This window comes from Rhopalosiphum padi, chromosome 4 (assembly GCF_020882245.1).
Source record: "Rhopalosiphum padi isolate XX-2018 chromosome 4, ASM2088224v1, whole genome shotgun sequence".
NCBI classification, from domain to species: domain Eukaryota; kingdom Metazoa; phylum Arthropoda; class Insecta; order Hemiptera; family Aphididae; genus Rhopalosiphum; species Rhopalosiphum padi.
The window spans coordinates 38,099,379-38,217,270 of record NC_083600.1 but is presented as its reverse complement, the minus strand read 5'-3'; the positions used below and the strand labels follow the sequence as shown (position 1 = coordinate 38,217,270).

At 29.5% G+C, this 117,892-nt stretch overlaps 8 protein-coding genes and 1 long non-coding RNA gene across 10 annotated transcripts; 5 read left to right on the top strand and 4 right to left on the bottom strand.

Moving 5' to 3' along the window:
* The first annotated feature begins 4,006 nt into the window (after positions 1-4,006).
* On the top strand, positions 4,007-12,262 carry LOC132929486 (ubiquitin carboxyl-terminal hydrolase 20-like). The gene is made up of 17 exons (XM_060994868.1): positions 4,007-4,472; positions 4,702-4,832; positions 4,907-5,035; positions 5,115-5,349; positions 5,462-5,700; positions 5,767-5,899; positions 5,994-6,361; positions 7,315-7,449; positions 7,987-8,108; positions 8,166-8,344; positions 8,421-8,616; positions 8,740-9,000; positions 9,062-9,206; positions 9,806-9,941; positions 10,006-10,102; positions 10,169-10,263; positions 11,729-12,262. The coding sequence occupies exons 2-17, from the start codon at positions 4,761-4,763 to the stop codon at positions 11,845-11,847; spliced, it is 2,661 nt and encodes an 886-aa protein (XP_060850851.1). The 5' UTR covers positions 4,007-4,472; positions 4,702-4,760; the 3' UTR covers positions 11,848-12,262.
* On the bottom strand, positions 11,844-37,138 carry LOC132929485 (uncharacterized). Its single transcript, XM_060994867.1, has 21 exons — positions 36,548-37,138; positions 26,492-26,766; positions 24,100-24,258; positions 23,244-23,629; positions 22,710-22,823; positions 22,438-22,587; positions 22,200-22,313; positions 21,583-21,710; positions 21,041-21,278; positions 20,874-20,966; positions 20,023-20,157; positions 19,609-19,845; positions 19,178-19,292; positions 18,554-18,747; positions 17,789-17,944; positions 16,263-16,621; positions 16,032-16,174; positions 15,272-15,449; positions 15,037-15,199; positions 13,900-14,209; positions 11,844-13,324 (listed from the first exon to the last, which is right to left on the bottom strand). The coding sequence occupies exons 1-21, from the start codon at positions 36,598-36,600 to the stop codon at positions 13,047-13,049; spliced, it is 3,978 nt and encodes a 1,325-aa protein (XP_060850850.1). The 5' UTR covers positions 36,601-37,138; the 3' UTR covers positions 11,844-13,046.
* A 733-nt stretch (positions 37,139-37,871) lies between these two features.
* LOC132929487 (dnaJ homolog subfamily B member 6-like) lies at positions 37,872-51,864 on the bottom strand. Of its 2 annotated transcripts, XM_060994869.1 has the most exons (7): positions 51,624-51,864; positions 40,059-40,159; positions 39,865-39,974; positions 39,454-39,558; positions 38,996-39,217; positions 38,706-38,922; positions 37,872-38,618 (listed from the first exon to the last, which is right to left on the bottom strand). In XM_060994869.1, exons 2-7 carry the CDS (start codon positions 40,124-40,126, stop codon positions 38,516-38,518), a joined length of 825 nt encoding a protein of 274 aa, XP_060850852.1. In that variant the 5' UTR covers positions 40,127-40,159; positions 51,624-51,864; the 3' UTR covers positions 37,872-38,515. The 2 variants fall into 2 exon arrangements, with proteins under 2 accessions (XP_060850852.1, XP_060850853.1); XM_060994870.1 differs by lacking the exon at positions 39,454-39,558 and having other exon boundaries at positions 51,624-51,859.
* On the top strand, positions 48,158-51,757 carry LOC132929488 (uncharacterized). The gene is made up of 2 exons (XR_009662108.1): positions 48,158-48,250; positions 51,370-51,757. It is a non-coding gene; the product is annotated as an uncharacterized LOC132929488 (long non-coding RNA).
* A 9,192-nt stretch (positions 51,865-61,056) lies between the features above and the next one.
* On the top strand, positions 61,057-63,485 carry LOC132930473 (microsomal glutathione S-transferase 1-like). Its single transcript, XM_060996364.1, has 3 exons — positions 61,057-61,502; positions 63,035-63,117; positions 63,197-63,485. The coding sequence occupies exons 1-3, from the start codon at positions 61,380-61,382 to the stop codon at positions 63,438-63,440; spliced, it is 450 nt and encodes a 149-aa protein (XP_060852347.1). The 5' UTR covers positions 61,057-61,379; the 3' UTR covers positions 63,441-63,485.
* A 3,312-nt stretch (positions 63,486-66,797) lies between these two features.
* LOC132930228 (ethanolamine-phosphate cytidylyltransferase) lies at positions 66,798-73,134 on the top strand. The gene is made up of 8 exons (XM_060995974.1): positions 66,798-67,209; positions 67,306-67,443; positions 68,849-68,961; positions 69,024-69,090; positions 69,193-69,418; positions 69,493-69,693; positions 69,754-69,974; positions 71,987-73,134. Exons 1-8 carry the CDS (start codon positions 67,160-67,162, stop codon positions 72,087-72,089), a joined length of 1,119 nt encoding a protein of 372 aa, XP_060851957.1. The 5' UTR covers positions 66,798-67,159; the 3' UTR covers positions 72,090-73,134.
* A 7,455-nt stretch (positions 73,135-80,589) lies between these two features.
* LOC132930409 (tubulin beta chain-like) lies at positions 80,590-102,463 on the top strand. The gene is made up of 6 exons (XM_060996279.1): positions 80,590-80,793; positions 95,573-95,681; positions 99,337-99,581; positions 100,835-101,394; positions 101,822-102,146; positions 102,264-102,463. Exons 1-6 carry the CDS (start codon positions 80,737-80,739, stop codon positions 102,327-102,329), a joined length of 1,362 nt encoding a protein of 453 aa, XP_060852262.1. The 5' UTR covers positions 80,590-80,736; the 3' UTR covers positions 102,330-102,463.
* A 140-nt stretch (positions 102,464-102,603) lies between these two features.
* On the bottom strand, positions 102,604-106,662 carry LOC132930408 (uncharacterized). The gene is made up of 6 exons (XM_060996278.1): positions 105,722-106,662; positions 105,329-105,623; positions 104,988-105,242; positions 104,175-104,447; positions 103,085-103,608; positions 102,604-103,009 (listed from the first exon to the last, which is right to left on the bottom strand). The coding sequence occupies exons 1-6, from the start codon at positions 106,021-106,023 to the stop codon at positions 102,691-102,693; spliced, it is 1,968 nt and encodes a 655-aa protein (XP_060852261.1). The 5' UTR covers positions 106,024-106,662; the 3' UTR covers positions 102,604-102,690.
* A 3,090-nt stretch (positions 106,663-109,752) lies between these two features.
* On the bottom strand, positions 109,753-111,778 carry LOC132930410 (uncharacterized protein C3orf38 homolog). The gene is made up of 3 exons (XM_060996280.1): positions 111,496-111,778; positions 110,789-111,075; positions 109,753-110,426 (listed from the first exon to the last, which is right to left on the bottom strand). The coding sequence occupies exons 1-3, from the start codon at positions 111,614-111,616 to the stop codon at positions 109,854-109,856; spliced, it is 981 nt and encodes a 326-aa protein (XP_060852263.1). The 5' UTR covers positions 111,617-111,778; the 3' UTR covers positions 109,753-109,853.
* Between the last annotated feature and the right edge of the window lie 6,114 nt (positions 111,779-117,892).

The following is a 117,892-nucleotide window of genomic DNA, read 5'->3' as shown; positions in this document are numbered from 1 at the left end:
TATATTATAAATAATTATGGTATTACATTGAATTAAATGATTAGTGGCCTTAAATTGCCTACTCAAAGCGCCGTCTAATATGTCTAGTCTGTTCAGCGAGAGAACGTGCCGATTTTGCGCAACCCCCCGTGTGGCCTTGTCAACATGCTATCAAAACTGGTTCGCTTATGGCTGGGTATCATTGGGGAATGCGCAGAAAAACTGATTTTGGTCGATGTGCGGCGCGCTCTCTCGCTGGACAGAGTACTTGTAGAATACTAGAATTCAACTTATAGAATATATTAAGGCAGTAAAGAAAACAGGAAACACAATGATAAATAACACTATCAAATAAATGTATCTATTTATTTTTACTTATTAGACCCTAATTTGTTTGGATAATTTAAATTTCTACACAATGTGTTTCAGAATAAATTTATTTTTAATATTTTATAATGCTTTAAAAGATAATATATAATTACTTTATTTTATTTATTATTATAAGTTTAAGAAAACTACAAGCCACAAGAAGTACATAATTGATCACTTCATATTATGATGACTTCTGCACCATCAACATGGAATGTATTAAATTTCACCCTTAAGACCAATTTTAAAATTGAAACAGTCAATTATTTACTATTTACAGTTATTATTAATTAGGTATAACTTCTAAACATTATAATACAATTACATAAAAAAAAAAAACACGATGGTTTTATACTCACTATATTATTGTAACAATATCTAAACTTCTATCATGGTAATTTAAATCATTTTTTTCATCTAGTATTTATTATATCATGATGTCTTAGTTATATATTGTATATTAAGTTATTTAAGTTTTACTTAAAAAAACCTTTTTGAAAAAAATCCACTGTCCAAAAAAGTGACAATTTTTTTCAAATATTTTTTAATTCGATTTCTTATGTAGTACATTTTTAAAAATTATCACGCGTTTATTAAAACAGCAGTTATAGATTATAGGAAAGTTATACTATATATACTTTTATTATGTAAAAAGGAAGTTTTAATGTATTGGTAGTCTCATAATGTGTTAAATTTGTAGTTAACTAATAACTATATAGTTTATTAGTTAAGTATGCATACATTTTTTAATATTTTATACACGTCTGTTGTTTACTCATGTATATAATATATTATATTGTGTAAAAGAGTTGAAAACATTTATTTAAATTATTTAATTTATATATTTCATCACGAATACTTTATGTTTAGAGGGCTGTATTTTAAAAACGAATTGTAGTATAAATAGTAATGCATTATCATATGTTACTAAATATTTTTCCAAATGTTATTATAGTTATGTTTTTACAACTTTTTTATTTATAATGTCAATATATAAGTTGTAATAAAATCAAACGAAAAATCAAACAGACCTAAAATTATTTGATTTTCTTCAATATCATTATTAATACTAACTGCTTGTTTTATTAACACCTTAGAAAATTCGTTGTTATGTAAATGTAAATGCGCCCCACTTTAAAAACGGCCAATAATTTCTGATAAAATAAAACAATGGGCATAATATTATTGTTGAATAATAAAACCATGACATGGTATGTTTTAATTAATAGACATTTGTAAACGTATAATTCATGATAATTCACTATACTTACCATATCTCTTGTAGTGTGTATTTCATATATATGTTTCACGTTAATGATCATATTTATGATAATTATTTGATTTCCTACTTAATCAGTTACCCATTTGAACAAGCACGCCTATTTAAGGTCACTAATTCCGACTCGACACTTGTAGTGATATTTTGTGAAAAGTAATTTTGTAACAGCAGTATGGTACGGCCTATTATAATGTTCTCGTTTTGCATTTAATAGTTACAATATTGTTTTGTATAATATTAAATTATTTATATTAACTCATTAATAATTGTTTATATATTCTAATTCTATTAAGCAGTTTGTGTTGGATTTTATTGATGAAAAACATGTAGCAAAAATCTGCCGTTTTAGTTATAATATTAAATAATATAAAAATAAAAAACAATTATAGGTTTTATTATGATTTATAAATTTATAATACAACCGTCAACTACATATTTTTATGACAAGAATATTGTAGACATTGAATTTGTTAATATTAAATTATTTAATCTTAAAATCTGATTTACATGTTATAGAGCATTGATTTATCGACGATCGGTGTGATCATATTATATCTAAAGGGGGCAAAAATAATTTTGTAAAAAAGTATTTGGTATATTACTAATGAATCTCTTCATAAAGATCTTAAAAAGTCCACCTTCAACGAACTTGCATAATAATTAATTATAAGCAATTCCACTTCCACACCAAATTAATAAACCACTCTAATCCCTTCATCCGCACAATATATGTCCTCTTTATCTCTCCCAGGTAATGTTAAACGTTGTATAAAACGGAATTGGTCCAGAGATATACTTTAATAACAAAAAAAACAATTATTCCGAGTTGTTGTTAATGAGCAACTCCCTCTACAAGTTATTTATGTGCTGTAAAATTTTTACTTATATCATAATTACTTACTGTTTTTAATAACAGGTTGTAAGTACTTGTATTAATTATAATAAAAAAAAAAGGTATTTAGATAAATACTAATTATCAGAATCAGAATTTGTAATCGGAATCTGATTAAAAAGTATTTATTAGAAAGAGCACACCGAACTGAATTATTTATTACATATTTATTATTGATCAATAAATATTTCAATGATTACGAATAATCTATGATTTACCCCAAAAAACAATTATCTATCATACTGTTGTAACGTGTCCGCTTCAAAATTCGAAATTAAATGTAAGGTATAATAAAGTACACCAAATAAGTATTACTAGACTTTTATTACTTAATACAATATTAACTGGCAAAATACATAGGTACGTCTCTGGAATCCAACTCATCCCCACATATGCCTAACGCTTTCCTATTTATGCATCCGGAGTGTCCGGAGTCACCTTGTTATGTTCATCTAAACATTATCAAAGTTGTTGTTCTATTCATATTGACCTATGATCGATGCTTACTCTTTCCTATTATTTGAATTATAGCAAAGTCATCGAATGTCAGTGACTAACAATAAATTTATACATTTTACAGATATTAATATAAAAATACATATGAGGTTTAGTACAGTACCTATTAATTCGATCGATGACAACCGTATTTATTTATTTATTCGTATGGATTAACAAATCAACGTTACAGCAAATATATATAAATAAAATAAAATAAAATATAAAACATAAACAAAAATTAAGTTAAATTGATATTGAAAGGTTACAAGGATGTATAACATATATGCAATATAATTGAGTAAAATATAATATAGTGAAGCGTGAATAGTTTACAGTTGAACGTGCAGTTACTGCTTCTGGTGTTATCGCGTGGATTCCTTTGATACCCTGGTTGAATTTCCTTAATTGACATTCCTTTATAATGCGATTTACGGTTTGTCTATCGTTGCCGCAATCGCATGCTGGGCTGACTTAGAATCACCATTTAAACATCATATCAGCGCCACGGCCATGGCTTGTTCGAAGACGATTTAGTACAGACCACTCATGTCTAGGCAGTTCCATCCCCATGACTAATTTATATTTATTATTTATTATTACTATCGGTTATAAGTAGAATAGTAGAAACTACGATTACTGTAAAAATAACTAGGAATTTACGTAATAAATAATAAGACAATGAGTATTATATGAGAAAATTGAACCAAAGTAGAATAGTACCAAATACAGCTAATACGTTTATTTTTTACGGTTTAGGACGTTTAGGTATATCCTAAACGACCTAAACTGTGAATATTATAATGTATTATATTTATTAATATCTATAACTGTGGTACCTCCCAAGACCGTGGCGGTACATATCGAACAAAATGTCTTAACCCAATACGCGATTGAGAACATAATTTTTCGCTACGCACACGGCAGTACTGTGAAGGTGAACTGGTGTCTGATATCTGGTGGAAACTGGAAATAACTATAAAGACTTCGCGTTTGCATTTAATCACACAGTACTATCGTAATAACATCTACCTATTATATTAATTAATTAATATCATTAAAAAATAAAAGTATTTACAATTTTGCAAGCGCATATTGCACAATACAATTTTTAATGAAATTGTTCGTACAGTTGTGACCACTTATCACGCATATTATACTCCCATCTTGCTTTTTTACCGTGATATTTTTCAAAAGCTCTTTACCAATCGAGTATCCCTAGCTCTTATCGATCGGTTTGTTTTTATTTTTTTAACATTTCCGATATCCCGAGTTCTGCCGATTCCGGCAGGGCGCAGGCGTACTATGTAGTGCATAAGCCTAATGAAGTTTGTTAACAATTTAATTTTTTTACGGATAAAACGTCGAGCCAATGATAATCCGCTACGATATTAGTGTTTAGCTGATGCTGATAGCTACTCTCGGTGTCACGGTCAACCGCTTGGACAAAATTTCCCGGTTTGTGGTTTTGTATTTTGATTTTTGATTTTCGTTCGCCCAACTGTTGTATTGACACTCTTTTAGTCGGTACTAAACTTTTGGGTAAACCAAGCAGCTCGAACCCCAAATCGTTGCGTGTGTTCACCGCTCCTTACATCATCCGTTTCTAATCTAAAAACTTGTTAATTACTTACTCGTTAGTCGTTACCATCCATAGTTATAATTACAGCGTTTCTTATGTCTGCAGATCGTGAAAGGGTTGTACACGGTTTTAAGTATTCAATAGTGCCCGTTAAGTAACCAAAGATGGAGGATTGTTCACACTTCACCGTACATCATTTGTCGTCCATTGAAAAATGTGCTGAATTTTTACAACATGTATGTATTCTTTTATCAACCTTTCCTTAATCAGGTTAGCATTTTTGCTAATACCGATGTACATTCTATTTTAGCACACCGGTACCCTGACTTGCTGTGTATGTAAATCAAGAAAGCCTGAAGTATGGTTTTGCATAAGTCCAGATTGTTTGCAGGCGTTCTGTTACGATGGAGGGTGCGATCACAGCTATCTTCATTTCAAAGTACTACACATTTTTTTTTTTTTGTTAATTATCTAACAAATTAAATAATTGTATAACATGGGCATGATTTGATTTGTAGGACAACAAAACTCACTGTTTGCATCTTAGTCTTCCTTCTATGCGCTTGTGCTGTTATTTATGTGTTAAAGAATGTAACATTGAAAATAATACAAGATCATTAAATGGAGTACGCCGGGGTTCCAATTGTTCCATAGAATTTTGTCGTAATGCTATAGCAGCAAATAACAGTGGTGAATCTGCTGATGAAGACAGTGATGATGAATATAGACTGACTAAAGACCATAAGCCCACGGGTAGTTAATTCAAACTGTTGTTTATGTATTAAATTAGCAACTTAATTTAATTGCTAAACATTATATAGGTAATTTTATTTCATTGGCATTTATTTTGATATAAATTTTATAGGTCTCACTGGTCTACAAAACATTGGCAACACATGTTATATGAATGCTGCACTCCAAGCTTTATCCAATACGCCACCATTAACTGATTACTTTCTAACTTGTTTTCCTGAATACCCTTGTCACCAATCAGACAAACCTTTAAGTCTATCCAAAGCTTATCATCGCCTTATTCAAGAAATATGGCATACCAAACGTCCTGGCTATGTCACTCCTACGTCAATTCTATATACAATGCGAAATGTAAGTTAAACCTAATATTATTTTTATTTTTTCATAATTAAAAATAATTACCATTTACGGTTGTAGGCATACCCGATGTTCAGAGGATTTCATCAACATGACACACAGGAGTTCTTAAGGTGTTTTATGGATCAATTACATGAAGAGTTAAAAGAACCAGAACTTGAAATTGTTCCGTCTAGGAGACATTCATATAAAGGTATTTTTGATCATTGTTCAGAAATTAAATTATAACATATTATTATAGGTATATAACATAGTTTTATAATATAATATAATATAATTTTTTTTAGGTACTTCAAGAAAACAGAGTATAGAACAAAATCATTTAGCTATTCCGGAAGAAGATAAAGACGAATGCTCAGATAATGATGATGAACTCAAGTCTTTGACAAATGCTGATAGTAGTTCTGAGGGTGTAGATGAATATGAAACCTGTGATTCTGGTGTAAGTGAACGCAGTTCTTTATCCGAAGAGACATCAGAGCGAATAAATTTGACCAAAAAACTAGAACGTCATTTGTTTGCTAAAATGAACCATGGAAATAAAATAACATTGTGTCAAAAAAATAAAAAATATCATGTTAAATACAACAGTATAATCTCGGAAATATTTGATGGAAAGCTTTTAAGTTCAGTTCAATGTTTAACCTGCAATCGGGTAAGTTCTTTATAAATATTTTCACCTTCTAACTTTATCAAATGTACAATAATTATTAATGGTATTTCTATTAAGAGGAAAGCAATTTATTTATATAAATTACAAAATGCCTACTTAATACTTTATTTAACCGAATTCATCAAATGGCCTCCATATTCTTAATGCCTTTTATCATGTCACTGTTTTTAATATTAATGGGTGTTAATGGTGCTTACTATTTAAAATATTCTAAATTCTTTATTTCATTAATATAACTAAAATAAAATTATCCTTGATCTGTAAATTGCTACTCATTAATGCTAATGATGTATTAATACTCTATATAACGTAAACAAATTTAGAAAAAGTTAAATTGTATATTTTCAAGTATATTTGTTTGTTAAGCATTCATTTTGATTAAGTGTTACAAATTTTTTTAAAAATCTTTTGGTGTGTAAAAATGAGATGTGCACTTTGACCATGAATTTGTAATAACATTTGGCTAAATATTATGCAATAATGGCTCAATATGTATTATGTAAATGTATATTGTTTGACTTAATATGTATTTTTGTAAAAATTAAACAAAAAATACTAAAAAATCATTTTTTTTATTTGATGAGATTTATTTCTAAATATTTAATAGAGAATATTAATTTCTCATTATGTAGTTTTGGATTATTTTATTATCGCATGTATAATGATCATGTGTATTATTCTAAAAATATGAGTAATAATTACTGATTATGTACTATGTATTATGTATTTATAATATTTAATAGTTTTTTCTTTAGATTAAACTAATTTAATTTCATAATAGTTATATGAATCATATTTTTTTATATCTTATATTAAAAAATTGTACATTTTATCTCTATAATCTTTTAATTCCTTTTGTAATAATTTTTATTTATTTATTATTTAATTTACATTTTTATAGTTAAATAATGTAATAATTATGTCTTACATTAAAGGTATCTTCAAGAGTTGAAGCCTTCCAAGATTTATCTCTTCCCATACCTACTCGTGACCATGTTACTGTTTTACACCAAAGTTCAACCAATTTGTGTTCAGTACATAAATTGTCCGACATATACACAAATCAACAAGTAATTCAAGTTAATTTTATTAATTAGAAGCACCATAATATACACTGTATTGATTTTAGTTTCTGAGCAAATCAAATAATATATTGGTTTACGTGATTTTTTTTTTAAAATTATGTCTAATAGTTTTTATAATTTAATCAATATAGTGTATACTGCAGGAATAGGCTACATAACTACAGTCTATTTTCCATACTTAGCTTTTGATAACACTTAATACAATCCATGATTTTATGTTGTAAAATAAATATAAACTTAATGCCATATTTTGATCAACATTTTTATTTAATTTTTGGTCCTCTGTTAAAAAAGTTTGTTCATCCCTGGCTTAGAATATATTCAATGCTGAACATTTTGAATAATTTACATTTCTAGTAGTCCTAATATTATTAAAGTAATCTTGAGTATTGCTCAAAATTGTTTTTTTAATTTTGATTTACATTATTTTCAAAGTTAATTGAAACGTATTAACATTTTATTATTTTAATATTTTATAATGTATCTATTTGTATTGTTATTAATTTATTTTTATTCTTTCAGAATTGGATCTTTTGGTTTTGGGATATGATGTATAGATGGTTCTGGGGCCCAACAGTTGGTTTACATGATTGTTTAGCAGCATTCTTCAGTGCTGACGAACTTAAAGGTGATAACATGTATAGGTATGGAAAAGTAGATTAAACTATAAATTCTTTTGTTTTAATCTAAATATTTTTTAGCTGTGAAAAATGCAAAAAGCTGCGTAACGGTATAAAGTTTTCTAAACTTCTTGAATTGCCTGAAGTTTTGTGCATACATCTAAAAAGATTCAGACATGAACTGATGTTTTCATCTAAAATAACTTCGTATGTTACATTTCCCATTGATGGAGTAGATTTACGGCCATATGTTCATAAAGGTATGTTTAGACCTATATTATGCTATTGTTAAAATTCAGTTTTAACATAATAAAAAAATTTGCTTGGTTTGTGTAGATTGTACATCTCAAGTGACAACATACAAACTAGTATCAGCTATTTGCCATCACGGTACAATTGGTAGTGGTGGTCATTACACATGTTATTCGTTAAATCCAATAAATGAACAATGGTATGAATTTGACGATCAGTGTGTCACTTTAGTGTCAGCTGAAATTGTTCGAAATGCAGAAGCTTACGTTCTTTTCTACAAGTAAGTACATAATTGTAAATTTATTTAATTTATTTTTCTTGTAGCAGTAATAAAAACATTTTGTATAATGTGACATATTTTTCATGATGATAATTGATTACAATATTTATTTATACTTTTTAGAAAAAATAGTCCATTAACCAATAGAATTAGAACTCAAATGCGTCAAGTTCAAGTTAACAAGAGTCAGTCTAACTGTTCTCAGGAAGCATGTTTTATTTCGACTAGATGGTTATCTAAGTTTAATACATTTGCTGAACCGGGCCCTATAGATAATTACGATTTTATGTGCCACCATAATAGAGTAAAGCCGACTCATGAGCCACAAATCAATCATTATGCTACCATGGTTTCTGGACAAATTTGGGATTATTTACATAGCAAGTAAGTACAATTTCAGTAAAAAATATAAATGTTGAACTAATAATGTTATAATAATTATTAGATTTGATGGTGGACCAAAGTGCACAAATAATCAGCTACAAAGATGTGAAGTTTGTTATGCTGATTATATTGAGATGATGCTCAGGAATAGAGCAGAGACAGAAACAAAAAACTTTGCGCGACTCAGAGAGGAATCAAGTCCACATGTAATGTATAACATTTTAAAAAACAGTTTTTTTATGGTTATTAATTTTGTCTTACAAACGTTCATCTTAGCAAATTTGTGTTTAGAAGAACCAATTTAGTGTTGTTAGTTGTATTATAATTTAAGGTAATTACCTGATCTGTATTTGTACATGCATTACAATATTTTAATTATTAATTTACATTATCTTAAATACTCATAACCTGCTTACAAATTTAAACAACATACAGCACTAACCAAAAGATAATATTTTAACTTTAAAATTGAATTTGAGTCAATTCACTAATAAATATATTAATAACTAATAATTTATATAAATAATGTTATTTAGTAGTAACTGATGAAACAAATTTTAGATTCCACTTAACGCAAATTTACTATGTTACACATTTTTAAGATATAATAACACATGCAGGAGGGTTGTCATCTTAAAGTTAATAGTTTGATAATTAATATAATTATTAATTTGTTATCAGATTCTATCTAACTATATATTATAATTGACTATTTATGTTAGAACATGTTTAAATTTTAATATTAGTTGTGATTTGTGAATGACTTGCAGTATTCATGTAAACTTATATTCATTTTTATGTTTAGGATGGATTAGCTGATTATGCTATATCAATGAGTTGGTTCAAATGTTGGGAATCTTTCTTGAATGGTGTTGTAAGTGAACCGCCCGGGCCAATAGATAACTCAAAGTTGATTGACAAATCAGAAGGCAAAACTTTAGGTATATTACATAGTTAACATAATAGTCCTATTTATTTTATTTTATTTGTTTTATTGTTATTTAGAAACTGACTATGTATCTGTATCTGAAGTCCAATGGGAATACTTGTGGAGGATATACAGTGGGGGCCCTGTTGTTGAAGTTAACAAACTCCAAGCACCGTAAGTCAAACAGAACATATTTTTTTATTATTAAAATGTGGTATACATTTTTTAATTTTTTATTAGGAATGAAAATACTGATGCTGTAGCTAATCAAACAAATACTGATCTTGAAAAACTGTGTGAGGTTGATGAACCTATACAAGAAGAACCAGATAAAAGTAATTAATTAACTTTTTAATAGTTTTTTTAATTTAGTGTTTATTTGATAAGGTTTTTAATCGTCTTGAAAAAACTTTTATTTGAATACTCATTCAATGTATTACTATTTTTAAATATAATCTGCTTTTATTGTCCATATAATTGATTCTGAGCAGGATAAATATCTTTAATTGACAATGATTTAGTTTAGAAGAATATATGCTTCAATCATTTTATCAATTAGCCTCTTTAGATTACAAATTAAACAGTGGACATGAATTTTTATCTTTGGATTGTAAACCGTTCTCTCAAAAAAATATAGTTTGAAGTTCCTGATTTTAGTTTTTGACGTAATTATACTACAAGGGTAACAGAATCATAGTGATATATTTTTTTATTACTATTATTATAAAAAATATTTTTTTGTTTTATATGAGACTGTGGAAAGTAACATTTGTATGTACCTAAATAAATACTTTATTAAAATAAATGTGTGGCCTTTAAAAATCGCCCCCCCCTGTTATCTTGGTCTGTATCCCCCCTTGCAGTGGTTCCCATCCCATTTAGTATGAAGCCACCAAGCCATGGACTTACACTTAAAGCTTAATTTGGTCCGGGGACCCCTTATTTGTGAATACTTTTCAATTTTGTTTAATTATGAATATGATATAATTATTTATAATAAATTAATTGTCGACTTTTTTTGTTGTAATCAAGTTTCAATGCTGATAGTTCAAAATACCGGGAATTTCAAACCACTACGAATTATTAATTCCACTAAAATAAAATAAATATCGCTTCAGTATTACACAACCCTTGATCTATAGTAGTGATGGGTCGAACCCTGATTATTTAAATCAAACCGAACTTTAAATTATTTTTTTTTCGAGATTCGAACAGTTTGACCCATCACTAATCTATAGTTTATACTCTGTTCAAATAAAGAAATGTAGTCAATGTTGAATTGTGATCAGACAACACCTGATTGTCTATCCCTATAGAGGCAATTATCTGTAAGCCTACTATTTATAAGAATCCACGATCCTGCGCAATAATTGGCCACCAACTAAATTTTTTAACTTGAACAGAGTATAATGTCTGTTATTGAATATCATTAGTGTGCACTGAAGATGTATAATTTTAATATTGATACAAACACATGAATTAGGCTTTTGTTCAAAGTTTTAATTGATAAAGTATAATGTATAATATAATAATATTACTGTGAACAATTAACTTCCAATCTATTTTCAATGATTCTATTGTTATTATATTTAGAATTATGTCTATTGATTTACTATTAGAAATACTTTTAGAGAAGGAATGGCACACTAAACAATAAAAAAATAATTTCAAATTGGCATATTATAAAAAAAAAATAATTATTAAATACAAATAAAATTAAATATTAGATTGTTCAATAATTTTGTTAAATTTCACAAAATTAAACATTTTAACTAATTGGTTTTAAATATTGTTTTTTAGTAACATTCGAGACTGAAAAATTAGAAATAGCCGATGAAGACCCAGGTGACCAACAGATGACTCTTACTATAAATGAACAAGAAGAAGAACAGTGTTCAGCAGTGAAGAAAATAAATTAAAACATAATGACGTTGTTTTTTATTAATTATTTCACATACAATAATAACTTACTTAATATATAAATAAAAATGTGCGTTTTGTATAGTTTTGGGTAATTGTATAGTTATATTAATAGGCTGGTATAGTTAAGGTACCTACTCTAAAGAAATGTACATTGTTAGTTTATTTATTACTATTTATTTGCATTTTACAACAAAAAATTGTTACCTAAAATAATGTTATTATTTTGTGTTTTTCTACCATTTTTCTCTTCTTATGGTGATTTTATTTTGTTTGTTATTATTATTATTATTATTATATAAAATCTGGTGGCATTTTATCATACCGTTGTGGTTTATTAGTTTTGTACTCAATAACTGTGTGTGTTATGTATTTTTTTTTTCATAAAAAAAGAAAACATTTTGTTACTTTAAATTTTTTATTTTTATTTCATTTAAAACCCTTAATGATTAAAAGACATTCATAATAATATTAAATTGTTAAAACTTAAAACATTGTGTTGGTTATAAATGATGATGTTTGAGAAGAGTAATATCAATTGAAATATACGATTAAAAAGATGAACAGAACATAATATTATGTATTATTAAATACTGTAGATGTATTCGAATGAAAATAGTTTTGTTTTTCGACTACATTTTTGTGCGTTATCTTACAATTAGGATCAGTCTTAGGAGATAAAAAAATAGAAGTAAGTTTGGATGTGTGAGGCATATACAGCGCGATGAGTAGTAGTAGTGGTAGTAGTAATAGTAGTTGTAGTACTGTAGTAGTAATAGTAAATAGTAATAGTAATAAACAGTAGTCAGTAGAGTAGTAGTAGTAGTAGGTTAACAGTAATGATGGTAAAGTAAAGAAATCTTATTTTTGAAAACTATGTTCGTATCTCGTTGACCGAGAGAGACTCATTGTAACGTCCACAATATCAGCAGTCAACATTCTACAAGGGTTATTACACAGTGTATGTGTGTGTGATGTAGTACGAGTAAAGTAAGTATGACAGGAGAAATAAAGAGGAGGAGGATGTCTATCATCAACGACATTAACATGAAATAACCATAATTGCCGTTACCATCTTCAACGGAGCAGTATGAAAATTATGAAATCCCTTGCGGAAACCTACAGTGACAAACGCATTTCCTCGTCCTCGTTCCGGTCTGGCAGTTGTATCGTTGTCGTAATCCGTCGGCGGCGGCTGTCATCTAGACACAGCGGCGGAAGTCGGGACCGAGGCCGCCGCCGCCACGTCGTCTCGGAAGTCTAACGACAAATCTACTTCGAGCGTCGTTTCATCGCCGTAAGTAGTTGTCGTCGTCGTCGTCGTAGTTTGCTCGTCAGCGGACTGTTGTGGTCCACGGAGCTGTAGGACCGTCGGGTGCGCGGAGCCCGAAGACGTGACAACCACAAATTTTCCGCCAGGCAGTATTTCGAACGCTGTTATCGGATTGGCCGGGGTGAACTCCGAGACAAGTTGACCTGCAGACAGTTTAAACAAAATAAAAATGTAAGTAACTACGAGTATATTATAATAATGTAATGAACAATATTATGTTATAATATTAAATATATTCACAATTTAAACACGTTGATTATTTCATTTTAATCTACCTACTTATTTTTCTTACTATATATATGGGATTGGCCACCCTTAGCTTTCACTTCCATAGGACTTTCTCTTTGTTTCACTTTAATTTTACTCGCATCGGCTATTTTTGTGTCATTCTTTATTTTGTCTATCCGTATTTTCTTCAGTCTACTTTTTTCTCTTTCCTTCTACATTCATGTCCATTAGTCTTTCCACTACACCGAGTCTTTTCATAATATGAAAAGTCGAGATAACCCATTTTCTCTCATTTTGTATTTATATGTAGTCATGTTGATACTCCTATTTCGTTATAGTACATGTATAATTTATATGGATAGTAAATATACAAATTACGAGTTATGTATTATGATTATTTTCACTGTTTACTGGCTGCAGTAGGTAGATAATTGAACAGTACCTATATAATATTTTAAATTTAAAGCACAACGATCGTAATACTACTCACCGGTTGTGACGTTCCAAAGTTTGATCGTTCGGTCTCGGGCGTGCGTGTCCAGAGACACAAAAGAACCGCCGTTTGGATCCAGTCGGAGGCTGGTGACCGGTGCTACGTGACCGCTGAGCGTCCACCGACAGTTACCGGTGGTCAGGTCCCAGATGCATATGTGACCGTTTTCGTGGCCGCTCAGGACACACCCGTCTTTGGACGATATGTCTAGCGCCACGCAGTTCATGCCGGGCTTCCACTTTTTGAACAGCGTGCCCGACTGTAGGTCGTACACTACTATGAAGTTAGGCCCGGGCTCGTCGACTTCCTATGCGGGGAAAATAAAAGATGAATTATATACATTTACATCTTATCTTATCTTCGAGGCACAAAATAGTCGGTGTCGTTCTATTACAGGTGTTCCCGACGATTTTCAAAAGAATAACTACCTAATAGGTAAAAGTTGAAAAATAAATGTTAGGTATTAAAATTATATCGACGGTTTAATTTGTTAGGTAATTTCAAAGTTATTCATGTTACCAGCACTGCATTTTACAACTTTGCAGGAGTGCTACAAGTAATTAAAAATGTATAAAATATTATACCTCAATACCTGTATTTCACGTTTACATTTATTTTTTTGCTAACTATCTGAATACTGATTTGATTATAAAACATATTGTTGCTGCAGATTACTTATGAAACCTAATTATAGTTAATTACAGTAGCGTAGCCAAGGGGGGGACTAAAGGGGCTATACCCTCCCCCATTGGCCTTATTTTAAATTTTTTTGCAATATTTAAATTTAAATATGGAAATTGTCTTACAAATTTAATTATTTAAAACAGTAAATACGTTAACGGCAAATCAATGTTAATATGCAATCAGTATTTTTGTTTTGTTTTGTTTTTGATTTTTAATAATTCAAGTTGAAAGTATTTAGCCCTCCCCATGAAAAAATCCTGGCTACGCCTCTGGTTCATTATTACAAAATTATGTACATATTATATTAGATGTATATTCGGATAAAATTAGTTCCCAAGTCGTTTGTTAATTGTCAATTATAAAATAATATAAGAAGTAATTAGTATTATATGATAATGATTTTAAATATTATTGATGGGACCTAACATAAGAAAATGAAAGAAATGTTACTTGAGCTACGCAGCACACGTAGTGACCCTCGTAAGTGATGGCCGCGAGTCGTGTGACAAATTCGTGGAACGGTATGCGCAAGTCGTACATCAATTGTCTGGAGGTCAAGTTCCACACGAGCAGCGGGAAAGGTTTTTGCGTTTCGTCGCCACACACCATGACTCTGCGGCAAAAATGACGATCGATTAAAAAAAAAATTAGCAATGACGAGTTGTTTTATGATTCTCCACATTACCTCCCGTTTCCGGATACAAGCAGTGAGTTCAAAAATCTATCTTCGCCAGCTTTAAAGTACGCCTCGATCGTACCCGTTTCGATGTCGATCAGGTTCACGTGCATCCGGCTTCTGGCTAACGCCACGAGTTTCGTAGAACTGTGCAAGCCGAAGTAAGGCATGTTTTGATTCATCACTCCTGCGGTAAAATAAAATACATTGCGTTAAACAATGACCAATTGTAGTTTCTTGCATTAGGAATTACATTAGCCGTGACGGGGCAATGTAATAGAATTATTATATTATAATTCTGGCGATATTAATATAGTTATTTCGATTCCTGACTTTCAAAATTTGATAATTCAGGTTTTGATTTCGGTACTACTTTTGGATTACGAGATACCGATATTTTGCACTGATACGAATTAGGTTTCTAAGTTTAAATTAGATAAATAAAAGAGTGATAAAAATATGTTTAGCTCTCACAAGAATCACCACTGTAATTTTAATCATAATATCAAAAACAATAGTTACACTATGTTAACTTATTACTGTTATAAGTACCGATACTTATAGAATATTATGATATATTTGTTTTTATTCAAAAAACTAATAAAATACAATTTTAATTTCTAAAAACAGTAAAAAACAAAGAAATCCACATGCTACATAATTTCGTGATACCTATTGTCTAAGAAAATTAATAAGGGTGCCGGCCAGCCGTTAGATGCAGGGTAATTATAATGACAAATGAGCCCTGTTTGTTATGTCATGAGCATACCTTTCAGTTTGCTGATCACTTTTCCAGTCGCCAAGTTGATAACGATCAGTTTTCGTTCACACAAAACTATACAACGCTGATTGTCGATCAGTTTCAGCGCGGTTGGATGGAGGATTCCCTTGAGCGTCCGTACTCTCGAACATCTGTACACCCAAATATGTGGACCCAAAAAAAGAAAACCTGTCAAGTCGACTTCCCCGACGGTCTTATAATATATTCGGGCGAACTCACGTGTGTACGTCCCACACGCTAATCTCTTTCCGCCCGGTGCTGACGGTGATCACATAATTCGCGTCATCGTTGAATCGTTTGACTAAGTCGAACCTCCCCGTGGCGTCGGGGCTATCCGAAAGCGATGCAGCGGATTCTAATGACTGCGTTGCAGCGTCCACCGGGACTAGAGGCATCAGTGTCGGGAAAGGAGGTGCGTTTATCAGATCCCGGAACCGATCAGCCACCGGCTGGTACAGTGACATCTGCGAATACAGCTGATTGCCGTTGTTCATCATGGCTGGCATGGCAGACGACAAGAAGTCTCTGAGAAAACGTGCTTCCGGCTCTTGGGCGTGCGCCGAAAGTTCATCCAGTAACTGTATAGACGAATATAAGCATGATAGTATTAAGTTTACCAGATTTATAATATGATGTGCGTAAAATATTTTATACGCTCATATTAGGTGGCACTTGGAAAATAAATTAGGTGTGCAGGAATTAAATATCTAGAATACGCATTGAAAAAACTGATACTGATAAAACAAAATTGTATTAGGAATATAATAATAAGGAAAACCAATCATTTTTCAATATATTTTCCCACCTTATATTCTGTTTTCTGTGTTTAAAGGGGTAAAATTATCGTTTTTTTCCCTTGAATAATACAAACGGAAAATTTCACCCTAAGTCATCTTCTCGCAAATGCCACCTATGACCTACATATATGCATGTATATGTTGTATATTGTATACAAATAATTCCTAAGTGTTGTTATGAGTTAGGGATTATCTATAGTGGCTAAAATGTCTAATTACTAGATTTATAAGCAAAATATTAGTAAAGTAATTTTAACTTACTAACAAACTAACTAAATTACTTTAACTAACAAAAAAATATCTTCAAAAACTATTCAGCTATTTTAATTATTTTAAGTTATCTTGGAAATAACTATACGGTCCTGTTGTGGGATATACTGTTTACAAAGGTAACTGCAGTCATGTGGGTTCATAAAAACTTCATAACTGTAATAGAAGACTTACATATAACGCGTATGTCTCTTACACTTCAGCTTAGTTAAAAACTGTTAAATATAAGTATCATATATTTTTATGAGTACGTGCAAAATTGCTCAAATTATCCTTTATTACAGAATAAGGTTTAAATATCTCAAAATATTATGTAAAAAAACATGTAATTTAAAATTAAATTAAAAAATAATGAATAGTTATAAAAAAAATTTCAATGATAAGCTGTCATTTAATGTAGGTATAAATAATAAAAAAAAATTTATCTTTATCTTGATAATATTACATTTTGAAAAATATGCTTAAATCGGAATATTTGAAGTTAAGTATGCAATAATATTGCATATAATAATAATATATATTATTAATATTCGTTTATTTTAAAGTTTAGATTGTTTAGAGTAATGGAAAATATAGGCAGAAAAAGGTCATCACACAGGTATTTTAGTATGCTGCAGCAATATATCCTCGCAGTTACGTCTTTTTAATCATTGTAAGTAAACCGAATACTCGACTTACTTGGAGCACCGTTCCATGATTCAGTTTTTCCAAAACCCAGTTAAGGTCGCTGAAAAATTGTTTGATCGTTTCGGCCCAGTCCGTCAAGTGAGTGCACTCATCCAGTTTCCTACGTTTCGGTAAGCTCTTCTTACCACAGTCGTCATCCGATACTACCTGTTACCGAACAAAGAATATAATACATCGTCAAAACTCAAAATAATTAAGTAAACTATATAGATTTGTAGTCTCGAAGGGCGGGGAGAATTTACTTAAATGTATATGATATAATTCTACTGTATCAGTGCCGAAAATAGGAAAAATTCTCAGGGTGGAGGCTTACCCCCATTGTTATTTATTTAGTTTAACCTTCCGTAAAATCATTCGAAATTATGTGTTAACGTTTTCTCAATTTCTCAATATAAATACATATTTTGCACACCCCATTTTTTAAACATTGATATTTATTTAACTTATAAAATAAGAAATAAAAATAACAAAAACAATATTATCATCAATAGATATACCATATACAATATTACGCATAAGCATATATGTGTTATCATAATATATAATAAATTATTTAATTTTAATGTATCTATATTTGTGTATTATATTCGAGTATACTTACATAAAACATTAAACAAATTCTAAGGAAAATAATAAACATTTTAGAAATTTATAAAACCTATTGTTACGGGTTGAATACTTTTTTTGAATGCTCATAATAATTTTTGGGGCACTATATACTAAGGCCGCTCATATGCATGACTGCAAAATGTATACCTGGTCTTCGTAGTACGAAAGTATTTTCTTATTGATGCGTCGAATAGACGTACTATAACGCCGACTAGCGGCTTCGGCAACCACGACGTTCTTCCACCGAACCGTCGCGTACCGATCTGTTTTGAACCAGTATAAAAACGACGACATCAACTCATTGAATGTTGCCCAGAAGATACCGGCTGACGTCGGAATCCCTAAAACACAATACATAAATAATACAATTTTTCGTCAATTTAATGTATTTAACGGTTGAATTATCTAATTACGAGAAAAAATTTAAAAATAAGGAAAATATGATGATTAATAAATATTTAAATAAATAATGGTATAATCCTTGTTATTTTTTGTATTTTAATTATTTTTTAAAAAGAGTAATATTATGATAATATTTTCTTAATTTTCATTATAAAGTAAGCAAAATTATGTTTTGTATATTATTTTTCTAGGGAAAATCTGTGTGGTTTTTCGATTTTTACTTATTACAAGCATTTATAAGCGGCCATGTCGGCCATAATGTACAATATACAAATCGCAACTGACGCATTTGATTTCCCTTTTATAAAATATAACATTTCGCATTATAGCCTTACATAATATACGAATATTACATTATTAATAACATACCAGTGACGGAAAGGTCTGAAGCGCGAAATTCGTTCTCCGAAGACAGTAATTCAACCAACTCCGAATCGAGTAAACCGTATCGAGTGGCACACATGTGACCAATCACGGAAGATACCTTATAAAGCCACATAATACAAGTAAAAATTATTTATTGATAATAATAATATATTTATGAAGTTTATATGAAGCATTTAAGAAATTTATAAACGGTTCGATTCCGAACCGTTTATACATTTATTTTTATATAATTATACAAACCGTTTTAATTATTTCGAAACGGTTTGAAAATGATTAACGAATCATTTATATAACTAAAGGAATAAACGATACTAATTGATACTCGTATCTTGTTTATTGTTTATATATTATATTATTTATAATTTTTTTATGTAGGTATAATAATAAACTTTAGGTAACGAGTATTATTATACCTTGTCTTTGCCGAGATGTGATTCAATATTGTCGAAAATTGCTTCCACCCACTTTTCTGGCGAAGGTGGTTGTTTCGAGTTTCGTATCTTAGAACACAGCAAGCTCGCTTGAAGTTCTAACGGTGTTTTGGCGGTCACCGTTTTGCGGTCGATTTTTGTCGTTTCGCTACCACCGATCGGACGAATGATCGGTGCCGATAATAAGGAATCAATTTGTTCGTCCGTCATGTTCGCTATCTATAAATATATAATATTAATGTAGTATAATTTACTAATATTTGACCATGGAGATGGAGATTGATATTAAATGTAAGCCGAAATCAATAGTAACATAAATTATGAATTATGACAATACTATTAATACTTATAGGCAATAAGTTATAAGTGTTATAACACTTATAACTTATAACTAACCCGTATATATGAATCCATCGTTTTTATGGTCTGACGCAATCGATTTAGGTGTTCTGAAGGCTCCGAGACTGAAACTACGATCTTGACGTTGTTGGGCAGCGACTGCGGTATCCAATCCACTAAATCATTCTCGAACTATACACACAAATGAACATAACGTATTGACGTGATGAAAATAAAACAAATGGCAGTAACTTTGTATGGATATAACCATTGATTATAAATACTAGTATTTATAATCAATGATATAACCAATATAACTCAGTGGAGTATTTAGAATTTATTTAATGGAGGAGATATGAAAATTGTCAATGCCAAACGTCTCAGTATTTTATAACTTACTTATAAACTTATAAATAAAAAAACACAACTATAACCATACAAACATATCTAAAAAAAGGTTAGGTCAAGGAGAAGATATACCTCCCTGATCTCCTTCCGTTATAATTCTGAATATGACGCACTAAAGACCCAAAATACATTTAAAATCTCAAATAATGGACAAAAAAAAAAAAATGAATAAAAATGAATATTTAATTCTTAATTTTATTATCTAAATTAATGGTTCACTATATAAAGTTTATATTGCGTGCAGTAAGTATTTAAAAAAAAACGAAAATATTAGTGATACTCCCAAAATAAAATAATTAAAAATTTGAAAAAATATTTCAATATTTAGAAATTGTAAAAAAATTAAAATCAGCGTTTTAATATATTTATATTATACACCGATGAATATTTTGAAATCAAATTTGGAACTTCGTAGTTATGGAAAGTTATGTTCTATGACAAGTAAATAAAAATGCATGCATTTAAATTATAAATAATATTATTCAGAATGCAATAATTACTCTGTCGAATCCGTCTACGATCAACGTAACCGGCCGCTTCGATCCAATCGAACCCAGCAGACGTGTAATTTGTTCCGAATACAGTTGTACGTCCTAAAAATGACGGCCGTGTGAAAAAAATAGATATAAAACGGAATTAAAATGTATCTTTTAGAAATAAAACTCACGTGCTTGTACCAAGTACATTTCCCGTTATCCACGAGATTCAATTGAACGACTAGTGAATTGAGCGTTTGCTCCAATGACAAGCTATAAGCGGACGCGTTGGCAAATCTCACCACCACCGCTGCGTCCTGATTCCACAAGTGACATTGTTTCGCTATGGCTGCCATCACCGTGGTCTTACCCGACCCTGAAGGCCCGTACAAGATCAATGGGTACGCTGCGTCACCATCCGTTAAATACCTGCGTGCATCGCATCGATAGAGGTAAATTATTGTATCCACAGACCACAGGTAATCATATGAATTAATGTCTAGATCCGCAGAACGGTTGGTAAAAACAGCCAACAAATGGCCAGAAGTTTTTTTTCTCAAATACTTTAAAATAATCTCGACAGTATGAGTATAACTAAAAAGTATTAGGTACTTAAATATTACCAAAATAACGTATTTTTATAAGTTTATAACTGATGAATAGATAATTGATCTCTGTCTTGATTTAATTAGTAGCTATTGAATTATACATTATATCATAATAATATACATACTTTTTGGCACGTTCCATAGCTTCATCCCGGCGAATAGCCCGTTTGGCCGCATTGTACCCAAACCACGCTTGTACTCTCAGCTCTTCTAAAAGTATAGCGCTTACGCCGTATGTAGGCTCTTGTTTTTCCTATTTATATAATTATACATATCGATCAAAACAACAATTGTATTCAATTTTCAAAGTATTACAATTAAAGTTTTTATGAGTTTTTTACTATAAAATAGTGGTAAATAGTGTATGATTTTAACGAATTTTGTCAAAATTTGTAATATAGTCTCTTATAAAAAAATGTTAACGATGTATTTTTGATATTTTTGAACTGCTTTAAAAACAATTCATGATGAACATTAATAATAGTGCTAATAGCGCAAATAGAAAAATTATTCTTAAGTATCCAGAAATTATTTTAAACTAAATTTACAAATGTTTGGGGTTATTAGTATTTCTGTCCTGGAGACTTCTAGAGACTTTTGGAATGGCCTAAGCACATTTACCTCCATTTTTCTCCTATTTTAATAGTATTTTCTATTTACAGAGATCTTAGTGTATAGTATCATTATTCAGTACATATTGAGTAATAGGTACTTATTTTTAAATAAATAATGCTATACTCACACTCTCTTTGTCTACAGATTCAATTATAGACATTAATACAGATCCTATTCTCTTTATAGATTCCGTCACGTTTGCGATCTCGTAAAATACGATATTGGTTTCAGGCAATTCGTTCTGTAACAAACAAACGCATATAAAAATTATTTTACAAAAAATATAGGAAAATTAAAAAAAAACTACGAGAAAACTATAAAAAAAAATAATATTTTATTTAGTTAAAAATAAATAAACGTCATACCTTCAACTGTTTGCTAAGTTGTTCGAGTCTCTTTTTGGATTCTACCGCAGTTGTTTTACACTTGTGACCAGGAACAACGTCGTAATTGTTAATAATCCACACAGACTTTTTAGCCAACTCGGCATTCAACATGATCTCATTATGAACTTCCTGCGTACATAATAAAACGTCAAGTTTCCAGATTATTGTGTTTATTTTTTGATCCACATGAATAATAATAATTCATCAATGTATAATTAATAAATATGTATAATGTACAATTGCTAGTTTACCTGTTGAAAAACTTGTTCAACGTAACCGTTCCGTAACGACTTCGAATCAAACACCTTCATGAGTGCGATTTGCAGCTGTACTTTTTCATCGTGCCACAATTTTTCGTCGGCTTCCTGAAAACAAGTTATAATATAATATCGATAAAAATACCAATACACAAATACACAATACATAAATTTATTTATATCGGGCAGCTTACCTATATACATGATGTATATTATATTGTAATGATGTTGTTAAAATATATCATATAAGTACAAACAATATTGAATGAAAAAAAAGTATATTAAAAAATGATTCTGAGCGAAGGTGATCTGTCAGATTGTTACTAGGTAAGTAGGTATATGTTATGATATAATATTTATATTGCTATTAAAGTAATTTATTTGTATATGGTTTCTTAGTAATTGGAGTTATTTTTTGTCAAAAATATTGCATTTAAAAATAATATTGTGCCTATAAAATATTAATTTCAAAATCAAAGGCCATGTCTGGCTATATCTATTACCTATAAATATTATTAAATGTATCACCTGAGTCTCGAACGTCGTTTCGAACATCATTTCGTTACGGAGCTCGAAGTTATTTTTCTGCGCATCTAGCGTGTACCATTTTTCGATCAGTTTGCTGGCGTCTGGCGTTTTGGTCCTGGCCAGATCGAAGTCCTGCCTGGTCATCTCGTGGGGCAGAACTGGTGGACCCAGTGAATCGTCCACGAAAACAACAGGCACGACGTGACCGATGCGGTTCTGCCGGCGTAGTTCTGCCAGTCGGACAGCGTTGTCTAGCTGTCCGAATTCTTGTTGCTGATGGTCGCAGTATAGATCTACCACATGCAGTTCGTAACCAATTTTCGTGCATTTTGACCGGATTTCCGGTAACACGCTTTTGTACAGGCATTGTCTTTCGTCTGAAAATCCTATAAGTACATTACGTTTCAAAAATTGTCGTATAAAGCACGTATACGTATTTATATAAAATTTTTCAGGCAGTAAGTGTTTAAACACATATTTTTTATCGATTTACATTTTCAGAACTTTACGAAGTAAAAACGTAAAACGTTTTACTTTAATAATTTTAAGTTTTTATATCCCTTAAGTAAACTATAAACCATGATAATTATGTATAATCACATTGAAGTTGGAATTTAAAACAAGATATACATTTACATATAAAGCATATTCTGGCTTATAGAACTTGTATACAAGTTAACAATTTATTGTAATTAATTATATATTTATAGTCAATATTTTTATGTATTATGTACTTACTAACTGTCTACCATATGTCCATATACCACAATAGTACTAATATATAATATAACCAACAATATTGTGTTCTAAAAATGAAGCCTAAAATGAAACGATAAAAATTGTTTCGGTTACTTGCCTTTATTGTCCGGCAAACAGACGTAGACGACAATTTTGTTAGTTTTTTGATTTGCGGTTGGTTCGAAAACGCCAAGTAGCAATTTCTTCGTCTCAGTCGATACACTTTTCAATTCGTCCGGCAGTATAAACGAAAAACATTTTTCTGGCGTTTTATCAACTGGAAAAATATAAAACATTTTAGATATTATCAAACTGTCAAATAAAAACTTTCTTTGTAATTCACGGTGTAAGTGTAGCATAATTACATTTTTCGAGACGCCAAAACTCGTGATAATATTATGCTTTTTATTGAATAATATATTTAGTAGCTACTCAAGTTTAAAAGTATTGATAATTTTTACTACAATAGTGACTTAAGAGAGCTATAATCACCGAATAAGATTAAAATATTATACCTTTATTTAGTCGATCAAATTTGAAAAGAAAAGTGTCACTCAAATAACTAGGTTTTACGGGCTACGCGATAAGTAATTAATATTGCAGTGTACCTACATTATATCGATACTATTATGAAATGTAAATTAATGACTAATAATGTAATAAGACATTATTGTGTTTAAAATAAAAATGGTTCGGGACAAGTCGCCTTTGGATTATAACTTCTAAGATTAAAATTTAATATTGTGTAATATTGTAAGTACTTGGATACGAACCGATATTTTTGTAGTATTACCTATATATTATAATAGTTTGAGATTTAGGTCAGTTATTTTTTATTCAATATATTATACACTATTTAAATCCCTACTATAAACGTTGTTGTACTTGTTAAAGCCACAAAAACTATATTGTATTCACATAGGTATATAATATCTATCTATCATAGAACGTTTCATGTATAAATAATATTTATTTTCACTAATCACAATAAATACGAGATAAAAATATTTGGTAGATATCAACCACGAGAAGAATAAATTATAAAATATATTAACTAAATTGTATTTATAGTTTGAAGAAAAAATGACAATAATAGAAAAAATGAGACATTTTTATAAAATGTATACAATTTCTATTGTATTATACCTACATTGCACGAATAAATACAGTCTACAGTTAAAAACCCATTTAAAATGTTTTTTTATAATAATTATAATATTATACCTATTATATTTATTTTAAAAGAAAAAAAAATTAAAATTGATAAATTGCAGTCAAATATTTGACTTATATATATATATCTTCTATATACATATAGGAGACCGCCCCTATTCACTCATCAACGCCCAGACCGAACCACTGGATCTAAAAACTTGAAATTTTGTACAGAGGTTCCTTAAGCAATGTAGGGGCGCGCTAAGAAAGGATTTTTCAAAATTCGACCTCGAAGGGGGTAAAAGGGTTTTTTTTATATAGCTATAGATAATATGTATTTTTTTATTGCTTAATAATTGTTTGTTATTTCTTCTAAGCGGTTGCTAGGATACTAAAAGTATAAAAAAAACATATCTAAAGTAATTAGACATATTTTTAGTATCCTAGCAGCCGCTTAGAAGAAATAACAAACAATTATTAAACAATTAAAAAATACATATATCTTAAGCTATATAAAAAAACCCCCTTTTACCCCCTTAGAGGTCGAATTTTGAAAAATTCTTTTTTAGTGCGCCCTTACATTGCTTAAGGTCCCTCTGTACAAAATGTCAAGTCTCTATACCTAGCGGTTCGGTCTGAGCGTTAATGACTGAATTACTAAATAGATAAAAAAAAAGAAGATAAATAAATAGATAACTAAAAAAAAAGAAAATAAATATAGATTACTTTAGAGACCAGGGGTGGCAAAAATGTTTGATAAAGTTATACTGAGAAGTGAGAATATGTTTTTCCTTTGTGGAGTCATAAGAATACATGCAACTATTGGATAGGGTCGACTGTAATATTTTATTAAACTAATAAATATATAATAGTACATTCTTAATAATAAGCCGTCTGACGTATTTCACTTCCATTGCATCTTGTGACTCGTATTTATTTTGAAAACCTATCGACGTGAGCTTCACACATTATTAACGCATCTAATGCACGGGCAAAGCCGTGACGGAACAGCTCGTATATATATTATATAATAATTAATAATTATAATTCAGGATTAAAAAAAATATATTTTTTTATATTGTTTAATAATTTTTTTATTAGGTAAATTATTATTTATGAGTACATAATCTTTATTGATTATTTTTTATTTTAATTAATAGATACTAACGAATAACGATACAATTATTATAAATAGCTATACCTAAGAAAAACAAAAGCCAAAATCCAAAAAAACTAGGGTCTAACTATATATAGTAAGTAGCATGTAATAATATTTATAACCATATGATAGTTTTGTAGTTTGTACTAATATATATCCACTATCCATGTATAAGTATAGTATATGCATACATTACCTATGGGGGTGGATATGTTGTTTGGTTCGAAGGGCTTACAGACGATTGTTGCTGTGGTTGACTGTTCGTCGGGTTGTTCAATTTTCGGAATTATAAAAGGTTGTCCACCGACGTTGCAGTTGGACGCGTGTGCTGCTTTGTTGCTGTTGGTCACCGTCGTTGTTGCTACCGCAGATACCGCGACCTGACTTTTGCCTTTTTTGGGCACGGATATCACATTAGTTGCCTTATCAGCTTTCTTTTGATTTTTTTTATAACGAGCTTTTTGCAAGTATCTATATAAAAATATAAGTAAAATAAAATCATTTAAATTTTTTATTTTAACAACTTATTTCTATCAGTGAACGGAAAACATAAGTTTGCGTGAGAACACGGCGGCCACAGATCACAATTATTCTGTATTTTATAAGGAGGCAATCACCCCTTCCATCGTGAGCTTTATTATTCATAGTTTTATTTACGTTAATAATTGTATTTTATTAAGGATTTCACGAATAAAATATTAATGACAAACTTGACAAGAATTTAATTTATTATAATAATATTAAAAAATATTTGTTATCTATGAACAACTCCATTTGGCGTCACGGTTTAAAATACCTAATATCTAAATTCATGATGGTAAACCTAGAATCTATTGTTATGTAAATAGGGTTTTTTATTTATTAATTATTATTTAGATGTACTTTCGAATACACCAGTAATAGTTCATGTATGTACGCGTTTTTGGAACACGTCCCGCGCACGTGACGACACGATAATATTTTATATTATTTTAATATAAGAGAGCGCGCCAAACACGCGCAAGTTCCAAATATAACGCATCGCGCCGCGACATAAGGTATTGTGTTGAATTTGGCACTGAGAAGAAAGCGTATATACGAATAGTCGTGGCGTGTGTGGATTTTTGGGGGTGGGATGGAAAATCATAATTTTATTTACGTTATTCACACGCATGCCACAGTATTACACCTAATTATATCGTAAGAATGCGCCTTATTTTGCTACTTCTGTACTCTATACTTTTGAGATCGCAGGCGCGCCTCTGCTTTTCTGCCATGACTTATAAATATAAACATGATAATATAAATACACACGCAACCGTGCGGTTTGTCACATCAAATACTACGAAAAAAAAATGCTGCCCAAAAATGTTTTCCTTGTAATATTTTAAAAATGTCAAATCATTTCCCGCGTGCTATTGGCTTCACGTAGATAGTTATGTCAAATTATTTTCTTCATTCGATTATGATCATATTATGATATATAGGTAAATACTTACATTAATTACATGCTATTTGTGTTTATTCAATTATAAAATAATGTTATGAGTTATGACTAGCTTGTGCTTGAACTTTAATGTTCTAACTTTTAAATTATGTATAATATATGCAGTTCTGTATTTAAAAACCGGAAATGTTTAGGTACCTTATTATTAATAAAAAGTAATCTATATTAAATTTAGAATTCAATTGACAATTATCTAAAAACACGTTTAATAAAATAAAATTCCAAAAAATGTGACCAATTTTGATTCAAAAACAGGTAAAAAAACAAAACATCTCAAAAAGTCCAAAAATAGCACTAAAATCTAAAAAATCACTAAATAACCATACATAAAATAATCTGCAAAATAAAGTTTTGAACTTGAGTTCTCTGTATCATGAAACACATTTTAAGCATACTCTGCTATTGCTTAAGCATTTTTTAAAAAATATGCAAATGTTATAAAATCCCTACCCTGTTAATTATACATTAATTAAAATAAATAGTTTTAACTGTACCTATATCTATTTACTGATTTTAAAATTGTTTAACGTATACATGTTTTGATAATTATTAAATTTAATTAATTTTTATTTAGATCTTAACTAATTTATTTAATAATCATCAAATATATGTGATAAAAATTCTTAAAATTAAGAAATTTGCATTAAGAACATTTCATTTTTATAGACGTGAAATTAATTTATAGCTTACCTATTAAGCAATAAATTAAACATTCTAAAAACATGCACACGTCAAATTATGTGCAGTAGTTATATGACTAGAGAACAGCATTTAATATAAAGTGCATTATTTTGTGTGTTCTCTAGGAAATTACATAACTCTTTTACGGATACTTTTAAGGTAACCCCCCTCCTCTTTTTACATTTTAAGAGCATTTTCAGGAAATTTTATTAATTTTTTAGTATGCATAATAAAACATTGTACGAGCTTTTAGTGCAAATTAAGAAATTCAAAATATTATATCAAGAACTATATTGTTTTCATAATATTTGGTTTATTGTTTTTTAGATATTTTTCATTCGTCAATCTACATATGAATTTGATAATCCGATAAAAATATAACAATTATCTCCTCTAATGATTATCGAATATGGTGTCTTACTGGGATTCAAACAAATAACAACTAAATAGTCAGTTGGAGATATATCACGATCGTATTTATTTTCATAATATAGTTAACTTATTTTGCGTGCCTAACTATTTTATTTTATTATTTAGTCAAAATAAAGATGTATTGAGTTAAGTCATTTTTTTAAAGCATTTTTGGATAACTTTTTGGGCATTTAAATCCGGGTCTTAGTTTATGATCATGATTTAATTATCTAGCTGAGATTGTACATCATATTTGCATCAATGTTGAATATTGATCATCATATAATTTATACACATAATGTATTTATTTGGTAGTTATGTAGATTATATAGGTACATACATGTATATAAATAAATAGCGAAGAGAGAGAGAAATAGAGTGACGAAACAGAAATAAATATACCTAATATAATGTTCAAACAACAAATACCCTAACTATAGTAACTAGCATTAATAAATTATTATAATTATTTAACTCACGAGAATACACACGGGATTGTAATATTTTCTATTGCAACATAGATAAATATAATAGTATGTTATTATTTCAAATGATTAACACATACATCTAAAATGCATGGTTTAGAGATTAGAGTTGCGGTTACTATTCATATTGCGGGCACACGCTTTCAGATTATAATCGTAGTACTTAGTAATTTGTATCGCAAATATTTAATAATTAATTATTTTGCAAACTTTTTATAAGTTTAATATAGATGTAATAAAGGTACTTATATAAAATAATAAAATAAACAATTGGAGCCAGACGTATTGTGTTTAAAAAAAGTTTTGTCATTGATATGTATATAAGATTCACTTATGGGCAATTATGCTAACTCCTATATTTTTTTCATTTAATAATTAATTTATGATATGGCAATACCAACATTTTTTTCAAATAAGAATTATTTTTTTTTCCTGTAATTTTTAAATACCTAGTTACTTAAATGATTTTTTTTGAAAACATGAATGTATCGAAATAAAAATTTGAACGAGTAGTTTTGGAGTTATTTAACATTGTGTACTAAGGATAACAAAAAAAAAAAAATCAATGGTAATAGATTTGGATTATGTGGGGGCTGTGATAGTTTAAAAATGTTAATAGTGTTACTTATAATCTATTAATATTTCATCATTTGTAAAAGTTTTTTAATTATAATTAGAGCTATATTAAATATTACATCTTTTTATATTTTTTAAATCCATTGTTTTTAAAGAAAATTATAGTATTATCCTTAGTATAAAAATGTTCATGATATAGAAAGATATCATAAATATCACAGTTATATAGATATATTAGATTTTAATACATTAACATTTTCAGAAAATTACCTTTTTAACATATTCAGTAAAAAAAAATCAGTGCCTATTTGAAAAAAATTGTTATTGTATACTTCAAAATTTAAAAATCAAAATACGAGTAAGTTCATATATAAAAGGAAAATGAGTGAAAGCATGCTTGGTGAATTATATTATATATATATATACAGTATATTATACTGTACGTCTTTACGGGCCTACATCTGTCTTGTAGATATCTAAGTATTAATCAGATTAATCGATTTCATGGATATACAAATAAAAAAGACAGTCATAATTATTATTTGAGTTATATAAGTTATAATAGTTATATTAATTATTTAATAAACGCAAATACAAAATAAAGTACAAAAAACAGGTTATTATTATTTATATACTGTAGATTTTGGGGTAATATCCTTGATCCTGAATGTTTAATTCTTCATTACAAGTTTTATCTTTGTGAGCATGTTAGGTTTATTTAATTAACATCCTATGACTATATGTATATAATATATAGATGAACGTCTGTACTCTATACATGTACCATGTACGTATGTAAATAATTGTTTGTTAAAACGGGCATTGTACTTACATCTACTAAAAATTACCAAATATATTCAACTTAGCCGAAAATAACAATCCTGAAAGACAGCCGGGTATATAAAATCATACCGGTGCGTCCTATTTACATATAGGTATACATTTTGCCGTCAACGGGCAATTAAGTGACGGACTATGTTATTGTTTTCAAGTCGTATAGCCGAAATTAGTCGTCTATTATTGTTGTAGGAACAGACAATAAATAACAATATTATAACGAATCATTTGTCGGATATTCTTGAGAAAAATGTGTGTGTATAAATAATGTCAGTGCAGAGTACAGACCAGTGGGCAGTGACTACATAACGGCCGTACCATAATACTTATCTATTCAAGTCTGGATTTAAAAAATATGTGCCCGTGTTTTTTGTCAGGTTTTTAATTACAATTTATGTACGATAAGCATATATAAGTAGAGTTGAAGATAAAATGAAAGCATTAAAGAATGTTTTTTTCCTTAAAAATTTAAAATAATGCTCCTATAAAATGCAGTTAATTTTTTTTATCTTGAACAAGTTTTGAATCAAAAAAATATTTTTTACTAAATTTAAAAAAAAATTTTACACAATAATTTCAAGTCTTCTATCATGTGTAATTTTAATCTGAAAAATAAACTATATTCTCATTTAATTTTCCAATATCAATCATCATAATCTCGATTTTACGTCGTAAAGATCCATAATAACATTTAATTAAGTGAAAACCTTGTTAGCACACTAAAAAGTTATTTTCTTAAATAAAAATCTTTAAATAAAGTGTTAAAAAACCAGATTTTAATAATATTAGCCTGACAACTTTTAAAACTATATTTTTTTCAAATAATTTCCTTGAAATTAAAATTTTCAAGAAATCCGAAGTAAAAACTTTTTATTTTAATTTAGATTTATTCATAAGTCATAACAATTGAAACGTATTTATAACTATTTATAAATAGTATAAGACGAGAATTGTGTAGCTAGCTTTCTAAAACAATGTAAAATGCATCAAAATCCTACCTCTATATTAAAGTGACTATATAAGTATATATTAATAAATATATTGTCTTACTATTGCTCATCATTATGTTGAAATTTTATGAAGAAAAACATTATCAATTGGTATCAATATATTTTATAACAATAATTATATGTAAAATAAATAACCTCATAGGACAAAGGTAAAAATTAAAAATATTGTTAAATTTTATATTTTATCTATTTAATGAAATTTGACAAAAATGTGTTTTCTATATTAAAACAAAGTGAACATAACATAATAATTCTTAATGCCTATATGTCTGATTATATACGGAGATTCATCAAGTATGCTCATTCCAATTTTATCCTTTAATAATACAATTATTTAATTTCTAACATTTATTTATCTCATTTAAGAAATATCCTATGGTGACTATATTAATATTAATTAGTATAATTTTCAATTATCATAGACTATTATACAGCTATCCTTAATCATAAACAATCATTAAACATTTAACTCGACATTTAACGAATCAATAGTGAGTTAATGGTCCCTTCAGCATGATTTAATGTCTATATATTGGCCCATGATTGGCTAATTAAATTTTAGTGAGCCATTAAATTTATCAATTTTTATACAACTCGGCATTAGTATAGTAAGTTATCAGAAACTACTCATTTAAATTTCGATTTATAATTTAGAAAGATGGTAGGTAGGCACTTACATTATAGCCTTATTCATAATTGAAGAAAAATATGTTTGTACCGCCACAAGATCAATAACTATAACTGATAATGTACCTTTTAAGCATACTTAAAAAATTTACTTAATACTTTATTAAAAGCAATAAATTTATGTGAGCATGGTTAGTGAATAATTCTATAAGCAGCAAGTCAAGTAAATGAGAAGCCACATATATTTGAAGTTAAGGTGCAACATTAAATGATAACATGGGATGTATTAAATTTATACCTATATTTTCAATGACGCGTTTTTAATCAATTAACCAATTAATGCACCAATTTACATTTTACTGTTATCAAAATAAAAATGATCAAAACTGTTCAAGGGAATAAGATCATATTATCTTAAAATATATTATATAATATGGAATATGTATTAGGATATATCTCAATTCTCAACGTCTGTCTAAGGTCAGTAACATATATTGCATCGATGTTCGTCTTTACAATGCCTTAACGCCGTTTAAATCAGAATTCAACAAAATGCATGGGATTACCTACATATATATATATATATATTTATATGCATTTATTATTTTTATGGAATTTCACTGACAGTTCGTGACCGGTCCCGTGTCACACAGCCTGACAATTCATTTTCGGTCTCCTATATTAATCTTAGTCCGTGTCGGATATATCGTCGCTTGTCAGATGAACGATCAACGAATTACATTGATAACGAAAGCCATGTTCTCGACTTCGATATCGGTGACAAGACGACATGAGAATTCTCGTCTATCTAGTTATGATTTATATATATTATGATTTATGAGTATTAAACAGTGATTGCTACGATTTAAATAAAATTAAGTATTATATGTGTATGACTATTTATTCATCAACAACAATCAAGTGCCACTTTCACTTTCTAATGTTCACTTTAATGACAAATAATCACCTTCCATCATATTATATAAATATTTACAATGACTATGCAGGTATCAAATGGTGATAAAAAAATTTGAAAAAACACTCACAAATATTCAGTTGTTTATCATCACAATGGTTGGACCTTTAAAAGCATCAACTTGGTTTTAATTAAAGTGCAAAATTTTTCAAACATTCAATATTATTTTTTATCTTTACCTTATTTAATGTTGAAATAATGAAATGCAAAAACAACGATTTAACTTTTGAATACAGAAAAAATAAATTTTCCAACTTAAAAATAAACAACTAGGTATTATTTGTATATATTTTTTATAAATGTTTATAAAACAATTCCAATTTCATAATAGTTTTTGTTATTACCTAATTTTGTTTGAAACTTTTAACATAATTAAATTTAAAAATAAAAATAATAGCAATATTTTGTAATAAGAGAAAATCGAAATTAAAAAAAAGTTAAAGAGTAGTTAAAACTTTTAAGTCATGTGCCTGGCCCTAAAATAGAGTTTTTTTTTACTAAATATAAAAAAAATAATAAATATATAATATACCTACACATATGTTAAGTTAAAGTTCTCTCGCTGCCAACGATAATAGATGAATAGATGAAAGATTAAATATGATTTATATATTATAAAATAAAGAGATTATAAATAATGCAAATATTATCGCTAAATTTGAAAAACGATAAAAAAAAGTGCATTATGTACCTATACTACATTGTATTGTATAGATTATAAGCTCAATGCGGAAGATCACCGCTTCGGGCTTCGTGTCTCATCATCAAAATTATACAGTCTAAGACTTAGACTCTAAGCAGTCTAACCTAACAACTTTAGTTATCGATAAATTATTATAATAAAATTTGAAATTGCAGAGAAAAAAATATATATTTCTATACAACTATATTTATCATCTATACAAGAATACGGGATAGGTACACGATCAAAAATTGTAAAAAAAGATAATAAGAAAATAATTATTATGACTATTGACTATTTTATTGGAAAAATCCACTATTACTAAGGTTTGGAATTTAATATTCCAAAAAAAATTTTATTTATAGCCAAAAAAATTATCTAAAATAACAATATACACTTGAAATAAATTAGTAATTTTAAAAGCATCGTGTAAGGCCACAGCAAAAAAAAAATGCAAATGAATTAAAATCCAAGTCTTAATTATGACCATTGTTGTTGAAAAAAAAAATGTTTTTATCCATTTAAAAGATTGCAACACCATTAGTGAGTCTCGGCGGATTACTCGGAATGGTTAAGGATGATAAATTTTTAATAAGTGGATTAGAATGGTGAAGTAGTGTATTGTGGAATCTCATATAAAAGCATTTAACTTCTATTCATGCGCTGACATTATTCTGAGATCTTTATAAAGTATCTGATTTTAAATAAATGGAGGAGAATATTTAGTTAATTTAAAAGAAGAGAATATTTCTAAAAACATTTTTAAATTAGTTTTTTAGCACTTCTCCATAACTGAAAGCCATGAAACTATAATTAATTACTTTTTGTTTTACGATGTTATCATAGTTTAAAGTTTCAACGGGAATTTAAATAATTTAATCATTTAACATTTTTTTTTTTATTAATTTATTTAGCTGCATAAATGACGTAGGTATAACGTTGTAAGAACGTTTTTTCTATAACGAAAACTGGGTTTATTAAAGGTCAAAGATTCCGACAATAATTATTAGGACATAATAAGCTATAGAGTTACTAATGTTCAAATCTAAATTTTTCAAGTATACCTACAACCTATATTTATATATATACCTACAACACACAAATTAACGTTTAACGGCCCACTAAACTTTTCCCCTTCTATCCATTACACTAATCAAATTGTAGACATCACTAATACACGCGGAGTTTCTATATAGTAGAAATAAACCGACATACCGTCGCAGATTGATGGTACCCATATAAAAGGCAATCAGTTTCTAAGTGATGGTAAATTTATCAAGATTACTAATAAAGTGTCGGTCGGTTAAATTAACACTATTTTGCACGTAAGATTCTTGATCCGATTTTTTCAATCAAATTGTATTGTATTGACGAGCCAGGAAAGAAATCGTTATGATAAGGACTAGGATCCATATGAAATAAAAAATATAGATCACGAGGGCACAATTTATTGATCGGGTTGGGGGTAGGGGATCGATTGTAAGGATTTTTCTAATTTTCTCTTTGTCATTGACAGACGATAAGCGTCATAAACTTCACAAGTTAAAACGGTACCTATCTATAACATTTGAATGTAATATTTTGATAAAAAAAAAAACAAATTTGACGCTGGTGTATAAGCGTACTATATATATACAGTTATACTATATTTGTATAGTGAACAGCAGCAGCAGCAGCTGTCCAAACAATACTCTTTCTTCCGCGGTGCCCTCACCCCGCCGCACGGGAGGGAGGGTCGGAACTTGTACCATAATAATAATTAAAACTAGATATTTGCTTACCTCACATTATTCGTTAATATTATTGTTTATAAGTAGGTACGACGGTGGCAATAACGGCATACCGATATAATACAGTTATATATCGGTATTGGTAGGTATACCTAAGAATAATAATATAATATTCGGGGGCAAAATTTCAACGATAAAACAATATGGGACTGCCAAAGTAGTTCACAACTCATTCAGTTATAGTTTTGTAATCACGGATTACACGCGATGAGACTTCACCCCCGAACACACCCCCACATTATTGAACAGTCACATACCTAATATAATAACGGCTTAGCACTGTAGTACCGGTATACCTATTGATTTATCGCGGTATACAATATTATACAAACTAATCGACCATCTCAAAAACGGCATCAATTATATTCGAGGGTGTCGAAATAACCTCGCGGGGTTGTAGAAAAGCTCCCCCCAGAATCGCGCATACGACAACACTACAAGTATTATTGTAAATCATATATACCATGTTAATGTATTACGAGGCAAACGAAAACACTTTTGACCTATGCATAGCCGTTGCTATGTATAGGTATAGGTATACCCGACGACTTGACCACGAGTGGAGTATACCACGTATACCGCGCATACCGAATATACCTACATTCTTTTTTTTTTACAACGTGCGGTAGGTACACACGAAACGAGAAGAGCGATTTATTATTTCATTGCATATAAAAATATAATAACTCACTCGTCGGAACCGCCTCCGCCGTCCTTTTGTTTCGACGAACAATAGTTTCCCATGTCGCCGTCGCCGCCGTCGCCGCCGGTTTCCGACCGCCGAAAACGCCGCGCTCGTCAAGCCCGGACCGCCGACTATTAACACTACTGCTAACGGCGACAACAACAACGACGCGGCGACCGGCACCGCCGCCGACGCCGCCGCGAAATCGTCACCGTCATCGTCGCCGCCGCCGCCGCCGGACCGACGGACGGAACGCGCGCGAATCCGTTTTCCCGCGGCGGCGCCTCCGCCGTCACTAGATAAACGCACCGAAAAAAGACGTGGCTGTCCCGCGACAGTTGTCGCTGTGTTACGAGGCGCGTCTCGCACAGCCGCGACTATAATGACAACATCACGCCGCCGCCGTTTTACAACAAACTATAATATAATATCGCAACAATGAATTAATGACGATACTGCGACGACGACGACGACAACTATAATATTGTTATTTATATTTATATTATTATTATTATTATTATTATACGAGCGACGCACCACAACGACAATATAATACTATTTCGTGTAGCCGCCGTGTACAACTACCGTGGCGCGCGGCGGCGTACAGTGCGGGTACTATGTATTACAATATTGTGTATACACACAAAATAATGCAACCGAATACGCGCGCACGGGTTTTTCCACGGGATTGAATCGCGCGCGCGCGCTCGCTCCTCTCGGCCGTCCTCGCCCCGCCGCCGAGAACGCGTGTGCGCGCGCGACCACACGGACGGGGAAAAAGATATAAACGGTCGGCGACCGAGCTCGAAATAGACCGGCTCGGACTATATGCGTTGCCAAAACGCTTCCGGGAGCGGGAAGACCAGGACAGTTTCGTCGACGGACAGTCTTCCGGACTAGACGCGCGTCGGACGACGGTAAAAGTGTAGTGGGTTCCCAATAAACGTCGCGAGAACGACCGCGAAATATTACGGTCGAATTTAACAACAATCGTATTCGGAAAAATAATTTCATCCCGCGCCCGCGGTTTTCCCTGACGTCACCCCTCTACCACTATAGGGCCAACAGTCCGCGTTCCGGGAAGTGTCGCGGCGGCCACCCCCGGGCGGGGAGGCATTGATTATTTGACGACGGCGGCGACGACGTTGCCAAGTGTGTTTCGCCACACAACCCCTAGCGCGACCCGCCCAAAGAGCTTGTACATAATACACGCGTTCGGCGGCTGGCGGTTTTCTCCGGAATTCGTCGCGGCGACGACATTTATACCACCACCATCCCTTTGGCAACCATCGATGGTACGCGTCCCAACTCGAAATAAATGATAATATAATTCAATAAACACTTTTCATTATTTATTTATTTAATTATATTAATATTAATAATATAAGTACAATATTGGTGATACACCATAAAACAAAATGTGTTCTCCTATTTAATTAATTCAGACAACACAATATAGGATGGTGAAACACTCTAATATTACTCTAGAATAAAAAGAAAATTATTTTTATCTTTAAAAATTACATTTCATAATTATTTTATATAATAATAGTCATCAGGTGATTTAGTTTTAAATATTTAACACCAGCCGACAATTAAGTTAAATAATAATAATAAAAATAAAAATAATAATAATAATAATAATAATAATAAAATTATCAAAGCGCATAAAAATAGTGTAAGTCTTATTAATCAGTGGAGTCTGTAAATATTACGTGCTTTAAACAAATTAATTTGTATTTTTTCAATACAATCATTCGGACTATTCAAAAAAAAAACAAAATAATCAAATTAAAATACCAACTAGTATTACTTCAGAATATAAAATTTAATTTCTAATTTCTAACACATTTTATTATAAAAAAAATTGATTTTATATTTATTATCCCATTATATTTATATATCAACACATAGTTTTATGCATTCGCTTATGGTTTTGTGGTAGAGAATGAGGTGGGAGGGGAGGAGATCAAGCTAATGGCCGTATGTGATCGCTTGCGCCACACCGTTGATAGTCTTCGATTTGAGCATATCGTTTTCGTACGTTTCCACTATTTCTGTGTCATGTTCAAAAATCCTACAAAAAAATATTATTTAAAAATCATTCTAAATAATTAGATGAATCAGTTGATACTAGAGCTTATATGTTCATTTTTGTGCATACCTTTTAGTGGTAATTTTTTTTCCATTTGAAAACCGGGTAGATATTGATGTTCTTTTCATATTACCACCGCCGCCATTGACAGTATGACCAGAATATCCATTATTTGCCATTGAGAACATATTATCAAATCCAGAACCGAAACCACCTCCAAAACCTCCAAATCCAAATGGATTCATCATTGAAGATATTTCCTGATGTCCATTACTGAATCTTTGACCTGAAAAAACAATCATTGTGTTAACATTACATTTCTATGAACATTAAATCATAATCAAAAATTATAAATTTACCAGGGAATAGAAGATCTGTAACATCTGATGTATTGAAAAATTCTTTGAACACATCTTCGGGGTCTCTGAACGAAAAGCTAAAGAAACCAGGTCCAAAATCTTGGCCAAATGGATCGAAGTGCCCTGGATGTCGTTGATTACTTCTGCGACGTCCACCATTTCCAGAACCACCATTTATCAAACCATCTTTGCCATACTGGTTGTAAGCCTTGCGTTTTTTATCTATCAAGACAAATCAATAAAATGTAATAACCAAAAAAATCAAGAAAATATTAGTGGTAATGACAAAATATTATGTAAAAATGATTATTCGCGTTAAAAAAGCGCCACTTCTTATAGATTACATGCTCCAGCTCCAATAATATTTTGAGGTTTAGTAAGGTTTAAAACTGGTACGGGTTACATTTTGAATGGCATATTAGATCAACACAACGTAAATTATAATTTAGGGATTCTACCGAAATAACGATGGAACGGGCTTTCAAAGAAGTTGTAGAAGAATGGTCTGGACGATGCGGACACTTTTCTTTTACGCTGTTCATCGTACAACTTTCGCTTTGCCTCTGTTAGACATATACACAATATATTTATATTTAAAGGCAAAACCTATTTACTTTAACGAATATTATATACACATTATTTTCTTAAATCATTTGTGATTTACAATTTTTAAGTCTATTCATCATTATAGTTCTTTGTGAAACAATTAGCTTTTAATTATTAGTGGTATAAAAAAATTACATAAGTTAAGTTCATAAAATATGTTCAGTTATTTTTAATGTTTCTTTAAAAGCTAATGACCTCATCATATATATTACAGAATAAATATACATATTAAATATATCATAACAATATATTTCTTATCATACCATCAGATAAGACTTCATAGGCTTCTGAAATTTCTTTAAACATTCGGTTTGCTTGTTCTTGATTTTCTGGATTTTTGTCGGGATGCCATTTCAATGCTAATTTTCTATAACTGAAAAATAAAAACGGAAAAATGTAATTTTCATAGAATATTTTTTTATACTTTATATTGAGAAATGAATTAAATTGTGCATACGATTTTTTAATATCGTTTATTGAAGCATTCGGAGTGACTTCCAGTATGGAATAATAATCTCCAGACATACTGTGTAATGTATTTTCTGGAACTTATGTGTCCTAGAAAAAAAAAAAAATGCTATTAGTTTATTTCGTCAAAAATATACAAATCATTAGTAAGTACAGTAGTGCACTACTGATGTGGCAGTATAGATTTAGCGATTAATACACACACACACACAATTGACCATTTTATTGTTGTGAAGTGATTTTATGGTGATACGGTCCGATACACAATAAAAATAATCATTCTCGTTAATATATTGTATATCCTATGATAACGGTTGGTAAATTATTTATTATAATATACAACTACTGAATTATAACGTTTTTATTAGATAGATACCAACAATAAAATTGTATTATGTTAGTAGAAATATTTGAATTAACTAAATAACTAATACAAAGTATTAGTAAGCACGATAGCATAACAAAATTAACCTTGAAAAAATGAGAAGTGAAAATTTTCAAAGCCACATTAGATTATTTATAGAGATCTTCTTTTCCTTTTCCTGGTCATCACGATGTATTAATAGTATACAAAGACGTACAACTGGGCTAGTGAATTATGATTAACGAGAACCATTTGGTTGAAAAAATTTGCCAACTGACCAAACGACAATATTATATGAGACCGATATAAATTCAAAACAAATAGACTTAGTTATTTTACAGAATGAGCTTAGTAAATACATAATAGATTATTTTTTTTTTAATACTTCCTAGTTGAAAGTTGACATTTTTAATTTTTTTATTACTCCAATTTACAAATATAAATATAATCATAGAATAGTTATATCGTACGTGATCTCTTTTAAACATGGTTGCTATACATGTATGTAAATATGTAATAATGAGAATTATTTTGTTTATAAAATAATTAAATTAATAATAATAATAATATTAACTATGAAATTTATGAGTAGACTTTGGAAATGGTTCAATATTAAAATATAACAGTGAATTTCAATATAATAAAGTAAAAATGAGATAATTTATTTTTTAGATTTAAACAACTCAAAATCTCATGATGAATTACTTATTACTAATAAAAAGTGTATCGTAAGTACGTAACAGTAGTATATTAATTAAATATATTTATAGTATACTGTACCAATCAAATACAATTATTATTACACACACAAAGAAAACTTTTACATATAATATAATATTAATACCTATAGCTCAAATGTTTAATGTTTAAAACGACAGTAAAAGAAATCAAAAATTAAAATATTATTGCAGTGTTCAAAATAAATAATTTTTGAGCACACTATTTTAAACAGTACAGACCATATGATTATAGTAGCCACTTAACATTATATCACATTATTAAGTTTGAAATAATATACAATATTATGCGCCTATGCATTATTCATACATATCTTTCTCTTCTTATGAAAAAATTCAACTAATGGATCAAAATTCAAAACTATTTCGTGTCTCGCGGTAATTCACTATACACATCGGAATATCGATTTCTAAAACTATAATAATATAACATTATATTATTATACAAAACTATCTACACGCAAAAATAGGCTACATGACTAGAAAAAACAAATTACACCTACGTTAAGTTCTGGCATTGAGGCATTCTGCTTCTGCAATAGAGTTATTGAACATATGTTCATAAAAAAATTACTGTAAATCATTTGAGTTATTTAAATATGAACTAGATAATAGAAATATTGAAAAAGTTAATGCATTTTGTAAATTGGGGTCCAAATGTCTGATATTCTAATGCTAAATGAATCATGACTTCATGATGTAACACAAATCACACGTATAAAAACGATGTAAGGTAAGATATAGTAACCATCTGCTGACAACTAATAATCGGATCTGGAAAAATTGGTTAACTATTACAACACAAACAAGCTTACGCAAGTCCGGATTAAGATACCAAGGGGTCTGGAACCCATACTTGATTATGAGCCCCATCAGTAGAAATAAAATACAGTCCTTGTTTGAATTGGCACATTAGCGTAAATACACATAACTTTATAATTACTTATTTACAAATTATTTTTTAGTTTTAGAATTATTAGAAATAATAAATATACTTATAAAGTATTACATTTGTCATCTTAAAATATAAGCAATTTTAAAATACATTTTATCGAAATGTCACATAACATTTTAAAGCTTTATAACTAACAAAATTGTTTATATTATATTTATATTTACTTCATACGTGTATCTATGTATTAGGTTTAAGGGGGTTGAAAAGGGTGATTTTTTGTACAACATAGACATTTAGATATTAATATGTTCTATTTTTAACGTGCTAATATTGAAAGTAAAGTAGTGATAAGAATTCTAAAAACAGATTTGGATTTGTCGTTAAGTCTATATTATTTAAGAACATTCCCACATAATAACATAATATATTTCATATTAATTATAATATAAATGTATTACTTGTTTAGGATTTAGAAAAAAAAAATGAGGGAAAGTTGACCTCAATAATATATGTACTTATACGACAATTCTGTTTTCAGAATTCGTATTGCTTCACTGGATCAATTGGTTTGATAGAAATAGATCACATCTTAATTCCTATGTAAAGCATAAAACCACTGCTTTAAATTAATTCAGTATATTTTTTTTCTTCGCTTAAGGTTCTTTAAGATACTTTTAGATACTAATTGTACATTGACGTGATATTGTGACTAGGGCATTAGGTAGTAGGTACTGATTATCTGGTTGAAATTAAGATATTATAACTTATAAGTTATAAGTTTATAACCCATCATACAAAAATTCTAAAAAAAAATATTATATAAAACTAAAAAAATAAATCCTTATAACTTTCTTAAAAATTAAAAATACTTAGGACAAAACACCAAAAATATGATTCATAATAATTATAACAGATATACAATGATATCTTGATTATAATAGATAATGTTACCAGTTATCAAAATAAGATAAGTAAAATACGTACAGGTAGAAATATTTAGTTTTTACTACATTCTACGTGTGTAAGATGAAGAATTTTTTCTGTTGCTCCTTCTAAAGATAATTTATAAATTTAACGTGTATAAATATTATATAGGTATGATCATTTCTATAAACAATAATAATATAAATACTAAGACGTGATTAAGACATCATATTATTTACTTTCAATAATAGCATCATAATACACACGCGAGATGCCATCGATAATAGTTTACTATATCTGGTTGTTGTTAATAATATGGTACGAGAATAAATTTACACTCCATTAAAATTTTAAAATGCAAAACATAATAACATTATAGTAAACATAAACAATATACTACTTATAGGTAATAGCAAGATAGCACATATCATAATATTTTACAATAGCTTTTCTTTATGTTTCAAATATTTATTAATAGTAAAAAATGTAAAATCTATTTACTTTTCTAAATAATAAAAACGTTTAGATTTTAGAAATTAATATTATTCCTATATTAGACATGTGTCTATGATGTAATAAATTTACAACTAAAGCGTGTATTTTGAATTATTTACAACAATATAGAAAATGAAATAAACCTTAAAAGTATCATGTAATTGATAGAAAATTAACTATAGCCTATAGGGTCAAAAATGCATTAAAATAACATTCCAGACAGGTACATAATTTTTTATGTTGCAATATTACTTTCAGGTGCCGTTTAAGTACATACTACATAAAACTTTACACCCCAATAAATGTTGTGCTTTATTGATTAACTCAATTATTACACTAATGAACATATATACTGCATATTACAAAATATTATTATACATAATCAAACGAGACGACAAAAATACCATTTAACGTATAAATATTAAGTGTTTAATGTTTAATACAACGATCCTCTCAATAATAAACTTATGATGAGTCATGACAAATATATAGTTAAGTATAAAAACAGATTAAATACAAACATTTTATAAACGATTCCAAATCATATACGAGTTTATATATTCAAATAGTTTCGGGCGATTCGGAAAGTCCAACAATTAAATATTATCAAATATACATGTTGAACCCACGCATACGTTAATAAATAAAATATATATAATATAAAATTCGGGAAATTAACGAATATGAAAATTGTCCTATGGTCGATTGATAATAAGTACTTATTTAATTTTAATAATAAGTCAATACGCTTGGGACACGTTGGACACGTATTACTACTGCAGTTCCTACATATTATAATATATGTACATAATATAATATATTAAAATATAAACACGGCACGCTGAACGTTTTCGAAAAATCTAACAAATGGTTTTTAGGTCAAGTAACATTTGTCACCTTCGTTCTCATTGTGCGATTCTTGACGGTGTAGGCAGACAGGCGCGCGCACCAGATGCCGGCTAATTTGCTTCGGTAACACAACGAAGACACAAACGTGTAGACGTATTTAGGGGGGCGATAGCCCCGGGCAGCACTTTTTTTATGGATATACAATATTCGTTTATGATTATGTATAAATTATTGTTTAACCCTCGTTTATGATCCGAACTCATTTTATGAGTAATTATTTCTGTATACTCTCTGAGTCATATAATATATTATGTATTATATTGTATCACATCCGTAGATTTCTTATGGAAATTTAGTGAACAATTGTTTATTCTTCTTCGTTTTTCTCGGTGAATTGCGCTCGACGACATGACGTATTCATTTCTACCGTAAAAACTCGACCCGCGCGTAGGCAGGTACGCGTCGTATTCGCGGGGATCAGCGGTGAAAAATAAAATCAACTCCCGAGCTCCCGGTATCCTGGTCGCCGGCATCGAATAATAGCGACGACGACGACCACAACAACAACGATATTATCGCGTCGCGTGTCGTCGCCCGCCAAACACGCGACGACATTATATCATAATAACAATTATGATGTATACGTATCGACCGCATCGCGACAGTAATACAATAATTGTACATTACGCATCACGTCACATATCGTCGTTTCGGTATTCGTTTTACGTGTGCCACCACCACACGACAATATTGTCGTCGTGTAGGAGAATCGAACACGCGAGTTTTTCCAGTCGCCAAACGCACACGCACGGGAAAAAAAAAACGTAAACGTATAAACCGAGCAGCATAGGTAGGTAGGTGTCGACGGCGTTGGACAATGACCTTGCCGCGGCGATCGCTTTCCCGTGTAACGCACACGCCACACGCGCCCGCTCGCTCATCACAGGCGATGAATCACACACGGTGTACCTTGCCTTGCACATTATACCGCCGCGCACGGCACATTAACCCACCTGTATACGGCGGCACCGGGTAACCCGCGACCGTCACCCGAGAACCGCGGCGAACGCGTTACGGATCCGTATTATGATTATTGTAATGTATACATCATCGTCGTGATTCAACCGATAGGTCAATGACAATGTGTAATATATAATTTTATATACATAATATATATCATATATACATACGTTTGCGGTGCAATCGTTAATCGACGTATTGTTTTCGTGTGTAAGACGACCGTCCGCGCGACGAGAGAAGGAAAAAAAACGCAAATCGATGTACGACGGCGGCGGCGGTGCGTCGACCCCGAGAGTGGCGTGGGGTTTTACCTAACCGGGGTTGGTGGTGTCGGGTGTGTGTCCGCGTGCGGATGTAAGATCACTGGTCACTGGTCAGAAAGTCCAATTTGAAAACAAACGGACAAAAGAGCGTGTTTTTAAAGCCAAACATAAAGTCCAAAAATACAAATATTATTAGTCAAGTCATGAGATTAATTTTTTTTTTTAGATAATTAAAGCATATAGGTTGTAACTTTCTTACACAATATTATGTTTGATTATTATTCTTAATATCTATATTGACATAATGACATTGTACAAATATTATTGTTCGGTAAAAAAATTTAAAAAATATAGTCAATACATACAAGGCCCGAAAATAAAAATACAACGGGAATCCATTATAGAGGTATATGAATCTAATGTTTATCGCGTGTAAAGCTGTACGTCTACAGTTTATCTACTATAATATAGTAAATATTATTACCTAAAGTAATCCCATTCTGTGGTGTGCCCATAATATAATATCAATATATTGATCGTCATATTATTTTTAAATGTCCACCAAAACCTAAACATAATTTAACCTTTTAAAAAACCCCTTATATAATTTTGTATAATTCATATTTTTTTTTGAACATTTATGCTTAAAAAAAATAATTTCATTGAATGGGACATTATCCGGACATGCACGTGACCCGTTAGGTTTTGTCGGAAGAGAGATTGACGACGATGGACACACGATTGTTGGACGTATTCGGGCTGAAAAGAAATTCGAAAAAACGAGATTCTCGACGATTGCGCGAGAAACCGGTAGACATCATTATTATAGTTCATTATTATCTACCCGCAGCTGCGATCTCCACAGCGTTGAAGAAAATCGTAATCATGTCTGTCGTACGCACATCATACACGAATTCACGATACACTTATAGGTATTTTATATTTTACACGTTTGTATGTCTGAGTATAAAATGTTATAAAACGGACGTTAGCTTTCACCACATCAATCGCCGGCCGTATACGGTCTCAATATTAAAATACATAGTTTTCGCGTCACCTCGAGGCGCATGTGAAAAGAAATAATAATCGGTAAATGGAATTCTTGTGTCGTCCGTCTAGAAATCGCAGAAAAACACGCAGTCCTCAATAATTGAATCATTGCGCATTCTTTTTTTAATTTATCCCTCCAATCACTTCCCTTACAATTACAAGAAAATTAGTAGAAAAGTTTTTAACTAAAAGACTACCACATACATCAACCATATACAACCAACTAATTTTTTATAAAAAAAAAATTCGTTTTAAAATAATGAAATATTCTGGATGATTCCTGTAGTTCGATATCCATTGAACTAAAAAAAAAAAATCTGATAGGTTGTTCACAGTGGGTTACTGTTGTAGTTCAATTTTTTCAATGGGTAAAAGAAGCAATTGGTTAACTCGAGCTGAACCGTTTCGCGTGCGCTCGACCGGCGAAACGGCCCCGTGACGAACAATAAACCGCCAGACTGCAAGAGACACTCGCCACCGACTATAAGGACAACCACCTACACGGGTGTACAATATTATAAAAATCCACTCGACCGCGCACACACGCGAATGCCGAACACCGGTGGTCTTTGGCACACGACACCTTAAACGAGCCTCAATGCCGTAATTATTGAATATCACAAACGCGTTTTATATTCTTGTTGTTATAATGTTTTGTTTCTTGTCCCTGACTTCAAACGAAACATTACTAGATACATGACAATATTACTATTATGAGTACCTATTGCATTTTATTAAGATTGGTTATACACTTATAGCTGATAAGACATGCAAATACTTGATACTTGATACTTCGTCATCTGGTACTGACGGTACTGTAGATGTATAGGTTGGAACAGAAAGAAGAATATAATATACAAAGAATACGTCATATCCACGTAGATACTACACATAAATGTTTTTTCATATATTGATAAATAATACACATGATAATAGAATTATAGTAAAATAAGAGGGAAATTTAATTTAACATGAAAATAATGTAAGTTACCTACTCCAATGCATAATTTTCTTTGTAAATTTCATTTTTTTTTTATATTTAGCGCATTTTTATTATACTATATAATGTATATAAATAATAGTTGCATGCACAATATACGTATAATATACCTCGGGACGGTAAAAATATGGCAAAAACTAAGAAAATCATCAAAATCTGAAAAAATTGTGTGCAGGGTCTAACGTAAATAAATATATATATAAATAAATATAATACACCATTACTAGAACGTCACGTCTTCGGCATTTAAAATAGATTTTCGGTTAAATGGTCCAGTCTACTCTCTAGTTTTATTTGCCAAAATATCCATCAGCAAACCAATAATATATTATACGAAGTAGTACGTACTACGTACATAGTTACGTATGTATAAATATATTGTTATTTTTTGGTACACTCTCTATTCTCAAATACCCACGAAAAAACAATCAGTTTTATGACTATTAAGATAGCCGATAATCAATATTAAGTATTATATACATTATTGCCATTATTCCATGTATGTAGTAATAAAATATTATAGCAAAGCAACACGTTCATTCTATCTAGAGTGCAAAACAAAAACGATAACCATTACCAACGTTGTAAGTTTATAAAATGTGAATATTGTCGTTAGTAATAGTTTTAATTTTAATACAACCAGCTGAAAATTAATGAATATGATTTTTTTTTATTATTATTTTTAATATTACGAATAGCGAAACAAATCACTAATATTTTAATAAAAAAAATCAATTCTCCTTTAGTTTTTAAACAATATTTGTGACTTTTCTAATTCAATTTTTTTTATTTTATAAATAATAGATAATTATAGATTTTATAATATACAATATACATTATACTTAATATAAAAGATTAAAATCCGAGACATGGAAATTTAAAAAATATAATCTGATTGCCTGCCCAGTCCTACTTAATAATAACAAACCCACAGAAAATAAGATGACTAATAAATATATGTTATTATATAAATATTACTATTGGTAAACACACAAAGAATATAGGTACAAAATTTCAATAAAAATTATGATCATATCAAGGACGTAACTAGAAGCTTTTTTTAAGCTAATATACTGTTTATTTAATTTTTTTTTTTATGAAATCATAGTCAATGTATTGTATTCAAAATAATAAAATATTATCATTAAAATACTTAAACAATATAAGTAATACTGTAATGGTGACTTCCTTAAAATATAACATAATATTGCTTCTCGTGGATTAAAACACAAATAGAATAATAGTGAAAGGATGATTACTATTTCATTAACTAAGGTCAATAAGTAAATTAAATATTTTTCTACTCTTGCCTATTATGTCAAGTTATAGTGTGACCTACCAAAGTCCAAAATGTATGTATGATACAATATATAAAGTAATTTTGACAGTTGATTAATAATATATTTACTTAAAAACATCTTTCCTGCACATACAAAAATGGAAATTTAGCCTTCAACTTGCTACTTATGGGCAACATGTGCAAGGTATTTAAATAATGTTTTCAATTGTTAAAAAAAAAAACTACATGACAATTTATTTATTATTTCCTTGTAGGTAGTAGACATGATTTGGCAAAGCTATATTGTTAAATAAAAATAGAAACAAGATAATCTACATATAAGAAATAATTTTCACGGGTATATTTAAACTTGTATTATACCTAATCATTTAAAGATAAATTAACTTATATTTTGTTTTTGACCTGAATCAAAAAAAATAATAAAATTTTGAACATATAATATTGATTTTTATTTTTATTTTTATAAAAAAACCAACAAATAATAATACTAGTTCAGTATAGAATAAATATACTAAAAAAAACACTAATTATATAGATACCAATTATGTCAATTATAGCAGCATTATTCTATCAATTGAATGCATATATTTCTAAATCTAAAATAATTAATGCAAAATCAATAAATAGACATTAAAATTATGATAGAATAATCTAAGCTTTTAATAAGACTATAAATTGTATTGATTTACATAAAATGAATAGTCTTATTAACTATAGTATAAGTATTTAAGTATTTAATGATAGTAAAATACACAACTATTTCTATTATATATATTTTTTTTTAGTTAATCGTAGTTTATTAACCTAAAACATGTAAAAAGTATTTTCATAAATTATATTTAAATATTACATAATTAATTATAAAAAAATGGATAAAAATTAAAAGAAAAAAATTTATTATCAATTTTTAATCGCTTACATTGTCTAGTGTAATATTATAATTTTATAAAATTATAAAGAAAAAAATCAATATTAATATTCATTTTACATAAAACTAAGATTAAATATTATAATCTAAAAACAGTATGGGTACATTTTTTTAATATTATCTTGTATAATTAATTTACTTTAAAATTGACATCATTATTTTAATAAAACTAATTAGTATTTAATTGAGTAAATATACAAAAAAAAAATTAAATGAGAACATCTTTTTTTTCTGTATAAGTGTTCTACTAATTATATTTTTTTTGTGTCTTTTATCTATAAATATTAATTATTTAATTCAGAACCTAATAAAATTACTATAAATAGGGACATATGCCAATAGAACTACATGTCTACACAGCACATAGGTTCATGCATAAGATGAGTTAAATATACATCTATTTTTTGTTAACTTAACCATTTATATATTTATAAAAAATTAAAATAATAATACTATACTATTTTTAGTTTCAACATTAACAATACAAGCTTTCTTGTAATAACTGGAATAATTTATTAGCCATTATTCATTAATATTTAATTTTATGCTATTAAACATTTATCTATCACATATAGGATTCAATAATACAGATATAACACTTTAGCAATACAATTTTTTTTAAACTATCAGTAAGTACCTACAATTTGTATCTTTATTTAATAAATAAATAATGGAAAAATACTTTGTTTTTTACTAAATAATTTAATAATAATAAAATATACTAGGTACTTGTTTTTGATAATATAGCAATGAATTGAAAAATTATTTTTTAACACATCTTAACTAATCAAAATAATTTATATTCCAATAGGTACCTATATTAATATATATATTATATATATATATATATTAATACATATTTGTTGGTATACCTTAATAACCAAACAATAAATAATACTTCATAGGTGTTAAAATGTATACATTTTAATGTGAAATTATAAACATTTATATAAACAAGACCCAATTTAAAAACATTTGTATGGACATATTTCAAATTCATAATTTTTTTATTTTAACCAGGAGTTAGGTACTTAACTATGAATTCATTTGAACTCAAAAAGTATTTTATTATACCTATATAAGTTATATTTAATGAAAATAAGTACTCAAATCATACTAAAAATTAAAAAATATAAATAAATAAATAATTTTTATTGGGTCTCCAAAAAAAATGCTTATTTTTTTTAGTATCAATGTTATAAATGAGTTAATTGAGTAACAACTAATAATTTAAATATTTATATAAAAATATGCAAGTTTAAAATATAAAACATATTTTTTTTAAATTAATGATATTAAAATTTAACAAATGAAACAATTGGTAAAAATAAAATGTCAATTTAATATGTGTTAATGATGTATTATTTTATGTTTGTACAGTATTACTCACAACTCATTTATAAGTAGATAAATTATAAAAATCATGATAAAATAAATTAATTTGATATAAGTACCTAACTGAAATCCAATTTTAGATGCCCTTGTGGGTCAACAGCAAAACATCAATGTAGTGTCACTAACACTGAACTATAGCAACCATTACAGCAACTGTTCATATAACGGTGTCTAAGAAGACCCACAATGCACCGAGGGTTGCCTCAAATATATTGACCAAACGAGCGCAAACTACCAATTCAAACCTTATGCTAATTGTCTAGTGTGTGTTTGTATTATATATAAAGCACTAACTACACGCTTAAACAAAAGAAACAGATTAAACAAAACTCACCTATGTGCAGCGAAAAATGTCACGAATTCAATACAATCGATTCAATCGAATTTATTCAAAGGTAAAAAAAAACAATTACTTAACAAAAACTATTTATTCAAAAAACAATTTTGTAATTAATGTTAGATTGAAAATACGACTGTTTGATTCACTGCTTGTTGCCCCGAGTACCGAGATAATGAACACCTCTCAGATAGCAAGCACAATAAAACATATGTTCATGTTCATTACCACTCTGTACTCACACCAAGAGCGTCAAGCTGCACTGAGTACACTGAACAAAGGTATGCATGAAGTACGGTACGGTTTATACCAAGTGGTTTTATTCCAAAGATATTATAAACAATTTCCCTCGCTCTTATCCGTTGTTTAAAAATAACATGACGAATAATAATAAACAGCAATGACTGGGTAAGTGGGTAATAACACTAATAACTAATAAAATATTCTAAAAAGTCGTATAATGAATAGAATGCAAGTATATATTATATATAAAATCATAAAAAATTCATTTAATATGCATTTATTCAATAATCAGAATTTAAATTTATATTTATATTATTTTTTGCAATATACCTACGATTCATTATTCAATATATTGTATTAGCTATATTATTAAACTATGTATAATCATTGATCTCCTTAAAACGTTTTAGTTAAAACAGATCATTTATGCATAATGAGTATTGAGTTGCCACTTTAAAATAACCTTAATTTTAATCTAAATTATACTTCGTACATTTCAAAATATTAAATTAAGGATGTTCTAAATACGCTTAATGATCAATTTGTAAGAGAATCTGACAATATCCCTCACTTATTTTTTAAGCCATACAAGTTACTCTTATTGAAACATTATTTTCAATCAATTTCAGCCGCGTAATTTTGGAGACTATAGGGACAAATTAATTATGTTGGTTATTCTATTGTATACCTAACTTAAATGCTTTTGTTTTGAGTGGAACGCTTCTATCATGGACTGGGGTTGTCATCTTATCTCACTTATCGTTTACAGCTTTACATATTATTAAAATATCTTTTTACATACTCATCTGGGGAGTTTTAATTTTCCGTCTACTGTAGTAATGTTCCTAGTGTTTTGCCTCCACAATTTAAAAATCTTATAATTATTTTATTTTATGCAGATAATGTTAAGTTTTATTGTCCAATCCAATTCATAAACAATACACTTGCAGATTCTCAATTATTGCAGAATCATTTAGATTCATCTTTCCTATGGTATATTTCTAATACCTATTGGCTATTGTCTATCTAAACATTATTAAATGCCAAATTATTTCTTTTATTCACTCCAAAAATACAATTATTTATAAAAATAATAATGAATCGAATTGATTTTGTGAATAAAATATTTGAATATTTATTTTTAATATGTTTGATCATTTAAAATTAACTATATGAGCTTAAATTAAATAGATAAGTTTTATAAGATGTTTGGGTTTATTGTTTATTATAAAAAATGTAATAATATTTTGTTAAAAACACAGAAAATATTCTGCTATTTCTATACTACTACTGTACTACAAATTACAATGTATTTGTACGTTCTGAATTAGGATTCGTTGATACAATGTGTATACTTACTTAAATGTGAACTTGAAGTTATGCTATAAAAATGTTTAAAGATAATAGGATTTATTTCAAATTTGCTCATATGACTATAACAAGAGATTCGCACCAATTCAAACCTATTGTTTAATTGAATATTTGGATCTTATCTTATTACTATATAAAACGTATTAATTGTAATTTTATTTAAATTACCAATTTTTAAATTTTGATGATGATATTATTATATTATTATTTATTTATTCATTATTTATTACAAAATATATGGGTTTCCCCTTTAGATACAATCATACAAAGCATTAGAGTAAGCAGTATAAGTAACAATGTAAATAATAATATAGTACATTCAAGATAACAATTAAACAGAAATAATGACAAATGCAATAGAATAATAATAAACAAAATATTAAAACAAACTATCATCCAAAGATTAGGTTCTATACAATATGTTTCAGAGGCTCATTTTTGATACGAGTATAGTTGAATTTATATGAAAGATATTTAAAAACAAGATGTATTATACAAAGGACCTCAAAATGTATCAGAGTTTGTAGTGACGCCGAACCCATATGTCACTTCTATTAATGAGTTTATCATATAAATTATGGATGGATGGGTGGTTGGGACAAAAATTTCGCTTCACAAAAAAAGTCCGAGTTCGGCACCACTGTAATACTGTATAGATTATAAATAAATTCTTTTCGAGGAAAAAATGTATTTATTAAATAGTTATAACTATACGATTTCTAATATGTTTTTCATAGTATAATGTTAATTTTAACTATTATAAAAATATTATAGTTGATAATATTAATATTTACTATCAATACTCTCATTTATAATTATATGTTTTTAATCTAATTTATACTAAATATTTTGTATATTTTATTAATACAAAATTGCAAATTGCAATAATTATATTATAAGTTATTATAAAATTAATAATTATGGGTTTCGAATGTTTCGATTGTTTCGAGTCAAAATTGTCGACTATTTCAACATTGTTTTCAGTCAACAACATTCGAAAGATAACAGCAACGCCATCTTTGTGTATCATTTAATTTCACAGCATGTACACTACGCAGTCAGTGCTTACGACTAGAGAGCCTATGCCCTATATTATAAGAGATAGATATATTCTTGGCTCTTTACTTACGACTAACAATAAACTTTTTACCACTAGATAACGCAGTTGTATATAATTTTGGTTTTTTACTTCAATTATCAATATTCTGAGTTCCAAACCAACCAATACTTTTTATGACAATGGTGCAATACTGCAATAGTGCAGTACTGCAGTACCATTGGGTTAAATTAACCTAACTTCAGTGCTTGACTTGAGGGGACGCAGAGGAACGGAATACCCAAATAATTTTTCAGAAATAGTAACGTACCCCTACTATTATTTTTAAAGAGAACACGCATAGAACGCTTCAAAATTCTGCATTTTTCTCAAAATGTGGAAGATATCATCATAATTTATGAATGATTCATAAACGCGGATCTATAACTTATAATACCTATGTAATATTAAATTTCAGTTATCACTATTACCATTATTCACTAATATATTTTGTCATCAACTATCATAAATTTAAAGATTGTTATTTTTTAATTTAATTTTTATTGTTACCATTGCTTTTAATACAATGATACCTAATGTAAACTGTTATGTCCACCCACTAATATATTTATACCAAGGAGCTATGTAAAATCTTGGATAATAATTTGTAAAAGGTAAAATCAATTTTTAAACTTTCTAAATATAATTATTAAATAATAATAAAACCACAACGTTTTCCCAAGTCTTCTGCAGCATTTTTAAAATGTAGATAATTTATTTAATCTTATTGTATTAACCTTATTATTGAAAAAAATAATAAAATACAAATATACATAACATAGGTAGACACTACTAGACGTTAGGCTTTATTGTTTGTTACGCTCATAAATAATGTATTTAATATTTTAAATTTTAATTAATGTATATACCTATTATGTAATATTTAGCATAATATTTGTGAATGTATTGTATTTTAAATTATCATTGAATTATTATGGTACACATTCAAAACAGTTTATAGTATTATTTTGAAAATATAATGGGTATGTGATATTCTAAGCATACTAATCTTATTTTATATTGGATGTTTTGTTAATCATAATTTTCCCGCAATTCGTCTGTCCTATAAATTATAATATCTGTAATAGTGATATTATGTTCATATTCGGCTTTAGAAGATTTGTTGAAATATAACGGCAAAATTAATATATTAATACACATACAGTTACAACTTACAAAGAAGTTATAAAGAAGTGTTGACTTAAGTGTTATAAGGTTATAGGAACCGACTATGTATCACAGGGAAAAAATGCAGGCAATTTCTATAGTTAGGTGAATACTACAAAATCATTTCCAACGATCAAAAACGACATAATAGGGAAAACGTGAACGACTCATAAAATAGGCAAATTTTAATGATTTTTTTATTATTATTATAAACGAGTATAGAAAAATCTTATTCAGGTAGCAATATATCATTCAACTTTAATTACTTAATTTTTGGCAAGTTTTTCCGTAAAGTAGGTATAAAGGTAAATTTATTGTTGTACTGAGAAGTAAAAACTACTTTTTTTTACCACTCTGAATTATAACTATAACGTAAATCAACGACTATATGATAAATAATTATTATTTATGACTATTTCCTAGTTAGCTGTATGAATATGAATGACTATAGCAATTTTATAATGATTATTTTTCGTTTGTATGTTGCCATGAAATATACGCAGGGCCTTGTCGTATTGTAATCACTAATCACTATAATCAACTATTATTACTTTATATATTATTTTGTATCATGTATTCATGTATTTCAGTATTTGTATACTGTATACAGACAGTGAAGTAGACATGAAAAATTATTATTTGTATCAAAATGAAGAGTTGAACTTGGAGAGTTTTAAGATCCACAAATAAAAAATAATGAACAAATTAATTTACACAACCATATATTAAAACAAAAAAGAAACAAATTAAAAAATAAATAAAATAATTATGGAACGGTTGATCCCCCCTCTAAAATACTTCCATATTCATTCCTGTAAGTATGTATGTAAGGTAAACAAAAACTAAATAGAATAAAATAATGCAAAATATTTATAAAATTGATACATATTTCAATATTTGTATATAAAATATCGCTGGTCTTATTATAGGGAAACATAATAAATTCATAAGCTTTCCTAAATAAAATCTTGTGTTATGATTGCTAATTCAATTTTAGCGAATTAAATTGTTACGATATTATATTTGAAAACATATATTAATATAAATCTAAAAATCTTGCTAAATGCTTTAGCTTTTATTGAATAATGTAACTACACAATACATATTTTACGCATATACATACTTATATACATCATGAAGATGCGTAATCGAATGTCAGAATGCAAAAATAATAATAATGTCAATTATAATATTATACCTATACCCATGCAAAATGTTGATTCATTTGTATGCGTTAACCAATAAACAATAAACATCGTGCGAGTACAGATTTAATTTAATATTTAATTAGCCGTATTGGTTTAAACATGGTTATAAACTTATGACTTGCCTATATATATATTCATCCTCATTCCTCATTATAATGACGAATCATACTACGTTTTACATATACTATATTCCTAATAAATAGAAATTAAACATGTTTACGTAGTAAATTAATAAAATATATTTTATTGTTACTATTGACTATATAGCAGAATTTTTAATTTATTGTAATACACATATTATGCATATTTACGAGTACACATTATAAGTTATTAAGTTATAAATAGTTATAATATAATCATGAATAAAAACTACAAGATCCTGGTGCAATTGCAACGTTTAATTGCGTATTCCAAAATTCCAAATTACATAGAAACTAGTTATGAATCCGAATTAAGTGGAGTAAATTAATTTAAATAAAAATGTATAATGCACACAATTGTACGAATTGTACGTTTCAGAATTTTTGCATTATCATCAAAATCCATGTAGTTTGCGTTATTTCATCATTACCTATTTTATGAGACTTAGAATTTAATATTAATATTTATAATTATAATATACTATATACAGTCTAACCACCACGCATCATGGTTGTTGGAAAAACGTATAAAAACCTTTCTCTTACAGAATACCACTTAGAAATGTACATAAATACATTGTTATAAAATTGTATTTATCAAATTATACTTTTAAAATTTTGAGCAGGACGATGTGTGTATTGATTTTAAAATGATGTTTGTGTGTTTTGTGTGTTTCATCACATTATAGGCAGCAAAAATGCTTCAATTTTTTATAGTTGGTACTTCGAGAAATTAAAAGTAAAAATTTTCCAGTATTTTTCTTGATTAATAGAAAAAAAAAATTTTAAACTTAGTGATAAATGCTGACTATAATGAAGATTGTCTTCGCTCAGAATCGTTTTTGTACTATTCTGCCATGATTTATCAATATCAATATATCATAGGATTAAAATTTAATATATTCATTACAGCTAGACACTAGTGACCTAATGTACAGCAAAGCGGTACTTCCCCACATATTTTTTATATTTTATATTATGACATCATTATGCTTTATATATGCTTACTATATATACTAAAATATTATAATATAAAATAGTAATGCAAAATTATTATTATTTAATATGTGCATGAATATTTGTAGTTTTCATTAAATGTTTGAATAAGTGGTATTAGTTTTAAGTATTAAAACCTTGGTATAACCTTGACTATAGCCTATAAGTTATATAATATACCTACCATTTATTATAATTTATATTACCATCTTTATACATTATAATGATGAATTATAACTTATAAGTAAATATACGCTTTACCCTTTAAATAATTAACAGAAAATTCCATTTAAATTAAATATACTTACTCGTCTTACTCACATAATAAAATATAAATAATAACAATAAAAAGATAAATATTAAATACCTGTTATTAATAATATTATATGTTTTGTTATTTCTATTGGGTATATCAGAATATAATATTCCATTATGTAATGACGTTATAAAGCTATATAGGTTAGGTCTCTTTTATTAATTTACTAAAATATGTTCTGACTATTAGATTAGGTTAATAAAAATACTATTATTTTTATTATTATACTTCGTATGGCGTAATTTATACTAAATATAAGTACCTAGATCGGCTAGATCGTAGGTACAAAGTTACTTTGTATTATTTTAAAAATATAGGTAGATTGAAAAACTATATATCCATTATCCATTCATAATCATTTTTTGTCTTAAAATATAAATAGTATTATTACTAAGCGGTATAAATAAAACCGCTATAGAAAATAGAATTTAGATTAGATTTATTATTAAATTCAACTTTAACTCACCCATTTTAATGACTTTCTATAATGATAAGGTGCACTCGGAACTTATATTATAATGCAATAGATGAGATAGTCTCCCGGTTTTTTTCCATGCATTTATCTAAAATGTCAAAAACATATAAAATAATCTTTCAAATGCACCTATATTTAATAAAATAAATACTTAAAATTGGGTAGGTACCAATTAGGTACCATTGGTGTCAATTAAATAGTCAAAAAGTTCTCTGTAGAAAAAAAAAATAGTACATAAACATCTTTGTAAAGCCACTATTTACGATATACCCCCACGACTCAAAATTTTTTATTTTTATACTAAATATTTCATACATTCTTTCATGTTCACAATATACACATAATATATGTATAAATATAGGCCGTAGGAAGATACACGTATAATTGTATAATAAACATTTTAATAGCAAAAATGAAAATTTCTATTATTAATTTTTTTTATACGTTATAACTTATAATATATACAAAATATATAAGCTAGGTTGTAGGTACAAAGTTTAGATAGTTATTTTTTTTTAAATTGCTGAACATCGAGACAGTATTAATAAGATGCCCATTGGCCGATGTTAATAATGTAATATTACATATTTTTGTTTAATCTTTGATTATGTCTTCGGACATCTGTGATCCTCGCCAATATTTAATTATTTATTGTTGATATTTATTTAGGTAAATACATGTATATTATACATAGTTAAATAGGTAAATAGATACCTATTGATAATGAATAAATATGATCATTTTTTAATGCTCTTTTTTATTAGTTGATACTTGATTATATGTAGTATTTTTTATAGTATCGATGTATTAATTATTGTTTGGTCTGTTCGAATCACAATGTAAGATTTTAAAATTTTAAAATGTCCATAAGTCATAACTCGTTTTAACAGTAAAGTTAAAATTAAAACGTATGAGGCTCACTAAATAATATTCTTACATTTAAATTTTATGATAGGTAAATTAAATTCATTGTAATAAAGGTTTATAAATATAATAAAATAAAGGAGTTTCAGAAGTTAAATAAATTCTTCAGAACGTTCAATTTTCTAGGCTATACGTTTGAAGACGGAAATAACGCTTTCGAGTAGCGTCCTTTTAAAAATTAAATAAAATAAAAAATATGAACGGCCAGAGTGCCAGACCAAAATCGACATAGTTTTATAATTATTTTCATATTGTACGTCTGTATCCACGAGCGCGTGGCTTACTTCTACACTATCTATTCTGAGAAATAATAATAAAATTATATAAAAATACTATAACAAAAAAAAAATAAATATTATATGTACCTAAATTACATCATTAAATTCATATTTGGAAAAAAAAATATTTAGTTTAAATATAATAAGAACCAAATTATTTGTCCGTATTCTAAGCAGTGGTAGATCCAGAGTTGAATTTTGGGGGACTTCCTAAAAAATTACTTCTGAGCCATATAATATACATTATAATGATATTTATGTTGTTTATTTTTATTTTTATTTTATCTATTTTCATTCCAATAACGGCAATAACATTCCCAATGGTTCCCAAAATAGATATTATATAATCAATTATAATTATTAAATTATTACATAATTTAAAATATTTGTTGTAAGTAACAAGAATGTTGAAGAGGTCTGGGGGAGGGGGCTGAGGCCTCTAGCCTTCCCCCCCTGAATCCGCATCTGATTCTAAGTAGATAGACATTGTCATATTGTGTCCTATGACGATTAACGATTGATAGAAACTAAACAGTAAAAATCTGAATAAAATTAGTTTTCGAAATATGTTATATTATTAATTAACCCCTAATAATATGTTAAAATATGATAATCTTAATTACCTTTGTCTATATAAGTTTTCGTCATCTAAATTCTAAGTATAATGATTAATGAACAGTACATCAAATACATTTCTTTTAAAACATCGTTAATTCCTAATTCCTATGAGTAGTTTATATTATATGGGCGAAGTAATCAAAAATATGATTTGTTGTGGGTATAAAACTATGATTTAAAAATAAAGAATATGTTTCGTAGTCTTCTTAAGTTTTTTAAACTATTCTAGTGAAAAGTTGATTATTTCGTTTTTTCCACATAAGTTTTGGATCTCATAGTCTCGTTGCGATTTCAACCACAGAACTATATTCTTTGGAAACTGGTAAGTATGATGAAGATAAAACATACATTTATCATTTATCTCGGAATATCTCGCTCGTTGGGTACAAACTACAAGTCTACAACGTAATTAACCAGTGTATTACGTAGGTAAAATAACGTGCGATTGATCGATTCCGTGTGACCGTGTCCGTCCGCCGTCCGGTAAGAGACGATTGCACGAAAACACGACGACGACAGAGCCGACACACTCGACACACCACACACGAGTACACAAAAAAATACGTAGTAACGTAGTACGTACTCGAATAGTCGAACGCGTATTGGTCGACAGCGTCGCGTCTGCGTAGGTGGGGGTCATGGAGCAAGAATAATAATAACATACTATTATTATCATATTACTATGTTTGTGTGCCGCACTGCCGCGATCCAAACACTCGAAACCAGAAATGACTACATAATGAATTAACGACTAACCATAAACCAACCAACTACTAACGAAAAACGGCTAACCGCTAACGTTCGTCAGTCTGCAGTCGGTACTCAGAGTCAGATCCTAGTTTCATACGTTAGTCAATAGTCGTCTGTGAGTTGTTCACATTTTCTGTTTATTTCCTCTCACGACCGTACACACTATACACTATGGCGATTTCATTGGAAATCGACGAAGGTCTGTTCAGAACGTACGTGTTCTACACGGCCGTATTAGTACTGAAAGTACTCGCGATGGCCCCACTGACGGCCAAACAACGGTTTGCGAAAATGGTAATTGAAATAATATTATGTAAATAATAAACCATACTATATTACATACCTAGTACATTCAATAGATGATGGGTGTTTAAGGTTATAAGCTATAACAATACAACGAGTGTTCATTATTTTTAATCAAAGTAGCTCATCAATTGTTTATATTTTCACAACAATATTAGTTATTACTATAAAATAATTAAATAAACCTACCATTATAATATAATATTCTTAGTGGACATTTATACCAGTTACACTATATGTTAATACCAATAATACCTAAAGGCTAAAATATGTACAATTTTGTTTAGACACATCAATACATAATGCATTATATCGTTATAGGTATAGTCATTGATTAAATATACTGTAAATATATTGTATATTTAATCAATGGTATAGTTTATACCTAAGTAATAGAAAAGTATATTTACTGTAATTATTATATTTTATCAATATAAGTTACTTGATCTATCATTGTGTGAACTTGTTTAAAAAACCTTTGTTTTAACCTTGTTTAATATAATTTAAAAATATATATTACAATAATATGTACTTTGATTACCTAAGCATATTGAATATTTGGAAGTAATCTATCAAAAATAATGAAATGCAAATAATTTTTATAGATTTATAGTATGTACACACTTAAAATATATTATTAAATATTTATTTAAAAACATTAACTCTATTTTTTCACAATAAATAGGTACCTATTCAAATTTTGATATATTAGTTTGCAAAATATTGGGTAAAATAATAATTAAATGTAAAAATTATATAGTTTTGTTTTCATTAGAAAATGGATAGTAAATAGTGTTGAATGTATAGATTATTATATATATAATTATACAAAATATAATTTAGAAACATACTAAAAAAACATTTTTAGTTATTATTATATCTCGCACCTTCAATAGTTACCATTATAATTTAGAATTAATTTAAGTTTTATTTAGTGGACATAGTCATAAGTGGACGCTTAAAATGATAGTTGTAATATTTACATAATTACATGTATTATGGACTATGGAATTATAATGACTATTATTGTTGCAATGTACAAAAAGAAAAGTAAACATTTTTAACTACGGACTACATTCTTGTAGATATATTTCAAAATACTACTAAAGTTTGACCATTATATTTATTATGTTACTTGCTACTTGTTTATAAAACAATTTTATTTCAAGTTGTTTTTAAGGTTTTTAAAAGTTTCTTTTTATGATACCTAAAACAGATTTAGATTCATAAATATTTGTATTTTTTAATTCATCCAATGTGTTTTTAAACATAAACAAAACAATAAATGGATTTTATAACTAAATAAACATGAACAAAAAGTGTTCATTTTATATTAATTAGATATCAAATAGACAATAGTCCTATTCTTTATTTATTAAATAAATTTGTAGTGATGTGTAAATAAAAAAATATATATATTATTTATTTATTTTTGTAGATATCATTTGATTAAAATATTTAAAATAGGCATTAATAGTTTAATGTAACTACGAATAATAATTACTAATTATTTTATTTGATAGGTATTTGCTAACCCTGAAGATGCAAAGATGAATTCAAAATCAAAAGTGAAGTTTGATGATCCCGATGTTGAAAGAGTCAGGAGGTATATTATTATTTATTATATAATATGTTATGTAATATTTTAAATATATATTTATGTTTGAATTCAAATAATTTTTCAGGGCTCATCTCAACGATTTGGAAAATATTCCTTTCTTTATAGTTGCATGTTTTGGTTACTTATTAACCAGTCCAAATGTATATATTGCTACTAACTTAATAAGATTGTTTGTAGCAAGTAGAATAATTCATACAATAGTTTATACTGTAATCGTCTTACCACAACCAGCAAGAGGATTATCTTGGTTTGCTGGATACGCAACAACTTTATATATGGCTGTTCAAGTTATTTTAAGTTTTGTTTAATATTACTTTAGGAAAAACATAATAAAGCTCAATATTTTATTATTAGTCTTCTGTGGTTTTAATTTGTATATATTCCATTACCTTATTAAAACATAGACAATTTATCATACAATTCATTAAGTAAAACAAAATATCTGTCTGATTTATTAAATATATGTTTATCTTTTTTTTTTTAAAGACTAAAGGCTTTGATAACTGAGGTCATTAGCCTACATTTTACATAGATTTTGTAATACACAACCTATTCCATTTATAGTTATAGATGTATATCTTTATAAATAGATTAAAGTCACAAAATTCTGAACTTATGGTTTCATAAAAATTTAAGACTAATAAAATGGGGAGTGGAGTTTTAGTTGAGATGAAATAGCTGAGTCTATATACTTTAGAATAGTATTAATTAGTAAAAATTTAAAATAGTATAATTCTGGTATAACTCGTATAAAAAAAATATTAGTAACAGTTGAAACCCCTATTGGCTATTATGTAAAAAAAATCCAATCAAATGTGTTATGGCATTATATTATACATGTATAGACGTATAGTACTTATTACTCATATTGTTACAGGTACAAAAATAAAATAATAGCTGGTATAGGTGTATCGTGTATGCTGTATAATAAGTTATATTAAATACAACTAGGTCTAACCTTGTTAGACATTGTTATACCTACTACCATTGATTATAAAAAGTATTAATAATCAATAAAACTACATTACTAGGTACATATTCTAATTAAGGTATTCTTAATGATTTCACATTATGATTAAAATAGTTTTAAGTACAATGAAAAAGTAATTAATGTTTTAATAAAGATAATTTTTTTTAATGTACTTAAATGTACTTATAAGTTATAGGTATATTTTAGTATCAAGTTTGAAAAAGAAAATTTTTAATCAAATTAAAAAAGAAGTTTAAACAATTTTTTTTACAAATTTTGTAAAAATTATTGTAGTGGAGTCGACTTTAAAATGTCACGGAATATGAAGAAATGTATTGAGCTGACCATGCTGATATTGACAATAAATAAACACAATTTTTTTTAAAAAATTAAGTTGTCAAAATCATGCGCCGATCCAGGATATGTTACCGGGGAAGGGGGGAGGGAGAGTCGAATACTATAATATGTGTGTATCATATTTTATCGGCTGCCGAAAACAGAGATGCTAGAGCTTAGAATTCACCTAACCTAAGTGGCAGAGTCTACTCTCTAGGGTAGGGCTATCGTCCCTTGGCCAAACTGGCAACCGTGCCTACTAGGATTAGGAACCGTTCCAATGTGTAATCTATCGAAAAGACGACAAATGACTAGTATATTATCTACAATCAATTGTTTTTATAAGCGAACGTGTGATGTGCCGATAACCGATAACCAATATTTACATAATTATTATACTATTATAATACACGATAATACTTTAAAGACTTCAGTCATCGACACGACTGGAATATTGAGTGGAATACTGGATTTTGTATATGACGTGTGTGTTACGCTTTTACAGTTTCGGGTACCTTTTACGATATTAAGTAGATGTGTTTTAAAATATCATCCCATTGTTACCAATATCAGTTATAACCATTTTTATTGTTAATTCATGTCGTATAAGATTATACTCCAAAAGATGAAAATGAAACATCTGCAGAAAATAATTGATGGAATTATGGAAATTGATTACAGGGAAGTGTGGATATTTGGTTTGTCTATAATTGTCTTGTAATCATTTCAACAAAACTGAACGTCGATTTTTCATTCTAGGACAAAATTATTGACAAACGCTGAAACGCTTTTAGTAAATTATAGAAATATCAAATACTATCAGTATGGACATAATATTCCATTGCCTTTTGCCTTAAACACAGGAATTTAAATCATATAGCATAAAGTACACTTAAAAATCAAAGAGTTATTCACCAAACTGTGAATCATACTGAAAATATTGTGTCAAGAATCAAGACTCAAAACCGAAAAATAAAAAATAAAAGTTAATGGTGCTTTTCCGCTATTGCCAAATAACAGCATTACAGCAATAACCAACAAGGCAACAACTAAAAGAAGATTGCCGATTGGTGTATTGGTGTATATCATAATGTATTTATGCCATCGGGTATCCAATAAAAAAATTAAATATTTGATAGTTTTTTAAAACGCGCGATGAAATGACAGCTATAATATAAAATCATGAATTTTAATTATTTCATATCGTTTCCTGTTCTGTTTAAAAAGAGTAGGTTTATTTTTAATAACTATAATAGGTATCATATAACATATTTTTTAAATAAAACAAACTTTCTTTTAGAATTAATTAGGTAAACAAAAAACAACATTTTCTAGGTCAAAAACCTACAAAAATTATAAGTGTTAAATGTTAAATTTCTATATAATATTATTATGTAACTTGAAAAGACTAATGAATAATGATGTCCAGAAAAATGCTTTTATACAATTTATGGTGGTGAGTTGAAAGAAGTTCTAAAAAATAGTCGAAAACGTGATTAAAAAGGTAATATTTTGAAAACAATGTATAAAAGAATGGTGTCAAATATTTCATTCCATATCTACGTAAAAAACAATATAAAATATTATTTAAATAATACAATGTTTACGGTAGATACTAAACCATCAAACGTGCGGTAGGTAGATGGCATATTGCCATATTGGACGAGTACCCACTAAAAAAAAAAAATCAATTGTGTCAAAAATTGGTTTTGTGTAAAATAAATCCCATTTTTTCTTATTTTTTTTTTGTTTTCCCTGATTATTTTGAATTATACTAATTATGGGTATATTACTCTTGAAATGTAAATGTTATAAAAAAACTTTGAATTACTATTATATTATATTTATATAGTTTATAGATAATGTTACAAAATTTAATTATCAAAGATCTAAAAACATCATGGAACAATATCCCATCAAGGACCAAGGTTGTTCTTATAAATTAACTATTTAAAAACAAATATTTACTAATTTACTTCGGAATATATAATACATTTCTAGTACCTACCTGCTTTTTATGGATATTTTGGATAATATTTATAGTTTATACTGCAAGAAAATCAAAAATATTAAAAAGTACATATTAGGTATTTTCAATTACTTTTAATTTGCTTTTAGTGAGGCAATTGGGACTTGAGTGGACCAAGCCCACCGATTTCTGTAAATGTCATATTATTCGTCTTATTATGCAAATAGTAGGTACAAATCGTTAATTTCAAATAAAGAGAGGAAAAAAATCTTCTTTTATCTATGACGATAAAAGAAAATACCGGGCGGCGGCGTGATTACGGAATACGGAGGTTTGATCGCGTTATCATTTTGAACTTTGGCTGAACACTGTTTTGTGATAAGCGTTTCAAAATCGTACAAATCGCAATGAAATTAGAACATTATTGATAGCATTGCCGCATTGGAATTCGTCGTATTTTGCATCGATTTGGCACTCGTCGTTTACGAGTTAGTAGTAAGTAGTTACTTACGAGTTACGGTGGAGCGGTGAACGAATAAATTATCGTTCTGTGCTGTGCACACGGAATCCGGTATTACCGTTGCAACATTCGTTGCCGTCGATAACATTCCAACGCGCTCATAAAACAGCGAGACACGTCGACGCAAGGCGTCGCAGTTAATACGCGGCATTCACGTTGCAGTTCATAGTTAGCGTAGTCAGGTCTACGTCTCCGTTCGGTTGTGCAGCGTTGGGTGTTCGTACTTGAGAAGATGAGTGAACAAGTGGAAAATAAACCCGTGAGGGTTTGGTGCGATGGATGGTGAGTACACTTTGGTCGTGTCTTTTATTGTTTTGTAGAAGTGATCATATTAATGTTATTAATGATATTGTTTCTGGTTTTCCGTTCGTCACACAGTTTCGACATGGTGCACTTTGGTCATGCAAACTCGTTGCGACAAGCCAAAGCGTTGGGACATTATCTGGTCGTAGGCATACACACCGATGACGAAATAGCCAAGCATAAAGGTCCACCTGTTTTCACAGAACAAGAGAGGTAATTAATCACTAATCAATCATGTATCTATTATGTCATGTAATTACTTTTTAGCTCAAATCAACCACCACCTCCACCATCAAAGATTTTTTTTTTGATATACCTCGTGATACTTTTAGATTTAAGTCAAGTAAATTAATGGAAAATTATTATTTTATGTAATAATCAGTTGTAAGGTAGCATTTTCTTATCATAATTCTGCAAATAATTTAATATGCATTTATATTTTATCATCTAATTTTTATTATTATTATTATTTTAATTTTATATTATGTTATTTATTATTCTTGTGTTATTATGTGTTAAGTAAATTACATATTCCTTTCACATTTCTAATTGTATAAAGAGTTAATCCCAAATATTACTATAAATAAATAAATTAATTTGTAAAAGTGATAATTGCCAATTAGGTAGGTTGTATTGATTTAAAAATTGTATTGCCTAAAATTTCACTCTGTCAAGTTATTATATTTTTATTAGTTTCATATGTTTGTATTAGATACATACTGTGCATAATAATAAATTATAATTGATTATAGAAGTATAATAATTTTTTCATTCAATTTTTTTGGGTAGTCAACATGATCTTATACATTATAGCATGAGTCGCCACTGGTAGTTTTTATATCTAGTGTAATTACTAAATAAAAAGATATTTTAATGATTATTAGTAACTTAATCTGTTTTTAACCATTTGATATTTTTGTTTGAATAAATAATGAGTCATTGTAGAAAACTGTAATGTCATAAAATCATTAGTGTCTAGACTGAAGAAGGTGTAGAAATGTCATACAAATTTCAGTCCCTGATATATTAAATTCATTAAAGAAATTTATTCAATACATACTAATTATTATAAAAATTTTAGCAGATTGTTTTATTAGAAATTTATAACAAGTATTTATAATTTGGACTAAAACCTCAATTAGCCTATACAAGTATAAATATTAAAATGTCTTATTTATCATAAATTAATCAATCATATACTTAGTTTACAACAAAAATAAATTTATTTCTTTATCACTTGTATAAAACATTGAAATTAATTAAATTATTATATTTATTTCAATTATAATTTATAATTGTAGATTGCAATAAATTATATAAGTTATTTAATTTTTTTATTAATCATTATTAGATTGGGTTGGATATAACATTAAATATTCTAAAAAGCAAGAGCATAACCAATGTATTAAAAAAATAAAAATGAATATGTTATGTCTAAAAAATAACAATGAAATAAAAACAGATATTACATACCATGATAGAGATGGTATTATTTTAATTAGATACCATTATGTGTTTTAATTGATTAAATATTATAAATATTGCCTTAAAATTAATATTTTATAATGTTATATATCTTTCAAAATAAATTATTCATGTATTGTTAAATTATTTTCAGGTCTAAAATGGTGAAAGCGATTAAATGGGTTGATGAGGTAGTAGAAGGCGCTCCTTATGTTACAAATCTTGAAACTTTGGATCAACATAATTGTGATTTTTGTGTTCATGGAGGTAAATATTTTATTTTATTCTAAATACATAATTTTTAATTTATTTATGTATATGTTTTGTAGATGATATTACAGTTACAGCAGATGGAGTTGACACATATCATCTTGTTAAAAAAGCGAATAGATACAAGTATGCCAAATAAATAGTATTTATTTATGATATGTGATTTGATATAGATATAATATGATGATTGAATACTATAACTATTATTAAATAAATTTACTTTTCTAGAGAAGTAAAACGAACTGAAGGAATTTCAACTACAGATGTAGTTAGTCGTATGTTGCTAATGACAAGACAACATTTCTACAAAGGTGATAAAGAATATGAAGTGGAAAAAGAGCATTCTTCAGTAATGGGTCAGGACAAAGCTGCCAGAAGTCCATGGACCGGTTGTTCACAATTTTTACCTACTACAAAAAAAATTATTCAATTCAGTGAAGGCATAGAACCTAAGGTAATAGAAATTTATGATTAAAATTTATGTACCAAGAGCAAGAAGTACTAATTTATCATTGTTATACATTTCAGCCTACTGATAGAGTAGTATATGTTGCTGGTGCTTTTGACATATTTCATGTTGGTCATTTAGATTTTTTAGAAAAAGCCCATCAGCATGGTAATTTTCTTATTGTTGGTTTGCACACTGATCCAGTGGTTAACCAATACAAAGGCTTGAATTACCCAATTATGAATTTACATGAACGAGTCTTGAGTGTTCTAGCCTGCAAAGTAATATTTCTACTCAACGATTTATTAAAACAGTCTATCATTTTACTATTAATTTTTCAGTATGTATCTGAAGTTGTTATTGGAGCACCATACAGTGTAACAGCAGATTTAATGAAACATTTTCATGTTGATGTTGTATGCCATGGGAAAACACCTGTGAAAATGGATGTTAACGGTGAAGACCCATATGCGCTTCCTAAATTGATGAATAAATTTGTGATAGTTGATTCAGAAAATAACATGACAACAGAAAAAATTGTTGAGCGCATTATTATTAATAGGTAAAAATAATAATATTTAATAGTATCACAATATTTTTATAGTTTTAAGTGTAAAACAAAATATTAAAATATTAAATGCTAACGTTTTATAGTATTAGCATATTTTATATTATAAGATAAAGATATTTCACAATTATTAAAGTTGTCTTTCATTGTCTGTATAGAGGTGATATTGTGGTATGCTAAAAGTTCTAATAATCTTCGTCTTTAGTAGAGTACAATAACATTAATAACATATGGGATTTTTAATTTTTGTATGCTGTATTTGTTGAAAGTTGTATTCAGAACAAGTTTTTTGATTGAAAAATGAGAAACTATGTTAACAAGATTTTATTTTGTGTTTCTGTGTTTTAATTTTTTTTAAAGCATAAAAAATGAGTCTGGTTGGCAACTGTTCAGTTTTATTTTTTTAGGGTTCATAATCATTTTTGGTTTTGTTTGATATGTGTTTTTGAAATACAAGGTGATTCTTGTAAAAATAAACATTAATGTAATTAGGTAGTTTAAATGTCATTGTAAGTATATATTATAATATATATATATAATTTTAATTTCTTAAATTTAAAGTCATTATAAAATTATTATATTTTTTTATTGTTATTATATCATTTTTTAAATTTTTACTTTTTAAATGATAGTAAATATTTTTAATTTCATATGTTGATACAAATATTTATCTGAAAATTTTAATAATAAACAAAAAATAAAATTTTATGATTAGTAAAAGTATTAGAGTAGGTAGTGCAGAATGGCATAAAGAACCCATCAAAATGTTTATTCACTACTTTTCATTTTAAATTTAAATACTTGTAAAATAATAACTAATTAACTACGAAAATCTTCATGAATTGAAATTTGCAAACAATATTTTGCTACAGAATATAAAATCTAAAATGCATATTGTAATTTAAAAAAGTAATTAATGTTTTTATGTAATGACTTAAAATTTAAAAATGTTTAGACTTTTAAATGAAATTAGTTAACTTTTAAAAGAATCACCTTGTATGATATAATTAAAGTTTAAATGTTTTTAAGAAAATTACCTGTTTTTTTGCATTTTTTAATTTTTTATATTTATGTAATAAGATATTGAACCATGTTAAAGCATAAAAAAATTAAAAATCACATTTCTTTGTATGTCAGGTATGTTGGCTTAAAAATTTTTAGAGTTATTAAAGTTACTACATATACTTTAAATTTGATAAAAAACTTATGCTAAATTGTATGACTGTACAATATTAAATCAGTTATATTTTGGATATTAAATATATTATATTAAAACTGAAACAAAATTAGCAAACTTGATAATATAAATATAAAAAAAAAAATTACGGGCATAACATTTTTTTGAGGGTTTATAGCACTGACCTAGTGGCAAAAAGTATAATTTCTATTATTTTAGGGACAAAAAAAAATATTTTTCCCTGGGGCGCTCTTATGTAGGTGTATCTATGTCACTGTAGCTGTAATTTTATTTAATTAAGCTCAACAGTTATTTTCTACAAACTATAGTCTTTAAAAAAAACTTGATTTGATTTTTAATCTTTACGATCAAATTGTAAAATCATACTTGAAAAATAAAATAAAATAATATTATATTTTTTTTTTAGCAATAGTAAGACAAGTGTTAATTATACCTCATAAATCAAGGGTATGACAATGTCTTAACAATATGTTATAATTAATTTGTCAATTTATGTAGCCTGTTTTATACCTCAAAAATAATTGGAATAAAATTAATTTTTAATGTGTTAAATTAATGAGTATCAATAATTATTTTATGTAGTTTTAAGTCAGTGTATTAAATTATAATTATTTATACAATTTTATTTAATAACTAAGAGTAACTAATACCTAATAAGAGTAGTAATTTTTTTTTTTTAATTTATTGAAGACATTGTAGATTATGACTTGTCTGTGTAATATTATGTTTGTTTTAAAACTATATACTTTAATATTAAGGTAGTATACAATTATTTTTTTATTGATTTAATATTTTTTTAATTTTATAGACTTGAGTTTGAAGCTAGGAACATAAAAAAAGAAGCTAAGGAATTAGCAGTCATCAAACAAATGGAAGACCAGTTAGAAAAAATAAAAGTGGAATCATGCTAGTATTGTGTAAGTTAATTTTTAATTGATTGTCAAATATGCTGATAATAATTCTTGTAATTGATCATTCATCCAAATAATTTTAATAATGTGTTACCAATCAATACATTGATCAATTTCTTCTTTGTGTATCTGTATTTGTTGTTTGATTTTTATTTATTTATTTATTATTATTATTATTATTATTATTATTATTATTATTATTGGTTAATTATACAATACTACAATACCTTTAAACTAATGGCTTATTTTAAAAGTTATTTAAGTACATAAGACCTGTTAATTATTATCTATCTGAACCTACCCCATATTTTTACTACATCCACAGAATAAATTTAATTTATTCTGTGTTACATCAATTATTTGGTATTATATAGATGGTGATGGACATATAGGGTATTTGGTTTGGTTAGTTATATTTATTTTTATTAATTTTGCTAAACATTTATTGTAAAATGTAGTGCCAAAAATAATAAAAATAAGCATATTGTCAAAAATTAAATTTCTTATATAGACATGTTGTTTGTTATTTTCATCCTAATTAAAAAAATTACTTATTTGTATTCCAACAATAAAAACTAATTAAAAAGAATACTTAACAATTAATTAAATGTTTAATCGCTAGAATGTTTGTAATGGATTGCTAAATTTATAATTATGTTCTGAATGTATCTAGAGCATAAATTTGTTAGTAATTTAATGTATCTATTATAGTGAACAAAAACATTCTTAAGAGGTAGTCAACATTTTTTAAGTATTTGTTGTCCATTCTATTAAACTGAATTTGATTTCATTTAGAATTATTAATAATAAGTTTATATTATTTCCAGTCTTTAAAATAGATGTTTATTTATCTTAAATATGTTAATAAGCATTGTATTGAATTGCTTCTGTATTTAAACTATTTCTTTTATTTGTCTTTAAAATGTAATTCCATTTTTATTATATAATTGACTATTTATAAATTTGTTTCAATATTGTACTTAGATTCCATGATATAATTTTTATATTTTTAAATTTAATAAACTATACCTTTTTCATACATGAATTAATTTATTTGATTTAATGATGGCTAGCATCTTGTATATTTTAATTCTTTTGAATTATTTATTATTTATGATAATTTCCATTATCATTATTATTATATTATTAATGATCTCAATTTTTCATTTACTTAAAATTTATATTTCCATTTTTTAAATGGAAAATTTGATTATGCAATATAATTGATCAGCTGCTGATCTAAGGAGCAATTTTGGAAGTGGTTATAAATGTATTTTGTATATACCTATACAACATATAACTATAAAACATTGGTACTTAATATTCTTTTGTATATGTGTATGGCGTTAGCCAATACTGCATAAATTATAGATTTATATATAGATTATTAATAATTGATTTAAATTATAATAAATAATTTGTATTAATTTAATACTATTAAATATCTTTACAAACTTGAAATTTTATTTAATAATATTCTTTAAAAAATATATATAATTAAATAAATAGTGTTATATTTTTATGTTTTATAACATATACATATGTAGTCGTAAAGACATATTTAATGTTTTTATTAAAAGTCATGTATTATAATATATTGATATTTTCAATGTGTCAATCATTGAGTAAATAACCGATATTGATATGTGTAGGAACACTAGGAACTGATAAATAACGATAATGATAATTCAATAAAGAATTATTTAAAATTTTTGACCGTGCGATAATGTACATGAATTTTTATTTTAACAATAAATTATGAGTAATCAATTGACAAAAAAGTCAAGGGAGAAACTCTCAGGATCTCCCCTTGTAAGCACACGCCCTGCAATTGATATATTTTGACTGCGGTGGTGCATACAGCTTGGTCGATTATATCCTGATAATTTACTGCAGGGATCTCAAATTTTTTTACTCAAAGCCCAAAGGACATACAAGTTACAAATATTAAAAACTGTGGTCCCTTGCAAAACATAGTATAATTACAGTAATCGCATTTACACTATTATACTTTTTGGTTATATAGAAAATATAAATTTAATGAATAGGTATAATAAATAAGTGCAAGTTTTTGATGATTATTGTAGCATTAAATTTAGTGTATATAGGTATCTATCTAGACATCTAGTGCATTTTTTTAGGACTGGGGATTGGAAGCTATGATTTTTTGTCTTTGTCTAACACACACGCAACGTAGGATTATAGACGTGTTCTATTTCCAATGCACTGATTGATATAATGAAGCGAAAAGAATTCTGAACACAGATTTGAATTCTTCATCAAGTCTTTTGAGATCGCCTTTCCCACATTTTTGATTTTTTCGATTTTTACTACACCAAAAATTGAAATATGTCAATTTTTTAATTACTCTTTTTTAATATAACGTTTTTCGGATTTTGAGAGGATAAAATCAAAAATGTGGGAAAGTAGATTTTATGACGAATTCAAATCTGTATTCAGAATTCTTATCGTTTCATTATAGCAATCGGAACGTTGGAAATAGAACATGTTTATAATTTTATGTTGCGTGTGTGACGTACTGACGTGTGTTAGATAAAGACAGAAAATCATCGCTTCCAATCTCCTTAAAGAAATGTACCTATTGTACCCAGTTTTGTTTAATATTGAATGTATAACACTTTAATATGTATTCTTCTTAAAAAATTATTCAAGATAATATGAATAGTTAATTTTTAAATTATTCGTCGCAGTTAAAGCGGACCAGTAAAAACTTGCCGGCGGGCCAGATTTGGTTTGCGGGTCGTTGTTTGGGGACTACTGCAGACTTACTGTATACGCTCAATATAATTGACGTACAATTATTATGATTACGGATACTAGTTAAACATACCGATTACCAATTATGTAATGGCATAACTATATATCTAACACAATAATACGGTTATAACTTTTAACCTTATAACCTATAGAGTATAGGCAGTACATAAATAATGCCAATTAAAATAACTTGTGTAGAAATAAAGATGCATGGTCATTTATATAGGTATGCGTGTAATGTGTGATGTAGGTATAATACAGGTACAAACACGTAGGAATGTGATAATATGTATAATAACACGCGTTCAGTTTAGTGGGGCAGTGGGGCGGGTATCTGTGTATTTGAAATCAATGATAAATTAGGTGTATTGCGTTCGAAAAACAATTCTGAAAAGATCTGTTACCATGAGCATGAATGATCGACGTCTGTTACAAACCGTACAAACATTTATTTTACTTTCATTCTTTCCGCCGTTCGTTTGCATTTTTTCGTAAGTACTTAATCACATACTTCAAAAGTTTTTGGAAATCTGTTTCGGAAGGGCTCCTGGTGTAAATGTTATCAAAAAGTTTTTAAAAAATGGTAATCGTAATTTTGGACCGGCAACAACATAGCACTGATGATAGCTTATTAGGTTAACTTGAGCGAGTAGGTCATATTGTGATTTGTGAATACTGTTTTTATTTTTTGGGTATTAAAAATGTAATGTCTAAACACTCTAAACTCTAAATTATTGAACCCAGATTAATTAAACTAAATTAATTATAGAAAATGAGCCCGAAATATTTTTATTAATGAAAATCATATTCTTCCAGAGCATACCACGATAACAATTGGCGGTCGTTTTGTTTCTCATTAGTCATTACCTAGTGTCTACCAATATCTTTTTTGTTTTTAAAAATTGGTACTTAATTATCGGTTGGTTTTCTTATTTCTCAATATTAAATAAAACTCAAACAATTATTTTTAAATAGTTTAAAACGTATAAGTCAAGTATTTATTCTACGTAAGTGTATTTTTTTTAATCGTTATTAGTTTATTATTATTATGTCTGATTTTCAGACTTCTTTGATGTACCTACACGTTAAATTTTCTCATCATCAGTTGGTTACCTCAAAAACTTGTAGCCCGAACAAATGTCGCCTTTTGTCTCCCTACCGGTAGCAGAATTCATATCAGTTTTCAATCTGGTTTTACTGCAATAACAATCCATAATTATTGAATTGTTTTATAACAATTTAATAATCGGTGTTTTTCTTCTGCTGTTGAATTCGACGAGCTTAAAATTAAAATGGTGTTTAAAATTTCTGAAACACTAAATAACATTTTGAAGTGCGTGTTCGCTGTTTTAGAACGTGTTGCAGCAGTGATCTAAAATAATAATAATTCCTATCGCGCGCGTTAACAATAACGGAAGACGAAGAAACGGTTCCGGACTGTGGCGGATGGATCGCTTGAGTCGCTTGATGATTTGTATTCTGGGCTATAGTTCGATGGCGCGAGTCGCCGAAAATGGACTTTCAAACGTTGCCTTGTCGTAATAAACGGTTTAACGTGGACCCGATAACAATTATTAGTACGTGTGAAAAATAATATCTTTTATTTTGATAAATCCGTGAATGGTTTGTGCACCGACTGCACCGGATACGTACGCCTCTATATTATAATAAAAGTATACTGTACTATTCATCACTATTTCGCATTACGTGTCATATTATAGGTACCCACTGAATAGATTGATGCATTTAAGCATCTTATTGGCTGCATTGGTTTTCTTAGTTTATTTTTGTATTATTAAACAATTATGCAAATTGAAACAAATGTTTAATTCCGCCAATTTTATATTGATAAATCATTTTCGTCTTTTTTTTTTAAACTTTTTTGACTTATGTTGATAATTTGTAAGTCCAGATACAATAATGATATGTAATTCAAGGTTCTTCGTTCGAAGTTCTAATTTTGAAAAAAAATTTTTTGTATATAAAAATACAATATTACCTATTATATTTATTTTAAATTTAAAACTTTATAAATGTTTATTGACAATTAAACAACTATAATATTGGACATATATTATATATATCATATATATCATCGTGGACAATGGAAAAACTATAAAGTTTTGATATAGAAACAACCAAGGACATAATAACTTATTATATATACGAGTACATGATGTGTACACTATAATATAGTAGGTTTAAGAATATAGTATTTATGTTATGTGGACGCGTTAAAAGTAACAATATTGACAATATTGCAGTACAGTGCATTTACGAACTCTGGTTACCGCAATTTTTTTTCTCCACATCCTGTCGTCACGCGTATCCCCCTGGTCGTCTGCTCCGACATAGCTGGGTCTTCCTTCCAATAATATAATGTCATTGGCTGTGCAATGTGTCCGGATAAACAATATAATAATGACGATATTTTATATTACAACGTGAAGGTGTATCGTGTGCGGTAACCGAATAACGCTGACGTGTCCTCTGCATGTATAATAAAAGTAAAACGATATAACACGTGCATGTCCGAATAGTATTATAATATAGTATAGGTAACTATACATAATATCTGGTATAGAACCACGTTTTGCGAACCGGTGCCATCATTTATTCTACGCGTAAGACCGGATCGACCATTAAGTTGTATTTCTTGTCAATTTTTTGATATGCACATATTGCCTTTAGGTTGGTCATGGTCCACATGAAATTCCCATTGAAATTACGTTTTATTTGTTGTCACACTCGATGATGTTAAGTGGCTATCTGCAGTTGCTGATAAAGTGACATCATTCGTACTATGATTTTAATTTGAACCCACCGGCGCAACACTTTTAGTCCATTTTTATAATCACAATCATCATAAACTCATAACGATCTCAGCCAGGCAGCGAGGTCGTTACAAATGATAATGTTAAATATACCTCTAGGGCTGTGAAACTATAATATAATAAAAAATGACATGATGTTCTCTATACAAAAACATGCACATTGTCAAATAAATATTTATATTTGGGTTGGTTATTAATCGATTATAAAAAAATATGGAGTGCAGAATTTTGTAGTAGTATGTTTATCAACTTTTGAATAAATCCTACTTCTAAAATGTGACAAATAAAATAAAAACCATCTAAAATAATTAAATGCAAAGGCTATCGCGCCAAAAGCGATTCAATTTTTAAATTTTCCTAGTTTCGTTAATATTTAAATATATAATACAAACATTTCCTTTATTCAGTGGTTGATTTGAAATCTCGATTAGTCAGTTATTTTTTAATAACTTGACTGTGCATTACTGTTAAATTACTCAATTTTCAATGTACGGTGCATTTGAACAATAATACACAGCTGCTGCAGCAGCGCAACGTCAACGTAACTCTATACGGGTAAGACAATTATTATTATTATTATTACTAAAATGACACCGTCGCATGATATAATGTGCCGTATTTTTATTAGTGGTAGAAAGAAAAATATCATCGGGTCATTTTTTAATTGTCTTCTGTAGTTTATTAAACAGACAGATAACTATGCTTAATAATAATAATGATAATAAAAATGTATTCCAATTATATAAATCGTCGACATCAGAAAACTAGAAAGTCGATGTTTCCCTTACAGTTATCGGTGCGGTCGACTGGATAAGTAGTGCGACGATTATATATATTTTTATACGCGGGTATGCGTTCACCCACGTACATAATATATATATATATATATTGTATATAGATAAAGTACCTAAGTATATACCTATCTATTCAATAGTTTTTGTATAAACTCGACATCGTTTTTTTACTCCCGAAACAGGATATAATTTGGTCGAATGACCCTGCTATGATGACGGTTTCCTCGTTTTGTTGACAATTTCTGTTTTCATATTAAATCTCCCTCTCATTCTACACATATATATATAATATGTACATTAATCATCCGGTCACAATATATAACAACGTTCTGTATCACTGCGCAACAAATATTTTTTTTTCCAGCCACAGCCTTCAGGATACCACGACCGCACGTCCAAACTCGGGGCCAAGTCTTCAAACGCACTATACCTACACACTATGTGATATATTTAGTATTAGTGTTATTATTCTGTTATGATATACATGACCGTAGATCCCCGTTGTAGATCTTCCCCGTCCACCAACGGAACTTCCAGGCTGATGTTTTCTCGCACGATTTTTGTGTTATTACTTATCATAGTATGCGAACCGTACAACAGCGGGTAATGGGTATAATACCCATTTTGTGCTTATATATATAATATACCACGGGGTATAACGATGCGTGTGCGATCGTTGTATTGAACAATTGTACCGAAAAAGACAAATTTTAACGACTCGCGAATTACAGTCATTTCTCATTTAAAGCTTTATAAGCATTACGTATTCTCATTTAACGCTGGCCGTCATTGTTAGTGTTTCTTCGATCGGCGTAGTCGATGGCTGATTATACTTTAGAAAAGTCGTACACACGCGCTGCGGTTCGCGGTACCTATTTATATTATAATAATATTTCTTATAGTCGATGACGCACGTTTCACGTTCCAGTGAACAATGAAATCAAAACCTGAGGCAGTTTGGTTATTTATTTTCGTAAGTTTATTCACACGGTGCATAGGAACGCCTTGTCGTCTCTGCAGCTAACACAGCTGCTGCTGCAGTTTCTATATATTGTTATGGTGATGTAGGTACACATCATGTTATAGCCGACGAAATCCACCAAGGAGGTTGTGGCGGGTGACGTGTCTTGTATACATATTATTTATTCCTGTAATAATTCGGTGATAACGGCTCTCACTCAAAACCGCGTATAATGTATTATAACTACCGATGGGAGACTTCAGTGCCAAATAATAGCATTTGGTCTCTCATTTATTTTTCTCCATTACATTAGCACTAGAAGAAGAATGGATCACAAAAATGTATTTTTTACGCCTGATTTACCCACAAAAAGTGTCAAGAAGTACCTATAAACCCACATACGATGACCATGATAGCCAATGGATAGTGCTTTGTAAAAAAATAACTATAATTTCCCTAATCTCAAAATCCTATTCCATCATCCAAGTCTTCTAGCCCAACGTACAGACACTTGCCTACTTTGCGTGTTTCACCTTTCCGGTCCGAAAAACACTGCGATAATCATTAGACACGTATAGCAATTTGTATGTCAGTAATGGAGAAAATGAAGTATTATAGTTTGACCTTTGTGTCGGTGGATTATCGTATTGTACTATTTACTTTTCCGATAATATGTAATTACATGACGTGTTATCACGAATAATAAAAAAAAAATAAACTTTATCAGTCGATATCGTTTGAAAACGTCTAAAGTACCTATATATATTTAATATATAATAATATGTATATTATGGCATTAATTGCATAGCCTTAAATCGTTACTGCAGTATGCACGTGTGTACTTTCCTATGCAAATCAAGCGGACGAGAAGCCACGTGCACCACTGTAGTAGACATATAATATGTATATACGTTGATGGGTGAGGAGGGATGGGTTCGCCTTATATATTCTTTTCGACGAGCAATTTCTATTATCATTATAATATATATATATACACATATATATGTACTATATATAATATGTATACATTGTAAATACAAAAAAAATATATAGTGTTACCACGGAGTATGGGCCGCGCGCGCATTCGGTGGTAGGGGAAACCGTCTAAGCGCCCGGCCGACGAAGTAGTGTGTTGCGATCCGAGGGCTCCATTCTTCGGTGCACTCCTCGTCTCGTCGGAAGTCCAAAGGAAGTTAACAGTAGCAGCCAGCAGCGAACACACACGCAGTCTTTACTCTTTGCAAATAACTTTGTAAACTTGAACAGAAAATTTGATCAACATGAGGGAAATCGTGCACTTGCAAGCCGGACAATGCGGAAACCAGATCGGCGCCAAAGTAAGTCTTAAACGTTTATTACTATCGTCATCGTCCTTGTACACAGGTATAATATACAGTGATACACATACACCTAAGTATCTACGCTCATTATTTTGAAAAGTTTATCTTTATTGAAAATATTTTTTTTGCCTATTTATAATTTAATGCCATTGTAAAACAAAGTTTTTGAAAAAATAAGATACAATTTTCAATTACTTTGCTCATTTAAATATTAAATACTTTCAATTAATTAATTATTCGTTCAAAATTCGATTTTATATATCAAAATTCTCTAAAAATATTCTGCTCCGGACATGAAATTAAAAATGTATGTTGTCATTCAATTAAATAATACATTTTAACATTTTTTTTCTGTATTTATATCAAATTATGTAAAAATAATATTTTCAAACTCTTCGAAATAATGAATGTCAATACTTAAATGGATACACATACTGTTTAAAATTATCATCGTGTTGTAAATAGGGTTGTTGAAATTTAATTATAAGCTAATCGAAATAGCCGTTTTATTCCTATGTTGATGCTATGTATTAATATTTTACCTTTTTAATTAAACATAATATAAGAAAAATTGTATAGGATTTAAATGGTGTACTTTTTCGGGTTTTCTGTGTATTATTAGTTTTTGGTTTTGAAAAACTGAAATTTAAAACATTGGCGTTTCATTTTAGTAAATAAATAAATGTATATTTTAATTTGACGGTTCAGCGACTCTTTAGAAGTAGGTATTACTTACTTCTTCGTAAATATCACAAATTTTTGATCGTTCGGACAAAATATATAATATTCCTTGTCGAAAGAGTACATATATATTGTATTGTATGCAATACATTTTTTTTTACGTTCAAGTAAACTTTTTTTTTCGATGACTAGGTATGTTTTAGTCGACACATATTTTCAAATAGACAGTTTGTCAAATAAATATTCCTCCTAATATCCACAACATTTCCTCGCAATAAAATATCCGGTTTCAACGATGATTTACCGGTTTAGCGTGTCGTCGTGTTGAAATCATCAAAAGAAATGGCTCCTATGAAATGTTGGGAAAATGTTGTTCATCTCACAATAATAATCATTAACATACCTATAGGCTATAATTAAGACTGTGCATTGAATGCACTATATAAAACTTAAAAATTCAGTATAAAATGCAATACAAAAAGGAACAAATGACATAAAAGATAAAAAATGTAAAATAAATTTCAAAACAATTAAATTCAAACTTTTTTTAAAAAAAGCTTCGTTACACAATAAGCAAATTAAACGCATTATTATGCCATAATTCACAGCTTATTTAAATATTATATGAACATTTGTCGCCCGAATCGATTTGCTTTAAAATTTCGAGATTTGAGTGCCAAAATATATTTGAATATTTTTGATATATTTAAATTTGTATGAATTTGTAAAACGTTTAATTTGAGTTTTTATAATTGCTGGGGAATTTTAAGCTCCACTTATTTGTGCATAAGATTTTATTCAAACTTAATCTTTATTTAGTACATAATGCAGTGTACAAATAATGGTCATACATTTAATGACTCTCAAATCGCCTAGCTACTCGTAGATAAAATAATATTTTAATAAATTAATAATCACCACATTGATAAGACTAAATAAGCGGCGACGGCGGCTTAATTCGTTTTTAAACGATGTTATAATAAGCTCATTCTTATTATAATTTTATGTGTATAATATTACGGTTTTAGGTATTTCGATTTATTAAACACGGTCTGCCAGAATCTATCGCCGTTGGTCACTATATACATATTAAACGCGATAAGACGACATTCCTGCTGCAGTATATATTTTATATTTGATCATATATGTTTCCACTCCTTGTGTTTGATATACAAATGCATAATAAATTATGATCGCCTATCCCATGATCGTTCGAAACGGTCAGTGTACACAAAACCACGACCTTTGTGTGCCTTGTCTGTACAACAAACGAAACATTGTATCGTTACACTGTGTACATGGGTAGTCCATGTAATAATATATATATGCACTTTGTAAATAATATAAATAAATGTAAGACAGATAACGACGGCGCCACGACGGTTCGTCAGCTAATATTTATATTATAGCGTCCGCACACGCATCACTTTAATATTCATATAAATTATTATCATTTACAATTATAGCTCGCGAATTTTTATAAGTACCTACAACAAACAATCGCCGATGAGTAGAAAATACACGTACAACTATAATATGTGAAGTTATAATAAAAAAACGTTTAAATATAATATAAGTAATATGCAAAATATGCATTTAAAGCCATTTGATATTTCATCCGATTAAGTCGTGAATGAATTTATAGCTTACCTAGCAAAAGGTATATCCAATAACCAAAACAATGCAACAAAGTTCGAGCCCTATCGATCATAATAATTTATAACACAATCTATGTAGATGCAACAAACGGCATCGTAGTCGTGATCCGACGCGGTTTGGTTTTGTGTGAAAATTCGATCGAAATTGTACTTGAAGTGTAATAGGTATATTATAATATATTAATATGGTTTGCATCAGCGTCGTCGTGTTCGGGGAGAGTCGAGTTTTTTGTTTTTATTCTCTCTGAAATTATTATTACACATACATATTATTATATTATTATTTTAATATATTTCCGACAGATCGTCGTGGTGTGACGCACGTGTATACAAACGTAATTTTTTATCGACGACCGCAGCAGAAATCTGTACAATATATATATAATATACATACCGCACGCGCTTGAATAATATGATATATACATTTTATTCTTAAATATATAATATATACGTTGTAAAATAACTACGTGAAGACGCTGCAGCATAAATACATACATACATATTATTATATTATTATAATTTATAATATTATATAGGGCGACGGGAAAAGTAATACAAGTTCGCTGGGGATAATTGTACCTTTTCGGACACGCGCGATCTGGATTTCCGGAATTCAAACGAAAACCGGTCCCCGGCATCGTCTCTAATATATTATATCGTTATTATTACATGGGTAACATTACAACCGCGTTTCGCGGTGCAGCATCAGCGTCATAGCGGTCGTCTTTGCGGGTGCAGCGGGCGTCCGCCCATTGTGTTTGCAGCGAGTGCATATAATATTTGTTATTCTTTCCAGACTTGCCGGACTATACCAATAAATAAATATCATATATTATACATTATTCAACCGACCCCGTTTTCAGAATGGTTTAAAATAATGTATATTTTAATATATTCTTTGCGACGACAAAACTAAAAAAAAAAATAATAATAAAAAATTGCATTTTCGCGTTTGTACCGTTATGTGATGCATACAATATACGAGTATATATATAAAAATCGATATATATATATATGTTATCATTATTATTATTATTATTTTGTCTACGGCTGCGGCGGAGTTTCACACACGCACGCTGTATATATAATATCGTCATTGTATGCACGATGGTGCTGTTGAAGAAGCTACAGCAGCAGCAGCAGTGCAGGACGAAAAGACCCTGACAAATCGGTAGAATATTATTTTAACAATGCCACGCTCCCATATAATATATTATATTATTTTATATTATATCGAGCACAATAGTCTCCGATCGGAGCAAACTCAGTACACGCATTATAATACTACACGTAAATATATGGTGTATATATATATAATATAAGTACCCACATAAAATCTACAGGTATAAGGTACCTGCTGTACCTATACTCCGTGAACGCATCGCCGGCGAGAAGATAAGTTCAACGTTCTGCGCACGTATTTCACGATGATATTAATATTATGACGTACGTTGTCGTCGCCGTCTTCATTATTATAGCACTCACACATACCTACATATTTATATATATATATATATAAATACATATACACATAGTATAAGTATGATGGTGAATGTGCGCGTGTAGGTATATGCCTAGATTTTTATTATTGTTACATACGTCGCCCGCCCCGGCGTGGTCCAAAACGAGTATATACTCGTTAAAAGCAAAAAAAAAACAAAATTCATTTTTTTTTAATTTAAAAAAAACCATATACATGCCTATACAATTGATGCTGTTTATAGTGTTGCACGACGTCCGCGGTTTTATTATAAAACGTATAGTATGTACGCTGCACCACGTGCATGTGTATTATAGCTGTATTATAGCTGGTATATCTATACACCATATACATAATAATATTATAAACTATTGGGCCGTACTGTGTTCCTAGCATTTTTCTATGTCTCTCCTTTTTCTATATAATACTTAAATATAGTTATTATATTATCAGGTAATCCGCTAGACATGCTCACCCCCGTTCGGATAATTTTTTTTAATTATGCATTTATTTACATTCTCTATGTATATTTAAGAACTATATGGATACAATTGTTTTTCTTCTAATGTGGGTCAACCTTTTTTAGTGCTTATTGTTATAACCAAATGATTTTTTTTCGAATGTTATGTCTATAAATTTAGATTTGATCGAGTAGTTTTTGAGTTATTTAATTTTATGTAACTAGATATTAATGATAATAGGTCCAAGTGATAATAAAAATTATAAATGGAAAGACATGGACTATTATGATAATTTGTTAAAACTTTTTGAGTACAACCATAAATGACTAACAGAAACTTTTTATTTGAATTTTTATTTATATACATCAACTTTTTCACAAAAATAATTTTCATTAAAATACGTATCTTGTTTGATAAAAAAAAATTGTTAGTTTGTATCGCCACAGGACACATATGATGATTATCGCGTGCAGCAAACACTCATCTTTGTCACGGTGTACAATAATCGATTGCAATCTTTTATTACCTATGTAATTATTTTTCCTATAAAACATTATATTGTCATCATATTATGATAACTCTCTTATATAATATGTAAGTAACATCATACAGTTCATATATTATTCACATAGTCACATATTATGCGCTCGAGAACGAGACGCGCGCGATAGGTACGTATATTATAATATTGTCACGTTTGGATTCGAATATTCTGATTGTGTATATAGATACTGCGACGCGCCAACGCGGCATTATATTAATGCATAACCTAATAATATTATAATATACCTAGCCAGCGATTACACCGTGATTTGCTGTAAATTGTAATATTCGTATTGTACAATGTACATCATGTCGTGTCATTATTCATTTCAGTGTACATTATTATTTTTTCATCATCATTATATCCTAATTTTATTACGATTAAAACGCGAGCATATACAACTTTAATTCCATTGTGATGGCGACGACGACTTTTGCGTAGGTACAAAATATGACGATGCACACAAACAACAACAATTTGAATTTAAAATAATATATCGAAATTTAAAAATGGTATTTATCACATTTAAAATTTTAACGATTTTTTACGTCAAATATAGACTAAAATACTAATTGCAAGTTCAAAATAATTAAAAATTAACATTTTTAGAATTTTAAAACGAATTTCCATAAAATATTAATTATTTAAAAAAAAATTTAATTAAAATTCGGGTTTTTATTTATTATGTGTTCGTGCGGAGAAAACTCAATTTACAAATTATAATTAACAGTGGAAAATTAGTAGATATTTTACGCATAATGATACAGAAAAAAATAACTCGCCTATAGTAATAATTATATACGAAAATAATTAAATAAATCCTAATTAGGTATCTTATCTAATCTATGATCGTAAAACATATTTATATACACTACAATGTTTTAGAATTACGGAAATATACTAAATTCGCCAATAAGTCGAACAATTATATAAAAGTTTAAAAATGTAAAGAAAATACAAAATAAAAGTTTAAAAACGTTATGTTATATTATATCTTATATGGTTAAAACTTTTTACTAAGATAGTTCTAAACGTCTCGAGCTCAAAACTTATTTGTTAGAGATTCGTAGATTTATTATAAACATAAAAAGTGCATGTACTATAAATAATAAATGCACGTCTATACAGTATACACTCGAAGACTCGGACGAGTACAACGACCGTAATTATCGTATATTATATATCTACTTTCTCGGGATTCTCAGCCGAGTGTATATATTATTATTATAATTTATATTATAATCACATGTACCGCACGCAGTGTACACTGTACCCAGATCGGAAAGATCTAATCTAAAAATCAGATCAGAAATCGTTCCGGACCGAAAGGCGAAGAGTCGTTATACACGCTGCAGTTTTGTATTATTAACGTTTCGCGCGGTATATCGCAGTAAATCAACTAAAACTACGCGCTGCAACATAGATCTTTAGCGTGTTATATAGACACTAATTCAACTCCGACTATAAAGGCTATAGTTACGTAGTATTTACTTTAAAATCGTTTACAATTATGCATAGGTAGCTATCCATTTTGTTTTTATTTATATTTGTATATTTTTTAATTTGTTTTTTTTCGGATTCGTTTGTTTGTTTTAAAAATTTAATTTAATCTACATTTTCTGACGATCAAGTCCGCGGAGTTCGGATTCCCGGGTCTTGAGAAATGTTGCGTTCAATCCGGTGTGTGAGTTATTTCTGGAATTCTATCGTATACGTAGGTATATACCATGACGATTAAAGATATCTTCACTATTCGTATGGTATACGCTATATATGTCTATATACTATATACAACACAACAAAAAATGCATCTATCACGGGGACGTAGAACATAGTTTATTTCAACCGATGGCAGATTTTTACCGTAGCTCGTGCAACATTATTGTATAAATAACACCTCGTCGTGCTGGACGGTAACTGCGTGTTGGCGAATGACTATTATTGAGACTTAAGTAGAATTTAGAGAAAAAACACCGTCCGTATGCGTCGAAAAGATAAATCGACCGACAGTTTTCGAGTGCGACGACGTATAAGTGTACTTTTTAATAACATTATACACACACAAATCCGTCGTCAGACCTTCAGGTCGGTCTGGAGTGCGTCAAAAGGACCGAAATAAACATTGCGTGCACACAAACACACACACGAAAAGTCTTTCCTGACAGCGTTCCAGACGAGTCCCCTGGAATGTTTATTTTTGGTCTTTCCTCTGGAACGTGAGCGCGTATAGAACCTTTACGGAATAGATATAATTATGTGACTCGTCGTCGCCGCTGCCAATTATTTTATTTTTACATCTTAAAAAGGACCAAGAGACACTTCCGCCGCCACACGCAGCACGCACGTATACCTCCTCCTAATAATAATTGTTACACTGCACATGTTTTTAACGCGTAATATTATTATAGAGATATTAGATATAGTAGCGTATGTTATCGTACACTTTAAACGCCGCCGCGACATCAGGGGCTGTTTCTTTGACGCCAGATATAACGTTTAAGTATAATGTATTATTATTATACATAATACAATATCAAGTTTAATCGATCCGACGTAGAAATTGGTTTTAGATTGATCGTAAATAATGCGTCGCTCAATTAGTTAAAATATTATATTTTAGAGACCACGAGTAGGAAATGGTCGAGTACATATGAAATAGAAATAGTTATCAGCATTCTGCAATATACATAAAATTATAGCATAATAAATACAAATTATTAGAGTTATTATTTTTAATTAATTACAAATTACATTAACGATTATGTTTAAATATTTGATAAACTTCGGTCTGTTCTATATAAGTCATTATATACCTATTAATAATTCATTAAGTTGTAAATTGTAATAAAATTAACATATCATTTTAAAATCATTTAGTTCGAACTACTATTATTTTTTTCAATCGTAGTCTTTTAACCTTAAAATATTATCTATATGTATTTAAAATTATTTGTTTTATATGTTTTATTTTTTTCTTATTTTTACTCTTGCAGACTTCAACGCTAGATCATATATTATACGAAAACTATATCGTTATGGCCAATGTTGATCTATAAATGATTGTTATTACATTTTTTAACTTCTAACTTTAGTTGAAATACTAAAATCTATCCTATAGCGAGTATTTTCATTATTTGGGTTCACAAGTGTGTGGTAATTAATATGAACTAAAATGTCTGAGAATAATTAATTATTATCCAATATTATATAAGTATAAGTCATCGTAATTTAAATGATTTACAAAAATTTATATATTAATTTATCTACACATAAAATAATATTTTTTTTTATGGGACGATATTATATTACATAGATTTCAAATGCTTATTAAAATATCGGTAATTTTACGGTACCTACTTAATATGATGATAAAAACTTGTTTCAATTTTTTATTGATCGAGTTCAAGAAATTAACATGATTTATATAATATAGGTACTATGTATACTATTTAGACTATATAGTATATATCCCTGCAGTATCAGACTATAATATAATATTATGTATACTCTCTGTGACTTTGCAGCTGATTAATGATTATTATACTGTACATTATTATACGTTACGTATTGGTACGGTCATTTTTTTATAGCCTCCCACGCGCACGTTCGGTGCTACATCGTTTACCGCAGTACAGCATTTAGAAAAAAAACAATTTAAACCGTACGATTTACAGTAACCAGGCGCTTATTATACACGTACGTTTTCCATCTCGTCGCGTCCAAAACCCGATCTTATCCTCGGATGTAGGTAATAATATAATATATGTACACACTACACGTATAGCGAATATACTGCTGTCGAGTGTCGAGTGTATACGTAACATAATATAATACCTGGTAAATTATGGAGTCGTGTACAACGAACACGCTGTTTACCTAAACGCGTTAGGATTTTTTTTCAGTTTTTTTTTATTACCTATTCTGCTGCAGTCTTTGCAGTTTGAATTTTTAATTTTTCGCGCGTCACCGATGTTGCGTCGACGGTCCGGTTACTTTAATATATACATTCGCTGTTATTAAAAAAATAATAAGTCGACGAGCGTTCTTTTTAAAAACAATTTTATAATTGTACACGCTTCGGTTCTAATCCGTTACACTGAAGTGATGCAGACCGACAAACCGTATCATATTTATATATTATATACTTTACACAAACGATACTGCGTATGCATTTCCAGCTCTCGTTTATATCTACGCGCATCAGATAATATTATCAAAACTTACACAGGATATGCACACCTACACGTACGTGGAGGATACAATTAAATTCCTGCCCTGGACTATTGCATTTTATCAATACTATACACTATACAGTATATATAAATTATATTATATTAAATTGTGCGCGTGTTTTATTGAATATTATTGATTTGTTATTCCCTTGGTGAGATTATGATATTGCAACAGTCGAGTGATTAGCGCGTGTTATCATCGCTGTTGCAGTATACGCAAAATTTCGTATTCCCGTGGTCAAACTCGTAAAATAATAATAATAATAAAAAAAAAACATGTAATGTAAATATTTTAAATTCTCACAGGAGTGGAAATAAATTTTTTTTTAATTTATTAGCACTCTGCGGCCGATGGAAAACAATTAGGAGGTAGATATATACAACACATATGTGTATTACGTATTATGATATATTAAATAGAAACCGTGATAGGAAGAATGTCTGTATATTCGCGCGACTGGCATAGTGAAAAATGGACGTAGAAATAAATATTATACACTCTTATCGTGTCACGATACTTACTCCGTATACCCGTACATAATATTCACTGTAAAAATATACTTACATTTTTTTTTATACCTGTAAGTATAATATACGTCGTTTTGAACTTGTAGCAATCGTAGATTTTTTAAAAAAATCACTCACCGAGTGCGCATTTATGTATCAACGTACTGTTGTAACTGTGTAAATCTTATCAGATTTTATTTTTTTACAGACCTATTCTGTGTCGCCACATGTATCATTAATGCAAAAAACTAATCCGAATGTATATATATTATACGCTATTTACAAAAAATGTATACCTTTTAAGTATGTCTACGTATGTAGCCGATGACTAACGTGATAATTTAACAGTTCGTATACTTTATATATAGATATTAGTGGTACTACACTTGCCACTTAAACAAGGTCTATACGGCCAATCCCTTAAAATTATATGATTTTAAATTTCCTGCAGGTTTCAGTGGCCTCTATTATATATTTATGTATAATATAGCCATATTAAAGGCGACGCGTGTAATATATATGTAAATATGTCAATATATCATGGATTTTTAAGTTTTTAGGCGTTCCAAAAATGTAATACCCACCACTATTAAAGTAGGTATTACAATCTACAACAGATTGTTAAAATCAAATAAATCCAAACGATGGTCTTTAGACGAAACATAGGCGCCTCGTCAATTTCGTATAAAACTACTTAATAGGTTTGTTTATAATATGTGTATTAAAATATTTCTCTAAAGTCTAAAATAATAATAATAATGATAAAAAAACATATTGTATAATAAATAATTATAAATGCTTTTCTTTAAGTGATCGTAAATAATAAATACCTATAGTTTGTGCCTTTAGTATGTATAAAATGTATATAAACAAAAATATTGGTCGGGTTAAATGTGTTATTATTATTTTGAGTTGACAAAATAGTTTATTATATACGTAGATATTGTATATAGTGTGTTATGCACATTCGAGGTTGGTTTCAAATAATAACTCATAAATTGATAAATTAATATGGCCACTAGACCTTAAAATTGAAATACAAATAAAGCGAGAAAATGTGCCATACCTAGTTAAATAGTTTAGTAATGTTTCGAAACAATAGAATATTAATATTGATATGTACCCAAGCTTATATTATGTGACTATATATAGGTGTATTATATAGTATATGTATATTGTAATATTATAGTTAAAAGATCTCGCAAGCATAAAATCAATATAAAAATGTATATTAATTATTATCAAAATTTGTCATACCTTCAGCTGTTTGAATTATGCACAACTATACATACTTTTTAATGAATTTCTCTGTATGTATAGTTACTATACAGACAAAGTCAAAAATATTGTTGCAAATATATATGTAATTGATTTCAATTGTAAATAATTTAAACCGGCTTCTAATATCCGCAAAACAGTTGTAAGAAAAAAAGAAAAAAAATGATTTTAAAAATACATAAAAAAATAAAATAAATTAATTTAGCCGTTATAACCGTTCCGTTTACCAGCGCATATATTATAATCTATATATAGCTAGGTGTCTCCGCGTGTACCACCTTTATACACATTTATATATTTAATGTTAATGTCAGACTCGTTTAGCGCACGCAGGTCATCATCGTGTGTATGTAAACGAATAAATGCAGTTCTGTCAAACCGACGGTGGCGGCAGTCGGGTTTGGGTAGATCGTTAAAAAAAAAAATCATATCATTACAAGCCGCCGAAACGTTTACGTTTTTTTCCCCGCAAATAATAATACTCATACTATACGCGTGCCTTGTACGTCGCACACAATCACCCTAGCCCGCATAATAGTGTATTTGCATGTGAAGTCGAATTTCCACACGACGCACAAATTGAATAACAACTATAAAAATGTGCGCACAAATTATACCACGAAACTGCACGCGTCAAAAACACTGCACGAAACACCTCTGCTATATTGTATAGTGGCCTGTGTCGGACAGGTATGTATTACATTAATATGTACAGAATGATCTGTTAAATTGGCCGCAGTAATTTCCATGTTTAAAAATGAAGATTTATCGATAAATATTTAAATATATTGCGTGCTTATATAGTAGCACACACTGACACACTGCTACAAGTTATAACAAAAATCCAATTCTAACTTTTTAGTTTTTATTTATATTCATCATTCATCGTATTACATGACTTCTATATTTTGATAATCTATATTCTATAGACCTTCCGCCACAATCAGAAACAAAATTTGAAGGTAATAAGAATACAGGATACACCTAGATCATGGCCACCATCAGGAATAGCAGCTACCACCCATTTTCGTTCAAATTTTGCATTTTTGAAAATAAAATTTTTTTTTATATTACCTATATTATATTTTAAAGATAATTATGATACAAATTATTTATTAGGTATTACTTTTTATCATTTTAGTTTTTAAGTTTTCTGTGGTATATTGTAAACTTAATTTTTTGCAAGTATCTTCGTATAGTATTGAAATAAACCTCAATCCCGTATTAATAGGTTAAGTCCGCGCGTGAAAATTATAAATAAATAAATATACTCATTTGGTGATTTACGCGCGTGTTTTATTTATTAATTTATTTATTATACGCCGTCGGAATAATAATAATAATAATTATAGTGTAAACTCACGCAGTCAACGCTGCGTATCCCGGAGACGCCATCGTACGTTATTATATTATCACGGTCTGATGTTTATGACCACGGCCAGGTTAAAATTTAGTGATTTTCGCTCAAGATTGTTGATATCTATATGCGAAAATAAAAGCGATTGTAAACCCACTACCGGTACGATTTTTTCACGTGTAAAACAAAAACATAAGTTCCACTGAATATACACTGATACTCACTATTCTTCTGACCTATAAACATAAACGTAAACGCCTCCAGTATTATTTTTTTTGACCAATTTTATTTTATTATTTTACATTTTAAGTTAATACTAAATTTTATTAGACATACTTTCTTTCATACAAAATTAATTACACAACGTCAATGTCTTACACTACCATTTTTATTACATCGATATTTGATTTTTTGTTATTTTTATGTTATGAATTACGAATACATTTGTAAAGTTAGTAAGGAACTAAAAGAACTGATCATATAGTTAGTAATTTTAGTTTAATTATTTTCATTTTAATACTATCGTGTTATATTGAGTGTACCTATATATAATTATGCATAAACATTTTACAAATGTATGGGATTTTTTAAATCAGTTTGAACTAAATATATTATGTACTAATATGGACTAAAATATAACATCTATTTTGAATTTTATGTATAACCATAGAAACTGCTTGTTAGAATTTTGCAATAGGTACATTGCCATTTTCAGATATACCTATAATATCTTCTGTTAACAAAATTAACAATAACAAAAATTGTCATTTGAAAATAGGAAGTTATTATATTGCCACAGGACACGCCTTGGCCTTATTCCTTAATGTATAAAAATAAAATATTTTGAAAATGTATGACATTAACGAATACTTAAGAATTTTGAAAATTAAAGTTTGAATAAAATATAAATGCATTATTATAATTTACAAAGTTAATAATATACGATAATGGAGGTGAACATTCTATAGGTAGTGAATCACCCTATGTTTGCGCATATCTATGTAGGTACTTGAAACGATTTTCGACGGAAATACGCACTCATCACTTGCGTGGCATATTATTATACTTAATGATTTCTCGACTGTTATTTGCAAACAAAATATATATATATATATATTAGCAACAACAACAATAATAAAATACGGTGTAGGTACCTACGAATTTTACGCGTTTCTCGCATTAGTCGTTATTACTGCTCCGGCGGCGAATCCATTCCGTCGAAATCACACGAAATTACTTCGTGCTACGACGGTTCGTATATTATATTTGTAGCTGGTATACGCATCCAGAAACGGGAGTTATTAAAAAGTCGTTTAACGGGTGCTTAAAGTCATCTCCGAAGGGGGTGGACGTCGTCCGTGGGAATCGCAACCGGTTTCCGCGGTCATCGGTAAATGGTATAGGTAACTACAAACTTTTCTCCATAACAATATATACTGTATAATAATATATAATATACGGTAAGAGCGATTTTTAGCCCTCAAAATGTTGTCATTTTATCATTTAATTATAGCTGTGTTAGCTACGAGCCGTTAAAAAAATCCTAGTTATAGGATTTTTAAATATTTCACGTGTGAATTGTTTTTCACCACGAATTGTCCTACCTCCGACGCCTATATTTATTGTCAGACTTCACAAATTTCGCATTTCCAAAACGATTATTGTCGTTCCTATAACATAATCGACGTGACGCACGCGTTAAACGTGTGTTTTTGGTCTTATACACAAAAGACATTACAATGTGCAGGTGTGCATTGGTGCGTATAATATAGTATAACCATAGCGCGAATATTAAATAACCATTAATGTAGAATAGTAAAATAGTAGCCTTCTCATATTATAGTGTGTTGTAAACGCATGTGCTTTTTTATTTTACCGAGGGTAGGTACTAGATATTGTAAAAATATAATTTTACAAGTCATTGAAACAAAATTACACTTTTAGCGCACTAATTCAATTTCGTGCCTATACATAATATTAAATTATATTGGGTATTTGGACATTTGGTATGTACCACAAACCACAAAAACAGATTTTGTGTTTTAAGAGAACATTATGGAAAAATATAACATATTTTTAAAATCGAATTGGCCCGACTTATAATAGTCACAAATGATTTCTCCTAAAATAATTGGTTCGCTGGTTAATTTGTTCTGGATCTATAATCTATATACATGAACTACGGAGGTAACGAACATTTTATGCATTAAGCGCGATATTATTATTGGAATACCTTAAATTATACCTATAATTGGAATTTATGTACAACCCTGGTAAGCCGCTAAGGAAAGATGCCGTAAATTTTCTGCTGCACGCGCTATTTTGAGAAAAATGCCTTTTACCTTTAATTTGTTTTTTGATTGTACCTATATCATACAACTGCCGTAAATATAATATAATAACTATTAATGTGAATACGCGACTTATAATTTATTTTATATTTTACCACATTTTATTACAACGTTAAATTTACAGGATTTAATAAGTTTATCGTCAAGACGTATATTTACCTAAATATAACATACACCAACAAGTGTCAAAACGTAATACTAATGGTCGTATGGTTTTTTTCTTACAGTTCTGGCAAGTCATATCCGAAGAGCACGGAATCGACTACACGGGATTCTACAAGGGCACGTCCGAACTGCAGCTGGAACGCATTAACGTTTATTACAATGAAGGGTCTGGTAAGGCGCTCTTCGACATTATATTTTAACGCTCATAGACGTACAAAGACTATAAAGATATCATAAGATATATGTATATATATATATTGCATTTGTGTGTAGCCTCTTGTGTGCAATATCATAATATAATATACGAGTATAGGACGTACGTATTTATTATTATAGCCCGGTCGTCGGGGTTATTCAACGATGAGGTCAATCCACGATAATAATTGTACATTTGTACGACGGCTATACAGACATTAATGTGTGTTACAGTGTATTAAACGTGCATCAAAATTATTAATATAATATTGTATAATATTTACGACGATGGTCAATGATTATTACTACCGCGTTTTCAGGCGGAGAACGATGCGGGAGGTTCGTGACATCGTGCACCGAGTACACCGCGTATGTATGCGTTGACTACAGCGCGGATGTACCATACTATAATATTCATTAACGGTTTGAAACGAATGGTTAAGACTTCTTTGATGTCTCTATTAAACGCTCTGTATATCCTTCAGTATGTTGTATCGTCCGTGTTTTGGCGACCGCCCATGATACTCTGGCGAACATATACCTTGTAATAATGTTAATACGTAGGTACCTACCAGTAAATTATAATATAACAAACTCAATAATCGATTAAAATTATCGATCGACCCGTCAACGACCGCGCATCTCCACTCACCAGAAAAACATAGGCACGAATTTTTTCATTTTTATATTATACGTTCTATACCGGACGCCGAGTAAATGTGAATTTGCAGGCCTATCAATAATCACGAAATATTGTAAGCTAGGATCTGATTTGTCAGGTATTTAGAAAAAATAAAATTAAAACGCAAACCGCAAACCGCAAACAAATACCTAATCTGAACCGAGCATTTTAAACTACACATATATATGACAAAAATTGGTGAATGACGTCATTCCCTGGTCATTTATGTACCAAAATGATTCAATTATGTAGGTTAATGTTGTAAGAAAACAAGTTCTAAGCTCAAATATACATCTTTTTCCGGTTATTGACATAATTTATCAAGATTAGTAGTTAATGGTAATAAATCTCAAGTAAAACAATATAATTATTGTTTTATTTCGTAATTGATTGTCTTAATACTTAATTTAATGAAAAGTTCGGTCAATTGAAATTAATAAAATAGGTGAACAATATAAATTATTTATTGGTGCAGCTATAATTACTATGACATTTCGAACTGCACAACGTTTCTGCTGAATTGCAAGCACATTTATTAGTGACACATTCTATTTTTCAGTCGTATCGATTAAAATCTTGATGACCAGCTATTCTTTATTCAGTGGCTTCACGTAGAATTATTTCCCTATTTTTTTTTTTTTTCGTGGCTTCATTAAGATCAATACATTTTTTGTTACATGGAAAAATTTGTGATCTTGTTTATTTGTGTTTCAACATGTTATATTCTATACCCTATTCAAACATTCAGGTACTTATTATTTAAAATTAAATAAATAATATCAAATTAAAATTGACTTACATAATTTATGCATGTCATTTTCACACAAAATAATAATTGCAAGTAAATTACGCGCAGAATCCCTATAAATAACTGGAATGTGACACGATCAGTTGTACCGACTTCGATATTTTTTCGAATTTTTCGCCACTTTTTATTGTTTATAATTTTTTTGATATATACTTCCATGTTCTATTTATGTATATTATATTAACTAAGACGAAAATGTACCAAATATATATTTTTAGCTATAATTGGCTTTATTTACACTTACTACAGATAAACCAATATTATTATATTATATACGTGTAATGACAGACAAAGAGGACAAAATAAATGTGACGCAGTCTGTCAGTAGTTTAGCTATATAGTACTGCTATAGTTTCGTGTTTTTTTTTTCAATTTATAATTTAAAATGTTTACGGGAGTAGAACAATTGAGTTAAGTGTATACTGTATAGGTTTATATGAATAGGTATTTGAACACGTACCTCAAATTTATGTATATACAGAATAATTCACTATAAACAAACCCACTTTTTTTCTTCAATAATGCGGTCATTTAAAATCTGATTTTCAGAATTTTTTAATTACCTACATTTTAAGATCATAATTTTAAATTCTTGACATTTTTTGTACTACGCGAGGAATGTTTTTTGAATATACAAATGTCTGATTTTTAAATGAGAAAATTTCTGTTGTAAATTATAACAATGGATAATTTTTTAAAAAAATGTTTTTGAAATCAAATTTCAAACGGGTAGTTTTTGAGTTAATTAATTTTGTGTATTGAGAATTATAGGTCCATGATGATAATTGATAATGGAAATAATAATCTATCAACATTTAAAATTATTAATTTGTAAAAATGGTTCTAGTATAATAAAACACTAGATCCAATATTTTGGATTTTTCGTTCATTTTGTTCATTTTATATTTGTATAAAACCATACAAAAAATAAAAATAATAATTGTTAAAATGGTTTCACTTTCACATACGAAAAACAGAAGTTTGCATCGCCATAAATATCGCCTTTAGTACTACAAGAAATCCTAAAACTTTTAAAATATCGTTAAGTATAATATTTAAAAATTCGATTAATTAGAATTCAAATAAATTCATTATTAAATGAAAAAGAGGGGTTAGCATATTTAGTGAATCACTCTGTATGCGTGGAGCGGAAACAATTTTTAAAAAAAATATTTAGCTTAAGCGGTTAGTAAAATTTTTCACTGCAATTCGTCTTTCCTATTTATATTTCCATCAACCATCGTATAAACACGTTTGCGAAATATACCACGTATTTTATGCACTTCTGTTGTATCAATAATAATAATATTTAAATATAATTATTTTGCTATGTATAAACAAAGTCATATTTATTACATTAAAAATAATTTAAACGTAACAATTTATTTAACTCTTCATATTTTATAATACCGAAATAAAAACAGCTAACTTCAGAATCGAGTCAAATATCTACACAGTGATTCATTTTATTTATCAAAGAATAATAATCATATTATTATACGATTAGCACTATTGAAGTGCAAAATAATAACCTACAGCTTATATTAACCATTTTTATCAAGTAATTTTAAGACGTATAAAACAATATAACACTTATAAATTATAATATTATATAACATAATATGAACATTGTGAATAGTCAATAGTGATGAATACCTATACAATTTACATACGTACCTACAACTTAATCACTAAATTCAACATACTGTAACTGCAGAAGAAGCTCTAATAATAAAAATATTAAAAATGTTATGTTTATTTCAACTATCTGTATTTATATAAATAATATCTAGTTATATGCGTGACCAAATTAAGACTATGATCAGTTTGATGCAATAAACTAATTTTGTCCCATGTTAAATGACAATCTTCTTAACTTGGTCGCACTACATATTTAACTCGCAGCAAAAGATAGGTATATGTCAATCATAGATATAATAGAGTGTTAAATATAATATCACAACAAACTATATTGTAATTCCCACGAGTACACACGAATATATTATACTAAAAAATAATTTGTTTTACAAAGTGTTTAGTATCATTTGGTATTTTGAGCAAAAAAAAAATTGTTGTGAACCACAACATAAACACAATTTGCGATGACATGCAATTTACGTTTTACTGGTCTTTCTTTCTAGCGGCCAACCGTTCGGAAGGTGGAAAATATGTGCCGCGTGCGGTCTTACTCGACCTGGAACCCGGTACCATGGAGTCTATCCGGTCCGGACCTTATGGCGCGCTCTTCCGGCCGGACAACTTCGTGTTCGGTCAGTCAGGCGCCGGAAACAACTGGGCCAAGGGTCATTACACGGAGGGCGCAGAACTTGTGGACGCCGTGTTGGACGTGGTGCGCAAAGAGAGCGAGAACTGCGACTGTCTGCAGGTATATAAAATTGTTAAAAGAAAAACATTTTAACTATATACAACCAATAAATATTGACGTGTCCGAAAACCCCCATAGAAGTAGATACCATTGTACTTCTCGTATACAATCCGCGACGACAAAAATAAACCGAATTTTTATTAACGGATTTATTATTTGCTCGATAATCACATATTTATGATAATGTTATAACTTAAGCATAAATCGTAAATAATATGTATACATGTAATTTATTTATATTGTATAAATAAGTAAACACTATACGTCGCGACGGGGACCAAAGTTTGGAAATCGTCCAAACATATATTATATATTATACATAATACATGTTAATATATTATTTTGCTATATTTAACACGTTTTACCATGTGCGGCGGTCTCCCGCGTTTATATTATTTCTTTATGCATAACTTTTACATACAAAGGTTTATTTGTTTTACATTTTTGATAAAGACGTTATATTGGTACAAACGAATTCGAAACTATTTGGGGAATATAAAATATATAACATAGTTGTGTATACCTATTTACGTTTTAACACGTATCGCACGCATATACATATTTCAGTTGCGATGGACGACTGTTTATCTACTGACAGCATGTAGTAGGTATGTACTTGTAAATTCCACTGGTGTATGCGGTTACCAATCGCATTTTTTTTATAATTCTAATTAATTATTATTATTTTATTATATTTCAATAACATTATTATTTATAAACATTATTGTCGTTTTATTACTAACGTAGGTATTGATGTATTATGTATAGTGAAACTATAAAAATTCTGATACTTTATTAGAATAGGTATTTATTGTAAAATTTACATGCGTTTCCAAAACTTTTTTTATTCGTTTTCAAGCAGCTTAAATAAAATGTCAATACTATTTCAATACTTAACCTATAAATACACGAGTATGAGCTTTAATAAAGGGTCTGAGGTCACGCCTATATCATATTAATATTATTCGCCTCAGTGGCGTAATTTGAGTCAATCACTTTATGGGTATACACTATACATAATACATATAATATATAACATTTTAAACTTTAGCAGAGCAACCTTCGTACAATTTTTAATTCACATACGTCATACACTAATATATACACACGATGGTTACGTGTTATTATTTAATACCATCACTGAAAGTATTATTTTAAAATTATTGGAGAGGGTGTCATCCCACGGTTACACTACTGATTCGCGCGCAATGATATAATAATAATTAATCGACGGTCGTCGTTCGTTTCTGCAGGGATTCCAGTTGGCGCACTCTTTGGGCGGTGGTACCGGTTCCGGGCTTGGCACGCTGCTCATATCGAAGATCCGCGAGGAGTACCCCGACCGGATCATGAACACCTATTCGGTGATGCCGTCTCCGAAGGTATCGGACACGGTCGTGGAGCCGTACAACGCGACGCTGTCCGTGCACCAGTTGGTGGAGAACACCGACGAGTCGTACCTGATCGACAACGAGGCGTTGTACGACATATGCTTCAGGACGCTGAAGCTGACCAACCCGACGTACGGCGACCTCAACCACCTGGTGTCGTTGACCATGTCCGGCGTGACCACGTGCCTCCGGTTCCCCGGTCAGCTGAACGCCGATCTTCGCAAGCTGGCCGTCAACATGGTCCCGTTCCCCCGGCTCCACTTCTTCATGCCGGGATTCGCACCGCTCACGGCCCGCGGCAGCCAGTCGTACAGAGCCATGAGCGTGCCCGAGCTCACCCAGCAAATGTTCGATGCCAAGAACATGATGGTCGCCTGCGATCCCCGACACGGCCGTTACCTCACCGTCGCCGCCATATTCAGGTCAGTAACGCCGCGAGCGCGTGCAGTATAGATACACGACTATAATGTGCTGTCACGTATTATCATACTCGCGTGGGAGCAAATAGCGTAATTGTTTTTTTCCGGGGGGGCTTAAGTTTCCTATAATATCGATAAATCAATTGGGCGGGTCCTCTCTCACTGCCGAGGACTGCAGAATAAGGACCAAGTACGCTCAAGCCATTTTGGTCTCAAAATTGTTGTCGCACCAGTTGAGATTTTTTTCTCGTCCTATTTTATAATGTCAAGGATAGGTTTTAGTTTTAATAACAAAGTACTAGGTATACTCTTAACTTCCTATACGCACAAATGCCTAATATAGATGACAGATTAGTAAACCGATACAGTTGCAAAATGCATATCACTATAATCTTTTCACGAGTTAATATTTTATGCATTCAACTTGCAGGGGCCGCATGTCCATGAAGGAAGTGGACGAACAGATGTTGAACGTGCAAAACAAGAATTCGAGCTACTTCGTCGATTGGATCCCAAACAACGTGAAAACGGCCGTTTGCGACATCCCGCCATGTGGTCTCAAAATGAGCTCCACTTTCATTGGAAACACCACTGCCATACAAGAGCTGTTCAAGCGCATATCCGAACAGTTTTCGGCCATGTTCAGAAGGAAGGCGTTTTTGCACTGGTACACCGGAGAAGGTATGGACGAAATGGAATTCACCGAAGCAGAATCCAACATGAACGATTTGATATCCGAATACCAACAGTATCAGGTACAGTTCGGTTTATTATTATTTTTTAGACAAGACATTTGATCACGTGAGATTACGAAATAATTTTGCAACTATACCTATTTTATAATATTCCTATAATGTCATCTTACATTACAGGAGGCATCGGTGGACGAGGAGTACATCGAAGAAGAAGAAACCGAAGAGACAGACATGTGCGATTAAGCTTATTAGTTATTATACTGTAAGTTTCATTGTTATAATGTAATCTTAATTTATGTATTTTTTTTTTTATATAGAAACATATTATGTATAATTTCTCTCAATTAAATTATTAAACATTTTGTACTTGATTTTAATTAAGTTTTGTATTTTAATAGTTTATGATTTATATATATATTTATATATTATACATTTTAATCAATAAACCATAATCTGCGTTTAAAATGCAAGTTATAAATTAAATATAATAATAATAATAAAACATCGTACAAAACAATATTTACAAAATATTTCATGTATTTTAATATACCTGATAAAAAAAAAAAAAAACTATTAATTTCACTTAATTTTTAATCAACAAGGCTTATAGTTTGGTTTCGTGTCGAGTGGTGAGAGCATTACGATCAGGTAGTCGTAAGGGCCGTGGTGATAAATTCGGCTGCGAGGTGTCTGACTCATCATCACCAGAGTCCACATCTCCATCACTTGAATTTGTGGATGCAACGAAGTGATCGGAACGTATAGTTTTTCTGGGCCTTACTTTTCTATAGAATTTAAATTCTCTAGGCAGTGTATATGAACGTGGCAGTGATATTTGAGAGTCTAAATCTGATGGCGATTTGTAAGATTTGTACATCAATGTGAACACTTGGTCGTTTGATTGAGCATTGTTATCTTGAGCGCTGAAAACATGACGCTAGTTAATGTTTAACAGTTTATCAAACACTTACACGCAAATTGTAGGAGATAAAACTTACCTATAAGGTGGAGCGATCCAATTTTGTTGTTGCAGATATCCCTGAGGAGACAAAAGTACTTCTCCATTTTCTGTCGGTTCCTTTAGCTTGCCTTGCCTAATCTCCTCTTCAATAGCTCGGAGTTCAGCTAGCTGATTTTGTCTTTTTTCTTGTAATTTCTGTCGGATATCAACATGAGAGCTGGCACTCTCGTTTTCACTGGAACCCTGTTGGCTATGGTTAGATGGCGGCGGTTTGCACCAAAACGCAACACTATCTCGGCCACTTGTGCCAGATGGTGGGGGTACAAACGTAGTTGGCTTCTTTTTCTTGCGCTTTTGCATAGCCGCCACATATGGGTTGGTGAAACGACAGTTGAAAACGCCTGGAATACCATTATGTACACTTGCTGGTAATGCGCTGTAATACCTCTGATTTCTTTGTAAGGTCGGAGGTGGTTCACTAGCAATAGCTTGATTGTGGTAGCCGCCTGGTGGTATGTTCTCATAAACACTACTGAAGCTGTGCCTTCTTATGAGATCAGTCTGTTAAATTAAAACAAAAAATAATATTATTAATAGAGATATGCATAGAGTATTGGTGAAATGTAGATAATTAACAATACTTTTGAATATTAGTATATTGGTAATTAAGTTAATTAATCCAATATTAATAATAGTAAAAATAGTGAATTACTAATTTATTATTGTGTTTAATAAGACAATTATTTCAATATTTATAGTGTGATAGTAAACCAATCACAAATAAATCTATTTAAACATTTTCTGAGACATTCTGTTCTATTTGTCTTAGATAGATTTTATAATTTCAGTTTATAGTTATTAAATCTAGCCTTGGCCAGTTAATTTTTTTCTTTTAATGAACATGAAAATATAATACTGTAATTGGAATTCATTATCATTATCATATTATAAAGTCAATTGTATATATAAACATAAAAAAATTGGTAAAAATAATTTTTATTAGCAGTATAGCATATCCTACAGGTCGGTGTTTAATGAACTATCAATAATAGTATAAATACTATTAATAAAATCAATACACTTTTCTCTAGTCATAATATAAATGATGTAATTAATTGATGTCTCACCTTGCCATTAGGCACATTTAACTGATCTTTATACTTGGCTTCTAATGCTAACTTAGCTGTTGAGTTGTTACTATTTGTAGCATTGCTCAGTCTGCCTCCAGATTCATATTTCAGTCTTCTTACATGGAAAAACTGATAATAAATTGCCATGAACACAAGACCACAAAGGAACAGCCCAAGAACAATAAATGGTTTGACTGCATCACCACTGCCAATGCTCCATACAAACATGAGAAGAGCGTTTTCTAACGCCATCACCACATAAAACATCAGCTACAAAAATATTTGTTTAAGTTAATAAGCAGTTTTGATTACTATTTTCGTACAGTTAATAACATAATATTTCAAGGAATTTAGACACAGAAATAAAACAATTTTTTTTTTTTTATTAATATAAAATTAAGATTTTTTTGAAATCAAGTAAAAGTAATCATATACTTTATCACGGTAGATTTGTACTTATTAATAATTTAATTTAAAATTAATTTATAATACCAAATAAAGCATAAAATAATATTAAATATTTGTAAGTAAAATTGTAGACAAAATAAGAAACAAAATTTTATTTCAAATACAGATAAGAGAAAATAATTTCTGGCAAATGTCACAAAAATATAAACGAACATAAGAAATAAATTAATGTGTCTAATTTAAACAAAAAAACCATACGTTATTGCATAGATATACAATGATCAACAAACTTGATAATATTAAGTATTCTAGTCGATATACCTACCTAAAAAGTTTGTTGTATATAAGATATTTCAAAATATTATGGATTTCAATAGATTTTCAACTGCATGTGTAGCTCACCATTTTTTCTCGATGATTGTTCTCCAGCAGGTTAACATATTCAAACGTGAACACGAAAGCTAAGAGTGCGAACAAAAAAGCTTTACGCTTAGGAGACATGCGTTCACCGTGAAACACGTTCTTAGGCGAATGTAACCACAACAGCATAGACAACCAATGCAGACCAAGTACCAACAGCACCCAATATTTGTACATAGCGGCGTAGGCGGTCAACGAAATGACTCTGGCCCCAACGGTGCCCAAACGCCACAGGAACTGTACAGTAACACAACAGTGATCGTTGAAAGGTTTGTAAACACACGTGCGGTTAGTTTGACATATGGCGAGAAGTAAGTAAATACCTGAAATATGACTCCGAGCCATGTGAGGACTAGCCTGTGGACGTTCTGCATGCGAACATTCTTGCCGAACGACGCCAGGGCCCAGCACACGCTGACGGTGGACAGCGCGACGGCCACCTTGTTGAGGTCGCGCAGATGTTTGCGGTCGCCGCCGCCGTCCGTCCACAGCAGGTAGGACTGCAACAGCAGCAGCGGCATCGACTCGCAGAACGCGTGCAACAGGCGCAGCATGCACAGGTCGCGCACCTCGAACTTGACGTACCGCAGGTCGACGGGCAGGAACAGCTTGAAGTACCTGAAACACGGGAGGACACGGTCAACGACGTCGTAAAACGAACCTCGTCCGGGTGGTGGACGGGTACGGGAAAAAAACGAAAAGCGACGGGTGCGCACCTCCACAGGACGCCCAGCTGGACGAAGTGCAACGCCTGCACGGCCGACCGTTTCAGCCGGTCGGCCAGCGTGGACTTGTCGCTGACGGCTCGCGCGGCCAGGTACCAGCGCAGCGACATGGTCTGCTCGACGGTGGCCGACGCCCCGACGAACAACATGGTTAGGACGAACGGCACGTAGCGGCCGTGCGAGTAGAGCGCGTAGCCCATGACCACGTCGAACACGATGTCGCAGAAGTACGCGGCCAGCGAGATGATGTTGAACAGGACGTCGCACAGCGGCAGGAACTCATACTGGGCCATGTGACGACGGTCGCGCGATCATGTTTCGGTCCGTCGTCGTCGCGGTCGTGACGACGACCGGAGACTTTAACGGACGTCGCGCGTGTCTAAGTCATGACACCCCGAGTCGGGCGGACGTATCGTCGCGAGAAACGACACACAGACGCGACCGGGCGGAAGTTTTTGCGCCGATTCGACGCGACGTCAATACGTGTTGATACTGTTCGTTATCGTCGCGGGGACGACGACGGCGGACGTGATGGTCGACGACCGGCTGCGCCACTTACGTGTGGTACCCGCGAAAACGCGGATGGCAAAACAAAGACCGCGATGATAATAATATTATACCGTTGAAAGATATTAACACTGCACCAGCTCGGCGCCGACGCTGTTGTTTTACCGTCGTACGTTTTTACTTTTTATCAACCGAACGGCTCGGAGAGTATAACAAATTATTGTACGCGATCGGCCCGTTGTCCGACGTTATCCGTTTCGATTGTCCGCGGCAGTGTGCGAGAGCGATGCTGCGGAGATGTGACGACGAACACACGCACACGCACAAGCGCATGCACCCGCGAGCGCCGTACTCGCGTCTCGCACGGTCACACGCGCATTCTCGACGGGACGCGCATATTTGCCAACAGGTGGCGGGCCCGGTGATTTGAGAACCCCTGCGACATGGGTCGGAAACTCGAAACGAGCCACTACAACAGGACAGGTATTGGAACATTCGGAACTCCGAGACCTGAGTGCAGTGGCGGATTTAAGGAGGGGGCCAGAGGGGCCTGGGCCCCCCCCATGGCCCCTAAGATGTTTAAAAATATAACTATGACATGAAACTTATAATCACAATTCACGAAAAATTCCGGTTATATTTATAAGTCATCCTTAAAAGTTGAAACTAAATAGGCTGTAGCTATACTATAAGATAAGACGTTACATGCTATAGCTGCTATAATGTAACGTCTTATCTGATCGCCTATTAGATTGACGTAAAACGACATAACTTGCAGAAAGTGTCAAATAGCTTATCTGAAATGAACAATTATTAGTAATAGCTAGGTTAATATATTGTATGATTTGGTTTAGTTTACTTTTGTCGTATTTACACGTATGAGTATCGTCTTGTCTTCGTAGTTCGTTATATCATGTCACAAAAACGTCAAAGTGAAATATTTACTTCTTTCTTTAAGAAAAAAAAAGTTGATGACAATAGTACACTTACAAATGAAAATATTTTGAATGAAACTGCTTCACAACAAGAACCAGCTGTTTACACTAATTTGTCGGAAATAAATGATACTAAAGAATATGATATAGGATTTGCAGTTGAAGAGGATTCTAATGTTAAAATACGAAAAGAGATAAGTCAACTTTATAATTATTTATGTAAAACGTGGACTCCAAATAAAAAGTATGTTTTTCCAGTAACAAAAGATAAAAATGGTCATAGTAGAAGTTTTCGTATTGAATGGATAGATAAATACAATTGGTTAGCTTATAGTCATTTAAGTAAGGGAGCTTTTTGCAAAGTGTGTGTACTTTTTGGACCAAAGGTGGGTGGAATTGGGGGACAAAGGCTTGGAATTTGTTTGCCAAACAACATTCGAGACGTTTACAATTTTGTCTATAAAACACTACTTTTAATTATATTTTTTTTTATATACAAATATTTTTAATTTTAATACTTTTTTATGTGCATACATTTATATAATACATTATACATAATTATACATTTTAAAATACTATTATACTAATACAAGTGTTTTTATAAAAATATGTACTAATGTAAAAAAAAATAATGGGCCCCCCCCAAAAAAAAATCCTAGATCCGCCACTGCCTGAGTGTAGTGGACAGTGGTGCTAGTGTGCTACTGGTGCAGTCGCAGTTGTCCGATGACTGGCGAACTGTGTGGTTCCTCGGTTATCAGTGTTGTACTGTTCATAATCTGAGATTGTAGATTAAAGATACTACGCCATCGAATTCGGCTGTACCGCTGGTGCAAACGGTACATTGCCCATCCCCAAAAAGTCCAAACTTGAATAAAAATACATTTAGGGTTTCTAAAAACAATTTTTATCTTTATTTCATACTGTTTCGTTCTTAAATTAATTATGACCTACCTTGAGTAATCCCATATTTTCCTTGAAAACATTAATGACGTAGTCTATAAATAAATAGATCATAAAGTAATCGAAAAGACCCGCGAAATATTCTGAATTCACACATTTGCTCGTTGGTATTTTAGATTGTGCGCGAATCGATGAATATTTTGATTTTACAATTAAATGTTTTTTATTATTAATTTTTTTGGAAGAGTGGGTCATAAGTTTGAAGTTTCTGATTCTTAATAGTTATTTTCTGGGAAAACTGGATTTTTTTTAGATAGAATTTAAAAAATCTATTCCGATTTTGGTGTAACCAAAACCATAGAATTTTGACATTATGATTTTCACCAAATGATTAGGCACCTTTATTAGGATTATTGAAATATATTACAATTTTCAAAATATTTTGATTAATTTTGAGCTGTTTATAGAAATTATAATTTTTTTTTTGAGATAAGTTGGCATAAGTCAAGTTTTGGCAATCTTAACTGGAGAATGTTATTTCATTCAAGGAGACAGGGAAATTTCACCATTTATTAATTTAAATTTAAATCTATTTTAGATACTGTGCCACTGTACACTAAATAAATTATTTAACGAGCGTTTTTGGAAGTGTAAAAAGGCAAATAAAAGTTTGTAGAATTTTAGCCTTCATTTATAATTTTAAAAGCTTAAAATGGTTGTTGTAACGGTTGTTTATACAAATAGGAAGTACCCCTTAAAATTAAAAAAGAAAGGTAAGATAAATAGGTTACAAAATTAATAGGATATGAAAAATTGAAGTTAACATGATCACTATATTTTTCCCGAAGAATTAAATTCATATGCATAGAAATAATTAAATTAATATTTTGATAAATATTTCTGTGCTACCTCCACCACATAGTCAGTGAGAAAAATTTCAATGTTTTTTTCTGTACTTGATTTATTCCAATACATTATGAATTTTTATCTCAATATTTTATATTTGTTCTAACTGAAATGTTGATACTACACTTTTCAATAAGAGAACATTTTGCATATTTCTACTTGACATGCTGTCATATAGACTAGTTTCAGTGATGTTGTGTGAAGACGCACAGAAGAACCAATTTTTGTTGGATAGAGTATTAGTACATTTCTTAATATCTAAAATATCATTATCTTTACAGCAAACATGATAATAACATTAAATTCACCTTACATACAATTAATTATTTACATATTAAAAACCTGTGTATATTTATATATTTATTTTTAAATGTACAATTTTTCTTCGGTTTAAGCTATTGATAACATGTATAAAATAACAATAACATTATACTATGTATATTGTTAATAATTATTTTATAAAAGAGTACAAATATACTAGCTTAAGAAAATAACAAGGACATGATATAACAAATTTGTGTTCTGCAGAACCAATTATTCATTGTTAGTTTTAATATTAGAGTGAATTGACTCATTTAAAAACTTAAACTTAAGAATATTATCTATGGGATGTTATATTAGGCTTTTATTGATATTTTAATATAAATATGTTTTATCTATAAAAAATATTACAATTTTAAAATGATCATAACTTGCTATTTCGGGACACAGAGAGCGAAAACAAAATGTGCTGACATATTCTAAAAGAATTAATACAAATCATAAACGATGTTACATTTTACGTATTTTCATATATTTGGATTATTTAAATTGAAGCAAAGAACAAAAATTAGCTTTGTACAAGTAATTTATCCAATATATTAACAGCATAATTAAACATTATCAATTTGTAATTGGTTGGTTTGGCAGGGTCCTTGTATGCTTAAAGTAGGTCCAGATGTTATTAAATCCATACTCTTCATCATAAAATTTGTGTTAAGAATTTTCCATGTGTTTTCTGCTTGAGGATCTTCTCTGAGTATGAATTGCTGTTCAAACATTCCAACCATTCTTCCAACACCTTGATGAAGTGTACCACCAATATGCACTTTAACTAAACCGTGCGATTCTTTTTTCCATTTTACATCGCTTAAATGTGGTGAAAAAAATAGTTGGTGTTCTTTCTTGACACCTAACAAACATTGCAATATTGATGTAGAATCTTCACAACTCTCACTGATTTCGTTGCTACCACCAAGAATTTTTAATGACATTGTACAATTTTCATAAAAATGACGGGTGTCTAATTGATTTTTTCCTGGAATACCAAGATCATTTAATAAATCATAAAAATGTTTAGCAAACATTTCAATGAATTCTTCTAGTAACTCGTTATCACGTTCTTTTCGAGATTTTGAATTGGGTTCCAGTGCCATATTAATTGGTGTTGGCATTGACATAGGCATCTAAAAAAATATGTACATAAATATTATATTTTAAGATCTGTGTTTTAATCTACTGTAGGATATTTGAAATTATAAAAAAATAACGTTCATTATTACAGTTAATATTGTAATCAATGTGTGGATTCTCTTAAACGCTTCAAATATTATTTTTGTATATTATATAATTTAGGTGCTCGATAATAATAATAATATTATAAGATAAGTGTTAATTATGTGAAATTATTTTAAATTCATTGGAGATTCAATGATTTTCAGATTATAATACAAATTATTATAATATATTATTTAGTAATTATGTGATTATAAACTTGATTATACATAAAAATATATATATAATTAATATAATTGACAACAATACATACCTGTTGAACAGCTGCTTGATATGGTTGAGTATGCATCATATTATTGTTCTGAGATATTGCGAGCATATTATTAGGGACAGACATTTGGATTGATTGTGCTGGCGGTCTGATATAATCTGGTTGATTTTCAAGTAATGACTTAAACGCCAAACATAAATCTGCTTTTGTCATATCAGTAGTAGGTATTAAACCTTTTGAAATTAAAAACTTCAACAACATAGTTATTGGTACTTTTTTACTGGACAATACTCGCACATAAGGTTGAGACAATAGTAACAATTCAGCATCTAAAACACATTATAAAATATAATGATAAATTTCATCACATGTAATATTATAATGTTAATAGGTGTAATGAAAATTTATAGATAGCCGGCCACATTCAGGCTTTAGATACAGTTTTCATTGGTGCATAGGGCACCAAAATCAGAAGGGTAAGTGATAGGCGTCAAAATTAGAATTTGATCAGAGAGGGGCACCAAAATAATTTTTGCAGAGCTGAAAGAGTTAAAGCCGGCCCTGTTCACATCCCAGCAACTATTAACACCAAATATCATTGATTTCAGTCGTGGCACTGTATTTAGTGGACACCATACATTAGTTTTATATATTTATAATAAAAATGTTATCATAGGTATTTAATGTTTTTACAATGGTCAATATTTGAATTACAACATTAAATATAATTTTAAATGGTATTGCCTTACCTTCCCGGGTATTTGTTGTGACTCCACCACCATGGTAGACTGATCGGACAATTTTGCATAATTCAGTTGTTTCAATTCCGTCCAGAAATTGTTTCATTAACCGTTTCTCACAATCAGCCATTGAAGTAACAAGTGTGCAAAATAGCAAATATCTGGTGATCACACGTCCGACGTGAAATTAATTAATAATCAACAGTATTAACTATTACTTTTCAATTATTAAATTAACCCGGACACGGCGGACACACCACACGGTTAAATAATAAATACGATATCAGCTCACTTAGTAACATAATCATAATCAAGACAGGTGATATCTCAAACCGTTGTGATATCCCAGTTATCACGGAGTGATAAGAATAAAAAAAACTTAATGAACATTTTCAGATTCAATACTGCCAACTTAGAAAAAGTAAAAATCCCAATAATATTCCGCAACTGTGACGCCAACACAAGAACAAAAAATTTCCCGAAAATATTATATCCGATAAAAAATTAAAATATTATTGACAATATGAAATAATTAAAAATAATTATTAATATTAATATTAGTGAGTTAGGTAGATGCCTAACTGTAAGCCTTTAAATAATACGAATATTAAAATTTGTCAAGTATTGACGAACCACGAGTTTTTAGACACCAAGTCCATTACAAAGCGGGTTTCCTCAAAACAGGAAATAATTAGGGCCAAATAGGTACCCATTATACATATATTATTATTATAAAGTTAATCTTCGTAACGAGCTATTCTATAGATTAAACATTAAAAAAGTAAAAAATAGGTAACCGCTCTGGCGGTTCTGCTGTGCGGATGTTCTATTTTTCTGCCAAAATCGACCTTTCCGTTTACCGGTTTATACCGTCGGCGTATAATAATGTATATTTTTATTTTCCATCCTTGAACATTTCAGTTATTAGATTTTGCCATTTTGGTAATCTAGGGATTACTAGCCTATATCTCAAACTATATTTAATGATTTGTTTTTATGGTATACACATGGGGATATAGCTGTTAAGTAATTTATTTCACTATTAATATTACAGGTACGTTGATATATTTTTTTTTCCGAAAATATGGGATTTGTTATTATTATTATTTTTTTATTAGTATTTAATTATTATTACAATAATATATATTTTTACCATATTAAATAACTCAACACTTAATAAACATCTGTAAATATCTTAAGACATGCAATAAAAACAGATTCATAGTATAAATAGATAATAGGTATCTTAAAAAAAATCAAAAAAAGCGTATTGCAGTGAAGTTCTTAATAATAATATAATATACGTAAAAGTAAAAATTAATAGTTCCAACGAATAGTTTTTTTAAATTAAATCAAAATATTTGACATAATCATTTATTGTTTAAATAATAAAATTTGTTAAAATTTGAACTTAAAATGTTAATAAAAAGTAATTGTCTTTTTAAATGTGATTTTATTGTTTCATACTGAAAAAATTCTTAAAGCTTAGATATAAAACGAAGTCTTTATCAACTTTTAACAATAAAAAAAGTTTGCAATTTTTTGTGATTTTAACGATTTCAACTTCAAATGAATATAAAATAAAAATTGTGCCAATGTATATTTAATAGTTTTATACTGCAGATATAAGAAAAACTTTTATGTAACTTAAAATTACATAATTAAAAATGTTGAAAATTGTATCGTATTATGTAATGAAATTGTCAATTAAGTACCTATACTGTTATTTTTTTAAATAAAACAAAATATTAGGTCCTCCGAATTTATTACGTTTTTCGAACATTTTCACTGGTATATCCCAACACAAATTCATCCAGTCACATACGGTGTTGGACGATCTCCCAGTTAGTGTCATAATTGTTTTATCGGATAAACCTTGAGTCCAGTAGAACACCACTATTTAGTCCACTATTTAGACGACCATTTTTGTCAATAAAAGTCCAAAAAGCATTATCTTTCCTATAATAGTATACACAGTTATGATTAAATAAGCCAAATGAATGTAAGAAAATAATTTTCTTAGGTACCTTAAGCTTTGTGTTGTTTGACATCCCTTTCTTTTACAACGTAAAATTCTCCTTTCCTTACCTCTCTCCTTGCGTAGGTATAAATTCATACCACTTCCACACTTAATACATTCGGCATTTTCATTATTTGCCACAAGATTTTTTCTAGTTCAATTATTTGTGGTTGATTCGTCACTACTAATAATTGTATAAAAATCTTTTGCCAACATATTGAATGTGTAAAATATAAATTGTGTCGCGCAATAAATGACGTACTGAGCTATTGAGCCCATACTTTTACAAAATGTCGAAGTATTGTTATCTGTGTATAAGGCAATAAAGATAAAGTATTGACCAAAGAAGAAGATTAAAGTTTATCTATTAAAAATAAACTTAAACCTATGTAAAAACCGCAGGTAGACCGCATTTTATAGTGGCCGGTAGAACGCGTTTGCCGGTAGACCGCATACTATATTACAGCCATATCAAAAATTATTTGAGAAGAAATAATTATTTTACGGGTGAATATCGAATGTCGTAAAAATTTGAATTTGAATTACTCATAAAAATGTATATATATAATAATTATTGAATACTATAAAATAGCATTTAGTTTGATTAATTACAATATATAACATAACTCTTTTATGCACACTTACGTTTCACATAATATAGTAACTTCTTTAAATTGAGTTAATTTTAGAAATTGACAGTACTTATAATGTACCTACCTTTTTCTTAGGAAATTATAAAAATTTAATTTGAGGAACATTTCTTCAGAAATCACGTGGAAATTATTTTGCAATTATTCTGTTGTCAAGCCATTAAACGTTTTTTTATATTATGGCGTGAACAACATTATCATTGTATCAACAATATTTTTTTGACTCGCAAGTTCATGACCAAATTACTGAAATCTCATTTCACGTCACGACCACGTGTATGAGTCGCTATAATATTTTCGTATCTAAACAGGTTACACAATACAATTTAAATTATTCATAAAACACACTTACATCGTACACGAGTACAGGTTGACATGCATCTTATGGCCGTGCCTAATGTATAAAAACAATACGATCATAAACGGGTTAAATCTCAATACTATGGTGATAATATATTTAATATTAATTACTTCCGTTGCGATAATGTAGTAACCGACGTCTAGACCGACGATAATGTGATGTTTAATACCGAGTTTATTAATTGTCAAACATGCCGGAAAGACTAATATTGAAGTTACCACACTGTACTGTACGGTCAATAAGGAAACGTATTATCTTCTTGTCAAATTAGGAAAAGCCAGCGATATCGGTTAGCGTATATATTATGGCGCTGCAGATAAACCGAGAAAATACCTGAAATAGAGGTAAATAAATCGTACTTTATGGTGTGCGGAGTATTTATTGTATTTGTTAGAATATATCTTGAACTTATGGTGTGTGTTTTTTTTTTCATTCTCGCTAATCGAATGCTACGTACACGCGATCGGTATACTTGCGATATAATAATAATGTAACACCGCGTTATTGTGTACTACGAATAAGTCATCGTGTCTATTGGTCTGTTAAAGACGTACTCGCCGTATATATATATATATATATTTAATAATACTGTATTATGTCGAATTCGGGGCAGCAGGTAGGACATAGAGTTTTGAAAATATATTTTACGCGCGCGCCGCTTTGAAACGCGCCTCGTACATTGTAATATAATTGGATCGTAAAATTTTATCGATATAGTACTCTCGAGTACAATAATACCTATATAGTCGGGCGTAAACGTTATTTTATAGTATTTGATATTTTATTTTTTTTTATTTTTTGGTATCGCTACGTGTTTCGGGCCCCACGCGATGCTTTTATACTCGAATTAAAATCGATGCGGACATCATCCCACGATGACGAGAAATTATATCATCTTCGACATCGAATCATCCCACTTATTAATAGTGTAGTCCGAAGGAATTGAAACTATAACATCGGAGCTGGATAAAATCAGTTCATCATTCTTGAAAAAAATTTAAATTAGACACAATACGAAAATAATTTATTGATATTTGATTAATATTATTCATATAAATTCTGTAATATAATAGTGATGGTTTACAGGGGCGCAATTTCAATGAAAAACTGACGGTGCTGAATCTTTTTAATATCTTTTTTTATAATGTTATCTTGAGGTTATAGATACCTGTTACTAGTAGTGTTACTATTAAAATCTAAATTAACATGAAACAATTTGCTGGTGCTAATTTCAAAATTGGGGGGTGTGCTTAGCACACCCAAGCCCCTCCCAAATTGCGTCTATGGGTGGTTATATTTAACCAAATATATTAAAATGTGAGTTGAGAGTATTATAATATTATGTAACCTACGCGATGTAGAAGTTGAGTTTGATTTCCTTTTACTATACCTATATTTATACAATATTTTTTGTAACTATCTTCACTTTTAGGTTTTAGCTAACCTTATTATTTATCTTATGTTCGCCAACAACGTTTAGCAACATCATACTTAAATGATCTAGACATCTAGTGATTTGATGTGGCCAATTTCGTATAAAAAGTTTTATAGACACTAGTATTCAAATTTATAACCTGAGTAAATTATTAATAAGTATCTATTAGGTATTTTCAATTAACAATTATTGCGGTTACATATAAGTTGTATTTTTGTGTATGTCACCTTTTGAAGCAGCGCACTTGAAAATGTTTCGATTTTCAATTATATGAGGGCGATTTCTGCAGTTAAGAAAGTAAATCTAGTTGGCGCCTAGGGGGGTCAAAGATATAAAATTTCAGAACATTTCTAAATAATGGGAAAAACAAAAAAAATTGTGTGAATCATGAGTACCTACGTGCGTGGGAAGTGAAACTTCTTTCGCAGTTTTTGGGTTCGTGGAATTTTATGTGCCATTATAAGATTGAAATTGAGATTGAAAACATTTATAAAATTAGCTCTTATAACCACTCTTTGACAATAGATTTTTTTTTTTTGTTATTTATTAGTAAATAAAACCACAGACTATTTTAGTAATACTAAACACACAGAAACGATAATAACAATAACACATAATTTCTAATAAATAATCAAATTAATACATTAATATTAGCAAATAATTTTTAATTTAAACAGCTGTATAGCATATATACGAGGTTTTGTCATCGTTACTATCGTTACAGCGTTACGACCAAACGTTACAGTAACGTGATTAGTTTAATTTTAAGGAAACTTGGAAATTTACACTTTTTAATCTAACCAATTTTTGACGACAAAATCGGTTTTGTTTATTCAAAAATAAATAACTGTAGAGACTTGACTGAATATTCATTTCAGTATTTATTATAGATACGGAGATATTATAAAAATCAATTAGTTGTTTTTATGCTATTTATAGGTAGGTATTTAAAATTTTCAACTTTTTTAGTTTTACTACGGTTATCTAAATATGATGCAATTTTTATTTTTGCATAAAAAAACTTGAACATTTAATAAATATGTTTAATATAAGTGTCCTAAATAAAAGTTAAAAATTTGTTTGTCATAACACTCATAACTCCACAAATATTTTTATGATCGTCTGAAATTAAATTTTGACGAAAATTGGATGATAATTACTTATAAAACATTGATTTCTCGTCAAACCGTTTTAGATTTTTTGTTATAACTGAAAATATGTTAATCGAAAGATTTCACAATTCCACTGTTACTTAAGTTATTATTTTTGATATACAATAAAAACATTCTAATTTTAGATTCTGAATATGGAGTGATGAATACAATGGTTTTGCATGCAATGATATGTTTTTTGTGTTTGTTATCACCTTTTAGAGTAGTAAAAATGTTTCCATACTTTCAGTGTTTCCTATTTTGGTGTATCATAATACACTAAACATTTACCAATATACCTATCTATTATAATGTATATCTACCCTTAATTATTTTGAACAGAATGCTAATTATTTGTTAAATAATGTATTTTTTGTCCTGTAAGAATTTAAAATATATACAACAATAACGATATATATGTATAAAGATGTCCGTTTTGTTATTATTATTATTATTTTACGAGTTTGACCGCGGGAATATACGCAATTCTATATACCGCAGCAGTGGCGATAAAGCACTTGTCACTCGACTGCAGTCGTCGCATCAAATAATTTCAGTAAAAAAACGACGAATCAATAATATCCAATAATTCGATAACTCTATAAAACATATAATATTATTATATAGTATAGACTGCAGTACTGCGTAGGAATTTATCTGCATTTATATATGTATTATTATATTATATCCTGCACATGTGCGTGGGTGTGTGTATTCAATGTAAGTTTAGATATTATCTGATGTGCGTAGTTATAAACGTGAATTTGAAATGTACACATTTCTGTGGAA

Bases quoted from the DNA above. Each gene is read 5' to 3' on its own strand.
- LOC132930410 (XM_060996280.1), bottom strand. From the start codon at position 111,616: ATGGCTGATTGTGAGAAACGGTTAATGAAACAATTTCTGGACGGAATT. The intron at 111,076-111,495 runs GTAAGGCAATAC...AATGTGTTTTAG, and splicing joins CACAACAAATACCCGGGAAG to ATGCTGAATTGTTACTATTG. The intron at 110,427-110,788 runs GTATGTATTGTT...ATATTTTTTTAG, and splicing joins ATCAAGCAGCTGTTCAACAG to ATGCCTATGTCAATGCCAAC.
- LOC132930408 (XM_060996278.1), bottom strand. From the start codon at position 106,023: ATGGCCCAGTATGAGTTCCTGCCGCTGTGCGACGTCCTGTTCAACATC. The intron at 104,448-104,987 runs GTGAGCTACACA...ATATTTTTGTAG, and splicing joins ACAATCATCGAGAAAAAATG to CTGATGTTTTATGTGGTGAT. The intron at 103,010-103,084 runs GTAAGTTTTATC...TCATGTTTTCAG, and splicing joins TGGATCGCTCCACCTTATAG to CGCTCAAGATAACAATGCTC.
- LOC132929486 (XM_060994868.1), top strand. From the start codon at position 4,761: ATGGAGGATTGTTCACACTTCACCGTACATCATTTGTCGTCCATTGAA. The intron at 8,109-8,165 runs GTATGGAAAAGT...AATATTTTTTAG, and splicing joins AAAGGTGATAACATGTATAG to CTGTGAAAAATGCAAAAAGC. The intron at 8,617-8,739 runs GTAAGTACATAA...TATACTTTTTAG, and splicing joins GCTTACGTTCTTTTCTACAA to AAAAAATAGTCCATTAACCA.
- LOC132930473 (XM_060996364.1), top strand. From the start codon at position 61,380: ATGGCGATTTCATTGGAAATCGACGAAGGTCTGTTCAGAACGTACGTG. The intron at 61,503-63,034 runs GTAATTGAAATA...TTTATTTGATAG, and splicing joins AACAACGGTTTGCGAAAATG to GTATTTGCTAACCCTGAAGA. The intron at 63,118-63,196 runs GTATATTATTAT...ATAATTTTTCAG, and splicing joins GATGTTGAAAGAGTCAGGAG to GGCTCATCTCAACGATTTGG.
- LOC132929485 (XM_060994867.1), bottom strand. From the start codon at position 36,600: ATGGGAAACTATTGTTCGTCGAAACAAAAGGACGGCGGAGGCGGTTCC. The intron at 23,630-24,099 runs GCAAGTAACCGA...ATGTACTTATAG, and splicing joins CTGTTTGCCGGACAATAAAG to GATTTTCAGACGAAAGACAA. The intron at 22,588-22,709 runs GTAAACTAGCAA...TTATGTACGCAG, and splicing joins TTGAACAAGTTTTTCAACAG to GAAGTTCATAATGAGATCAT.
- LOC132930228 (XM_060995974.1), top strand. From the start codon at position 67,160: ATGAGTGAACAAGTGGAAAATAAACCCGTGAGGGTTTGGTGCGATGGA. The intron at 67,210-67,305 runs GTGAGTACACTT...TTCGTCACACAG, and splicing joins AGGGTTTGGTGCGATGGATG to TTTCGACATGGTGCACTTTG. The intron at 68,962-69,023 runs GTAAATATTTTA...TATGTTTTGTAG, and splicing joins TGATTTTTGTGTTCATGGAG to ATGATATTACAGTTACAGCA.
- LOC132930409 (XM_060996279.1), top strand. From the start codon at position 80,737: ATGAGGGAAATCGTGCACTTGCAAGCCGGACAATGCGGAAACCAGATC. The intron at 80,794-95,572 runs GTAAGTCTTAAA...TTTTTCTTACAG, and splicing joins GAAACCAGATCGGCGCCAAA to TTCTGGCAAGTCATATCCGA. The intron at 95,682-99,336 runs GTAAGGCGCTCT...CTTTCTTTCTAG, and splicing joins TTATTACAATGAAGGGTCTG to CGGCCAACCGTTCGGAAGGT.
- LOC132929487 (XM_060994869.1), bottom strand. From the start codon at position 40,126: ATGTCTGGAGATTATTATTCCATACTGGAAGTCACTCCGAATGCTTCA. The intron at 39,218-39,453 runs GTAGAATCCCTA...TTGTCTTGATAG, and splicing joins CCCGTTCCATCGTTATTTCG to ATAAAAAACGCAAGGCTTAC. The intron at 38,619-38,705 runs GTATGCACAAAA...ATTTTTTTGTAG, and splicing joins AAAAAAATTACCACTAAAAG to GATTTTTGAACATGACACAG.